Consider the following 144179-nt stretch of genomic DNA (forward strand, 5'->3'; position numbering starts at 1 on the left):
CAAAAAAAAAAATTAAATAGGCTTTCTATGGCCCACTATTTGTGAGAGAGATGGCACGCTCAGGGCTGGCTGGCACAGATGGCACGCTCAGGACTGGCACACAAGCCCAGAGGCCAATATTAATCTCCCTTTTTTTCTGGGAGAATTTATAAAACCAAAAAAAAAAATAAATAGGCTTTCTATGGCCCACTATTTGTGAGAGAGATGGCACACTCAGGACTGGCACACAAGCCCAAAGGCCAATATTAATCTCCCACTGTATTTTTATCAGGGAGAATTTATACACCCCACAAAAAAAAATACAGAAAAATGAAAAGGCTTTCTATGGCCCACTATGTGAGAGAGATGGCACACACAGGGATGGCACTCTAGCAGAAATGCCAAATTGCCAATCTTAATCTCCCACCAAAAAAAAAAAAAAAAAAAAAACAGGGAATGTCCTACAATTACTATCTCCCTGCCTGCAGTAATCTCAGCCAGGTATGGCAGGCAGCTACTATCTCCCTGCCTGCAGTAATCTCAGCCAGGTATGGCAGGCAGCAATAAGGAGTGGACTGATGCACAAATGAAATAAAAAGTGTGGACAAACAAAAAAGATAGCTGTGCAGAAAGGAAGGAACAAGAGGATTTGTGCTTTGAAAAAAGCAGTTGGTTTGCACAGCGGCGTACACACAGCAATGCAGCTATCAGGGAGCCTTCTAGGGCAGCCCAATGAGCTACAGCGCTGAGGGGAAAAAAAAAAAAAAAAAAACTTCCACTGTCCCTGCACACCGAGGGTGGTGTTGGACAGTGCAAATCGCTGCAGCACAAGCGGTTTTGTGGTTAATGGACCCTGCCTAACGCTATCCCTGCTTCTGACAAAGCGGCAGCAACCTCTCCCTAAGCTCAGATCAGCAGCAGTAAGATGGCGGTCGGCGGGAACGCCTCTTTATAGCCCCTGTGACGTCGCAGACAGCAAGCCAATCACTGCAATGCCCTTCTCTAAGATGGTGGGGACCAGGACCTATGTCATCACGCTGCCCACACTCTGCGTTTACCTTCATTGGCTGAGAAATGGCGCTTTTCGCGTCATTGAAACGCGACTTTGGCGCGAAAGTCGCGTACCGCATGGCCGACCCCGCACAGGGGTCGGATCGGGTTTCATGAAACCCCGACTTAGCCAAAAGTCGGCGACTTTTGAAAATGTTCGACCCGTTTCGCTCAACCCTACTCTTCTTCCCTCCATACCATCCCCTCTCACATTTCGCCCCATACTGTCCCTTCACACTCTCCCTATACTGACACCTCACTTTTCTCCCTACGGTTTCCTCACAAATCCCCCCACTCTCCCCATACTGTCTCCTCTCACCCTTCGTTCTCTCCCCATGCTATTTCCTTACACATTTCTCCAACTTCTCCTCTTTCTGTCCTCACACATTTTTCCACACCTCCCTATAGTGCCACCTCGCACAATCCCCCACTCCCCATATTATCTCATCATACATTCATCCCCGTCCTCATAGTGTTTCCCATTACTATCTCCCTACACATGTCACATCTCCTTATGTCTCCTTAGACTTCTGCCTTCTGTTCTACCCCTCCACCCCTATACTGTTCCTTCACAAGATTTCACATGACACCAAAAATTTGGTTTCTTCAGCTCCATTAAAGAGCTTACTGTAACAATATCCACCACCTATGGAGCCCAGGAGAGTGACATTAGCAAGTGTGAAAAATATTTAGCATTGAGACTCCTCAGTGGTTGATACCTTTTAATGGCTAACTGAAAAGATGGTAACAAATTCAAAGCTTTCGAGACTACAATTGCAATTTGCAATTTGTTACCATCTTTTCAGTTAGCCATTAAAAGGTATCAACCACTGGACTCTCAACTCTAAATATTTTTATATCTACTGGCTAACACCGTACCAAGATATATTTCTTTCCTGTATTAGCAAGTGTGATCAGTTGACCTAATCACGCTGCTAGCATTGGCCCTTCCTGGAAGTGCTGGCAATCACATTAGCCAGTCCAACTGCGCCCTTGTTCCAGCTGAGCCCAAGGGCAAATGCCCCACCTGCATCCCCTAGATATCCCAGACTGGGACAAGTTGAACCGCAAATTGAAGGCAAAGAAATGAAGAAGTACTTAACATCTCTGGGAACTTCTTCAAGACTGTTGGATTCCAGATGACTACCCGAAAAGTGCTTGATTGAATGCCAAGGGAATCTAAGGTTTAACATATTCTGGTTTGTTTCAGATTTTTTTTAATCATTTCGACGTGTCCCTTTGTATTGTTACTGCCTTTAGTCTGAATCTACAATCTGAACATTCCAATAAGAACAAGGAAAACTAATGAACAGGTGTGTCCAAACTTTTGACTGGTACTGACTGTCTAATAACAGTTGTTCCATGCTGTTCCTCTGACCTCTTGCATCTTTTAACATCTTGTCAGCTGTTTGTAATCATTGTCTTTGTGCTTTATGTAATTTTTAACCTTTATTGGCTTGTCAATTTGATGTTAATATATTGTCTATTTTTGTGAACATTTAGTGTATTTTTGTGATGTAGGCAAAGTGGCCCTCCTTTTCTGATTTGCTTGGTTTTCAGCATGTCCCCCTATCCCGTAAAAAAAAAAAAATTTCTTTAACATATAGGTTTTCATATAGGTTATATGTACATTTTTGCTGAATATATCCAGACACATTATTAAAATATTCTGGTACATCTCTACTTCTGTAAATGTCATTGTGTGGTTTTCATCATTATTATTACTATTTTATTACTGTGCCACATCTGAATGTATAGACAGACATCTATGGGAGTGTAGCGAGTCTAGACAGTTTTACATGACAGTACTGTACTAAAGTCAGTTTATAATTTTAATGTATAATAAAGGTCCTTTTTGAAAATTTCCTTTATTATAAAGTGATGTAATTTTACTAATAATGACCATTCGTCTTCCATAAGGCACTTTATTAAGTTGCAGATACACCTCTGTTCACATTACACAAGGCACAGGTAAATACAACTCCGAACTTTTCTTCCAAAAAAATATTTATATGCTTTTACATTTACTTATAATTAAAAAAAAATAGTAACAAAACTAACAACTGTCCATGAACATTAAAGAACTAATGCAGTTACCTAACAAACCTGAGGTAGGTGAATATTTCAGTGCATTTAATATTGTATGTGACTGGAGAAAAACAACGCCGTCGCTACAGCCAACATCACAATAAAGACTGGCATCAAGAAACAGCAGCGTCTCTGTGGAAAGATAAGAAACTGATAAGCCATTCAGTCCGTCATACAGGTTATCCACCAATAATAATAATTTTATTTATATAGCGCCAACATATTCCGCAGCGCTTTACAAATTATAGAGAGGACTTATACAGACAATAGACATTACAGCATAACAGAAATCACAGTTCAAAATAAATCACAGTTCAAAATAGATACCAAGAGGAATGAGGGCCCTGCTCGCAAGCTTACAAACTATGAGGGAAAAGGGGAGACACAAGAGGTGAAAGGTAACAATTGCTTTAGTCGGACCAGCCATAGTGTAAGGCTCGGGTGTTCATGTAAAGCCGCATGAACCAATTAACTGCCTAAGTATGTAGCAGTACAGACACAGAGGGCTATTAACTGCATAAAGTGTATGAGAACCCGTTGCGAGGAACCAGATTATGTTTTTTTGTTTTTTTTTTAATGGGCCACACAGGGCTAGTTAGGTTAATGCGTTGAGGTGGTAGGCCAATCTGAATAAATGAGTTTTTAGGGCACGCTTAAAACTGGGGGGATTGGGGATTAATCGTATTAATCTAGGTAGTGCATTCTAAAGAATCGGCGCAGCACGTGTAAAGTCTTGGAGACGGGAGTGGGAGGTTCTGATTATTGAAGATGCTAACCTGAGGTCATTAGTGGAGCGGAGGGCACGGGTAGGGTGGTAGACTTAGACCAGAGTGGAGATGAAGGCTGGTGCTGAGCCATGGAGTGCTTTGTGGATGAGGGTAGTAGTTTTGTACTCGATTCTTGAGTGGATGGGTAACCAGTGTAATGACTGGCACAAGGTAGAGGCATCGGTGTAACGGTTGGTGAGGAATATGATCCTGGCTGCAGCATTCAGGACAGATTGGAGCGGGGAGAGTTTGGTGAGAGGGAGGCCAATTAGTAGAGAGTTACAATAGTCCAGACGAGAATGAATAAGTGAAACAGTAAGAGTTTTTGCAGAGTCGAAAGTAAGAAAAGGGTGAATTCTAGAAATGTTTTTTGAGATGCAGATAAGAAGAGCGAGCCAATGATCGGATGTGGGGGGTGAATGAAAGCTCGGAATCAAGTGTGACCCCAAGGCAGCGGGCATGTTGCTTTGGACTAATTGTGGAACCGCACACGGAGATGGCAATGTCAGGCAAAGGTAGGTTAATAGAGGGAGAGGACACGAGGAGTTCAGTTTTTGACAGGTTCAGTTTCAGACAGAGGGAGGGCATGATGTTAGAGACAGCGGTAAAACATTCACTGGTGTTTACTAAAAAGGTCGGCGTGATAACAGGAGAAGAAGTGTATAATTGGGTGTCGTCAGCATAGAGATGGTACGGGAAACCAAATCTACTGATTGTCCAATAGGGGCAGTATACAAAGAGAAGAGGAGGGGACCTAGGACTGATCCTTGAGGAACCCCAACAGTAAGGGGAAGGTGAGAGGAGGAGGAACCAGCAAAACATACAGTGAAGGATCAGTCAGAGAGATAGGAGGAGAACCAGGAGAGAACGGTGTCCTTGAGGCCGATGGAGCGGAGCATAGTGAGGAGGAGCTGATGATCCACAGTGTCGAATGCTGCGGAAAGATCCAAGAGAATTAGCATGGAGTAGTGACCATTAGATTTAGCTGTTAGTAGGTCATTAGAGACTTTAGTGAGGGCAGTTTCAGTAGAGTGTAAAGAACGGAAACCAGATTGAAGAGGGTCGAGAAGAGAGTTATCTGAGAGATAGCGGGTAAGACGGGAGTGGACCAGGCGTTCGAGGAGTTTGGAGATGAAGGGAAGATTATAGACAGGTCTATAATTAGCGGCACAGTTTTGATCGAGGGATGGTTTTTTAAGTAATGGATGTATGATGGCATGCTTAAATGAGGATGGAAAAATACCGGAAGTGAGAGAAAGGTTGAATATTTTTATTAGGTGAGAGCCGAGGAAAGGGACTGGAGGAGATGTGATGGAATGGGGTCACTGGTGCAAGTGGTTGGGCGAGAAGATGCAAGGAGCCTGATTACTTCTTCTGTAACTGGTTCAAAGTCAGAGAGTGAACTAGATGCAGTGGGGGAGGGAGGACAGTGCATGGTATGAAGAGATTGGGAGATGATTTCCTGTCGAATGTGGTCAATTTTTTCTTTGAAGTAATTGGCCAGATCGTCAGCGCGGAGATCCGTGTTTGGGGCCTGCACTCTTGGGTTGAGTAGGGACTGGAAAGTGTCAGAGACGTTTAGGGTTATTGGACAGTGAGGTGATGAGGGTGTTGAAATAGGTTTGTTTGGAGAAGTGAAGGGCAGAGTTGTATGTTTTTAGCATGAACTTATAATCTTATAATGGATGAAATCTTCGGGTAGATTAGATTTTCTCCACAGACGTTCGGCGCACCTGGAGCACCGCTGCAGGAAATGTGTTTGCAGCATGTGCCACGGTTGTCGCCATCTGTGCTGAGTTGTTTTATTTATAAGAGGAGCAGCTTCATCCAGGGCACTTTGCAGGGTTTCATTGTAATGCTCCAGAGCAGAATCAGGACATGAGATGGAGGAGATTGGGGCCAATGAGGACTGCAAGTTCTTCATAAGTGTTTGGGTGTTAATGGCCTGTATGTTTCTATAAGTGTGGAAAGTGGGGGTGACCTGAGCGGGATGGCAGTTCTTGATAGAGAATGAAAGAAGGTTGTGGTCAGAGAGCGGGAGAGGGGAGTTTGTGAAATCATCCACTGAGCAAAGCCGGGAGAAGACCAAGTCGAGGGAGTTTCCATCTTCATGCGTTGGAGAGTTAGTATGCTGCGAGAGGCCGAAAGAGGAGGTTAGAGATAAAAGGTGAGAAGCAGATGGGGAGAGGGGAGAAGCAATGGGGATGTTGAAATCACCCATGATGAGGGTGGGGGTGTCACAGGAGAGAAAGTGTGGAAGCCAGGTGGCAAAGTGATCCAGGAACTGATGGGAGGGGCCAGGAGGACGATACACCACCGCCACTAGCATGGAGAAGGGGATGTAGAGTCTGACAGCATGGACCTCAAAGGAAGGGAAGACAAGTGAGGATACTTGGGGGATAACTTGGAAGGTACATTTGGGTGAAAGGAGCAGACCAACGCCTCCACTTGCTCTGTTGTCCGATCTTGGGGTATGAGAGAAATGTAGCCCACCATATGAAAGAGCAGCAGCAGCACCAATTAACATCTTCACGACATCCGCCGTATAACCCCTCTAATGCCACTGTCCGATAGACAGAGCAGAGGGAGGGATTGCGGTTACGTTGTGCCGATGATCTCCATGGCAACCCTGGGCTGACATGGCTGATGGGTCCCCCTGGTACAGTGACCTGTAAGCTCCTGCTCCGAGCAGGAGCTGACATGCCTCCTCCCAGTGTGCGAGACGCAGATCAAATGCTCTGCAATGCAAAAGGACAGGGAAAGTTGATATCCCATACTGGGACAAGGTAAAAAAAATATATAAAAAATACGAAATGGAAGAACAAATGAAAAGATGAATCCAATAAATACATATATTTATGTGAAAATAAATAAAGTACACATATCTCCGCGTCCGGAATGTTCTGACCTATAAAACTGCCCCACTAGTTAATCTCTTCACTGAATACTATAAAAAAAAGTGGCAAAAAACTATGCTTTTTCATTACGTCGCTGCTGAACAAAAATAAAATGTACAAAAAAACTATTCACTCAAGTATAAGCCTAGGGTGGGAAATGCAGCAGCTACCGGTGAATTTCAAAAATAAAAATAGATGCTTCATACCGTTGATTATTGCCCCATAGATGCTCCATATAAAGCTGTGCCATATATAGTGCTCTGCACCGTTCATTATGGCCCCATAGATGCTCCAAATAAAGCTGTGCCATATATAATGCTCTGCACCGTTCATTATGGCCCCATAGATGCTCCATAGAAAGCTGTGCCATATATAGTGCTCTGCACCGTTCATTATGGCCCCATAGATGCTCCATATAAAGCTGTGCCATATATAATGCTCTGCACCGTTCATTATGGCCCCATAGATGCTCCATATAAAGCTGTGCCATATATAATGCTCTGCACCGTTCATTATGGCCCCATAAATGCTCCATATAAAGCTGTGCGATATATAATGCTCTGCACCGTTCATTATGGCCCCATAGATGCTCCACATAAAGCTGTGCCATATATAATGCTCTGCACCGTTCATTATGGCCCCATATAAAGCTGTGCCATATATAATGCTCTGCACCGTTCATTATGGCCCCATAGATGCTCCATATAAAGCTGTGCCATATATAATGCTCTGCACCGTTCATTATGGCCCCACAGATGCTACATATAAAGCTGTGCCATATATAATGCTCTGCACCGTTCATTATGGCCCCATATAAAGCTGTGCCATATATAATGCTCTGCACCGTTCATTATGGCCCCATAGATGCTCCATATAAAGCTGTGCCATATATAATGCTCTGCACCGTTCATTATGGCCCCATATAAAGCTGTGCCATATATAATGCTCTGCACCGTTCATTATGGCCCCATAGATGCTCCATATAAAGCTGTGCCATATACTGTATAATGCTCTGGACCGTTCATTATGGCCCCATAGATGCTCCATAGAAAGCTGTGCCATATATAGTGCTCTGCACCGTTCATTATGGCCCCATAGATGCTCCATATAAAGCTGTGCCATGTATAATGCTCTGCACCGTTCATTATGGCCCCATAGATGCTCCATATAAAGCTGTGCGATATATAATGCTCTGCACCGTTCATTATGGCCCCATATAAAGCTGTGCCATATATAATGCTCTGCACCGTTCATTATGGCCCCATAGATGCTCCACATAAAGCTGTGCCATATAAAATGCTCTGCACCGTTCATTATGGCCCCATATAAAGCTGTGCCATATATAATGCTCTGCACCGTTCATTATGGCCCCATATAAAGCTGTGCCATATATATTGCTCTGCACCGTTCATTATGGCCCCATAGAAAGCTGTGCCATATATAGTGCTCTGCACCATTGATTATTGCCCCATAGATGCTCCATATAAAGCTGTGCCATATATAATGCTGCTGCTGCAATAAAAAAAAAAAAATCACATACTCACCTCTCTTCGCTCAGGACGCCGGCGCTTTCAATATTTACCTGCTCCTCGTGCGGCTCCGTCTCCAGCACTGACGCTCAGCAGAGGGCGCCCACTGACTACGTCACCGCGCCCTCTAACCTGAGCGTCACTGCTAGAGGACGCTGCAGACGGAGCCGCACCGGAACGAGGAGCAGGTAAATATCGCGCAGCGCTCCCCTCCCCGTATACTTACCTGCTCCTGGCGCAGTCCCTGCTTCTTCCACCGCTGCATCTTCTTCCTGTATTGAGCGGTCACAGTTACCGCTCATTGCAGTCATGAATATGCGGCTCCACCTCTGTACCATGTGACCGCTCAATACAGGAAGAAGATGCAGCGCTGGAAGAAGCAGGGACTGCAGGGACCGCGCCGGGAGTAGGTAAGTATAACTAGACAGCCCCCGCTCCCCCTCCCCTGCCGACCCCCGAGTATGACTCGAGTATAAGCCAAGAGGGGGACTTTCAGCCCCAAAAAATGGGCTGAAAATCTTGGCTTATACTAGAGTATATACGGTAATCTAAATAAATAAAATTTGATGAAAAAGTCGAATATAAATAAAAGTGGAATCGCTGAAACTTTCATCTTGTCCTGCAAAAAACAAATCGCCATATAGCTCCAGCAGCAGAAAAGTAAAAAATCTATAGCTCTCAGAATAAAGTGAACAATTCTTTTTCTAGAAAATTGTTTTTACTGTGTAAAAGTGTCAAAACATAAAAAGATATTAACCTCTTTCTAACACTGGGCGTAATAGTACGATGCTTGACTCCCCGTTTGCTGAGCCCGCATCTTTCTGGGCACATGACAGCTGATCTATTAAGTGGGCATGTGCCCACAACAGCCGTGTGTGGATTCACAATCCACTCGCGGCTGTTAAGTAGTTAAATGCCAAAGTCAATCTCTCACAGTGGCATTTAACTTGCGCTTACCGGAAGCACGTTGCTAATCCCGTTAATCGGTGATCCCGTCACATGATCGCGGGTCACCGATGGGTTGACAGGACAACCAGAGGTCTCCAGCAGACCTCCTTGGATGTCATTGCCAGATTACTATGAGCACCGACCGGGGGTCGGCAATCGTAGCAATGAGCATTTATGCTACACACAGGCGATCTGCTCATTGCCCATGTGTAGCAGAGGAGATTAAAGTAGTGCAGCTTCTAGTCTCCCATAGAGACTACTGAAACATGCAAAAAGTAAAATGTTTTGAAAAATATAAAAAAAATATAAAAGTTCAAATCACCCCCCTTTCACCCTATTCAAAATAAAACAATTAAAAAAAAATCAAATATACACATATTTGGTATCACCGCGTTCAAAATCGCCCGATCTATAAATATAAAAAAAAATAAAAAAATTAACTCGATCCCTAAACGACGTAACGAAAAAAAAAATAAAATTTCAGAATTATGTTTTTTTTGGTCGCCACTACATTGCAATAAAATGCAATAACAGGCAATCAAAAGATCATATCTACACCAAAATGTTATCAATAAAAATATCAGCTCGGCAAAAAATAAGCCTTCACCCAACCTGAGATCACAAAAAATGGAAACGCTACGGGTTGCAGAAAATGACGCCTTTTTTAACCAAATTTTGGATTTGTTTTTCACCACTTAAATAAAAAAGAACCTGGACTTGTTTGGTGTCTATGAACTCTTAATGACCCGGAGAATCATAATGGCAGGTCAGTTTTAGCATTTTGTGAACATGGAAAAAGAAATAAGTAAATAACTGTGGAATGGCACTTTTTTTGCAATTTCTCCGCACTTGGAATTTTTTTCCCGGTTTCCAGTACACGATATATTAAAATCAGTGGTGTCATTCAAAAGTACAACTTGTCCAGCAAAAAAAACAAGCCCTCACATGGCCATATTGACAGAAAAATAAAAAAGTTATGGCACTGGGAAGAAGGGGAGCAAAAAAAACAAAAACGCTAAAACTGAAATACCTCTGGTCATTGAGGGGTTAATGCTGTATCGCTGTAATTGTACTGATCTGAAGAATAAAGCTGTCTTATTAATTTTACCAAACGGTGAACGGCATAAAAAAATCTTGAAAAAAAAAAATCTCTTGAGTTGTTGGTTTTTGTTCATTCTGCCTCTCAAAAACCAGAATCGAAAATGATAAAAAAAAGCTATGTAACTGAAAATGGTACCAACAAAAACGTAAACTCATGCCCAAAAAAAACAAGCCATCTTATGACCTTGTCGGCACAAATATAGAAAAATTATAGCTCTCAAAATGTGGCAATGCAAAAAAATTTGTTTTTCAAAAAACGTGTCTTTTAGTGTGTGGCAGCAGCCAAACATGAAAAAACGATATAAATCTGGCATCGCTGTAATTGCACCGACCCGAAGAATAAAGTCGCCTAATCACTTACACTGCATGAGGAACGGCATAAAAAATAAATAAAACCAATTCTTCACCTGCTGTTGATTTGTTCATTCTGCTTCACAAAGAGGATTTCGGGACTTATTGGGTCCCTTTTCTTAAAAATATACACCGCTTTTTTTCTCTGATTTCTGTGTAGAAAGTTTCCAGGACATGTTGTTTTGAAAACTTCATCCACATGTGCTAAAAATTGTTGCTGTTTTATGGCGAAGAATCTGTATTGCAAATCGACCAAGTCTGCACACTGCCTACAAGAGCCATGTATCCAATGTCAATAGGATCGTCTTTCCTGATGCCACAGGACGGGAGCTAAATATTCATCATAGATTTTTTAGCCACTTGTAATAAATGTACCTGTGGTTTTTGTCTGGATAGTCCCTTGAGCTCTTCTCGACACTGCTTCAGTTTTCTCTGACAAGACTGATATTCGTCAGTGATTAGTTCGAGTTCAGTCTTCAGGCCTGCACACTAGGAAACAGAACATAAACATCAATAAGAGTATATTCACACAAGGCAGATTTCTTGAAGACAGTCCTGAGATTAAAATCTGTTTTATGCATAGAAAAGGGTTTGTCTTTGCATCATGGATATCGATTTTTTGCAAGCCCGACTAGGAATTTTATGAACTAAACTAAAAGTATTAAAATGGTTCTTATGTCTATGTAGGCTATGGGTGGGCAACTACTGAATGGCACAAATGTAACCAGGCGTGCAACAAATAACACTGAACTGTGCAAAGATGACAACAGGTGGTGCTCAGAATGAAAAAAAAAGATAGTCCAGTAAATAAATAAGAAAAATCGGCACTCGCCATAAGTGTCTTGTATCTTTATGTAGTATAAAAATATGGCAGCGAGGATACAGCAGGAGCATGTAGGAGACAGCCATTTCTTACTGCCTGCGCTTCGTCTGTACTATGCCTTTTTTATATCGTTCTAATGATGCAGTTAGTTTGGGTCATTAGTTTCGCTTAGGCCAAGGGTCTCCAACATGCAGGCCACATGTGGCCGCTGAGCCTGCTTCATGTGGCCCACAGGGTCCGGATCTCCCGCGATGATCACAGCCCTGTCCTGGGGGCCGCCAATGTCAGCAATTCTTTTCAGTTGAATGTGCGTCCAGAGGACAGGTCATTTTGAATAGTTAAAGTACAGTTACCGTTTATGGAGGTTTTTGTCTGAGCCGATGCATGGTTGGTATGTCTTGGTGCTATTAAAAACAAATTACGGTATTGGTGCTACTTCTTTATGCTTCTATGGATTTAACCCCTTACCCCAGCAAAAAATAAAATCATATTTGTGATTTATTTTTTTCCTCCCCTTATTCCAGGAGCTATAACTTTTTAATTTTTCTGTCTACACAGCCGTATGTGGGTTTGTTTGTTTTTGGAGGAATAACATAATTTCAGGTCATTTTGTGACTTATAACCTGCATTCTCACCAGTTTTCTCCTCTTCAAACTGTATCTCAGTCTCAGGATGTATTAGGAGAAGCATAGAGTCTAGATCGCGTGAAGTAATTATCCTCTACTCCTCTTCGGTCAGGCCTCACCTGGAATACTGTTTCCAGTACTGGGCACCACATTTTAAAAAAGACATTGAAAAACTGGAGCAAGTACAGAGAAGAGCTACCAGGATGGTGAGCAGACTGCAAAGTATGTCCTACAAGGAACGGTGAAAGGATCTGGGAATGTTTTGCTTGCAAAAAAGAAGGCTAAAAGGAGACTTAATAGCTGTCTACAAATATCTGACGGGATGTCACAATGTAGAGAGATCATCCTTATTCTCATTTGCACATGGAAACACGAGAAGCAATGGAAAGAAACTGAAAGGGAGAAGATACAGATTAGATATTAGAAAAAACTTTTTGACAGTGATGGTGATAAATGGGTGGAACAGGCTGCCATGAGAGGTGGTGAGTTCTCCTTCAATGGAAGTCTTCGAACAGAGGCTGGACAGACATCTGTCTGAGATGATTTAGTGAATCCTGCATTGAGCAGGGGATTGGACACGATGACCTGGAGGGTCCCTTCCAACTCTAACATTCTATAATTTTCTATGATTCTTAATTTACAATATACTCTAAACTGAAGGGAGTAGACAAGCTGCTGTGAGCTCTTCCATATCCAACACAGCACACAGAGAGGGATTCGTGACCCTCTTTCCATTTTAGCACATATAGACAAGCTGCAGCACAGAGGATTTTATTCAGCAGTTCTGAGAAGTCTGGATGTGAAACAGACTCTGGTGCGATGTAAAAGATATATTAGAAAGCTCAGCACCATATTTGTGTCATCCTCTGCCTGTTTCCTTAGTTTGCTCCTCCTTTTCCTCTCTACGTAGAGCTTGGGTGGGGAACCCTCCGCCCATAGGCCATTTGCAGACCGTGAAGCCACTTAATCCGGCTTTCAGGCAGATTCCCTTTGGCCCATCAACCCTGTTTTTCCAGCTGACTTTTATTGTTATGTACAGTGGTTCACTAATGAATGCCAAGGCACATGCAATGCTGGATTACATCCGACATTGGACAGTGCCAGGACATTCTTTGTAGGTAGATTTAGCGTGTTCTGAACACTGGCTATGAGATGTACATCCAGCAGTCTCAGTGTTTCCTATGTGATGTATATATGGAAGTCTCAGTATTTCCTATGTGAACTATATACAGCATTGTCGCTGTGTCCTATGTGATGTATACAGTAGTCTCACTATCTTCTATGTGATATATATAAAGAAGTCTCAGTGTATTTATGTTATGGGTAAAGCAGTCTTGGTGTCTCCTATGTGATGTATACAGTAGAGTCTCCCAATGTCTCCTAAGTGATACATAATACACCATTAGACTGGTTTCACATTTGCAAATGAGGGCTTCGTACGTCCTCCGTGAAGCTCCGCTCACCACCGCACCTCCTCCGGTCAGCTCTGCCTACGTTGGCATGCGGCGTGCGTATCCTATCTTTACCATTAGGAACGCAGGCCATGCCGATGTATGCTGGTGCCTCCGCATGCGTCGATTTGACGGTGCGGCGACCGCACCAAATTGCAACTCGTTGTATTTTAATGCATACCTGAAACACACTACTTCATTGTGTAGCATCATGGGAAAGTCTCAAGAAATCAGCCAAGATATCAGGAAGATGCACACAGGAACAAAGACCTTAATTTTTGGAGATATGTCACGTGGTCTGATGAGACTAAAATTAAACTTTTTAGGCATAATGACCATCATTATGTTTGGAGGAAAATGGGAGAAGCTTGGAAGACTAAGAACACCATCCCAACTGTGAAACATGGGGGTGGCAGAATCATATTGTGGAGTTGTTTTGCTGCTGGAGGGACTGGTGCACTTCACAAAATAGATGGCATCATGAGAAAAGATTGTGTGGCAATACTGAAGCAACATCTCAAGACATCAGACAGGAAGTTAAAGCTTGGGTGGAAATGGGTCTTCCAAATGGACAATGACCGGAAGCATACTGACAAAATGGTAACTAAGTGGCTTAAGGATAACAAAGTCAATGCTTTGGAGTTGCCATCACATAGCCCTGATCTCAATCCTATTGAAAATGTATGGGCAAAGCTGAAAAGGGAGGTGCGAGCAAGGCGACCTACAAACCTGGATCAGTTACACCAGTTTTGTCAGGAGGAATGGGCCCAAATTCCGACCAATTATTGTGAGAAGCTTGTGGACAGATATCTCAAATGTTTGACCCAAGTCATTCAGTTTAAGGACAATGGTACCAAATACTAATGAAATGTATGTAAACTTTTGACTTTGCAGTAAGTAATAAAATGCCTCAAAACATTCTCTCTCTCTCATTATTCTCGAATTTGGCAAATATTAATAATTATGGTAATCCTAATTGACCTAAAAGGGAAAAGGTTTATTCTGATTTCATGTCAGATATTGAGAAAAACATGCATTTGCGTATTTTTATATACTGTATGTAAACTTCTGGTTTCAACTGTATATACAGAAGTCTCTGTAGGCTGGAGTTTTATACAGCTGGGAAATCACCTCTCTTTAGGTTTCCATTGATTTTAAGGAGTGAAAACGCTGTTTGATGGATACAAGGTGGACCCACTATAAGCGAGAAGAGGATGAAAAACAAAGATGATCCTATCGGATAATAAGACATCATCATGGATTAACCATGATCACTTCTGCAAATGAAAGCTGTGACACCAGTGTGAACAGAGCCAAATAGGAGGATATGGTGTCATTTTGAAGACCTGTGAGATTATGTTCTTTAAAACAGATTTAGTATACTTTAAAATGGTCCAGAAGATCTGTGTGATCTACACCTGAGAGTGAAAGCATATTCAGCCACTTGGAAAAGATTTACCTCCTTCTCCTGTGATAGTAACTTTTCGCTCACAGCCCGGAGCTGGTTGTTTTGCAGTTCTCCTCCTCCAGGCGACTTATTGAGTAGCAATGTTGTGTCTCTGGTAAAGTCAGATATGTTTCTCTGCTCCAGCGTTAAAAGGTCAGCTGGTTAAAGAACAAAAAGTGTAAAGTTATTTCTGCTCTACTGACACTTATTGTAGAGGGAATTCGCACAAAAAAGTATAATATCATTAAATGAAAAAGTATTATTACAGTGGACAAATGAAACATATAAACTTTTCAATATGAAAACGTCACAGCTCAAGTCCAGATTTCTATAGAAATTTGAGTGATGAAAATTTAAAACCTTAAACCAGTGGTGGGGAATCTTTTTTCTGCCAAGGGCCATTTGGATATTTATACCATCCTTCGGGGGCCGCACAAACCCTGCCCACAAAGTACATCCTGACTCTGGCGCTGGTGTCAGGTCGTAATCTTTCATTGTCTGCCCTTCAGTGTTCAGTAGTGACACTGCCCATCAGACCGGAGAAATTTACATAGGACACCAGAAAGATTACAAAGGTATTTTCTCAGCAAAGGTGGGGTATCGGGATATGAAAGGTACTGCGGTAATGCAGAGCTCACGCTAAATTGAACAATATTTTTATCTCATATCGAAAAAAAGGGGTGAAGGACTCCCTTTAAGAGAAAAGTTTGTTGGGAAAGCTGCTGCAGCCATCCATTTATAGAGCGCTATACACATAGTAACATATTGTAACAACCACAAGAGGGAGATATGCACAGTCATAAAATGCAGAATGGCCTGGGCAATACTAATCCAATGAATCTTTACTGGCAAAGTATAAGTATTGTGCAAGTACACATCAGGCGTTTGTGGTTTGTATAAATCACAGCTGAAAAAAACAATATTTATTTGTATACAAAATATAAATAGTTTTTACCCTGATTACCTAAATCACAAATGATATGCCAAGATGATTAGTTGTCAATCATTTAATACAGGTCCTTCTCACAAAATTAGAAAATCATCAAAAAGTCAATTTACTTCAGTTCTTCAGTACAAAAAATGAAACTCATATATTATATAGAGTCATTACAAACAGAGTGATCTATTTAGGCTATGTGCAGACGTTCAGGAAAGTGTGCAGAGTTTTCCTGAACAAAACCGAACTTTTTCTGCAGGAAATTCGCATGCGTTTTTTCGTGTTTTTATCGCTTTTTTGGGTTTTTTTTCCAGAGGTTTCCAATGCAATAAATAGCAGCATGTGCACAAAAATTGCGGAATGCATTAAAAATGATGGGATGCTTATGTATGCTTTTTTTTGTTTAGCTTTTTTCATGCGGAAAACGTCCGAACAAATTCGAAAAAAAAACACAAAAACTCCTGAACGTGTGCACATAGCCTTAAAGTGTTTATTTATGTTAATGTTGTTGATTATGGCTTACAGCCAATGAAAACCCAAAAGTCTCAATAAATTAGAATAATTAACAAAAAACACCTGCAAAGTTTCCTATTTCCTAAGCGTTTACAAAGGTCCCTTAGTCTGTTTCAGTAGGCTCCACAATCATGGGGAAGACTGCTGAATTGACAGATGTCGGACAGAAGGCAGTCATTGACACACTCCACAAGGAGGGTAAGCCACAAAAGGTCATTGCTAAAGAAGCTGGGTGTTCACAGAGTGCTGTATGCAAGCATATTAATGGAAAGTTGAGTGGAAGGAAAAAGTGTGGAAGAAAAAGTTGCACAAGCAACTGGGATAACTGCAGCCTTGAAAAGATTGTTAACCCCTTCACCCCCAGAGCTTTTTTCGGTTTTGCGTTTTTCGCTCCCCTTCTTCCCAGAGCCATAACTTTTTTATTTTTCCATCAATATGGCCATGGGAGGGTTTGTATTTTGCGGGACGAGTGGTACTTTTGAACGACACCATTGGTTGTACCATATTGTGTACTAGAAAATGGGAAAAAAATTACAAGTGCGGTGAAATTGCAATCCTACTTGTTTTTTGTTTGGCTTTTTTGCTAGGTTCACTAAATGCTAAATTTGACCTGCCGTTATGATTCTCAAGATCATTATGAGTTCATAGACTCCAAACATGACTAGGTTCTTTTTATCTAAGCGGTGAAAAAAAATTCAATTTTTGCAAAAAAAAAAAAAAAAGTACCATATTCTGATACCCGTAGCGTCTCCATTTTTCAGTATCTGGGGTTGGGTGAGAAGTTATTTTTTGTGTGCTGAGCTGACGTTTTTACAATTTTGGTGCAGATATGTTCTTTTGATCGCCCGTTATTGCATTTTAATGCAATGTCACGGCGACCCCAAATAAAGTAATTCTGGCGCTTTGCCTTTTTTTCTCATAACGCAGTTTAGAGATTAGGTTAATCCTTTTGTTTATTGATAGATCGGGTGATTCTGAACGCGGCGATACCAAATATGTGTAGGTTTAATTTTTGTTTTTATTGTTTTGTTTTGAATGGGGGAAAGGGGGGTGATTTATTTATTTATTTTCATATTTTTAAAAACTTTTTTTTTTTTTTACCTTTGGTATGCTTCAAAAGCATCCATGGGAGGCTAGAAGCTGCCATAGCTCGATTGGCCCTGCTACATATAGGCGATGCTCTGATCGCCTCTATGTAGCAGAATTATTGCATTGCTATGAGAGCCGACCACCGAGTGGCGCTCATAGCAATCCGGCATCAACAACCATAGAGGTCTCAAGGAGACCTCTGGTTGTTATGCCGACGCACCCATGACCCCCGATCACATGACGGGGGTCAGCGGTTTGCGTATTTCCGGCCCAATGCGTGCGTTAAATGCCGTTGTCAGAGTTTGACAGCGACATTTAACTAGTTAATAGGTACAGACGGATCTTGATTCCGCCCGCGTCTATTGCGGGCACATGTCACCTGTTCAAAATAGCTGACATATCCCAACTTTGATGCGGGCTCACCGCCAGAGCCCGCATCAAAGCGGGGGTGCTGCCATCGGACGTACTATTCCGTCCGATGGTAGAAAGGGCTTAAGAAAAGGCCAATCAAAAATATGGGGGAGATTCACAAGGAGTGGACTGCTGCTGGAGTCGTTGCTTCAAGAGCCACCACACACAGACGTATCCAGGACATGGGCTACAAGTGTCGCATTCCTTGTGTTAAGCCACTCATGTCCAATAGACAACACCAGAAGCGTCTTAGCTGGGCCAAGGAGAAAAGACCTCGACTGTTGCTCAGTGGTCCAAGGTGCTGTTTTCAGATGAAAGTAAATTTTGCATTTCATTGTTAAATCAAGATCCCAGAGTCTGGAGAAAGAGTGGAGAGGCCACAATCCAAGCTGCTTGAGGTCTAGTGTGAAGTTTCCACAATCAGTGATGGTTTGGGGAGCCATGTCATCTGCTGGTGTAGGTCCACTGTGTTCTATCAAGACCAAGGTCAAAGCAGCCGTCTACCAGGAAGTTTTAGAGCATTTAATTTTTCCTTTTGCTGACAAGCTTTTTGGAGATGGAAATTTAATTTTCCAGCAGGACTTGGCACCCGTCCACACTGCCAAAAGTAACAATACCTGGTTTAAAAACAACAGTATCACTGTGCTTGATTGGCCAGCAAACTCACCTGACCTTAAACCCATAGAGAATCTATGGGTGTTGTCAAGGGAAAGATGAGAAACACCAGACTCAACAATGCAGACGAGCTGAAAGCTGCTAACAAAGCAACCTGGGCTTCCATAACACCTCAGCAGTGCCACAGACTGATCGCCTCCATGCCACGCCGCATTGATGCAGTAATTGATTTAAAATGAGCCCCGACCAAGTATTGACTGAACATACCGTACATTTCAGTAGGCCAACATTTCAGGTTTTAAAATAATTTTTCAAGCTGGTGTTATAAACTATTCTAATTTACTTAGATAATGAATTTTGGGTTTTCATTGGCTGTAAGCCATAATCATCAACATTAACAGAAATAAACACCTGAAATAGATCACTCTGTGTGTAATGACTCTATAAATATGAGATTCACTTTTTGTATTGAAGAACTGAAATAAATTAACATTTTGACGATATTCTAATTTTGTGAGAAGCACCTGAATATTGCAGAATAATATTGTTGAAAAACATTGACATACATTAAAAAGGAGATTCTACAATTATCCTTAACGCCTTAAGGACTGGGCAATTATTCCTTTTTGCGGTTTAATTTTTTCCTCCACTTATTCCAAGAGCCATAATGTTTTTATTTTTCTAATAACACCTCCTCACAAAAAGGGTGAAATAAATTAAATATCCAAAGGAGGAGGAGGTATTATTAGTTACAATGGGTGATATTTGACTTGTTGCTATATGATTTATTGTAGTAGTTGTATTCAGTTTTTATTTTTCTGTTGAGATAGCCGTATGAGGGCTTGTTTTTTGTGGGACGCGTTGTACTTTTGAATTGCACCATCCATGTTATCATGTGATGTACTAGAAATCGGGAGCAAAATACCAAGCAAAGTGCTATACAGCAATTGCTTTATGGGTTTTTCATTTACAGCATTCATTTTACCGTAAAACTGACCCAGATTCTTCAGGTCAGTATGATTACTGCAGTACTAAGCATATATAGTTTTTGTTTTATTTAAGTGGTGAAAAAAATTAAGAAAGGTAAAAGAAAAAAAAAGTGAACGTGTTGGCATTTTCTAAGAGCCGTAATGTTTTCAAAATATGGAGCTGTGTAAAGGAATGTTTTTTCACCCTGATCTTATGTTTTTATTGATATAATTTTGGCCTATATATGATACTTTTATCGCCTGCTATTACATTTTCTTGTGTTGTTGTGGCAACTGAAAAAAAACACAGTTCTAGCATTTTAATTTTTTATAACTATGCTGTTTACCGATCAGATCAATTATTTTTATATATTGATAGATCGATCTTTTATGTGGTGATACCAAATATATGTTTTTTTAATTGTTTTTATGTCTTAATTTTTAATAGAGAAAAAGGGAGCGATTTGAACTTTTATATTTTTTTTACTTTTTTCAAACCTTTTTTTTTTTTTACTATTCACTATACTTGTTAGTCCCCTTACGGAACTTGAATCTGCAATTATCTGATCACTTGTGCTATATATCGCAATGCCACAGCATTGCTGTATATAGTAAAAATGATGGTCTCCTATGAATGCCAGCCACAGCCTGGCTTTCACAGGAATACTGTGAGGACAGACATAGGGGTCTTCAAAAGGCATTTTCAACCCATCGGCATCCCGCATTCATGTCGTGGGTGTGTCGATGAGCCGTTAGAATATCGTGCCTCCTGCCATGCGCTGTAAATGCCACTGTTACAGATTAATACTGTAATATCCTACCCCGACGCGCATTTTGCCGATTTTTCTTCCGGGGGCGTCAGATTAATGACTGCATTTAATAGATGCTCCACTGTTAGAGGCAGATGATGGCTGTTTATGACAGCCATCATCTACTAGGAAAGATGTGAGCTTAGCGTGCATGAAGATATTGAGACAACATATGACATACATAGTACATTATGTGTCATTAAGGGGTTAAAGGGAATCTGTCATCTGGATTTCACACTACAAACTATTTATATACACATGCAGTTCTTTCAAAGACAAGTACAAAAATACCTTTACATGATCGGTTTTAACTTTACTGAGAAATCAGTGTTTGAACTGATATGCAAATGAGGATCCGAAATCTCTGTCACTCTAGCTCTATTCATTGCACAGAACCTCCTCATCCTGCGTGACTGATGGCTTTTTTATCTGAAGTCACGCAGTATAGAGGCTGTCAGTCAAGCTGGAGGAGGCGGCACTGTATGGGGAATAGAGCTGGAGTGACAGATGGTTCAGATCTACCATAGCCCTTTAGCCTCATTTGCATATCAATTCAAATGTTGATTTCCCAGTATTGGACTGGCCACGTAAACGTATTGCTGGACTTGTGTATTGAAAGAGCTACTTGTGCATATAAATAGTTTGGAGGTGAAAACATGCTGACATATTCCCTTTAATAAACTATCACAAATATTTGAAGGATTGTTGTAAGTTAGATCTTTTGGATATGACACATGCTTCTAGCCTGTTTAATGTTTTTCTGTTACTACAGGTATCAAAATAACAGAGCTCAGAAACTGGAAGAATTAACCGTTGCTTTGCTGGAGGATACATCTTTAAATTTAATTTACTGTGGCCAACACCACGGCTAGGACATTATTGTGATGATGCCCAGGGCCGGACTGGCCATCGGGCAGTTCTGGCAAATGCCAAAAGGGCCGGTGCTAGTAGTGGGCCACTGCGCACTGACTCACCCTTCCCCCCAGCGCCGCCGCATTCAACTATACCAGCGTCTATGATGCCGGTACAGTTGAATGCAATGATGGAGGAGAGAGCATCACCTGACACTCCCTCTCCCATCATTCCCCGCTCTGCCTCTGACACTAAGGCTAGATTCATATTGTGTTAATGGGTTAACGCTAACGGACTGCGTTGCACGGCGAAAATGTCGCAATTAACGCCGTGAAACGGGTCCGTTAGCGCACCCATTGACAGCAATGTGATTTGTGCCTGTAGCACATCGCTAGCGCATGCCACTTTCGGCACGCGCTAGCGATGTGCCGTTCTCCTGTGACGGACCACGGACGCTGCTTGCAGCGTCCGAGGTGCATCCGAGGTCCGTCCCTCGCTAGCGCGGGGATCTGCGCTAGCGGGGACGACGAATGCGGACCCAAAATAAACATTGGGTTAGCGCAATCCGCTAGCGCTATGCGCTTAACGGATTGCCCTAACGCAATGTGAACCTAGCCTAAGGGTGCGCGCGCACTCAATATGTCCCAGGCAGTGCAGCGGCAGCCGCTGAGACAGGAGCAGGGAGAACCGCAGGAGAGTTGTGGGCTGTGCTCTATACTACTATGTGGGCTGTGCTATATACTACTATGTGGGCTCTGCTGTATACTACTGTGTGGGCAGTGCTGTATACTATGTGGGCTCTGCTATATACTACTGTGTGGGCTGTGCTGTATACTACTATGTGGGCTGTACTGTATACTACTGTGTGGGCTGAGCTATATACTACTATGTGGGCTGTGCTATATACTACTGTGTGGACTGTGCTATATACTACTGTGTGGGCTCTGCTGTATACTACTATGTGGGCTGTGCTGTATACTACTATGTGGGCTGTGCTGCATACTACTGTGTGGGCAGTGCTCTATACTACTGTGTGGGTAGTGCTGTAAACTACTGTGTGGGCAGTGATGTATAATGCTAAGTGGGCTGTGCTGTATACTACGTGGGCTGTGCTGTATACTATGTGGGCTGTGCTGTATACTGCTACGTGGGTTGTGCTGTATACTGCTATGTGGGCTGTGTTATCTGCTATGTGGGTTGTGCTATACACTATGGGGGGTATATTATATTCTATGGGGGAGGCCGTGATATATACTATGTTGCTGTGTTATATACTATTGTGGGTGTATTATATTCTATGGGGAGGCTGTGTTATATGCTATGGGGGGCTGCATTATATTCTAGGGGGGCTACATTATATATTATGGGGAGGTGGGCTGTATTATATTCTATGGGGTGGCTGCATTATACTCTGGGGTGGCTGCATTATACTCTGGGGTGGCTGCACTATATTCTGTAGGGTGGTGGCTGCATTATACTATATGTGGGCTGCATTATACTGTATTGAGGACTATGGGGAATACGTTATACTATATGAAGAACTATGGGGTGCATTATACTATGGGAAGTGAATTGTACTACATGGATGACTATGGCGGTGCATTATACTATATGGAGCACTATGAGGAGTGTTTTATACTATATGGAGGACTGAGCAGTGTATTTTAATATATGGAGGACTATAGTGAGTGTATTATACTATATGGAGGACTGTGGTGCACATTATACTAAACAAGTAAAATGCTGCATATTCAGATTGTTTTTGCTGGAACAAAAATCATTGTTCTCAGCAGCACATCGCTGGTGTAAACTGTAGATGTGCTGCTGATACCATGATACTGTATGGTGATCTGTTAGTGATCTATTAGTGATCGTTCTGTCCCATCATTATTCCTCAGCTGGTGGAAAGAGGCCGGGAAACAAGTGTTGAACAACTTCAGTATTGTAGATCACACTCATTTAGCGGCCTGAACTCAGCGCTTGTAAATACAACCAAAAAGCATTTGTGTGATGTGCAATATGTTAGCATTTGGGGCCCCATTTTAAACTTTGCCTAGGGCCCCACTTTGCCTAAAACCGGCCCTGCGTACAAGTGTACAAAGATATTATAGAGTCACCATGTGACAAGTGGGCCTGTGTAACTTCAAATGCCAGGGCTGAATTTTAGTCCCAGTCCGGCCCTGATGATGCCCAAAATCACAGTTGCTGTTCATGTTCCCGCTTATGTTTTATATTGTAGCTGAAAGTAATTGTCAAAGTGCCCTGAAACTTATTGGCACTCTGTGTTGGCCTAAAAGCCAAAGTTTCCCGTATGACTTCTATTATCCCTTTCTCAGTTGGAGCTCTCAGGATAATCGTCTACCACACCCTACTTCCACTCCAAAAAAAAGAGAAAAGATAAACACTATTAGACATACAAATATGGATTAAAAGTTCACGTTGAACCCTAATTCAATGTTTGCCAAAATAAATGTAACACCAATGTATACGTCTAGTGGACAAACCAATGAAATGTTTATGGATGGGCAGCCATTCTGTGGCCTCTTGAATTGTGTCCATAGTTATACTGTATAATCTCTGTCCCCACGAAAACAAATACACTGTGTCTCGCCCTGTAAAAGTATGCAGGAACATGACAGGCTGAATAATGGCGCTGCTATTGTTATGAATGTCTAAAATCTACACTAACCAGGTAAACACATGACATAAGACCGGTTTACATAACCAGTATTTGTCCACCTTGCAAGATGCCTTTACATGTCCCTTAGTAAAGGTGACAAATGAACAAGCAAACTTAAAGGAACACAGAGTAATGTCAATTCTCATAAAATGCGTTTGAGAGGAAACCCACAAAAACATCTGGAAAATACAGTCTGTGTACCACCATTTGCATCCCCACTCTTGCACTGTCTGTATGATCTTTGTAGCATGGCTAAAGGGTGTGTAGTCGACGGGAGGTATGTGCCACATAAGTGCCTTGTTGCTGTAATGTAGCCCGGAATATTTCTTTGTTGTACATAACCATGTATATATATGTGTTTCAGGACCTGTGGTGATGTCAGACCACATGGCTAATCATGTGATGGGTTACTGGGTGTGGTTAGCTCTATATAAGACAGGCTAATGCTTAACACAGCAGATATGTGTGGAGGTGAAACCCTCCTGAGTGTGTTAAGGCTCCAGGACTGAGCCTGTTGGACTGGACACTTTGTTTTCTTTTCCTGAGCTAAAGGCTATTTGTTTGCTGTTATTTTGCCATGTGGTTTATGAAGTAATAAACCCTGTGAACTTTTAAAGGAACGTGCCTCCTGAGTGTCAGCCGTCGCACCTGAGTGAATGAAATCCCTACAATTGGTAGTAGACGTGCGGGCAGCGTTCCCAGCGGAAGACGTAAGTCTATTATTGAATGTCCTGGGTCAAGTCTGTTGTAAGCCAGCAAGCATTGCCGGGGAAAATGGAGGACCTGCTGAAACACTTGGTCCAGTTGCAGTCACAGCAGGAGCAACGGCAGCAAGAGACCAACAGGCTGTTGATGCAGCAGATACAACAGAGCCAGCAGGAGCAACGGCAGCAGATGCAACAGAACCAGCAGGAGCAACGGCAGCAGATGCAGCTTCTGGCAACGGACATCCAGGGCAGGACGAGCGCCCCAACCCCAGGTCTGGCTGATGACACCCACGTCCGGAAGATGGTAAGACGCGCATTGCAGAAAATGACTCCCGGGGATGATGTTGAGGCCTTCCTGACGGTGTTTGAGAGGGTTGCTGAGAGGGAAAAACTTCCGCCAGAGCAGTGGGCAGAGGTACTGGCGCCATACCTGATGGGAGAACCCCAGAAGGCGTACTATGATTTGACCTTGCAGGATGCCAAAGAGTATCACAAATTGAAAGTTGAGATTCTCGCACGTTTGGGGGTGACACGGACTGTCAGGGCACAGCGAGTTCACTGCTGGGCCTATCACCGGGACAAACCGCCTCGCTCTCAAATGTTTGATCTGTTGCACCTGGTCCAGAAATGGCTGCAGCCAGAGTCGTGTACACCTGCACAGATGGTGGAACGAGTGATGATGGATCGGTTTGTGCATTCCCTTCCATGGTCCATACAGACTTGGGTTGCCCAGGGTGATCCCCAGAATGCCGATGAGCTGATCGGACTGGTTGAGAGATACCAAGGGTTGGAAGGCTCCTCCGGGAGACAACCCATGCCGTACTGGGGGTCCCAGAAGGGAGCTGAGTCCCAAAAAGGGGTGGCGCATCCAAGGTCACAAAGGGCGGGGGAGGTGGTGCCCAAGGTCCCTACGGGTGATATTATTTGTTGGAGGTGCAACAGGCCAGGATATATAGCTGCCCGTTGTTCCCAGACCACTGAGCAGATGGACTGCAGCATGGGACGCCGTTGTTCATACTATGCGTATCCAGCCTGCAGTGTGAACTCTCCGCCCAATGAGGGACCTCAAGCGTGTCCTGTAAAGGTGAACGGTCGAGCAGTAACGGCACTGTTAGACACGGGGAGCCTAGTGACCCTGGTGAGGGCCACTTTTCCTCTCCACCTGCTCCCGGGAAAGAAGGTCGGAGTGCGGTGCATACATGGTGATGCAAAGGACTACCCTATGGCCAGGGTGGACATTGAAACGGGATGTGGCACTGAGTCCCACATAGTCGGCGTCGTGCAGGACTTGTTGCACCCTATAATTATTGGCCGGGATTTCTGTTTGTTTTGGGATTTGTGGGGAAAAGGTTCTGAGCTCCCTAGCAAGAGTAGGGAACCAATGAACCCTGGAAGGGTGTCGCCACACCCGGAGTCAGACAGGTTTCCCTTTTGTGTTCTGGTTGGGGATGAGGAGGAAGTGTCCCCTGCATCTGACATTCTGGAGTTAGAGGTAACCGGTGAAAATTTTGGGACTGCCCAACATAGGGACCCCACTCTGAGGGAAGCTTTTAATAATGTCACAGTTATTGACGGGGTGGTACAGAAGCCGGGGGCAGACACAAGATTTCCCCATTTTCTGATGAGTGGGGAGTTGTTGTACCGGGTCACGAAAATAAGGGAGGAGTTGGTAGAGCAGTTGGTAGTGCCGGGTCCATATAGACGGAAGGTGTTGGACATGGCCCATTCACACATCTTGGGTGGACACCTAGGGGTGGAAAAAACGCAGGAACGGGTTGTGCAGAGGTTCTATTGGCCTGGGTGTCACCGGGAAATAGTGAACTATTGCAGGTCCTGCCCTACATGTCAGCTAACTGCTCCCACTCCTCATTTCCGGAACCCCCTTGTGCCACTGCCCATTATTGAGGTGCCATTCGAGAGAATTGCCATGGACTTGGTTGGTCCCTTAGTTAAATCAGCCCGGGGCCATCAGTATATATTAGTCATCCTGGACTATGCCACACGCTATTCTGAGGCAATTCCCTTGAGAAATTCTTCCTCGAAGAGTATAGCCCGCGAGTTGGTCCATGTCTTTTCCCGGACAGGTCTGCCGAAGGAGATCCTGACTGACTAGGGGACACCTTTCATGAGCAAGGTAATGAGGGAGTTATGCAAAGCCCTGAAAATCTCCCAGTTGAGGACCTCGGTGTACCATCCCCAGTCAGATGGCCTTGTTGAGAGATTTAACAAGACACTGAAGAGCATGCTGAGAAAAGCTATAGAGAAAGACGGTAGAGACTGGGATTGTCTCTTACCCTATCTGATGTTTTCCATTCGTGAAGTTCCACAGGCCTCCACAGGGTTCTCACCGTTTGAGCTTCTATATGGCCGACATCCGCGAGGACTCCTGGATATAGCCAAGGAAACCTGGGAAGCCGAAGTCACACCTCACAGAAGCGTCATTGAGCATGTGGCCCTGATGCAGCAGAGGATTGCAAAGGTGATGCCTATCGTGAAAGAACACCTCCTCCAGGCACAAGAAGCTCAGGCCAGAGTCTACAACCGGTCTGCAAGAGTGAGGCAGTTCAATCCGGGAGACCGAGTTCTTGTGTTAGTTCCGACGGTGGAAAGCAAGTTCTTGGCCAAATGGCAAGGGCCATATGAGGTTGTCGAGAAGCTTGGTGAAGTAAATTATAAAATTCACCAACCAGGAAGACGGAAACCATTCCAAGTGTACCATGTCAACCTCATCAAGCCATGGCAAGATAGAGAGCCGGAAGTAACTCCATCTTTGTTAAGCAACCCAGAAGGTGAGGTTGGAGCGGTTACTATAGCGGAGACGCTATCGAAGACCCAGAAACAGCAGTGCCGGGAGTTACTCCGGAAAAACAGGGACCTGTTTTCAGAGTTGCCAGGACACACGAAGGTCATAGAGCACGAGGTCCTAACAGAGCCACATGTGCGGGTGAACGTGAAGCCATATCGTATTCCTGAGGCTCGTCGAGAAGTTATCTCCAAGGAGGTGGAGCGTATGTTGAAGCTTGGAGTCATTGAGGAATCCAAGAGCGGTTGGTCGAGCCCAATTGTCCTGGTCCCAAAACCTGATGGAGAGTGGAGGTTTTGCAACGACTATCGGAAGTTGAATGAGGTCTCCAAGTTTGACGCTTATCCCATGCCCCGCGTTGATGAGCTCATTGAAAAACTTGGGCACGCCAGTTATATATCCACATTGGATTTGACAAAGGGGTATTGGCAGATCCCCATGGCATAGGAAGCCAAGGAAAAGACGGCCTTTTCGACACCTGATGGATGCTTCCAGTATGTCCGGATGCCGTTTGGCCTACAGGGAGCTCCGGCGACCTTCCAGAGGGCTATGGATAGAGTCCTTGCACCCCATAAGGCTTACGCTGCTGCGTACCTAGATGATATCGTCATCTTTAGCCCGGACTGGGAGAGTCATCTGGAAAAAGTCCAAGCGGTGTTTGATGCTCTAAGAGAGGCGGGGTTTACAATAAACCCAAAGAAGTGTGCCTTGGGTAAGGAAGAAGCTAAATACCTAGGCTATATAGTGGGTCGTGGAGAAATAAAGCCCCAAATCAGGAAAGTGGAGGCAATCCAAACATGGCCGAAACCACTCTCCAAAAAGCAAGTTAAAGCCTTTCTGGGAATCGTGGGATATTACAGGAGGTTCATCCCGAACTTCGCCACAGTGGCTGCGCCTCTGACTGATCTGCTAAAGGGGACAAAATCGGTGATGGTTAAATGGTCCTAAGAGACAGAGTCAGCCTTCCAAGAGTTGAAAGGGGCTCTATGTAAGCAGCCCGTTCTGATGGCCCCAGACTTCAAGAAAGAATTTATTCTTCAGACAGATGCCTCAGATGTTGGGGTAGGAGCAGTCCTTTCCCAAGAGCTACATGGGGAGGAGCATCCTGTTCTCTATCTGAGTAGAAAGCTGTCCTCATCTGAGAGGAACTACTCAATCGTAGAAAAAGAGTGTTTGGCCATAAAGTGGGCGGTGGACACGTTACGGTACTATCTGCTTGGTCGTAAATTTAGACTAATATCTGACCATGCCCCACTTAGATGGATGAGGGAAACAAAGGGTAGAAATGCTAGGGTCACCCGTTGGTTCTTAGCCCTGCAGGACTTCAGTTTCCATGTGGAACATAGGGCCGGAAAGCTGCACGGTAATGCGGATGCCCTATCAAGAATCCCTTGTTTAGTGGGGGAAAATGCCAAGCCCCACGGCTTTAGGCAGAGGGGGGAGGTATGTAGCATGGCTAAAGGGTGTGTAGTCGACGGGAGGTATGTGCCACATAAGTGCCTTGTTGCTGTAATGTAGCCCGGAGTATTTCTTTGCTGTACATAACCATGTATATATATATGTGTTTCAGGACCTGTGGTGATGTCAGACCACATGGCTAATCATGTGATGGGTTACTGGGTGTGGTTAGCTCTATATAAGACAGGCTAATGCTTAACACAGCAGATATGTGTGGAGGTGAAACCCTCCTGAGTGTGTTAAGGCTCCAGGACTGAGCCTGTTGGACTGGACACTTTGTTTTCTTTTCCTGAGCTAAAGGCTATTTGTTTGCTGTTATTTTGCCATGTGGTTTATGAAGTAATAAACCCTGTGAACTTTTAAAGGAACGTGCCTCCTGAGTGTCAGCCGTCGCACCTGAGTAAGTGAAATCCCTACATCTTATTATTTTTTTACATTTATGGAGTGATATCACCTTTAGGACTTGTGCCTAAATGTTATTAGGTTTCACAGGTAGGTATGTAATTCGAGAGATACTGACTTTAGTAATGGTGCAGATACAGTGTTAATATGAACAACAAATTGTGCATTATGCATAAAATTCTTGCAAAAATTAGATTGAAGCTTCAACATATCCCAATTGTAATAATACTGTAAAGCTTTAGATAGATGTGTACGAATTCTCGCAGAAACATGTTTTTGGAACCAAATAGAGATGGTGATAAAGAAGATACTGCTGGTATAAGGAGACAATTTATATGTAAATCAGTACACCCTGAAACTAAAGAGTTAATTTTATCAATCATTTATTTAAAGAGAAACTGTCACTTTGGTAAAGTGACCGATATAGAGTTAATCTGCAGAAAAATAGTATTACAAAGTGCGGCTACTGGGAGAATATGACTTATTTCCTCCTGGGAGTTGTCAGCTTTCAGTCACTGGGTGTGCACAGAGCAGCAATAGTCATCGCTCGGTATACTGTGAGCGGTGGCTGTAAGATAGCTCCACTTCTTTGGCAGATCGCTCCGCAGCACACGACCTGGTACTTTGACAAAAACGCTGCAGAGTAAACTGTCAAAGTGACAGGACATGTTTACAGCTGCTGCTCACAGTATAGTGAGTGGTGCTGTGAGCGATGACTGTAACTGCACGGCGCCATAACTGAAAGCAGTCAGCTCCCGGGAGGAAATACGTTTATTTTCTCCCAGTAGCTGCATTTCCAGAAAGGAAGCCGGGAAGCATTGTATTTACTTGCTAATTAACCCCATATGTGCAGGTAAATAGCGTTTTCCGAGGTGACAGGTTTCCTTTAAGGCAACTTACTTTGTAAAAACTTTATTTGATTCTGCATTTCAAGTTTCTGCTCCTCTGAATTCCTCAGCCTAACTAAAGAGAAGTAGAAAAGAAACTATGGTTATTGTTCTGCAAAATCATACCAAAAATGAGCAGCGTATGAATATTCAATACCGAATTCACACATCCATATTTTAGGGTTCATGTCCCGGCCACAAATCTTAGCCCAACTCCATGTCCTGACCATGTCCTCTTATATGCCTAAAAGTCTGAAAATACAGGGGACCTGCAACCGTGCCAGGAACTGTGACCTGACTATGGACCATTTAATGTGGAAGCGTGCGTGAATTTAGCCTATTCAATTTTGAGTGAAACATAGAATTCCCTTAAAATATAAATGTTTATTAAATATGCATATAAAACTACTCCAAATAGAAACTGCGCAATATAGTAGAAATATAGGAATAAAAACTCGAGAGTATTGTGAACCTGTGACATTGTGGTCCAAGATATAAATATGGACATTTAGATGTCTTGTCCATTCAAACACCAGGCAAACCCAAAGACACTGTGAATCCTTATACTGGTAACCTATACTGGTACTGCCTAGCTGCAGAGGTTGGCACCTTATAGATAAACGAGATGTGGCACCCCCACTCAGATGATGGCTCTCCCTACATGTATGATGTTTTCCATAAACAGTACACAAAGAAATGGGGGATTCTTGCTCTCCTGTCTATATGTAGCACATCAAAAGAAGCAACTACATGCTCGAGGACATTACACGGCAATACTGAGTAGTTTGTCACGCATGTAATAAGTTGTGATTGTGGGACAGCCTTTTGTAAATTGGCAAAATACATATGGTTATAACCAACCATTATACAGCAATTGTATTTAGGATCATTCATAGAAATGATCCCACAAGCAGCACGCTGGACTAAACAGACAGATCAGGCAGGAAAAACAGAACATGCAGTAGTGCAATCCGGAAAATGATAGGAAATAATGGATAAATCATTCCATATACATCGAGTTTCAGACAACACCTGAAAAATTCCAACATGACAAATTATTTGTTTGGTAAACAAGAGTCTGCCATCAGCCTTTAACAATGATTGTTCTGACCTTCTATAATAGACATCTAAATGTGTCCTTTCATCAATCTTTGCATAAGTCAGTATTAGAAGTGAATTTGCTTCCTATGTAAATACTGTAACTTTGCAAAAATAAATATGCCTTTTTGAAGAATTCCAGCATCAGGTTCTTCCATAAAAAGCCATAAATGTATATAGTAAAAAATAGGAAAATTCAAAAATCACAAATCCACACCACCACCGTTTAAAATCAATAAAATACCAAATGCGTTTCAGAAGATTGTCCATAATTACTGCTTATCGCAATGTGAAAAAGACGGCGTGTTAAGTCATATCCTGTCATGACACATGATGGACGGGTGCAAATCACGACACCATAGCATTTCTATGGTCAGAAAATCAAAAGTCAAATAAAAAACAAATATTGTCATATGAATATCACAGAACTTACTTATATTGGTATATAAGATCTTGCCTGATTCATATATTAGGGCAGCACGGTGGCTCAGTGGTTAGAACTGCAGCCTTGCAGCGCTGGAGCCCTGGGTGCAAATCCCACCAAGGACAACATCTGCAAGGAGTTTGTATGTTATTCCCATGTTTGGGTGGGTTTCCTCTGGGTTCTCCGGTTACTGATAGGAAATTTAGATTGTGAGCCCCATCAGGAACAGTGATAATAATGTCTGTAAAGTGCTGTGGAATAAGACAGCACTATATAAGCAATGCATAATAATATAAGAAATAAATATTTATCCCTAACGGAGATCTGGTCTGTAGTGTACAGATCCACCACGGTTCCCGATTCTACAGCTTTCATTTGTAATCACCTCCCCTGATAGGTTGTTTAACGATCGCTTCAAAAGTGGAGAAATTGCAATTATGTATCTACGTAAAATGTCGTTAGACTGCCGAGCATTCAAACACATTTATTTACCGCATCGGAAAGGTTTCTACCTATCCAAACTTTCTGTGGACACAAAGGGCATCCAACAAACTGGAGATTACATGCAGTGCATGTAACCAGGTAGATGATGTTTGCTGTATTGTAGTTTATATAAGAATTAATATTATACAGTATGTACGATTAATAACTGAAAAAATGAAAATGTTAGTATTATGGATAGGTTTACAACAAGTACATATTGTAAGATCGCACTTATAGGAGCCTTTGTTGATAACCAAGTTTTCTCAGAAGATGCATTACTATTCAATTAATAACTCGGTGAAAGAATGTCATCAAGAGTCTGTGCTTTTTTTTGGCCGCAGACCTCACAGGATGAGATTAAATATGTTTCAGATTTTTATCTTGAAACAACATCAGGATGTACAGTTTGACGATTATGCTAATAGCTGTGAATTGGGGGCTATATGTAGAAATTAATTTGATTATTATTCTCCTTTTTATTATTTCTTGTCTCCATTAATATTTGTTGCCAATTTTTATTTTGGACAATTTCATTGACAATTCCATTTTGGATACTTGCGTTCCGGCAATCTCTTGCCAACTCAGTTCAGCTATTGCAGATAAAAAAGAAATTCAACTATGCAATCTCATTATCTAAAAGGTTCCCCAATAGGGATATTGTTTATGTTGTGTTTCAAAATACACAATGTGGCGTATAAGGTAGAGTCGGTGGCTGTGTCTTTCCTAAAGGGGAAATAATTACGCCCTGTGAGAATCATGCGTTAATGTGATATCCAAAAAATGTACCGTATTTGTTTTTCCTGAATATGGGACGTGAATTTTAAGTTTATGTCATTTTGATTGATGTAACTCAAAAAACCTGATGCCAATTCCCTAGGTCTACCCCATATCAGGAGCAGGTCATCTATAAAGCGACCATACCAACATATGGGAGGAGAAGGGATTGGCACAGGAAAAAATAAAAATTTCCTCCCATCTAAACATATAGATATAAGCAATGAACGGTGAGAAACCTGCCCCAACTGACGCATCATATTTTTGAACTAAAAACTTACCATTAAACAAAAAATATTTATGTCTCAATAAAAATTCCACTGACATAAATATAAATTATTTGGTTTGTTGGGAATAAGTACTATATTTAGTAAAATGATTTGGGCTCCTATAAGTGTGGTCATACGGTATGTACGTGTTATAATCATATGCATAAAACTAAAGCTTTCATTTCATCAGTTAATAAACGTACATACTGCATAACATTAATACTTACATCAACTACCGTATTTTTCGAACTATGAGGCCGGGATCACACATGCGAGAAATACGGACGAGTCTCGCATGTTAATACCCGGAATGGCCGCTGTCACTCAGGAGCGGAGTGTACGGCTGCATTTATTGCTATGCGGCTGCACGCTCCGCTCTTGAGTGACGGCGGCAATGCCGGGTATTAACATGCGAGACTCGGCTGTATTTCTAGCATGTGTTATCCAGGCCTAAGACACACTTTTTACCCCCAAAGTTTGGGAGGAAAATGGGGGGTGCGCCTTATAGTGCGAATGCAGGCTTACCGGGGAAATGCAGCAGAGGTGTGGCGATGCTGCGGCGGTGGGCAATGCGAAGTGCACATGAGCAGGGTCCTTTCTCAGGATGCCGTCGGCAGAAATGTGGCGGCATGGCAGAAATGTGGTGGTTTCCACGCTGAGCAGCGTGCATCACCGGTTTCCCTGCGGCCATCTTCTTCAAGCCGTGGGCTGCCGAAGGCTTCAGGAAAATGGCCGCCAGAGGCCACTTGTGCGCAGATTGAAATCTCGGCGGCACTCGGCTTCAGGAAAATGGCCGCAAGCAAACTGGTGATGCACTCAGCTCTGCTCACCATGGACACCGGGCCGCACCATCGCCAGACTTCTGTCGCTGTGATCCTGAAGAAGGGACTCTGTTCCATGATCCGCAGCATCGCACCTCGAGACTGCAGCATTGCCCCACTTCTGCCGCCCGCTTCCTGAGGATGGGACCCAGCTCCAGCTCTGCCTCACTGCCTACACCAGACCTGCAGCATTGCACCCCGGGACTGCAGCATTGCCCCACTTCTGCCGCCGCCGGCTTCCTGAGGAAGGGACCCTGCCTTCTGTAACCCTGCTGTACACTGCCGCCTCTCAGATAAGATACCTTAAATTCGGACAATAAGACGGACCCCCATCTTATAAAAATCTTTTTTCTGCTATTTCCCACCCCAAAATTTGGGGTGCAACTTATGGTCCGGTGCGTCTTATAGTCCAAAAAAAACACGGTACAATACAACAAATGTTATCTATGTGATTACATGCACTGCATGTTATCCGCAGTATGTCGGAAGCACGTTGGTCCATTGGAAGTTCAGATAACGAGACACCTTTCCGATGCGGTAGATAAATTGAACATTTAGATATACAATGATTCAGGACAATCGTTGAAACACATGTGTGCTGTACTTTATTGATTTTTATAGCGGTGGGGTGGATTTGTGATTTTGAATTTTTCTATTTATTCACTATAAATGTATGGCATTTTATTGAATACCTCCGATTCTGGAATTCCTTTTTCTCCAATTTTCTTGTTGCACTGCAAATCTCCCTGCAGTAATCTCCATAAGGATGAGCTGACTAATGTCCCCTTCCTTTTTGCTAAATTTGCTTTTTTCTCCACTTCTGAGTCACTTCTTACTCTCCTCCTTAACGCACTACTTTTAACAACAACTCAAATCCGTTCTGGGCAAAACATGACGGACCATCAGTCAGGTTATGCATACTGTATTATACTCTACGGAGGGGGGAGTGGGTAAAAGGAGTGAGGAGCATTCAACACAGTGAGTGAAAGGGAGATTGTGATGCACCTTCAAGCTTCATTACAGTTCTGGATTCACAGCCACACAGCTCAGTACTGCTGTATAAAATCCCCCATGCCTCTGCTGTTTCTCTCTGTATTCTACAAAGAGAATAAAGATCAGGAATCCTTTGCTGTGTATTCAATGTATGGGAGATATCATAGCAGCTTTTCTCTACTCATCATCTCAGAGAGAACTGAAAATTAAAGATAGAGTCTGCAGAGGAAATAACTGTTACACAATTTCAGGATACAAGGAATATAATGGCCAGAAATAGTACTAATCCTTATGTCCACACACATAACAGCTAATTGATTCCAGAAATGACAGGTACGTTTTAAATAGAAGGAAATGGAGTAAACATAGTGTGTGTTTCCATTATTTTATAGCTCCTGGGCTTTTTATTCATTGGTGAATGCTTTTTTGCTATGAGAACATGTAGTACCTATCATTTATATGTTGGTTGCACCTGTCTGTTTCTATATATATTAAATAAACCTTGTAGGGAGCTCAGCTGCTCCTTAAGGAGATCATTTTCTTCCTGAAGTTGCTCATTCCAGGTTTGCTGCTCAATCTGCTCTTTTTCCAGCCCCTGAATCCGACTATGAAGATGCTGACATTGTGACTCCTGAGATACCACCCACTAAAAGCAAAAATCAAAAAATGAAAATTTTATAAAGAGAAATGACATTAAAATGTGTAGATAGAACATTTTTGTATTAGGTAATACTGTATGAAAACTGTCTTTAGAGTCTATTTCTCATATGCCCAGTGCAGTATTAAAAATGAAGACTGTACTTTGATTAATATTGAACACATTTACTGTACATATCAGACCCCACAAGCTGAAGTTTTTATTGCACATATGCAAATACCTTTATGTAATAAACCTAACTTCTAAAAACCTGAAAAATGTTTGGCTGAAATCACCCCTAGTATTCATACTCATCCTTGCACTGCAGAGCTGCTTTATCTGATCCTGTAAAACGCGTATAAAGGGAACAAGATCCCCCCTAGTATGAGGACCTCCGATTCAAACTACCCACACCCATGATTTAAGCTATTAAAATACAGTGAACATAACAGGACTAATAGGGTAAGGTTGAAAGATAAAGCATGTCATATATCAAAGCTGAAGTTTCATACATCAGTCTAGAGGCCATAGCCAGCTGGTGATAAGATGGGCCTTTATTAACATACATTTGGTGGCAAATCTGGGATGTTCGTACGCTGGAAAATAAAATTTTGTCAAGTTATGAATTGTAATAGATTTTAACTACAATTTACTGTATATAAGCCGAGTTATGCGGCATAATTTTTTGTGCTGAAAACACCCCCACCCCCTCGGCTTATACACGAGTCAGTTGTACCAGAAAGCCGGCAGGAAAAGGGGGAAACGGGGAGCAGTGGAGCAGCGGGTTACAGAGGCCGGAGCCAGCTTTCTAGCACACATCCTACTCACCTTCATGTGTGCCCTTGCTACATCTCCTTTGTTCCGGCGCTAGCAGCTCTTCCTGTGCTGAGCAATCACGTGGCACCGCTCACTAAGGTAATGAATATGCACGCATCTCCACTCCCATAGGCGTGGAGTGAATATCCATTACCTTAATGAGCGGGGCCACGTGATTGCTCAGCACAGGAAGAGCTGCTGGCGCCAGAACGAGATGCTGCAAGGGCACACAGGATGTGTAGAATGTTTTTTTTTTTTTTTTTAATAGGAACAATGCAGACAAGGACGGGAGGGGGAAAATATGCACACCAGGACAGGAGGGGAAAAACATGCACACCAGGATGGGAGGGGGGAGCCATGCACACAGGACAGGATGTGGGAGCCATGCATACCAGGACAGGAGGAGGGAGCCATGCATACCAGGACAGGAGGAGGGAGCCATGCATACCAGGAAAGGAGGGGGGAGCCATGCATACCAGGACAGGAGGGGGGAGCCATGCATACCAGGACAGGAGGAGGGAGCCATGCATACCAGGACAGGAGGAAAGAGCCATGCATACCAGGAAAGGAGGGGGGGAGCCATGCATACCAGGACAGGAGGGGGGAGCCATGCATACCAGGACAGGAGGGGGGAGCCATGCATACCACGACAGGAGGGGGGAGCTATGCATACCAGGATGGGAGGGGGGAGCAATGCATACCAGGACAGGTGGGGGAGCCATGCATACCAGGACAGGAGGAGGGAGCCATGCATACCAGGAAAGGAAGGGGGAGCCATGCATACCAGGACAGGAGGGGGGAGCCATGCATACCAGGACAGGAGGGGGGAGCCATGCATACCAAAACAGGAGGAGGGAGCCATGCATACCAGGACAGGAGGAGGGAGCCATGCATACCAGGACAGGAGGAGGGAGCCATGCATACCAGGAAAGGAGGGGGGGGGAGCCATGCATACCAGGACAGGAGGGGGGAGCCATGCATACCAGGACAGGAGGAGGGAGCCATGCATACCAGGAAAGGAGGGCGGGGAGCCATGCATACCAGGACAGGAGGGGGGAGCTATGCATACCAGGACAGGAGGGGGGAGCCATGCATACCACGACAGGAGGGGGGAGCTATGCATACCAGGATGGGAGGGGGGAGCAATGCATACCAGGACAGGTGGGGGGAGCCATGCATACCATGACGGGAGGGGGGAGCCATGCATACCGGGACGGGAGAGGGGAGCCATGCATACCAGGACGGGAGAGGTGAGACATGCATACCAGGACAGGAGGGGGGGAGACATGCATACCAGGACAGGGACCAGGAAGCCATGCATACAAGGACAGGAAGGGGAAGCCATGCATACCAGGGCAAGGACCGGGGAGCCATGCATACAAGGACAGCGATGGGGGAGCCATGCATACAAGGACAGGACGGGGGAGCCATGCATACAAGGATAGGGATGAGGTGGCCATGCATACCAGAACAGGGATGAGGGGACAATGCATACCTGGCTTATACTCGAGTCAATAAGCTTACCCAGTTTTTCATGGCAAAATTAGGTGCCTCGGCTTATACTCGGGTCGGCTTATACTCGAGTATATAGAAGTACTCCAGTTTTCTAGGGTTCATTATAGTAAAATTGTATTTTCTATTCTCCTATAGCTAAGTCCTGCACATTTTTAAAAGAAAAGTGACAGGACCGATGCAAAATAATATATTTTCTCTAATATGAACTTTCCACCCTTAAGATTAAGCCCCTTTCCCGGTTCATGACCAAGTATATTTTAGGGATTTCTTTGTACATGCGGTTTGCGGTTTTAAGAGCCCTACAATTTTTTCTCATTCATTTACTCAAATGGTTTTTGCCTCTTTTTATGTGATACATTAGGCCAAATTTTAAGTAATTTTTATGTTATTCTTTGTATTCAGATACGGGGAAGGGAAATAAAAAAAAAAAAAAAAAAAAGGAAAAACGTGTCCGTAATGAACCACTAAAATACATTTTAAATTGTGTTTCCCTTTCCATAACAATGAATTTTATATAGAGAACACAAGTTTTGTTTTTTTACAGGTGCATGGCTATAAACTGCGATTCAAATTGGCAATAACTTTCTTTTTTATTTAATTTTATTTAACATTTTTTCCTGCCTTTTTATTTATTTAATTTATCATTTATTTTACATACTGTGCCCCCCCCCCCATAAGACCTTTAGGGGGCATTATGACATTTATTTATTTTTTTTATACAGAGACCTTATAGGGTGGTGGAAAAGGTAAGGTCAACTATAAAGTACACCAACCAGGGAAAAGGAAGACGTTTCCCATATACTATGGCAACTTACTACGACCTTGGAAGGGCAGGGACCCGTTTGAAAACCCCTTGCTGATTGACCCCGTCTGAAGCAACATTGGGGGCGTCAAAGTGGCAGGAATTTTGCCACCTTCCAAAAATCTACACAACCGAAAATCGCTGCCCAAAATGGGGGCAAATTCTTGGAGGTACTAGGTCACCCTCGTGTCATCAATCATAAGCCTCACGTTCAGGTCAATTTAGCGCCCTGTGGAATCTGTGTGTTGGCAGATGGTACCCAACCCTGAGTTTTGGGTGGGGGGGGAAGGTGGAATGTAGCAAAGGCATATAGGCTAGGGTTAAATCGTAGTGCTACTGGCTCTGCATATAACCAGGCTATATGTTAACTTTAGTTTGGGGAGAAGCTGACCAGAATGGATTTGTGTTGAAGCTGAAGAGGGAGACAAGCCAGAATCTCTCTTTCAGGATAGACGGCACATGCTGTGTGCACCAAACTTCAAGTATCAGTGGTTGCTATGGACGATAGCTGTTTTGTTTGACAGGATTGGGACTATTTTAGACATATAGGAATATCCAAGGTCTGTGTTGTTTAGTTAGTAGTGCCTGTGTGAACGCTACCTAATGCCTACCTGAGAGCATTAATCCCTAGAGTGGTTATATTCCAAGTGTACAAATATGAGAAATCACTCTATATGCCCACCTTGCTGCCTGCTAGAAAAATGAATAAAGGCAATAAATTAGTAATATTCACATATTAGTTTGGGTTGGATACATTTAATCCTTCTCCTGTAGGTTTCCTGTTTGCATGTTTTGTGATCCAAAGATCTGTTCTTGGTACACTACCTGGAGTTTGCTTTGAAGAATGCTCCTCTCATTCTTCAGCTCACAATGTTTGTTGCTCAGTTCAATCCAGTCTGTTTTCAGTTTTTCATATTCTTCTTTCCACAACTCACACTCATCGGAAGATACTGATAGCGACATCTGCAATTTGGGATGAAAAAGAAATAGGGGTAGGACTACAGGTACATAGTAACTTCTAGTATGTGATGGGGTGGAATATAACAATGTATGTGCTGCCCACATCAGACGTCATAATAACAACAGCTATGGGATAATGCCGCCTCTAGCAGTCAGTAATAGCAGTCCCTTCACGACAGCTAATGTTTTATAGCTAAAGAACAACTTATCGAAGGGTCTAAGAGATTGAGCCATATCATAGAATCATAGGAGGTTAGAGTTATAAGGGACCTCCGGGGTTATTGTGTCCATCCCCCTGCTCATTGCAGGATTCAGTAAACCATCTCAGAGAGATGTCTGTTCATATAATGACAGACATCATGATGGTAAGGCAAAAGAGTCTTACACCCCAAAAATAGACTTTCCCTGCATTTCTCCTGACTTGGCCCCATCCATTTTCACAAGAAATATAGAACTAGCACACATATTGGTAAATGTAAAAACAGCCTTTGCTGTTAGTAAGAAGCAATGTATTTCTGCACAGACCTGCACATTCTGGAGTTGTCGCTCCGATGCTATTTTATCATCTGATATCTTCTGTAGTGACTCTTTGGCTTTCTCCTGATATTTCACCTTTTGATCTTCCATCTCCAACAGAAGTTTTTTCACACTTGTTTTTGGAAAACTCTATAAAATGGGATATAAATGAGGTATTTCATCCTTAACACTACACAAGAAAAAAGGACAGCATCATGAAAATGGGATCACCACAAATCAAGTTCAAAATAATATATAACAAATTTTATTTAGACCACACCACACAAACAACTGTAGTAAAAGCAATTAAAAACTCCCACAAAAGATGGGAGATAAGGGTCCATACAGTACAAAGTATAATACTATGAAAGCATTGAAGAGTCTAATAACCAATAGCGCCGATAATATTATACATACATACAGTGGGAAAAAATCGTAAGAAACCCCAATGTGCATGCTGTGTTCCCTATCAATAACAGATCAACAACCTAATCAAAAGGTCAGGTATGTAGAACACACTAGCCATCCTAAGAGCCAATCACCCACGCAGGCTTGTGAGTGTTTGCAAAGTGTCCATAGGGACCAGACTGCAAGCGGCTACAAGGTAGAGAAAAAGCCGCCCAGAGTCCACTACCAAACCCCCTTCCCACAGTCAAAAGCTGGTAAACGGCTAAATCAAAATCAGGACTCTGTCAATGCCTGACCCACGCGTATCGACGCTGGAGGCGTCTTACCCAAGGTGGACAGCTTTTGACTGTGGGAAGGGGGTTTGGTCAGCTTTATGAATATTCAATACTTAAATACACCAATCTTAACCCCTTAGTGACCGAGCCAAATTTTTGAAATCTGACCAGTGTCACTTTATGTGGTAATAACTCTGCAACGCTTCAACAAATCCCAGTGATTTTGAGATTATTTTTTTCGTGACACATTCTACTTTATGATAATGGTAAATTTAGTTCAACATTTTTTGTGTTTATTTATAAAAAAAAATCAAAAATTTGAGAAAAATGTTAAAAAATTAGCAATTTTCTAAATTTGAATGATTATCCCTTTAATCCAGATAGTCATACAACAGAAAACCATTAATAAATAACATTTCCCACATGTCTGCTTTACATCAGGACCATTTGTAAAATGTTATTTTATTTTGTTAGCATTTTAGGAGGTTTAAAAATGTAGCAGCAATTTTTCATTTCTTTAAAGAAATTTACAAAATTTATTTTTTTAGGGACTTATCCATGTTTGAAGTGACTCTAGGGGTCCCATATATTGGGAAACCCCAAACGTGATATCATTTTAAAAACAGCACCCCTAAACATATTGAAAACTGCTGTCAGGTAGTTTATTAACCCTTCAGGTGCTTTACAGGAATTAATGCAAAGTGGTATGACAGAAATGAAAATGTGTATTTTTACCACCTAAATGTTGCTAACTTCTAAACAGATTACTACAGCCGTCAGACTCTAAGGCCGCTATTTGGTCATGAATTGCCATGGCAAACATCAGGACCGCAAAATCATGATCTGAGGGCACCAATTGGGATAAAGAGGAAGCCCCCACACTCTGTTAACCATTTATAATGATGTAGTCACTATTGACAGCAGCATCTAAGGGGTTAAACAGATTTAGAAGGTGCAAATACTGATCGTGGCTGGTGCAGCAAGTTGTCAGCTATAGTGTACAGCCGACAGATGATGGATTGTCATCTGTATGGGGATACTATTCTCTTATATCTAAGGTCAGTTAAAAGACGTATTGGCGGTCATTAAGGGGTTAAAGAGAATCTGTCAAAGGGTTTTTGTTTCTTCATCTGATAATAGCAGCATAATGTAAAGAAAGAGACCCTGATTCCAGTGATATATCCCTTAGTTTACTGGTTTCAGCAGTTCTGACACAATCAGAGTTTTTAGAAGTAGCAGAGCTCAGAAAGTTACTCCGCCCACACCCCTGATTATCAGCGTTCTGTGTACATTGTATATTGACAGAAAGCTGCTAATGAGTGCTGGGGCTGTGGTTGGACCAGGATGCACACATGCAGTGGTAATCTACAGCTCATAAAACAACAGCACAAAGCCTAATAAGTGACACATCACTGAAATCAGTGCCCCAGGCCCTACGTCATGCTGCCCTCAGATTACATAGCGAAAACCTAGTGACAGATTCCTTCAAAAGATGAAGAAAATAAAGTCCTCTATAGACAACCACAGACTCCTCATTTTGGTGGTTTTGGGGGGGCTCAGCCCAGGGCCATGTGAACACAGTCTCCTTGTCTCAATGACAAGTCGGCATCTTATTGCCAGAGCATGCAGTGCTCCTGAATGAGCTTTAAATGCTGCATCAAGCAGAAGATATGGCTGAGATTACACATTAGGACTCTGAGAACATCAGACATGATAAAACTGCTTCCATTGAGTGATTCTTCACTTGATTTCATTAGAGCATTGATTACGGTCATTCAGGCAGTCATTCCTGTGGTGATGACTCACAAAGATTCCTGTTTACTCAGAACTACCATCACAATTTAACTGGCTCCACTCCAACCTTCAAGTGCACCATCATTTCCATTACAATGCCGCTGTTTAAGCCACATCAAGCAGAGCACTGGTGTATTGCACGGCAATATCTAGGAATACATGGGTTACCAACTGGAAATTGGCATTCTGCTGTGCTCACTGAATTTCCACCAGGCGGCTAATATTCGTGTACGGGAACACAGATCTGGACGCACATATACTGGCCGCTGCATTGGAGAGATAGAGGACAGAGGAGATGATTGAAGCTGGATATGAGAGGGGTCTTGGTGACACTGCTACTGGAATGTCACTATTCGTGGGGAGGTGAGGGTATTGGATGTGGCTCACAACCCCCTCTCAGACCTGAATATGGCTCTCAAGGTAAAGAAGGTTGGGGGCCGCTGCTGTATTGTAATTCACAAACAAAACCAATTCATCATTACAAAACAATGGAGTAATATCAGCTGCTACCACAGATAAAGGGGAGTACGGTTTGGATGTTTACTTAAAAATGACATATATGCAGTGATGCAATTTTAAAGGGGCTGGTCACTTTATAGTTGTATTTCCACAGATATGTTGGGGACATGATTTTGTGGCACTTACTAATATATTGTAATATACTCAATATAAGTATTATCGGTTCTCCTCATGCACTTATTGCTGTCTTCTACACAGACCACATGACTCTCCTGTCCTCAGATTGGCTACAGATGGAGGAGCATGTGACCAGATCTGCTCATCAGCCTCCACCAATTGTAAGACACTGCACATGGGAAATATACTTCTTAATTGGAGGAGCCTAATTGTAATTGTAGGTTATGTATCACAGGACAACATATCTGGAAAAACAACCTTCATGCATACAGAAAGAAATGACTTTTCTATGTAATGTACCTGGGAGCAGAAGAACAGCTGGTTTTCAAGATTTGCCACTTTGGACTTTAAATGGTCCTCATTAAGCTGGGCCTGTAAGACGTGCACCGACAGGAACGGTAATGCAGGTGTTATTAGGTATGTGCAATACTGTCAGGAACGATCACCAACACGCACAGAAAGCAAGCATGAACAAAATGGGCAGTGACGATGCTTTAGTCATCACATACATGAAAACATACCGTCTGCATGTACATACCTAGCTCAGCTCATCTGATCTACTCAGCTGTACTTCCTGTCAAAACCTTTTATCCTGTCATCAGCCTCGCAACCCACCATAGAGGAAACGCTGAACTACCTCCTCTGCTGAGATCAGATTCACCAAGAGATAGCTAGTTCTAGTTATTATCATGATACTAATGTAACTCTTCTCAAACACAGAACACTGTATATATATATATATATATATATATATATATATACTAGATCGTGGCCTGATTCTAATACATCGGGTATTCTAGAATATGCATGTCCCCGTAGTATATGGACAATGATGATTCCAGAATTCGCGGCAGACTGTGCCCGTCGCTGATTGGTCGAGGCAACCTTTATGACATCATCGTCGCCATGGCAACCATTATGACATCTACGTCGATACTGTGCCCGTCGCTGAATCAGAAACGTGAGATGTCTACGTCCTTTATGACATCATCGTCGCTGTGCCCGTTGCTGATTGGTCAAGGCCTGGCGGCCTCGACCAATCAGACACGGGATGTCTACGTCCTTTATGACATCATCGTCGCTGTGCCCGTTGCTGATTGGTCGAGGCCTGGCGGCCTCAACCAATCAGAGACGCGGGATTTCTACGTCGATGCTGTGCCGGTCTCTGATTGGTCGAGGCCTGGCGGCCTCGACCAATCAGAGAGCTGGGATTTCCAGGACAGACAGACAGACGGAAAAACCCTTAGACAATTATATATATAGATATATGTATATATATATATATATATGCATACATACTATATATACATATGTATGTACTTTATTTTATGTATGTAGTGTTATACAAATACATTTCTTTTATCTTACCACAGTGTACGGGCATTATATACAATTTTTTGTTATAGAGTTGAATAAATCGGGTTTCTACATGGTATAAAAGGAGGTCGATGGACTGACAATGAGACCACAGTCACATGTTCAGTATTGTATTTTTTTTTAGTGAGATGCACTGACCCAAAAAATCATAATTCTTTTTGGGTGCAAACAGAAAAATAAAGAAGTAAAATAATGGGGTTGCATAAATATGCACACTCTAAACTAATACTTTGTTGAAATCCCCTTTGAATTTATGACAGCATTCAGTCTTTTTGGGTACGAATCTATCAGCATGGCATATCTAGAGCTGGATATCTTCACCCACTCTTTCAGTAGAACTCCAAATCAGTCAGCTTGTGAAGGCATCTCGTGTGTACAGAGCCCTTTTCAGGTCATCTCACTGATTTTCAATTGGATTTGGGTCTGGGCCCTAAAACTGTGATCTTCTTCTGGCAAAACCATTCTTTTGTTCACTTGGAGGTGTGCTAAGGGTTGCGGTGTTGCGGAAAGTTGACATTTTGTGTCATCTCCAGCTTTTTGGCAAAGGCCCAAAAGTTTTGATTTGGAATTGTTCATGATTCCATTCACCTTGATTAATGCCCCAGTTCCAGCTGCCGAAAAGCAGCCCCAAAGCATAAAGATGCCTCTACCATGCTTCACTGTGTGTATGGTGTTCTTTTGTTGATGGTTTTGCGCCAAATATACCTTTTGGAATTTTGGAATTATGGCCAAAAGAGTTAAAACTTAGTCTCATCTGACCATAGCATGTTTTCCTACATGCTTTTGGCAGACAAAGTAGCTTTTGTTAATACATCCCAGGCTTCAATGTTTTTCTTTTTAAGAAAAGGAATCCGTCTTTCCACCCTATGCCACAGGCAAGACATATGAATTATACAGGTGATTGCTGTCACATGTAGTGTACCACCAGTATTTGCCAGAAATTTCTGCAGTTCCTTTGATGCTGCCTGCCTCTTGGTAGCCTGCATGACAAATTTTCTTCTTGCCCTTTCATATCTATTTTTGAGGGACATTGTTGTGCCAAAGTTAAACCACTTATTGATGACTATTTTCACTGTGTTCCATGGTATATCTAATACTTTCAACAATCAGATACTTTTACTGTGTTGAAAGCTGATTACTCATCATGGCTTTTGCTATAAAATGCAACTAAGAAGATGTCAGGAAAGTCCTACTAGGATAGCCAACTTTTATATATAATTGTCAGAATCACGGTAAATAATGGCAGTTGTGTATTGACTGACTACTATTTAACATGCATTTAAATGAATTGGCTAATTATGAACACAACCACATCCCCAATGCTAAGAGAGTGTTCATATTTATGCAACCACAATATTTAATTTTTGTTATTTTAATAACCCCCCTCAAAGATTTCAGTTTGTTTCTCAATAGAACTGTACAGAGTATGGGTGACATTAAAGGTGCAAAGAATGATGAAATTATTCTTCTTGGTGTAATTTTTAATATGCCAAAAACCTGACATTTTAACAGGGCTGTGTAGACTTTTTATATTCACTGAATGTCCATCTATTTTTTTACATTATATTCACTGGTCATTTAATTATGCGCACATAGTGATTGGCAACTGGTTAATTCATATAATCAGAAAGCAGTTAGGGATACTAAGTTCTCTTTGTTTTTACTACAATTAGATAATTTATATAGATTTTCTTCTTTTGCCTGACAGTAAACTATTCTTATCAGTAATTGGATACTAAAACAGTCAGTAATTACCATCCATGACTTCTCTGAGGTTTGTACCAGTACACTGAGAAGCTCCTGTAAGATACAAAGTTTCCTCTTCAGTTTCCTCTCCCTGTGTAGGGCTTCCTGCAAAATGTTAAGGAAACTCAATAAATACATATTACTCATTTAACAATTTTCTGGTGACCACAAACTTGGTGCAAACTTATTAATATCTTAGACCTGAAAAATCCTTTATATAAAAAAGGTAATACCTTAACTAACTATAACTGCGTATTTAGATTGATCTAGCAAGCCACTATGGCATGAGAAAACAAAGAGTTAGACCCGATTTATTAAGACTGGAAATTCGTATGTCATTCCTAATGAGTAGTGTACAGGAATAAAATGAGTTCAGTGTATCTTATCAGTCATGTGTGCCTCCATGTGCTTCACCAGAAATATTAGTCCAGTCAGGGATTGATATAACAATTTTGAAGTAAGAAATGCCACCAGTTTTGTTGAATATGGTGAGTGGGCGTAGCCATGCCCCAACTCAACTCCTCTTTGTTCTGCCCATTCTGGTGGAGCTGAACAAAACTGGTGTGAAAAAGCCAAAAGTCGCAAGTGGTTTTATGCCAGGTTTCTAGCTTATACAGTTTGATGAATCAAGGTCTAAATGTCAAGATTCTCAGAGGCCACAGGTTCAAAAAGACTACCCTCGAACAGATTTGGCACAAATTTCTAAGTCTGGCAGATTCCAGAGAAATCACTACTTTAATCCCTTTTCAGGGATCTGGTCTAACAACAGGGTCCAGTGGATTGCTTCCGTGTTACAGCTGCTGTCCAGAAAAGCGAACCAGAGGCAGGAAGGGTCAGAGCCAAGAGGTCAAGTTATGGACAAAATTGTAAAGGAAACACCAAGGTTACTTACTGGTAGCCGGTTTTTCCGGAACCCATGACGGCACACCTGAGAGAGATGGGATCCGCCCAGCCAGGACAGTAAACCCTACTGAAAATAAAAGGGCGGTACCTCTCTGTTGCTTCAGTTGGTTTTCAGAGCATGAGAGGCCCCCCTGGTTAGTACACATGGCAATCCAACACCACATCATATTAACTAAAAGCACCCAAAACAACAGTGCATACCGAAAGGGTGAAAAAAGGGGAATATACGGGTCCCGTCATGGGTTCCGGAAAAAACGGCTACCAGTAAGTAACCTTGGTGTTTTCCCTTCCCCCATGACGGCACACCTGGGAGACTTTTGTAGAAAGAAAAAACCTTAGGGAGGGACCACCGCTTGGAGTACCCTTCTACCACAGGTTAGGTCAGCAGAGGAGGAAAGGTCTAGCTGGTAGTGTTTTAAAAAAGTCGAGGGTGAGGACCAGGTAGCGGCCTTGCAAATTTGGTCAATTGATACCTCAGCCTTCTCTGCCCAGGAGGTAGCCATAGCTCTGGTGGAGTGAGCCTTGATGTCATCAGGAACCGGAGTGCCACTTGCAGAATAGGTACTTTTAGCTACCCCACACTCCTTTTTACTACCCTGAAAGGCTACAAATAGGGTTTGATCTTTCCTCCACTGACTATTCATGGTCATGTATTGTAACATGGATCTCTTTACATCTAACATATGGAACTTTCGTTCCCCAGGATTTTTAGGATTATTACAAAATGATGGTAATGTAATCTCCTGACTCCTATGAAATTTTTGGACTACTTTGGGGAGATACGCTGGATCTGGTCTTAGGATTATCCTGTCATCAAGAACCTGAGTGTAAAGAAGGCATATTGATAGAGCTTGTAAATCACCTACCCTACGGGCCGATGTTAGGGCTACTAGTAGGACTGTTTTCAGGGTGAGTCATTTAGGTGATAACTCCTGCAAAGGCTCAAAAGGATCTTTGGTTAAAGCCTCCAAGACTAGATTTAGATCCCAAGGAGGAATTTTCGGGATAACAACCGGTCTAGACCTGCCACAGGATTTTATGAATCGTGAAACCCACCTATTAGATGCTAGGTTGCAATTATATAGGCCTCCTAAGGCTGAAACTTGAACCTTAAGGGTGCTTGTTGCTAATCCTAGTTGCAAGCCTGCTTGTAGAAATTCTAGGATGGGACCCACTGGAGCTACATCCCCTAACGGTTTACCCAAGAAGTCTAAAAATTTCTTCCAGGTCCTACCGTAGATTCTAGATGTTATAGGCTTTCTGCTTTTTAACAGGGTGGAGACTAACCCTGGTGAGAATCCTTGGCGACTCAGTAGTGCCCTCTCAAATTCCAGGCTGCCAGATGGAAGCCCTTCACCTGAGAGTGGGTCACTGGTCCTTGGGTTAACAGGTCCGGCACATCTGGCAGAATCCATGGGTCTGTTAACGACATCTGCCTTAGAAGGGAGAACCATGGTCTTCTTGGCCAGAATGGAGCTATGAGCATTATTTTCGCTCGGTCTTCTCTGATTTTCCGGACTACTGTTGGAATCATAACTATCGGGGGAAATGCGTAAGCCAGAGAAAATTTCCACGGTATTAGTAGGGCATCTACTGCAAAAGGATGTTCCTTTGGGTTCAGTGAGCAAAATTTTTTCACTTTTTTGTTGTGTGAGGTGGCAAACAAGTCTATCTCTGGTATACCCCAGGCCTGTATTATTCGTTGGAAGACCACGGGATTCAGGGACCCTTCCCCTTGTCTCAGAATTCTGCGACTCAGAAAGTCTGCCTGTGAGTTTTCTACACCTCTTATGTGTAGTGCTGTTAGGGAAGGTAGGTGTTGTTCTGCCCAATGAAATAGTAAGTTTGACACCTCCATGAGGTTCCAAGACCTCGTCTCCCCCTGGTGATTGATATAGGCCACTACTGCTCGATTGTCCGTCATGATTCGAGCATGGCGGCCCTGGAGCAGGGGAAGAAAATGTTTCAAGGACTTTTCTACTGCCCATAGTTCTTTTACATTTGAGCCATAGCTCCTTTCTTGGGAGGACCAAGTTCCTTGAACTGAATGGGATCTCAAGTGAGCTCCCTAACCTAAACCGCTTGCGTCGGTCATTATGATGTCCTCGACCGGTTTCTGCCACTGGACTCCCATAGTGAGATGTTCCTCTATGGTCCACAAATTAAGGAATTTCTTACCTCCCGATGAAGACATAGATTTCCTTCCAAACGCCCTTTTAACAGTCTTTGAGCTGACAGAACTTTCCACTGCAGTTGTCTCAGGTGGAATTGTGCCCATCCTACGGCTGGAATGCAAGATGTTAACGAGCCTAGTAGGGACATCGCTTTTCTTAGGGTCATCTCGGGTTGGTGTATTGTTGCAGTGGTCAAGTTGATTATTTTGGCTACTTTGTTCTCTGGGAGGAGGCAGAGCTGACGTTCTGAATCTAGTATCAAACCTAGGAAGGACTGCACCTTTACTGGAACTAACTTCGATTTGGGAACATTTATCATCCAATCCAGCTCTATTAGAGTTGATGTCACTATCGTTATCTGATGGGAGCAATCGGCCTCTGTCTTCCCTATTACAAGAAGATCGTCCAAGTATGGGACAATCACGACATTCCGGGAATGGAGGTATGACATTACCTCTGCCATCACCTTGGTGAAGACCCTGGGAGCTGTAGATAGGCCGAATGGAAGGTTGTATATTGGTAATATTTCACTTGGTTTTGTATGTAGAGTGCCACCCTCAAGTATCTCCAGTATCCGTGATGTATTGGAATATGGTAATATGCCTCTTTTAAGTCTATTACTGCCATGAAGCAGTGAGGAAACAGAAGATTTGTGGTTGTATTGATGGACTCCATCTTGAAGGAGTAGTTGTCTATTGAATGGTTGAGTTTTCTTAGGTTGATTATGGTTCTCCAAGAGCCATCAGGTTTTTTTATTACAAAGAGGGGGGAGTAAAACCCCCTTCTTACTTCCTGAAGCGGGACTTCTTGCAAGACATTTTTTTAAATCAGACCAAGGACTTCTGTTTCTAGAGCTACTTGTTCCTGCCGGACTTTCCTCCGAGGAATTATTATAAAATTGTGCCTGGGTGGACGGATAAATTTTATTTTTAGGCTGTCTTTTATAATATTTAAAACCCAGGTGCTCGGGGAGATGTTTATCCAGGCTGGATAGAAGAGGGAGAATCTTCCTCCAACCTCTGATGTAATGTCATTGGGGGGACGTCTTTGCTGATGTAGATGGCCCTTTGAACATAAAGCCCGATCTCCTTTTATCTTTGAAATCCCAATTTCTCCTATCTCCTGGAGGTCGGCCTCTGTTAAATCTTCTCCGAAAAAAAGGTTTTTTAGGATCTTTAGGGAAGGTTGGAAAGGCTTTCTTTTTGTCTCCTGCCTGTTCCAAGATCTCTTCTAACTTTTTCCCAAAGAGGAGTTGACCGTCGCATGGGATGGAGCATAGCTTATGTTTGGATGGCAAATCTCCCGGACACCCTTTAAGCCATAAGGCTCTCCTGGCCGCATTGGACAGGCCCGCTGCTCTAGCTGTTAATCTTCCAGAGTCCACGGAGGAATCTGCCAAGAAAGCTGCTGCCCCTTGAACTAGGGATATGTTTGCAAGAATGTCATTCCCAGGAACTTTATTCCTTAGCTGGTCTTCAATCTGCTGTAACCAGACCATAAGAGCGCAAGCCGTACATGTTCCAGCTATAGCTGGTTTCAAGCCCCCTGCTGCGGCTTCCCAGATGTGTTTCAAAAACCCATCTGCTTTTTTGTCCAGTGGATCTTTTAGGACACCTGAATCTTCTAACGGAAGGGACGATTTTTTCAAGGATTTGGCTACCGCACCGTCAATTTTAGGGATTTTCTCCCAGGATTCGGAGTCTTTTTCTTCAAAAGGATATCTTCTTTTTGATGAAGAAGGTAGGGTACCCATTCTTTCGGGTTTCTTCCATTCTTTTTCGATCAATGCTTTGATTTTTGCATTGACCGGAAATGTTAGTTTTCTTTTTTCCTCTAAACCGCCAAACATGACATCCTCAAGTGACCTAGGCGTCTTTTCCTCTTTAAGACCCATAGCAGTTCTAACCGCTTTAACTAATTTTTCTACATCCTCAGTTGGGAAACATGGACGCCCCCCTGTATCACTATCTGAGGAGGAATCTGAGGACTGGATAGAGGCGGAGGAGGTAGAGGGAGACCGGGATGATTTTTGACTCTCCTGTTTCTGAGAGGCCTCCGAATCCGTAGACTGCTTTTCCTCCCTGCTTTTTTGAGGGCCAGTTTTAAGGAGTCTTTAATCTCTGCCTGTATTATGGCTTTAAGGCTAGTAGCGAAATTAGGGGTCTCTTCCTGTATAGTTCTATTAATGTAGTCAGCGCAGAGGTCCTTCTGCCATTGAACTGCAAGCGGGTCTTTACAAAGGGCATATTCACGGTTCTTTGTTTTCCGCTAGATTTCCTCGACCCCTAGTGATCAAACAGAAAAAATGGACCCCGTTACCATAAGGGTGACATTCACGCAGATCACTCACCACCGCCGACAATCAAGGGTACCGGTTTTGAAGGCTGGACAGATGCACGTGCAGTGTCCTTCCTGGACGCTGAAGAGTCTTGCCGGACAGGACGACTGCTGCTCCTACCACTTGAGCGGCTGCTCCTGTGCTGGTGGCTCGGCAAAGCATCTGATGAGAGCTCCTGACGCTGCTGCTGCTGCTGCTGTGATGGCGGTGGCTGCTGCTCCTGTTGTCCCACTTCCATGTTGAAGCTTTTGGACATGAGTGCATCTTCTGTGGTCAAGCACCCTTTTATGGGGGACCACTGCACTCCCCGCCTCCTCCGGTGCCCAATAGTGGCCCCTCCCCTCCTCTGCCGCGCCGCCGGAGTCCCATTCCACCGGCCGGCGTTTCTTCATGGGTGCCGCCATCTTGGATCCGGCGCCCGCCCCCGACGTCACGCGGGCATGCCCATTCCCAGCGTGCCTTGCGCGTGAGGACAGACGGGCGACCCGGAAGCGGCCGCCGCACCTGGATGCCAGCAGAGGGAGGAGGGCGGCGTGGCAGCCACGGAAGGAGCTGGAATATCTGACCGTGCTGCAACAACGCCCGCTCGGATGCAGAGACCTGAGTAAGTGGAATTACCGCCGTGTTCAGCACGAGGGTCCCTGTCAGGACAGGAAACCCAACTGAAGCGACAGAGATACCACCCTTTTATTTTCAGTAGGGTTTCCTGTCCTGGCCGGGCGGATCCCCTCTCTCTCAGGTGTGCCGTCATGGGGGAAGGGAAAACAGGTAGTCAAAAGTCAAGCTGATGTAACAGAACAGGAATAATCAGAACTACAAACAGGAGCAGAGAACAGAAGTATAAACCAAGGCAGCAACGCTATTGACTGGCACTGGAGTCAGAGCTTCAGGGGTTTAAATAGCTGACTGCTCCACCCAGAGCTCTCAGTAAGGTGTGATCAAAACCTAGACTAAAATTAACCCCCGTAGCTCCCTTATAAGGTAGTACCAAAAGTCCCAGGGAGACAACAGGACTGGTGCTGTCACACGTCACAAGTAACAAAAGTGCACTGTTACCCAGCAGTTAAAATTGAAACAGAGGATGTGTGACTTGGCGCAGATGTTACTTTAAGTATCTTTACACTTTACCCCTTTCAACCCTGCACCATATACAGCTCTGGCAAAAATTAAGAGACCACTGCAAAATGTTCAGTTTGTCTGATTTTTCGCTATATTTTTAGGCAAAATATAAATTTTTAATTTATTCAATAAACTACTGACAACATGTCTCCGAATTTCCAAGCAATACATTTTGTATTTTTTTCTGAAAAGGAGAAATGGTCAAAATTAGAAAAAAAAACAGTGCCTTCAAACCTCAAATAATGTAAAGAAAACAAGTTCATAACCATTTATAAACAACAATACTAATGTTTTAACTCAGCAATAGTTCAGAAATCAATATTTTGTGGAATAACCATGATTTTTAATCACAGCTGTCATGCGTCTTGGCATGCTTTCCACCAGTCTTTCACACTGATCCTGGCACAAAAATGTAAGCAGTTCTGCTTTGTTTGATGGCTTGTGACTATCCATCATGCTCTTGATTACAATTCAGAGGTTTTAAATGGGGTTCCGGTCTGGAAATTGGGTTGCCCATGACAGGGTTTTGATGTGATGGTCTCTTTATTTTTTGCCAGAGCTGTATTTACAGCATAGGTACGTGGTTGTTAAGGTGGATCCCTGTAGATGCACTGCGCTAGAATGGCACAGGACCAGGAATTATATTATTTAAACAGAGGAAGGACTTATACTACAAAAATTTAGGGATATGTGGCTTTCTGGCAAAATGTATGGGAAACTTTAAACATTCACCCTACAGGTATCATGAAAGTAGGGGATTTAAGTAGAAGCATGCAATGGTGATTTCCTCATCTCAAACAATTTATTGAAACAAAAGCCAACAACAGTGGTGGGTATATCCTCACAAAAAATGTCAATGTCTCAATAACTTGTCATGTGGCCTTGAGCATAAACTACAGCTTGACAACAACGTTTCATGCTGTTCACAAGTCAAGTTATTGTCTGCTGAGGCATGGAATCCCACTCTTCCTGAATTGCGGCCCTCAGGTCATTGAAGTTCTGGGGTACAGAGTAACGAGCCTCTACACAGCAACTCAGCTGATACCATAGGTTTTGTATGGGATTCAGGTCTGGAGAAAGTGCAGGCCACTCCATTTGAGGCATCCCAGACTCCAGCAGCTGTTCCCTAATGATGCGGCCTCTATGAGCTTGAGCATTTTTGTCCATGAAGATGAAATTAGGCCTGTGTTGTTCATGCAGTCACAATGACTGGATTAATATTATTCAAATAGCAGGGGCTTATCACTGTACAAGGTGTAGGGCAGTTCTGATTACACACACCTGCCCACACTAACAGCACCAAAGGCTCGTCTGGTGACAACAGAGGCTGGTGCCTAGTGATCTCTTTTATGTCTCTAACATCGTTTGTGGCCATCATTTCTGCTCAGTGTGAACAGACTTTAATCAGTGAACAGCACCTAAGCCCACATGGGCCTCGTACAGCGTAGATGTTCCCTGGCCCATGCAAGATGAGGACACCTGTGCCAGGTGGTGGGATTAGGTACTCTTGCAGGCCATCTAGCACGCAAACAACACTGATGTAAATGGATTTGAATGGTCTGACGTGACACTTGGGTGTTTTTTACCTCCCTTAAATGTGCATGGAGTTGTGTGGCATTCATCATCCGATCCAAAGGGCATTTTCGCAATGAAGTGGTCATTAGTGTGGGATGTGGCCAGAGGACATCCACTTCTCTGCCAGTCTCTCTGCTACAAATTGCTGAAGACACTGACACTATAAGCTCAGTGACTACTTATATCTGAGAACATCCGTTTTGAATCCTCGCAATGGCAAGGTACTGTTGATCAGTCTTGGTCTCATGACTTCAAAATGTGAACAGCATGATGTGGAGGACTGTTTAATACCAATACTAATTGAAACCCAAAATGTATTGGCCGATTCATGAATAAAAAATATCCATTGTGAATTTTGCTATTAAGCTCCTTGTTAGCAATTTTTCAAAATGTGCTAAAGCATTGAACATTTGGACATGTGCATTCAAAGGTTTAGAAAAGGGCACATTAAGTTCCCCTGAAAAGGTTAGAGTGCCTTTTAGGTTCATCCTGAAATTTCACCCGAAAGCCAAATATCCCTAACTTTTTGTGAGTAGTGTATATTTATCCTTCACGCTGTATGTCTAGCTTTTGTTTAAAAAAAAGCAGTACAAAGTGCAGTGTGTGAATCTACCTTTAGATTACTGTACTTACCATCAGGTATTCAGAGAGCTGAAGTAACTCCTGAAACAATAAAGAAGTATGAAATATTATAGAAGTAACATTTTTTTAGCTTGCGGTGGACTCAAATTAAAATATTTTATCATGGTCAATACACTGGTAAAACACTGGTTTTCTGAAATGCATACACTAATTAGCTGTCCAGTAGCGTATCTCTATAGCAATGTGAGGTACAACATGTTCTGCTTCTTGGGATACCAGGTGGCTTAATTTTATATTTTGGGTGCAGTACCAGCTCACTAGCCTCATCAGGTCTAATAGATCAATTGAATAATGAAATCTAGTTACGAATTCCTTGTATCAATGCTTAGAATTAGAATTAAAATAGTGGACAGTCATCTAAGGGGAAAAGTTCTACAACTAAAGTCATCCCTGACCATGAGATTTGCAGGTGAGTGTCAGGTGTAGAAAATAGCTTGTACATGCTATTATGGAGCAAGCTCAGCTCCACAGCACGCTTGGTATACAACCTAAAATCCCCCAAAAGTTGGGATGCTGTGTAAAATGTAAAGAAAACAAGAATGTAATAATTTGGAAATGTCAAACAGCCATATTTTATTCACAACAGAACATGGAGTACATAAGAAGCTAAAAGTTAATTTTTAAAAGTAAAATTTTAAAATGCCTAAGGTATAAATTGATGGCAGCAACACATCTCAAAAAAATTGTGACAATGTTAACAAAAGGCTGAAAAAAAGTGGTACTAATGGAAACAACTGGAGGGTTAATTTATAACTAAGTCACATAACGGTGTGTAAAAAGGCATGTTTGAGAGGCAGAGTCTCTCAAAAGCAAATATGGTCAGAGGTTCACCAAACTCTGAACAACTGTGTCTAACATTGTGGAACAATTCAGAAAAATGTTTCTCAACATAAAACTGCAAAGAGTTATTCCACCATCTACAGTATATAATATTATGAAAAGATTTGGTGATGCTTGAGAAATCCATGTGCACATGGGACAAGGCAGACAGTCAATATTGGATGCCCGTCATATATGGTATCTCAGGGCACAACATTAAAGGGAATCTGTCAGTAAGATCAACTCTCCTAAGCCGTCTATGGTCTGGGCACAGATCTGCATGAGATATCTGATCACAGAGAGTAAGGTGTCATCTTATTCAGCCTCCTGTGACCTGCATACCCATATAGATGACTTAAGGTACCTTCACACATAACGATATTGTTAACGATATCGTTGCTTTTTGTGACGTAGCAACGATATCGTTAATTAAATCGTTATGTGTGACAGCGACCAACGATCAGGCCCCTGCTGGGAGATCGTTGGTCGCTGAATAAAGTCCAGAACTTTATTTCGTCGCTGGACTCCTCCTGACATCGCTGGATCGGCGTGTGTGACACCGATCCAGCGATGTCTTCACTGGTAACCAGGGTAAACATCGGGTAACTAAGCGCAGGGCCGCGCTTAGTAACCCGATGTTTACCCTGGTTACCATCCTAAAAGTAAAAAAAAACAAACGCTACATACTTACCTACAGCTGTCTGTCCCCCGGCGCTGTGCTCTGCACTCCTCCTGTACTGGCTGTGAGCGTCTGTCAGCCGGAAAGCAGAGCGGTGACGTCACCGCTCTGCTTTCCGGCCGCTGTGCTCACAGCCAGTACAGGAGGAGTGCAGAGCACAGCGCTGGAGGACAGACAGCTGTAGGTAAGTATGTAACGTTTGGTTTTTTTTACTGTTAGGATGGTAACCAGGGTAAACATCGGGTTACTAAGCGCGGCCCTGCGCTTAGTAACCCGATGTTTACCCTGGTTACCGGCATCGTTGGTCACTGGAGAGCTGTCTGTGTGACAGCTCTCCAGCGACCAAACAGCGACGCTGCAGCGATCCGGATCGTTGTCGGTATCGCTGCAGCGTCGCTTAATGTGAAGGTACCTTTAGGATGGGTGATCCTACTTACAGATTCCCTTTAAAAATAGCTTCCTAACTGCCAGCTGTCAATCAGCATGACGTCGGCAGTCAGGCCCTGTCCACAGAGCAGCCTGGAAGAAGAACAGCTGTTCTGTTGATGTGGAGCAGCTAAATCACCGGCAGGAGCGGTTGGTGACTGCTCAATGCCAGCACTGGGTAGAAGAGGCAGGTAGTTACTTCTGTTAGCAACTACCTTCCTGTTAGTTTTGGACAACCCCTTTCATTTTTTGAAATGAAATTGAAAAGGTATTTCATATTCTGATATGTGTTCTATGCTTTATTGTGAGTAAAATATGGCAGTAAGAGATTTCCAAATTATCTTGTTTTCTTTGCATTTTAAACAGCTTAGAACTGGGGTTATACCTGTACTCAACATATGAAGTACATGTAGGTAAATTTTGGGGAACGGGTAAAAAGTTGAGCTCAAGATTTTTTATACACTGTAGTATTATTTAATTCAATTTCCTAAAATGGTGAAGTAGGCTATCAGGATATTAGATGACACTGGGATAAACTTAATGTGAATTGGGGCTTTGGATGTGGGCTGCACAGTGGCTTAGTGGTTGACTCTTTTGCCTTTCAAAAATGGGTCCTCAGTTAAAATCAGGGCAACATTTGCATAGAATTTGCATGTTCTTAATGTATTTGCATGTATTTCCTTTTATTTGTTTCTCTTTATTCCCAGACTACAAAAATACGCTGATACTTCATATAACATTGGTCCCCGATGTGTATAGGCATGAGGTATAGGAAGATTACAGTGTGAGCCATAGTGTGAACATAGACGGATTGCAGTGATTATGTTCTGTGTACAGAGCTCACTTTTGCCAATAGAATAGTGTTACGATATAAAACAAAATTAAGGATTGACAATTAGAGAATACCGGATTATGTTACAACATCACATAGCATAAAGGAATAAAACAAAAATCCTGTGTGTCCTTACCCCATCCAATACAGCTATGGCACAACTATAAAAGATAAGAAACAGAATTCATAAATCATCATCAAAAACTAAAACTACAGCTAAAATATAGACATACAAATTACAAACATAAGCATTCAATCTATTAAAAAAGTCAACCTTGTATTTGCCAGTGAGCTCTGGGCCTAGGAGGGTCATTTAAAGAGTAATTGTCATATTAAACTTGATTTAACAAATCAATAGCATACATAAAAATAAGCAACTTTGTAGTACCAGATTCAATGGAAATGGGAGAAGAAGGGTGGAGCTAGAAGCGGACACAGACATTTTGCTGCCCATCCTTCTAAATCAACAGTCACAGTTCTCCGTAGAACTCTATAAGCACCAACTGTCATCTCCTATCTCAGTAATGGGAAGATTTGAGTTCATTAAAGAAAGATTTTACCAACGAATTGAGATTTAATAATCAATGCAGGAGGAGAAAGAACCAGATTTCTCTAATAATATATTACAAAGTTTCTTATTTGCACTCATTAAAGCGATGGTAATTGCTGCAAATTGATTTGCTGTATGGGAGCCCAGAGAGCCGTTTCTTACTCTCTGGGATCGGTGGCTCTACTCTTGATTAGCCTGCCTGGCATGATATCACATGTCATGCCAGGCTGCTAGTGAAAAAAGAACCGTGAATGCCAGGAGTTAGGAGGTGGTTCTCAGGGCTGCCATCCAGCAGACAAATATTACTGATCTTACTGCTGTACTGGGTCCTGTGAATAAATTTGCACCAACTCTACCATTAATGCTTTTTTACTCTAGTTAAGGTTTTCAAGATGCCCTATACATCATAGTACACAACACCATAGAAAATACTACAGTGCCTGCATATGGGCATATGCACCGTCTTCATGAATCAGAAGCATCTGACGAGTATCGCGTGAATCTGTGTGCCACACAGGAACAGCTTTGTGCGGTCTGCACATCCAGCGGTAGCAGTGAGTCCATCCACCCCGCTGTGTGCTCTTGGCAGTCATGACTTCCAGAGCATTACTCACTGGAGGGCTGAAGAGGGGCCAGAATGTATTCCAGGATCCCTCTCAGGTACACTCTGAGGCTGGAGGAGAGTTGCGGGCCTGCAGCTTCTTCAGATCCCGGGAGGAATTCTTGCCACAGCTTATTTCCTGTTCACGGCCTGCTAGGTACCAAACCCATCTAGCGTTGATCCCCGGTGATGTGTCTGCTGGGGGTCGAACTCAGGGCCAGACGGGTGTTGTGTCGGCAGGGAGGATTGCGGCCTCCAGAGTACGGTCTGCGAGGCCCTGGACCTGTACAGTGGTGGGCCCCAATGATGTGCCAGTTGGGGGTCGAACCCAGTTCCACAGGGACGTCAAGAGACTTCTCAGTGGTCGGTTGGGAGGGTTGTGGCCTGCCTCTGTGGTGCAGCCTGCCAGAATGCAGTTGGTGATAGCAGAGGCCCCTGGTGATGTCCCAGCTGGTTGTCAAACTCGTGGCTGGAGATAATCTGAATGTCCCTCCTGCAGTCTGCAGGGGGGACAGGGCCAGCATAGGCTCCAGAGGTGGGCATGGAGTTCCAGGGAACTCTGAACTCATCACAGCCGGTGGGGCTGCCACATGTTGCTGAGCTTCCAAAAGGCATTTAGCAGGAGGAAGAAGGCGGTCAGATGTAGGACAAGAGCTTGGTGCAGAAATCGGGGGGTTTGACTGCAGATGGCGGTGGGCAGATCCTTCTGCTGTTCTACCTGTGACTGACGATGACAGCAGAAATCCACAGTACAGTGGTGAAGACAGAGAGATATCCCAGGGAGCATCAAGGGATGATCACGTCCCAGCGAGCGATGTGGCGGCTGTTTCAAGGTTATTGCCAAGCCAGCTTGGTGAGGAGACGGCGATTGTATATTATTTACCCTATGTGGGGATTTTTGCTAATGGTTTGGGGGTTAGTAATGTTGAGGGAGTTTAGTAGGGTTAGTTATTGGGCATGTTACCTCTTCCATTCAGCTCCGCCTACGTCGGCATGCATCCTGCGTACCTATCTTTAACATTGGGTACGCAGGCTATGCAAATGTACGCAGATGCCTCCGCATGCGTCGTTTTGACGCAGCGCCGACCGCAACAAAATGTAACATATTGCGAGCGATGTAGTTCGACTCAGCATCAAAACGACGCAAGCGGAGGCATCCGCATACATTCGCATAGCCTATGTACCCAATGTTAAAGATAGGTACGTCGGACGCATGCAGACGTAGGAGCTGAATGGAAGAGGTGCGGCACTAGGCGGGCTTAACGGAGGAACTATGCCACCCTCCGCAGCTCTGCCCAACGAAAGTGTGAAACCAGCCTAAGCAAAACCATAAACATTATCTAGTGGAAAACTGCTCACTCGGTTTGCTGGCTGGAGTCCTTCTTCATACAGATTGCTGAGGTTTCCTGGGTTGTTTGTACCCCTATTAAGAAATAGACAAAAAAATAGTAATATCTTATTTCTGCATTTGCAGCTGTAGAAAGCTGCAAGTATGTCTTTAAAACAGGACTTGATCCCATACATACGCTAGCCCATATTTTAAAAGGATCATGTGTCAGTCAGAAACCCTACTCACTTGCAGATGCAGGGTACAACTGCAGATAAATAGTGTTTAAATCCTAAGTGGCTAGATTACTGGAGCAGCAGCTGCAGCTAGAAAATACAGTTTTATTCTTCCTGCAGAAATTTGTTTCCAGTCATTGGGGCGGGGCAGGAAGATGATACAGTCACTGCTCATTGCACAGCGAGTGTGCAGTAATCACTCCCCTGCACACTGATTAACAGCCTGCTGTGAGAATAAAACTTCCTTTTCTCCTGGTGGTCGCTGCTCCAGTAAAGGTACCTTCACACATAACGATATTGTTAACGATATCGTTGCTATTTGTGACGTAGCAACGATATCGTTAATGAAATCGTTATGTGTGACAGCGACCAACGATCAGGCCCCTGCTGGGAGATCGTTGGTCGCTGAACAAAGTCCAGAACTTTATTTCGTCGCTGGACTCCCTGGAGACATCGCTGGATCGGCGTGTGTGACACCGATCCAGCGATGTCTTCACTGGTAACCAGGGTAAACATCGGGTAACTAAGCGCAGGGCCGCGCTTAGTAACCCGATGTTTACCCTGGTTACCATGCTAAAAGTAAAAAAAAACAAACACTACATACTTACCTACAGCCGTCTGTCCTCCAGCACTGTGCTCTGCACTCCTCCTGTACTGTCTGTGAGCCGGAAAGCAGAGCGGTGACGTCACCGCTCTGCTTTCCGGCTCACAGACAGTACAGGAGGAGAGCAGAGAAGCAGAGCGCAGCGCTGGAGGACAGACGGCTGTAGGTAAGTATGTAGTGTTTGTTTTTTTTTACTTTTAGCATGGTAACCAGGGTGTTTACCCTGGTTACCGGCATCGTTGGTCGCTGGAGAGCGGTCTGTGTGACAGCTCTCCAGCGACCAAACAGCGACGCTGCAGCGATCCGAATCGTTGTCGGTATCGCTGCAGCGTCGCTTAATGTGAAGGGGCCTTAAGCCATCTAAACAGGAGCTCTAAAAGAATAGTTGAGCCCCTCTACTTTAGAGGGACATTAAATTCTACAGTACATTAGCTCACTGTGCGGTGTTTAGTGTACAGCAGTTAGACCTCAAGCATATGGTCATATTACGACACATTTCCACCATGAGGTTTTGGTGTGTTTTTGAGGCTGCGAAAAAAATGAAGTGTCTTAGACTGTGTGCACACAGTGCATTTTGATGCGTTTTCGCTGCTTTTTTTCCGCCTGGAAATAAGCTAAAAACTCTACGGAATCCTTAATGCAAGTTAATTCAATGACAATCGTGAAGTGTTGTCCACATGATCAGTAATTTTCCTTGAGTATTTGCAGTGTGTTTTATACTGCAGCATGTCAATTTTTTGCGCACTTCTGCAGCGTTTTTCATCCATTGACTTCAATTGAGTCAGTCAAATCTACAGGTATAAAAATGTTTGCGGATTTGCTGAGTTTTTGTTTGCGTTTTACTGGTTTTCTACGACTGTTCTCAAAGTCACCAGGATCGTCGTGGGACATTATGGATTATCTTCTTTGCAGACAGGTGAGGGATATTGTGGTTTATTATTTTATTTTTGTTGCAGGAAAAGCTGGTGTCAGTGGATTAGGTGTTTGGTGAGTATGGTTTAGTTAAGATTCATTAAAGTAGTGTGTGTCATTATTTCAAATAAAGGACTTTATTCTGGGTATCTGTTTTTATACAATATTACTATGGGACACCTCTCCATTACTAACCTGTGGGCTTGATGTCACCTGATATGGATGTAAGGCATAATCATCAATATTAACCGAAATAAACACTTGAAACAGCTCACTGTGTGTAATGACTCTATATAATATATGAGTTTCACTTTTTGTATTGAAGAACTGAAATTAATTACCTTTTTAATGACATTCTATTTTTGTGAGAAGCACCTGTACCTTTAATCACTTTGGCCAAAGAATTCTATTTTAACCTCATCAGTCCACAGGACTGGTTTCCAAAATGCATAACTACTCAAATAAAAGTCAAAAAATAGAAATAATGGCACTTCCTGAATATTAAATACAAACCAAAGGAGGCAGTGTGTACACCACCACCTAAATGAAGCGAACCATAGATAAACTAAAAATTAACTTTATTAGAAACAATTGAAAAAATATTGAAAAGGCCACATATCCATAGGACACATAAACATACCCCAAGGGGGAACAACCCAATAGTACACAGACCAAAATTACAAAAAAATAAATTTGTATATAATCACCGTGCTAAAAGCGCCTGCCTGCTCTTACTGTTATTAGCAGCAGCAGGCGCAGGCTGATAGGAGTTGTAATCCGATCAGCTGCCGCCGGTGACTAGAGGTAAAATTTTTACCTCTGATCACAGCTGCAGCTCACGCTGTCATTTGACAGCTTGGGAACCACGATTCTCTGACCGGCAGTACTGATTTTACCGTCGATAAGAGGCAGTGTTTGCTGTGCTATTATGCAGATGACAGCGCGAGAAACACTGGGTGTTCGGGGTGCCGAACCCGAACAGACACGGACTTCCTGATGAAGTCTGTGTTCGGGGTCTATGCCTGAACAGTAAGTGTTCGGTATGGACTCCGAACTTTACTGTTCGGGTTCGCTTATCTCTATTTACAGGTGCATCTCACAAAATTAGAATATCATAAAAAAGTTGATTTATTTCAGTTCTTCAATACAAAACGTGAAACTCATATATTATATAGAGTCATTACTGAGTTTGTACTGTGTGTGAAGTTTCCACAATCAATGATGGTTTGGGGAGCCATGTCATCTGCTGGTGTAGGTCCTCAGTGCTTTATCAAGACCCAAGTCAGAGCAGCCATCTACCAGGAAATTTTAGAGCACTTCATGCTTCCCTCTACTGACAAGCTTTTTGGAGATGGAAATTTCATTCTCCAGCAGGACTTGGCACCTGTCCACACTGCCAAAAGCACCAATACCTGGTTTAAAAACAATAGTATCACTGTGCTTGACTGGCGAGAAAACTTGTCTGACCTTAACCGTATAGAGAATCTATGGGGTATTATCAAGAAGAAGATGAGAGACACCAGACCGAACAATGCAGATGAGCTGAACCTGGGCTTCCATGACACCTCAGCAGTGCCACAGGCTGATCGCCTCCATGCCACTCTGCATTGATGCAGTAATTGATGCCAAAGAAGCCCCAACCAAGCATTGAGTGCCTTTACTGAATATACATTTCAGTAGGCCAACATTTTGAATTTTAAAATAATTTTTTAAGCTGGTGTTATAATGTATTCTAATTTACTGAGATAATGATTTTTGTGTTTTCATTGGCTTTAAGCTCTAATTATCAACATTAACAGAAATAAACACTTAAAATGCATCACTCTGTTTGTAATGACTATATAATATATGAGTTTCCCTTTTTGTATTGAAGAACTGAAATAAATTAACTTTTTGATGATATTCTAATTTTGTGAGATGCACCTGTAGATATTCTTTTACATACTTCTGACGTTGAATTTTATGATCAGGATGCAGGAGAGGTTTTCTTCTGATGACTCGTCCATAAATTCCATATTTGTACAGGTGTCTCTGAACAGTAGAACAATTTACCACACTTCATGAGTCTGCTGAATCTTTCTGAAGATCTTTTACAGTCAAGGGGGGTTCTGATTTGCCTCTCTAGCAATCTTACTAGCAGCTCTCACTGAAATGTGCTTGCTTCCAGACATTATCTTGATCTCCACTGTTAACTGCCATTTTTTAATTATATTTCAAACTGAGGAAAGGGCAACTTGAAAATGTTTTGCTATCTTCTTATAGCCTTCTCTTGCTATGTGCACCTATACCATTTTCATTTTCAGAATGCTAGGTAGTTGCTTAGAAGAACCCATGACTGCTGCTTTTTGACACAAAGTTAGAGGATCTGAGGTTTTTTAAAGCCGTGAAATTTGCATCACCTGGCTTTTCCTAAAGATAATGGTGAGCAAGCCATAACCCTAACAGGCTAATTAAGGTCTTAAACTTTGGTCAAATTTATCTGAGTACACAAATCTCCAAGGGAGCCCAAACTTTTGCATTGGCTCATTTTCCCTTTTGTAATTTCTAAAATGGAAAAAATGACAATTTTTTTTGCCTAAAATACAAAGGAAATGCGTCATCTTTAACTTTAGCCCTTTTGGAGATCATTTCATCTTCAACTTGCTTAACTGTTCACAATGACAATAACTTTTATCAGGCATGCCCAAACTTTTACATGCCACTGTAAATAAGCCACAGAAGTTTTGAGAAGATTTGAGATTGTGATCTGTGGAGCGAGGAAGCATTATTGAAAATTTTTAGGCTTATGGATCACTGGTATGTCTGGAGAAGGAAGAATAAAGCATAAAAAGCACACCTTGCCTACAATGAAGCATGGAAGTAGCTTGGTGATGCTCTAGGGTGGCTTTCTTCCTCGGGTACTGTAAAAGTACAGTGTGTGGAGACACCATGGATTAAAGTGTTAGGAAATCATAGGAGAAAACATCCTGCTTTCTATGAGGTGTGATGCAGTGACCCCTGTTACAGCTAGGGGGCGCTGTAGGTGCTCCTCGGTATGCGCATGGAGGCGTATCTGTGATTTTGATGGTGAAACAGTGACTGGCAGGATTGTAAATGGACGGTATGTGTGGCAGAAGGAGTCTGCGCTGTAAGCCTGAAGTAAAGTGGTTCTGGGACCTGTAGTCCCACAAATATTTGTGTTTGTTTTACTTAAGGGGAGGTTTGCAGGGATAGTCGGAGAGCTGGGTGGGTCTGGCTAACCCCACACACCTCCCACCTATGGGAGTGGTTACAGGTACATAATGTGACTATGGTGTGGTCACATGCTCTCTGTAGTAGAGAGTATATGGACCTGAATGGTTTGTGTGTAATATCCTGGAAGGTCTATGTGTTGGGAGATCCTGTGAGTAGGATCAGATCACTGAAGAGCACATGGTGAGGCCTTGGATCTGAAAGCCTGTGTTGGAAGTTCCTGGGAGTAGGACTCCTGAATAGCACATCCTGTGTTGGAAGATCCTGGGAGTAGGACTTCCTGAAGAGCGCATGGAGTGGCCATGTATGCAGAGTCTGCAACGGCACTGTATTTGGGGGAGCTACAACCCGTCTAAGGATCTGGACTTTCAGGTGGCCTGGTGAGCAAGGCATTGTCTTGGACGATGATCCCAGTTCGGCAGCTTCCCTGGGAGAGAGAGAACTGACAATGAGTCAGCAGGTGGAGCAGGAGCTCCCATAAAGTACCTCCACAGACTGTTGGTGCTTATTGTGTTCCATTAACTAATGAACTGTGCAGTACCTGGACGAGGTAAGGTCCAGCATGCTTAGTGTCTGCGAGTTAAAGATGTTCACTATGAAGTGCTGTGGAGTATGTGTTAAGCCTGTGATATATAAAATGGCCTCAAGTGGTTTATAACGTGTAAATAAACCAAATAGACTGTTTTGATGTGAAAAATCGTGCCTGTCTGCGTTTATCCCGTTGCCAAGCGAGTGTCCCCCAATACATTCAGTAAGCGATATCTTACAGAGGAAAGTGATGTTTGGACGTCACTGGACTTTCCAACAGGAAAATGGTTCTAAGCAAACCTCAAATTACACTATTATGCTTGATTTCAGCAGTCCTGGAAGATGAATTGCTTATTACAGATCAGAAGAATAATGATGTCTTATGAACTGTAGGACCTATTTAAATTAAAAAAAATAACAAATATGAATATATTTCGCCTAGGTGGCAAGTCACTCAAAAAATACTCAAAGATGTATATGTGGATCCAACACTATATATCAAATAGGGTTGGCAAAATGCTGGATTCAGTGTAGTTAATTCTTTGTTTGCCCAGACACAAGAACTATAAGGTTTGAGACCTAATCATTAACTCTTTTTGTGCTACAAAATTTTGAGTCCTCAAATTTAAGGAAATGTTAGTAACACAGAGTGATTATTTCCTTACCTCTTTCTCTCACAGTTACATCATTCTTTTGGGTTTTAATGTGGAAAGGTTCCAAACCGGGCTCTGATAATGCAATTCTATGATCAAAAGGATATGTCTTGGAGCGGTTATGATTCCAGGACCTCTGCAGAGATTAAAATAAATGAAAAAGAAAATAAAAATCACTGTCTCAATACAGGTACTCTTTGCACGCAAGGAACAAACTGACTGTGTCCGGCAGGCCAATAGAGAACAAATGGAACAGAGATGCACATGTTTGATCTCTGGCCCACACAGATGGGGTCCTGCTGAGCTTAGTTCTTGGGACCAGTGTGGGGTCCAGCGGTGGAACATCAGTGATCAATAAGTTTTCTCCTATACTTTTGATAGGGGATGATTTTTACATTGGTACTATTTTTTAAAGGGGTTGTCCAGCATTAGGGTACAAGCCTGCACTCACTCTATGTGCATAGTATGCGCTGTGCTGATTCTCCGTTGCAGATGGCGTGCACAGCCTTGCTCAATGCAAGTGAATTGAGTGAGGTGGGACAATTCTAGTCGGATTGTGGCTGGAAGTATGCAAATCACCGGCTCGCGGCACAGGAGAATCCTGACAGTGCGCACTGTGCACGCAGTGAGGATTCACAAGTCTGCAGTCATATGGGGACTTGTACACCAAGTCCGGACAACCCTTTTAAATTGTTCTTTAGTGCTTAGAAAATATCATCAACCCTTCTTGGACTTCATTCATTAGGGTTTACATACTGATCAGCAGAAAATGACTTCTTAATTTCAGAGTGAAACAAATATTCACACTAAAATTATTTATTATTCATCTCCAAAAAAAAAAAATAGCAAAAAAAAAAGCACAGTTAAGAGGAAGGGTGCAGACGCCTCACATGTACATACCAGTCCTAGTAAATACTTTTCCAAAAAAGTTGAGGCAGCACACCAAATCCAAAGTTATAAAGTGCATTTTAACAGCCCATGTGGCGACGTTTCGGTCCTGGGTACAGACCTTTCTCAAGCAGCCAAAAACAAATAGAAACTTTGTAGCTATCTCTATCTAAAAGCAAATTTTTCTTTACAGTTTAAGGATCGCTTTGAGGGGGACCTTTTACCAAGTTTTTAATGTTAACCTGGGCAAACTATTTAATAGTAACTGCAGGGTGGAATAAAAAGTGTTTTTTTTCCCATCTCTCTCTGTTGCAGATAGGTTAGCAATCAAATATTTGGAACAGAAGTCTGAAGCTATTTACCCCAGTTAATATATCCACACTTCTGTGCTGTGTAATAAATCTTCAGTACTTAGACTGCACTCCCTATGCATTCTAGTCATGTGACCCTGAAGACATCTTCACAGGCCCTTCTGCACTTCTATGTTGCTGTTTACTTATGATTGGTCAGCATCATACAGAAGGCGATGTTAAAAATAAAATATTTCATTCCTCTCTGCGGTTACTATTGCAACGTGTGTCTATTCAACATGAAATATGAGAAAAATAAATATATTATCTAATAGACATCCCCTTCTTGCTGGATCTACTACTACCACTGGCTCAAAAAGTTTAGTAAATTTTTTTAATAAAGCTATGCTAAATCAAAAAACTGTTTTAAGGGTCTTTCCGAGATCAGAATATTGACTTGTTAAAGTAAACAATAACAGATAAGTGGCAACCCAATGCCCTACACTTATCAGGTCCTTCAAGGGACCACAGCATCTTTACAAGTGCTACAGCCTCTTGAATGTTCCTGTTGCTCGGTCTAGCTTCATGATCACTGCTTAACATCAGCATTAAAAACTATTGCAACATTGTCCCATTGAAGCAAGGCATACAATGCTGCAATATTCTGCACTTCAGCAACTCTGTAGATGATGTGTAGAAAATTTGAATACAAGGATATCAAAATTGTGATAATTAAATGCCCCTTTAGAGGCTCTACTGTATACATCCATATATGTTTTTGGCACTTGATTTGTACTCTGAGAAAATGACCATACCTGATAACTCTGTGTGACAGATGTCTTTGAATTAGGAGGAGATCTTACTCCTTTATCTCCTGACTCATCAGTCCAAAGATGTCTTCTCCTGAAAAACTCCTGCTCTCTTGGGGAATGCCTCTCTTGTTCTTTGCTCCAGCAGGGATTGTCCTGGCGACAAGAAGTTGAATTGTGGCGATCTCTCAAGGTTTCGTGAAATTCAAGTCTTTTGTCATACTTCTCTTCATAGTTCTCAATATTTAATTTTTGCCGAACTGGGGACTTTCCATTTCTAAAAACCATGGTTATACTGGGTGAAGACCATCAGTGTGATTTTATTTACTAAATGAAGACGTCAACCTAAAAGAAGAACATGGCAATGATCAGTGTATAGTATACCCACACAGGAATATAACACCTATGTAACTATCAATCTTTACTAAGATTAGTATTTTTTATTTTACTAACATTAAAGGGAACCTGTCACCCCCCCAAATCGTAGGTGAGCTAAGCCCCCCGGCATCAGCCCCCAATGTATCCTGAAAGATGAGAAAAAGAGGTTAGATTATACTCACCTGGGTGGGCGGTCCGATCCAATAGGTGTTGTGGTCCGGTCCGGGGCCTCCCATCTTCATAGGATGACGTCCTCTTCTTGTCTTCACGCTGCGGCTCCGGCGCAGGCACACTTTGTCTGCCCTTGAGGGCACAGCAAAGTACTGCAGTGCGCAGGCGCCGGGCCTCTCTGACCTTTCCTGGGGCCTGCGCACTGCAGTACTTTGCTCTGCCCTCAACAGGGCAGACAAAGTACGCCTGCGCCGGAGCCGCAGCGTGAAGACAAGAAGAGGACGTCATTGTAAGAAGATGGGAGGACCCGGACCACGACGCCCATTGGACCCGGACCGCAGCAGAACCGCCCCTGGGTGAGTATAATGAAACCTCTTTTTTCTCATCTTTCAGGATACATCGGGGGCTTATCTACAGCATTACAGAATGCTGTAGATAAGGCCCTGATGCTGGTGGGCTTAGCTCACCTTCAATTTTGGGGGTGACAGGTTCCCTTTAAAGCATCTGTATATACTGTAATGAACTCATGCCAGCTATTATGGATTCTGATAACTAACTTATTATGAGAACCATCAAGTTTCTGCTGTTTTTGAAGACAAAAATAGTTCAGCAAACTGTGACATTATCATAAAAATAATAGCGCAATCACATTAAATTCACATAAACCTTAAAACAAATGTGATTTTACAGTGAAACAGGATCAGCAGCACATCCGCCCATAGGTTTTGTTTGATAGTTGTTCCGCTCCACTGAAGTAGAGGACCCATATACAGTAACAACAAAAATTATTCAACCCCCAGCGAAAAATTAGGTTTATTATAACATTTAGAAACTTTCTGCTGTCTGAAAACCAAAGTAGAATAATTTGAATAGCTCAACACAACTAATATAACAGGTAGTTTCTCCAAATACAACACTACTACTACTGCGGTCTCTCTCAATTACTCTACCCCTACACAACAAGTGTCTTTAGAAGTTGGTAGAGCCCCTTTGACTGTTATGACCTGAGGCAAACGGGATACCTAGGCAGAAACCAGCTTCTGACAACGTTCTTGAGAAATCTTAGCCCATTCCTAATGATCTATAGGCCTGAAAAGCTCTAGCATTATTTCATCATTCCACAGCACAGAATCTGCAAATTACTGTGACTTATTTATATAGTTTTCAGCATGTTGGAGCCGACAATCTTGTGCTTTTGGATCAGCAGAGCTGTAAGTCTTGGAGTCCTGACATAGAGACCTTTAGCATTTATTATACATCTTACTGTGCAAGCTGAAACCCAAATGCCTGCTGTCACTAAGGCTATGTGCACACGATGCGGATTTACTGTGGATCCGTAGCGTATTTTTCCGCGCAGAAAAGCTGGAGATCCGCTAAAGTGATTTACAGTACAATGTAAATCGATAGGAAAAAAAAATGCTGTGCTAATGGTGCAGAAAATTCCCATGGAAAACGCTGCGGATCAAAAGAAGGAGCATGTCATTTCTTTTGTGCAGATCTGCAGCGTTTCTGCACCCTTCCATTACAGAAATCCGCAGGGTTAAAAAAATGCATGAAATCCGCACAAAATCTGAAGCAAATCCGCAACAAAAATGCACAAAATCCGCATAAAAAACAGCATCAAATCTGCACCTGCGTTTTCTACCAGGAGATGCAGATTTTGTGCAGAACTGACCGAGGACTAAGAACACAGAGGTTTGCTCAAAACGAGTTTAGTGGTTTATGGCTGTTCCTTAATGTTTTGCCGGTCATCTGTAAGCACTTGTTAAATTTTTAAAATGTTCAAATAAAGAATTTTTTGCTATTTTATATCCTGGAGCCGGATTTCTCCATTTTTTTCTTCAGAAAATTCTGTACCCCAATCCGCAACGCGTGCACTTAGCCTTAATCTTGCTGCAGTTATTAGAACATTTTTGACCACGTGCCCCCTTAAGAACCTAGTACCTAGTGTCAGCTGGTCATAGCTTCCACTTCCTTATCCAGGTACAGTTGTCAGTGTTCCTTTCACTTTGAACTTTGCTTCCAGCTGTATCTCTAGGAACATTCAATGTTTTTCCAATCTTATTTCGGCCTTTTTCTTATTTGCCCAAGGCAATAATCTGGAGGTCATTGCCCATAAGGAATCGGCTAAGATTTCTCAGAAACACTGTCAGATGCTGGTGTCCGGATATGCATTACATTTGCAGCAGGTCATAAAAGCCAAATGTGCGAAAATGACATCGGTTTTGGGGGCAGGGCTGGTCTTTGATTTTTTGCTTGCCCTATTCTCTCCTTGCATTGCATACTGTGTGCTCTATTGCCAATTCATCACTTCTCATCAAAGTCGGCGAGGGAGCGCACTGTCACTGTGTGTTAAAAAGAATTTTGCACATTGACAAGATCCTACTGAGCATATGTCGGTTTGACAACCAAAACATGCTCAGTAGAGACTAGCCCAACCCTTGAAATTGATGTCCCAGATGATGCATCATTTCAGGGTGAGGACAGAGACTGCAGCAGTGACCGCAGGCTCTGCCCCTTCATGACATCACATTTGTGTATCCCAGCATGCACTGGGGATTCTTAAAACAAAGCGTTCTCAAACGGTAAGTTGGTATAAAAAATACAAGTAAAGCAGTTACATTGAGAAGATTGGGAAAGGTAAAGACATTTAAAGTCTATTAGGGGTTAATCTGCAGGTTAATAGCGTACTGAAGCTGTCTGGCCATCGCACTAAAAGCCTGGCTACTGGGGAAAGATCAATGTTATTCATCCCAGAAGCCTCAGTATGTCGGTCACGGCTGTGACTTCAACACAGCTCAGTACATTGTGAGCGGCGGCTGTACCCAAGCCCCAGCAGTGACTGACAGCCAGCTTAGCACAGAAGCACTGTAGAGTTGTCAGTCACTGCCAGTGAGTATGAATACTGCCGCTACTCATTATGCACCAAGTGATGACTGAATCCACGCTTCTGTGACTGAAAGCTGGAGGTTGCCGGAAACAATAAAGTTAATTTCCTTGAGAATACTATCAACCTCCGTAATAACTCCATATCTGCAGGATGATAGCATTTTTTGTCATAACAGGTTCCCTTTAAAGGTGCTAAGGCCTGGTATTTAAATAATTTGTCATATCTGGCACATTTACAGCATACAGTATATACGGGATATACCCTAAATGTCCAATAGATGCGAGTCCCACAACTACGTATCTCAGGACCGGTGTCCCGCTCTGTCTCACCCGAAATGAATTCTACAGGGCAAAGTTCTCCTTGTGGAAAGCACCAAGCTGTCATAGAGAGACTTATAGGCTGTGCAATGCTAATTTCCCATGGAAGCATTACATGGTTTAAGTCTCCCTGCACCAGCTTGGTGCACTCCAGAAAAAGAAACTTTGCCCCTCAGATCTGCAGTCAAAGGCCACTCAGCCCGCCAGTCTCCGTACTTTGCACTGATGATGGGTAAAACCCCAAATGAGCTGAATGCAAATGGCAATTCTGCTTTGACTTTATGGCCTCATGTGGCAAAGTTCTTTGAATGGAATCTATCAAAATAATCCTCCTACATTCCAAATTGTTTGTATGGCCATGTTGCTCTCTATAAATAATGCAATCTACACCTTTACTGATGCAACCTGTTGCTTCCTGACTGAAAAACTGCTGTTTTAATTAATCTGCAAATAAAGCTTAAGTGCTCTGGCAGTGTCAAAGCACTTCTCAAATCTCTGCATCCCTGCCTCTATTAGTCGTCCAGCCCCATGCTCCTCTGCTTGATTAATAGCTCAATGACTGTGTAGATGAGCCAGTAAGCTTTCAAGCAAGCAGAGAAAGGTAGGGGCAATATTGAGTTTTAGGATTGCTACCACCTGTAGGTGGTGCTAGGGACCTTGCCCTGCTCTCTTTCTCATTGAAGAGGCTATTTGAAAGAAATGGAGATGTCACTGAGCATCTGCATCTTTCACTATTCATTTTGCATGGATGACGAGCGACATAGCACACTATGGGGCCCCAGCCTTGATACAGATGATCCCACTTTTTCAGGAAGCCAATACGGCGAAACGGCGCTGTCGGGGTATTTGAGTGCATAATTACCAGGATTAACAGATTATGTAAGCAACATGATATAAATTGCACATGGACAAGAACCGCTATAGATGCACCCATTTGCACATAGTATGGGCTCTTAGTATTTAGACACGGCAACAAGGATTTTTGCACTAAGCATTTTCTATTAAGTGTTGTTGGTGATAGATTTAACATGTATTAAGGTTCTGTGGTATTTACTAATATTGTACATGTCCGAGTATTAATTATTCCTGGTTTTCATGTCCCTCATCTATTTTATTTTGTGATGTTCCCTTGTTTTAGCTTTTGTAATACCGTACTTAATGTGAAATAAATTATTGAATTTTAAATAAATACATGCTATTGGAATACATTTTTCCTCTAATTTTCCCTTATGTATACATGAGGGATTTTGATCAGTCATTGATACAGATGTGGTAGATTGTGAAAATATGACATTCATGCCATTTTATGTAAATATTTTACAACTGAGCCATGGCCCGGGCTTATCCTGGAGGGTGTCACTAAGTGTCTACTGGGTCTTCACTAGGGCCTCTGATGGTGAGGATAGGCTTGGCTGCTGGTAGACATCAGGTACCACTCCAGTCAGAGGTGCAAGGCCGAGACAGAAGCATAGTCAGACAGTCTTAGGTTGGGGCTGGCAGCACGGGTTCACAATACAAAGCCGGAGTCACGGATGAAGAAGAAGTCAAACTGAGCGAGTAGGTAGTTTAGATTGATAATGGGAGTCGGAATACAGAGATCTGCATAAATAAGTATTAGCAGGCTAAAAACCAACGTTCGGGCAAGGAGTGGTGGGAGGAGCTACCACCACAACCCCTTTATATTCCAGACCAATGCCCAAACCCCATAACCTCCCTCTCCAAGATCACTGAAGGGGGCTTAATTGTCTCCTCTCCAAATCGCACCTCACTACCTGTGCGCTTGACCCCATCCCACCTCCTCCCCAACCTCATCACCACACTTATCTCATCCCTAACCAACCTCTTCAACATATCCCTAACTTCGGGCACCTTCCCTTCTGCTTTCAAACATGCCACCATCACGCTTATCCTTAAAAAGCCAACCCTCGACCCAACAGCTGCAGTATGTCCAGCTATCGCCCAATATCGCTGCTCCCATTCGCTTCCAAACTCTTGGAGCAGCACGTCCACGCTGAACTTTCCTCCCACCTCTCATCTAACTTGCTCTTTGAAAATCTACAATCTGGTTTCCGCCCCCATCAATCAACTGAGACTGCCCTGACCAAAATCACTAATGACCTACTTACAGCCAAAGCTAACAGACAATACTCTGTACTCCTCCTCCTAGACCTGTCCTCTGCTTTTGACACAGTTGACAACTGCCTCCTACTACAGATCCTCTCTTCCTTTGGCATCATAGACTTGGCCCTATCATGGATCTCCTCATACCTTTCCAACCACACATTCAGTGTCTCCCACTCCCACCCTACCTCCTCATCCCACACTCTCTCTGTTGGAGTCCCCAACAAGGCTCTGTTCTAGGACCCCTACTCTTCTCAATCTACACACTTGGCCTGGGAGAACTCATAAAATCCCATGGATTCCAGTACCACCTTTATGCTGATGACACTCAGATCTACCTTTCTGGCCCAGACGTCACCTCTCTGCTGTCCAGAATACCGGAGTGTCTATTAGCCATATCCTCCTTCTCCTCTCGCTTCCTCAAACTCAGTGTGGACAAATCTGAACTTCAAATCTTTCCTCCATGTCATAGACCTGACCTATCTATCTCAATTAAGGACACTATGCTTTCCCCCGTACCGGAAGTCCGCTGCCTCAGAGTAACCCTTGACTCTGCCCTGTCCTTCAAACAGCACAACCAAGCTCTTTCCACCTCCTGTCCCCTCCAGCTCAAAAATATTTCCAGAATCCGTCCTTTCCTAAACCGTCAATCTACTAAAATGCTTGTGCATGCCCTCATCATCTTCCGCCTTGACTACTGCAACATCCTTTCCTGTGGCCTCTCTGCTAACACCCTTGCACCTCTCCAGTCCTTAACTCTGCTGCCCAACTAATTCATCTCTCTCCTTGCTACTCCTCCACTTCCCCCCTCTGCAAATCTCTTCACTGGCTCCCATTCCCTCAGCGTGTCCAGTTCAAATTACTAATACTGACATACAAAGCCATCCATAACCTGTCTCCTCCATATATCTCTGAACTAATTTCCCGATATCTTCCCTCACATCATCTCCGGTCCTCCCAAGACCACCTTCTCTCCTCCACACTTATCCGCTCCTCATCCAATCGCCTCCAAGACGTCTCCAGGATATCCCCCATCCTCTGGAATCCTTTTCCCCAACACATCCGACTATCAACCACATTCGGATCCTTCAGACGGAACCTGAAAACCCACCTCTTCAGGAAAGCCTACAGCCTGCACTGACCCCGCTGCCTCCTCACCACTACTGAAGCTACTGCCTCATCAACACCGGAGCTCCTACAACCCTCAACCTATTCTCTCCATCCCCACCATCCTGTAGAATGTAAGCCCGCAAGGGCAGGGTCGTCACCCCTCTGTATCAGTCTGTAATTGTTAGTTTGCTTACTGTAAGTGATATCTGTAATTTGTATGTAACCCCTTCTCATGTACAGCACCATGGAATCAATGGAGCTATATAAATAAATAATAATAATATTTAATCTGATGGCACTGGATAGGCCAGGAAACCTAATCTCTGCAGTACACAGCCACGCTAAATTGCTGCAGAGACCGGCTACGTCCTCCTAAAGCCAAATAGAAACCACATGCAGTTGCAGCGGTGCTAAGGAGTACTGCAAGAGGGAAACTCAGCGAGACGACCTGACACAAGAAGAAGCCGCAGAGCGACCACAGCGAGTAGGGCGGCGATGAGGAGGCATGCGAGATACCTTCATGACATGGGCATACTCTTCAAGAGAAAAAAATTACACTCTATTTTTAAATGTAATTGATGGCACTTTCCAATAACAATGAGGGGAAGGCATACCAACAAAAGTACGCTCATACCACATAGCTCCTCACTTTTTGTACTTTTACTTTTTGTGACATTATTTATCTTTTTATTTAGTAATAAAGTCTATAGTAGATTTTTTAGGATTCTAAGCGTATGTGCACGTGTTGTTTTTTCCAGATGGAGTAAACCAACAAGGTTTAAAGTGGAAACCACTTGAGGAAATGCCGGTCTTTAATTTTTTTGCTTTTTAGTGTCTTTTTTTAGGGTGTTTCCTGAAGCAGTTTGTAAATGTAGTGTGTGGCCTTTTCTATATTTTGGGGGTGTCTTTTAAGTGTTTTTTTTCATAGCATTTTTGGGCCAATTTACAAATCCACTGAGCAATGAGTGAAACTCAAGTGTTGGAAAAATGGTCACAAACTACTCTAAAAGACGCCTTTGGGGCGTAACATTGACTTCTATTGTAATATGTGACGCATCTTGGAAGCAGAAAGAGTCTGAACAGTGGTTAAGTCACTTAACCACTTGGCATTTTTAGAAACCTGAAAAGGCTAAGGGTACGTGCACACGTAGATGAAACCTCTGCGGAGTTTTCCGCACCTGTTTTGAGAAATTACCGCAGATTTTATGCGGTTTTTGTGCGGATTCCACCTGCGGCTTTACACCTGCGGATTAGTAACATAGTTAGTAAGGCCGAAAAAAGACATTTGTCCATCCAGTTCAGCCTATATTCCATCATAATAAATCCCCAGATCTACGTCCTTCTACAGAACCTAATAATTGTATGATACAATATTGTTCTGCTCCAGGAAGACATCCAGGCCTCTCTTGAACCCCTCGACTGAGTTCGCCATCACCACCTCCTCAGGCAAGCAATTCCAGATTCTCACTGCCCTAACAGTAAAGAATCCTCTTCTATGTTGGTGGAAAAACCTTCTCTCCTCCAGACGCAAAGAATGCCCCCTTGTGCCCGTCACCTTCCTTGGTATAAACAGATCCTCAGCGAGATATTTGTATTGTCCCCTTATATACTTATACATGGTTATTAGATCGCCCCTCAGTCGTCTTTTTTCTAGACTAAATAATCCTAATTTCGCTAATCTATCTGGGTATTGTAGTTCTCCCATCCCCTTTATTAATTTTGTTGCCCTCCTTTGTACTCTCTCTAGTTCCATTATATCCTTCCTGAGCACCGGTGCCCAAAACTGGACACAGTACTCCATGTGCGGTCTAACTAGGGATTTGTACAGAGGCAGTATAATGCTCTCATCATGTGTATCCAGACCTCTTTTAATGCACCCCATGATCCTGTTTGCCTTGGCAGCTGCTGCCTGGCACTGGCTGCTCCAGGTAAGTTTATCATTAACTAGGATCCCCAAGTCCTTCTCCCTGTCAGATTTACCCAGTGGTTTCCCGTTCAGTGTGTAATGGTGATATTGATTCCCTCTTCCCATGTGTATAACCTTACATTTATCATTGTTAAACCTCATCTGCCACCTTTCAGCCCAAGTTTCCAACTTATCCAGATCCATCTGTAGCAGAATACTATCTTCTCTTGTATTAACTGCTTTACATAGTTTTGTATCATCTGCAAATATCGATATTTTACTGTGTAAACCTTCTACCAGATCATTAATGAATATGTTGAAGAGAACAGGTCCCAATACTGACCCCTGCGGTACCCCACTGGTCACAGCGACCCAGTTAGAGACTATACCATTTATAACCACCCTCTGCTTTCTATCACTAAGCCAGTTACTAACCCATTTACACACATTTTCCCCCAGACCAAGGATTCCTATTGTGGAGCAGGTGTAAACCGCTGCGGAATCTGCACAAAGAATTGACATGCTGCGGAATAAACAACACTACGTTTCCGCGCGTTTTTTCCGCAGCATGTGCACTGCGGATTTTGTTTTCCATAGGTTTACATGGTACTGCAAACGCATGGAAAACTGCTGCCAATCCGCAACGTCAAATCCGCTGCAGATCCACAGCAAAATCCGCAACGCGTGCACATACCCTAAGAGGCGCTTAAAAGACTGAACACATGAACAACAAGTCATTTTTTACATATAGGCAGTTGATATAAAAAAAATGTACACTGCCTTGTTACAATCCCAGGTTTCAGTTATGTTAAAAATAATCATACCAAGGAAGAATCGTTTCAGAACTTTTTCCACCTATAGGCCACATTCTCTAATTCAGTATTTGGTCAGTATTTTACATCAGTATTTGTAAACTAAAACCAGTTGTTGATGAAAAATGCAGCAGTGATGCACGTACTTCTATTATACTTCTACTCCACTCCTGATTTTGTCTTACAAATACTGATGTAAAATACTGACCAAATCCTGAATGTGTGAAGATGATCTGGATATCACCCATAATGACTACAAATCCATTGAGAAACAAACTGAAATAATTTTATGGGGTAAAATAAAAATAAAATAATGTGGCTGCATAAGTGTGAACACTCTCTTGTAATTGGGGATGTGGTTTTGTTCAGAACTAGCCAATCACATTTAAACTCATGTTACATAGTCATAGTCAGCTACCATCATTTACATGATACATATAATGTTTAGGTTTTCTAGTAGCATTTTACTGATTTTTTTAGTTCCATTTTACAGCAAAAAGTAAACAGCTTACAACATAGCAAAGGAATCTCATTGTTGTTAGCAGTCAGGAAGCTACAAATGTTTTTCAAGGCATTAGATATGCTATGGAACAAAGTGAAGATGGTCATCGAGAAGAAGCTTCAATTTGGCACAATAGTGACATTACCTAAAACGTCCAGTTTTAATAAAAAAAATTGATAAAAAGACAAGATGAAAATCGGTCCTTGGGGCTATCAAGAAGTCTACTTCAACATTAAAGGAGCTGCATAACTTTCTGGCAAGAACTGGTTTTATACTAAATGTGACCACAATCTTCCATATTCTCCATTTGTCAGTCATGTGCAGATGCGTGGAAATACAGAAGCTTTATTTATTTATTTTTTTTACAAAGAAAAATATCCAAGCCAAATCCTAGGTTAAGTCTGCCAAAAGCAAGTTGCACTTTTTGGCCTTAATTCCAAAAGGTTTGTTTGGTGCATAGCCAACGCTGCACATCATCAAAATATCATCATACCCATAGTGAAGCATGCCGGAGGCAGCATAATGCTTTGGGGATTATTTTTGGTAGGTAGAACTGGGGCTTTAGTTAGGTTAGATGGGATTATGAACAGTTGCAAATATCAGTCAATTTTGCAATAAAACCTTCAGGCTTCTACATTTAAAGCTGAAGATGAAGCGGAATTTCACCTTTCAGCATGAGGACCCTAATCATACCTAATGATCACAGCTTTCCAATCACCCAGTCAGAACCCAGACTTTAGTCCAATTGAAAACCTGTGGATGACCTGAAGAGGGCGCTGTACACAGGAGATGCCCCTGCAATCTGACAGATTTGGAACACTACTGCAAGGAAGATTGGGCACAGATTGCCAATTCTAGATGTGCCATGCTGATAGACTCCTACCCAAAAATACTGAATTCTGATTTTAGTTATTTTTCGTTTTTCACTTTGAGTTTGATTCTCAATTGAATTGTGCAAATTATGGGTGACATTAAAGGAGGAAAATGTTCTGAAGTAATTCTTCTTGGCATGATGATTTTTTTCACAGGGCTGTGTAGACATATAAATTGTACAAATTAGCTGGAAGATTCTTTTGGGCATTTTTTTCAGGCAGCTTTTGTGCACCCTATCCAAGAACATTTACCATAAATTTGCTCTCTCGTTCAGCAACTATATCAAAGTTCCTGTGGGGTATGACACAAACACATTACCTGTTAGGATGTATCGCCGCCTTCTAGCATGGGAATAGTAATTGTAGGAAAACGAGTCCTTACCTTCCTCCTTCTGTCGCTCTGAGGAAGTTTTGAATGAAAACATAAAACAAGCACATACTTCCAAGACTGCAGCAAGTCGCTAGAGCTTTCTGTCAGGAGAACGTCTCATTACTTTGTGCTGTTGTGTCTGCATCCCTGAGACCATAAAGTGTTTTGGGGCAGGTCATGTGCTGTGTGCGAGGATGCTGATTGGATGCTGACATGTAGGTGTAACAGATACATGTCTCCTCTTGTCATACTTTCAGGAGCCTGTGCCTGTCTTCTTTATACAATGCATGTAACTGCCCATGTTCACTAAGCACCGTACTGCCATATAACCCCCCCTGTATGTAGCCAGAAATCAGAACACTCAATGCCTCTATGTTTACGTTTCAATTACCGTATTACAATTTAATCCCTTAGGCTGTGTGCACACGTTGCTGATTTTTCACATTTTTTCGCTATAAAAACGCTATAAAACCGCAAAAAAACAGCATACATTATGCATCCCATCATTTAGAATGAATTCCGCAATTTTTGTGCACATGATGCTTTTTTTTCTGCGAAAAAAACGCATCGCGGTAAAAAACGCAGCATGTTCATTAATTTTGTGCATTTTTTTGCGGATTTGCCACTATATAATGCATTGGGAAATGTCCGGAAAAAGCCGCAAAAAAAAAAAAAACACCAAAAACACACAAAAACGCAGAAAATTTCAGGTTTTTCTCAGGAAATTTCTGCAAGAAATCCTGAACGTGTGCACATAGCCTTAAAGATACAGCAAATTTTTCATTTTTACATTTTCATTTTGATTCCAAAAGTCATAACTTTTTTAGATTTCCATTGACATAGTTGAATGAGAGCTCCTTTACTGCAGGATGATTTGTAGTTTTCAATCAGATCATTATATATAATGTCATTAAAAACAGCAAAGAAAATCCAAGTAGGCTTTGGTGTATGTGCACACGTTGCGGATTTGCCTCTGGAATTTTTTGTGCGGATTCTGCATCTCTTGGCAGAAAACGCAGGTGCGGATTTGCTGCGGATTTTGTGCGGATTTGCTGCGTTTTTTACCCCTGCGGATTTGTATAATGGAATGGGTACAAAATCGCTGCAGATCCGCACAAAAGTAGTGACATGCTACTTCTATTAATACGCAGCGTAGGAAATTTCGCACCATTTTTTTCCTATTGATTTACATTGTACTGTAAATCACTTACGGATCTGCAGTGTTTCTGCACGGCAAAAAACACTGCGGATCCGCAGGAAATCCGCAATGTGTGCACATACCCTTACGGCCAAGTTCACACGTTCAATATTTGACCTCAATATTTGTAAGCCAAAACCAGAAATAGGTGAAAAATACAGAAGTGTTAACGTGTTTCCATTATACTGTACTTTTCTTCTGATTATTCCACTTCTGGTTTTAGCTAACAAATACTGAGGTAAAATACTGATCAAATACAAAACATGTGACCATGGACTAATGGTGAAAAAATACCACATTTTTTTCAGAATACCCTAACAGGAGAAGTGGGCGAGGGGATGAAAATAGCTGAAATGAATGAAAACATTGCTCAAATGGAATGGGAACAGCATGGTTTTACAGGAAAAAATGTTAGGAAACATTCTTTCCTGTATAATGATTTGTATATAAGGCAAAATTAAAGAGAAAAAATACACCTCCCCCACCCCATAATAGCCGGGCCATTTCTCACTGTATTTCCCCGTCACCTATGAGTACAGTAGATAACATAGCAGAGGGGAAAATAAAACTAAACCCACCGGTAGTCACCAGTAAATGTAATTTTACTACCTTATCTGGGCATGTGGTGTATGTGACATGGTCAGACACATCCTGTTTAATTTATAAAGGCTTTGAGATTCACAAAGCCTATGTGGAAAATGCAAGAACTGCCGAAAATTAGAAGGAAGAGGGACTCTCATACTCCTTGTATTAGACATAAAGGAGGGCCTTATACACTGTATCTCATCATCATTTCTTGAGACGCAACGCGATTTTAACATGAGCTTTTAACATACAGCAGTTCTCTCTATGTAAAAGCTCATGTTAAAATCGCATTGTAATACACAACTGTACACACTGTTTTAAAACCAAATATTCTTCAAAACATATATACACTGCTCAAAAAAAATAAAGGGAACACAAACAACAAAATATAATTCCAAGTAAATCAAACTTCTGAGAAATCAAACTGTCCACTTCGGAACCAACACTGATGGATAGTGATGAGCGAATGGCATTGTGCTCGGGTCTCCCTGAGTATGCTCAGGTGGTCTCCGAGTATTTTTTAGTGCTCGAACATTTTGTTTTCCTCGCCTCAGCTGCATGATTTACGGCTGCTGGACAGCCTGAATACATGTGGGAATTCCCTAACAAACAGGCATTCCTCACATGTATTCAGCCTGGCTAGCAGCGGTAAATCATGCAGCTGAGGCTAGGAAAACTAAATGTCCGAGCACTACAAAATACTCGGAGACCACCCGAGCACAATGCTATTCGCTCATCACTACTGATGGACAATCAATTTCACATGCTGTTGTGCAAATGGAATAGACACCAGATGGAAATTATTGGCAATTATCAAGACACCCTCAATAAAGGAGTGGTCCTGCAGGTGGGAACCACAGACCACATCTCAGCACCAATGCTTTCTGGCTGATGTTTTGGTCACTTTTGAATGTTGGTTGTGCTTTCACACTCGTGGTAGTATGAGACGGACTCTACAACCCACACAAGTGGCTCAGGTAGTGCAGCTCACCAAGGATGGCACATCAATGCGAGCTGTGGCAAGAAGGTTTGCTGTGTCTGTCAGTGCAGTGTCCAGAGGCTGGAGGCGCTACCAGGAGACAGGTCAGTACACCAGGAGACGTGGAGGGGGCCGTAGGAGGGCAACAACCCAGCAGCAGGACCGCTACCTCCTCCTTTGTGCAAGGAGGAACAGGAGGAGCACTGAAGAAAGCTGCAAAATGACCTCCAGCAAGCCACAAATGTGCATGTGTCTGCACAAACGGTTAGAAACCGACTCCATGAGGATGGTTTGAGTGCCCGACGTCCACAAATGGGGGTTGAGCTCACAGCCCAACACCATGCAGGACGCTTGGCATTTGACACAGAACACCAGGATTGGCAAATTCGCCACTGGTGCCCTGTGCTCTTCACAGATGAAAGTAGGTTCACACTGAGCACATGTGACAGTCTGGAGACGCCGTGGAGAGCGATCTGCTGCCTGCAACATCCTTCAGCATGACCGGTTTGGCAGTGGGTTAGTAATGGTGTGGCATTTATTTGGAGGGCCGCACAGCCCTCCATGTGCTCGCCAGAGGTAGTCTGACTGCCATTAAGTACCGAGATGAGATCCTCAGACCCCTTGTGAGACCATATGCTGGCGCGGTTGGCCCTGGGTTCCTCCTAAGGCAGAACAATGCCAGACCTCATGTGGCTGGAGTATGTTAGCAGTTCCTGCAAGATGAAGGCATTGAAGCTATGGACTGGCCCGCCCGTTCCCCAGACCTGAACTCGATTGAACACATCTGGGACATCATGTCTTGTTCCATCCACCACAGACTGTCCAGGAGTTATCGGATGCTTTAGTCCAGGTCTGTGAGGAGATCCCTCAGTAGACAATCCACCGCCTCTTCAGGAGCATGCCCATGTGTTGTACAGTAGGGAGGTCATACGGGCATGTGGAGACCACACACAATACTGAGCATCTTTTCCTTGTCATGAGGCATTTTCACTGAAGTTGGATAAGCCTGTAATTTGATTTTGAGTATCATTCCAAATCCAGATCTCCATGGGATATTGATTTGGATTTACATTGATAATTGTTATGTTTTATTGTTCTGAACACATTCCACTATGCAATGAATAAAAATTTGCAACAGGAATATTTCATTCACAGATACCTAGGATGTGGTATTTTAGTGTTCCCTTTTTTTTTTGAGCAGTGTATATACACCCATTCTATGTGTATATATCTATTCTACTGAAACCTGTCAGTGTGATTTTACTGTACACCGAACACGAATTGCCGGCTTTGCAAAGGACACCAATACGTATTTCTCGCAAGTCACACTGATGGTCCGTGTGATGTGAGATTTTTTCTCTAACCCATAGACTTGTAATGGCGAGTCTCGGCTGATATACGCTGTAAATCGCAGCATGCTGCGATTTCACTCGCACGTATAAAATGGCCGAGAAAAAAATGGTGATGGGAGCTGCCCCATAGATTAACAGTGGTCTGAGTGCTATGTAATTTTTTTCTCGCATAGCACTCGTCCGTATTATATGCTAGTGTGACACTGGCCATATTCTTATTGTGGCTGCTCAAATATTAGGCATCACTACACATGATCTCCTCATATCCCTCTTGACACATGCAGGTCGAGAATCATTAAATGGAAATGTAAAGAGAATCACAGAGTGTCCAAATGTAGGATTACTTGACCCATTGGGACTCATAGTGGGAGGAAGGAGGATCAGGGTGAGGATTATGTGGTCCAGACTCTTTGCCAATGAGACTGGACCATGTGGAAGACAGGGTGGTGCTAGGAAACATACTGGAAGCATTTTCTGCCATCTAACCAACCACCTGTTCTGGCTTCAAGAGTGGTGTCCTGCGCCCCCCTCCAAAGTGGAAAAAGAAGCTACCATTTCGTGGATGAGCGTACACAAGCACCCTGATACTCGATTGAGTATCGGCAGTGGCAAGCACGCTCGCTCATCACTGCTGTGCATATATTCCATCTTAGGGCTCTCTCACACCAGCATTTAAATGAGATGAGTGCTATCCAATTTTTAATCGGATAGCATTTGGACTTATGTTATTCAATGGGACAGTGCTGATAGATGATTTTTTTTCCTGGACAGAATCTGCCAGTGAAATTAAATTGCAGCTCGCTGTGACTTCATTTAGAAATCTGATACCACTCACCCATTCAAGTCTATGGGTACATGGAAAATATCGAATTGCCCTCAGGTGACATTCAAGTGCAGTCCAATTTACGTGGACTCAAACAATGAAGCATATGGAGAAATTTTGTTCTCCATCTGCTCCTCACAGAGTGCTATGGTTCTCTCATCTGGGAGAATCAGCTCACACTATACTTACACTGCTCAAACTCTGATCAGAGTATGATCAGAGTGTCATTTGCCATAATCAATGCGATTGTCTCTGAAGGGAGAATCTTTGTCCATCCGACAATAGAGTTATGTTGCTTCTTTTAACCATTTAAAGGTTCAGAAACCCTGAAGTGACATGTTCATTCTTCAGGTGGATTCCCAGTACTGAGAGTAAACTGAAACTATAGAGAAAGCTGCCGGTTACCCCACAAGAATGATGGCAAAGCCACTGGTGAAGTCACCTCAGGTAAACAATCACCTTCAGGGGAAACTCAGCGGCTGCCATGGGAATATAACCTGTTTTGGGGTTTTGCTTTTTAAAAGATCCTAGTGCAGTAAAAACATAATTTTCCAGGTTGATATAATTATGGCAATACTAAACTTGCAATATACTGTGTGGGGAGAAGGGGGCACAGTGAGCATTATACTGGCTGTACGTGAGGAAACTTTTGGGGCATCATACTATGTGAGTACCTTGAGAGTTGTACACATACTGTGTGGCAAAACTAATGGGTTTCTCTAAGGGCACTATTTCTGTATGGGCACATATAAATGACAGGTCGAGGTAATGACAATGTTAGTTAGTGTTAAAAAATTTGTGAGCACACCATTATACGTGTTACCCTTTCCTATGTTTCAAAGTTGTGAGGTATGGCGCTGTGGCAGAGATGAGGAGAACACTTCTGCCAATCCTTCTCCTGCCTAAGCTCTACACTGCCAGTGCTGTACTGTATCCTAATAGCCGCCATTCAGAATCAAAATGTTTCATACACGGTGACAGCGACGACTAGCAACCAGGCAACCCCCGCATGTACTTATGCTGGCTATCAGATGTAAATCATTCAGCTGCGGCAAGAAAAACTAAATCTCCGAGCACTAAATAATACTCTGAGGACACCCGAGCGTGCTCGGGAAATCTCGAGTAACGAGTATAATCGCTCATCACTAGTCCTTACTCAACATTTGCTACAGTAATTATGGCATGCAAAAAGTAGACTCCATGAGTAGGCCCAGGGTCACAATTTGTCTAAAACCGGCCCTGACCATTTCTGACTTCATATAGACTGTGCTCTACAACCTTGAGGTTCGAGGGACTCCAGAGGCACCAGCAGCTTCAAATATCTGTTTGCTGCTTTGTAATGGTATTTTGGCAGCTGCTCTCTTAATCCAATGAATATGTCTGGCAGAAACCTTCCTCATAATGCCTTTTTCTGCATGAACTCTGTCTGTGCTCTGTTTCAGTCACAAATCTCTTCACAGTATGATGATCACGCTTAAGTTTTCGTGAAATATCTAATTTTTTCATACATTGTCCAAGGCATTGCACTATTTAACGCTTTTCAGCAGCAGAGAGATCATTTTTATTTCCCATATTGCTTGAAACCTGTGGCCTGCTTAATAATGTGGAACATCATTTTTAAGTAGTTTTCCTTTAATTAGAATCACCTGGAAAACTAATTATCACATTATCCATTGAGTCCTGAGACACAATACCATCCACAAGTTTATATGAAAAACAAAACAATTAAATGTTTATGACACTTAAATTCAATTTGCATAATAATTTGGATAACAGTGTATTTCAGTGGTAGATGGGTGACAGTTTCATATTATTATTATTATTATTTATTTACATAGCACCATTGATTCCATGGTGCTGTACATGAGATAGGAACATCCCAGGCACTTGACAGACTAAAAGTATGGCAAACTATTTTGTTCTTGTTTATTTAAAGCAATTTGGGGGGGCAAAAGTAGTAAATAAAAAAAAAACAAAGAAATTTGGTATTGTCAAGGATTGTTTGCTTATTTAAAGCAATTTTGGGGTGCAAAAGTAGTGAATCAAAAAAGACAAAGAAATTTGGTATTGTCAAGGATTGTATCAAACCACAGAATAATGATAACATGGCAATTATACCTAACAATAAAAGGTGTTTAAAAAAATAAATAAATATTTCAGAATTACTTTTTTTGTAGTTCACTTTGCCTATAAGGAATTGGCAGCGCTTTGGATGCAGCACATGTCCGTTGCGTCCAAAGCGCTGCCGACTGTTGGACACAGGTGAATCTGCATGTGTTTACTGACCCGTGCAGATTCACAGCGTCCAATACATTGTATGGGTCAAATTTATCTTGCGGAAGCTCGCGTCTCTGACCAGGTCTCTGAACAAATGCACTAGAGGATGCAGCCAACCCATGTAGCAGAGATGTTGGCAACACAGGTGCAAAACACTAAATAGACAGCCACTCACAGCCTACCAATTAATGGAGGGGGTGACTGCTTGGTATATGTTGACACATGCTGTTCACATGCAGGCAATGCATAGTATCTGGTTCACAGCCTATTAGTCACACACAAACTATTCAATCAGGCGGGCTGGCCAGCACTCTCTAAATGCATCCCATGTGAACACCTCTGTATAAAAGAGTGGCTGTCTATTTAGTATTTTGCTACTGTGCTGCCGACATTTTTGCTACATGGGCTGGCTACATCCTGTACTGCATTTGCTCAGAGACCTGGGCACGTAAGCGATGAAGCCCCTTTTCAACTGTATTCTTGAATTTTTGGAGGATTTTCAGTCCTCTTTTGTGGCTTTGCTATTAAGTTTAGTGTCAGGACTCGCAAGCGTGAGGACCCTTGACGTTGGGTTGCGATCTTGCATATCTTGGCCAAAAGATAAATAGGCATGCTGCTGTCTGGAAAGATGCACCACATGTCGGACTTCATGGGTGAGCCGCGGGCGTCTTTGCATGCATAGTGGGCATGGGATTTCTTGAAATCCCATCCACTATCCTATAACATCTGGACGCTGCGTATTGGACACTACGGTCCAACTTGCAGCGTTTAGTCACATAGCCATAAAGAATGTAATAAAAAGTGATCAATAACTTTATATACCACATATAAAAGTACCAATAAAAACTAGTTTGTCACACAGATTTTGGTAATGCAGTTGATGTGAGATATTTGAACTTTGCAAAATCATTTGATACTGTACCACATAACAGCCTTGTACTGAAGCTCCAGAAGCGGGGACTTAGGGAAACTGTATGCAGATGGGTAAAAACTGGTTAAAATGAACCTATTATGTAAAAGACACTATTAACTTGCAACTATAGGGTTACTCTGCAGGTAAATAACGTTCTGAAGCTGCCCAGCACCCGCACTGAGAGCCCAGCTGTGGAAGGAAATAAATATTATTCTTCCCTGCAGACACAGGCTTTCAGTCATAGGGGTGGGGCAGCGAATCTTCAGTCGCTGTTCAGTGCATATGGTGAGGCAGCTGTAACCTCTCCCCGGCACTGATTGGCAGCTGACTCAGCAGTAGAGCCGGCTGTCAGTCGATGCTGGGAGTGCAGTTACAGCTGTCACTGACTATGCACTGAGCAGTGACTGAAGCCACATTGGTGCACACTTATAACTGAAAGCCTGAGGCTGCCAGGAAGAATAAAGTTAATTTTCTCCTCACAGCTGGGCTCTCACTTTGGGCACTGGGCAGGTTTAGAGCGCTATTAACCTGCAGATTAACCCTATATCTGCAGGTTTATAGTGTTTATTTTACATGACAAGTTTTCTGTAAATAGAAATATAGTAGGGACTACAGAACAGGAGAAGCACCTGCATATTCTGGTTACAAGTAAGTACTCAAGGTCAGGCAGGAGCTGCAAAAGTAGACAAGATTTTAGGGTGTATAAATAGAAATAAATCCTGTGATACCAAGGTATTATTACCCCTCTATAAATCACTTGTAAGGCCACATCTAGAATATGCAATCCCGTTTTGGAATCCACATTATAAAAAGTATATTGAAAAGCTAGACCCAATTCAAAGGCTGGCAAATAGGTTATTACATTGGATAGTAGGTCTCTTCTATAAATGCAGACAAGGTGCATACAAATTGTAGTCGCATTGACTTGCGTTAAAGTCTATGACAAGTGAGTCACTTGCAACTAGAGAATCCAATATTATCCAACAATATTGTCAGTTATTAATAATTTATTGCATTAATTAAACCTGGCGTTGTTGAATTAATGATTTTTATGGTTACTGCAATTAAAATTTATTTTTTTTTTTTAAAACCTTTAAGACTAAGTTTAACTTAATTGGTGCTTTTACTGACGCCACTGTGTCTTTTTATACATTTGCTCTACAATGCTAAAGAACCGTGTTTTTTTATAAATGTGCCCTAATATAATTTGCAGCGATTTTTCCATTTCTACTTTATCAGCCACAAGGCTGCAATAAAAGGAGAAGCCATGCCCCAGTTGATGTCGGCTTGGAGACGACCATTATATACAGACGCGATACTTTTCTGTCCTCTTTTTTACTGTAGCATAAGTTAAAACTGATCTGTTCAAACATTAGACTACTGTGATTACCAACACAGAACATCAGGACAAAATTAACCAGCTGTCAAATTGTAAATATGCCTTAAAAATGTAAAGGGAGGAATGAAGATAAAACTATGTTCTATTATCATAATGATTATAAAATACATACCCCAATAGTGAGAGGTTTGTGCAGAGTCTTTATGAGAAATTGTGACGACTAGTAGAGACAGCGACACTCAGCAAGGTCCTCTGAGACTGTTATCTCTGTACAACAGACAGCAATGGGAATGTGTTTAGCCAATTTTATCTATAAGTTTCTTAGCACGGCTATTGCTGATAATTTTCAGTATAGAAGTTGTGGGAACTTTTGGAGGTTTCTTACCAACAAACTATAAAAAAAATCAACTCCCTATGAGAAAACACCAATATTCACCTTTTAAATTCCCCATCAGCACCAGTCCCTCGCTGGTCTATGAGCACCCAAACTAGAAACATGGCAGTGTCTAGTAAGATCTTGGACTCCTCCAGTAATAATTTTGAATATCATGCAACAAATCGCACAAAGGTAGATCTGCACTTTGTTTGTCCCACTGGATGTATTAATTCATCACCTATTCGACCTCTGGTCCTACAAGAGTTAATGGAGTGGTGGTCACACATGTGCACTACTGAGGAGACTTTGGAACCCCTTTTCTCGGAATTGCTCATCATCCCAGAGGTTTGGCCATCAGTGATCTTAAATTTATAAAATATCCAGTGGCTAGGTGCACACAATATGTGATGTTCATGTATGGACTGACCTGGGTTGGAGTAGTGGTACTGCAACGACTAGGTGCAGCACAGTCAGCGATAGCCAAGGAGTCAGTACACAGGAGCAGCAATGTAGATTTAAGGAGCAACAAGTAGCGTGGTCAGGGAAAGCCAGGGGTCGGTCCACAGAGCAGAAGTAGAATCTTGAGGAAAGCAGCAGGTGAAAGATAGCTTGACTAGAGATTGGTAGCTCAATAATCTCTCAAGGAAACGAACCTAGAGAAAACGTGGAGAAAAATAAGGCCCAACGTGCTTGTCTTGCAGACAACCTCTTAGCTGTACAGATAAATTCTAAATTTTTGTGGTAAGTAAGAACAGTCACCGTATGACTGGCCCCTTCCAAAAGATGTCTCCATTCAGAAAAGGTGACTTTAATAGTATAACGTTCTTTATTTCCAATGTCATTGTTCTTTTCTGCACATGGATTAAGCTACATTTTGTCTCCAACTCCTACTTTGATAACAAATGGCAGTTCAGGATTTGGATGGACTAGTAATGGTGCAGAAGTAAAAAGTCTCATTAGTTTGTCAAAAGCCACTTGTGCCTCTGGAGACCAGAAAAACATTTTGGTTTTCTTTGTGAGTGAAGTAATTGGTAAAATGATTCTTGAAAAGTTTTTAATGAATCTTTTGTAGAAATTTGCAAATCCTATAAAGCGCTGAACGTCTTTTACATTTCTTGGAGTAGGCCAGTCAACTACCGCTCTGATTTTATTGGGATCCATGCTCAGACATTGTAAGGAGATGATATTTCCCTGAAATTGAGTTCTGGTTTGTTCACCTTTTTTGAGTTTGATATAGAGAAGGTTCTCCTGTAGACAATCCAGGACTAACTGGACATGTCTGTGATGCTCCCCCAAGTAATCTGAAAATAAAAGACTGTCACCGAGATAAGCAACAACAAATCGATCCAAGAAATCTCAAAAAACATCATCAATGAATTGTTGAAAGGTGTCAGGGCCGTTGCCAAGTCCGAAAGGCATAACTAGATATTCAAAATGTCCATATCTAGTTCCAAAGGCAGTTTTCCACTCATCTCCTGGGCAAAATTCATATGAGATTATAAGCCCCTCTTAGATTGAGTTAGGTAAAAATTCTGGGAGAATGCAGTCTCTACTGCAACTCAGGAATTAAGGGGAGTGGGTAGTTATTTTTATTGGTAATCTTATTTATTTCTCTATAATACGTGGCTGCAGGGTTGAGTCCTTTTTTTCTACAAAAAACAAGGGTGCTCCAGCTGGCGAAGAAGAAGGCTGAATGAAACCTTTCTCAAAATTTTTGTCTAGATAGTCTTTTAGTACTTTCAATTCTCGCTCGGAAAGATTATAAATTCGCCCAAACGGAATGGATGCTCCAGTAAGTAATTCAATGGGACAGTCGTAAGGACGATGAGGAGGCAATTGATCGTCTTTCTTCTTATTGCAGACCTCACTGAACTGCTGGTACTGAGGTGGTAGTTTATCATAATTATGATGAGAAATCTCAGATACTTGAATTCATTTGTAAACAGCTACATTAGCATTAGGTTATTCAAATAGCTGCAAATAAGTGCTAATCTGAATAGCTGCATTGGTAACCCGGATACCTGGAGAGCTCCTAATCATCAGCTGTTCAGTGCCGCAGCCGCATGTATCACGGCTGTGTGACACATGCAGCTGTGGCGCCGAGCAGCTGATGATTGGGAGCTCTCCAGGTATCCAGAATACCAATGCAACTATTCGGTAAGTGTTATAGCTATTTGGATAAGCACTTATCCAAAGCTATTCGATCAACCCTAATTAGCATGGCAATTGTTTTTACAGTACTCAGAGGAAAAGGTAATGGTCCTCGAAGTCCAGTTGATAGGTTATGGATTAAAAACCAGGGAATTCCTAGAATAACTGGAAATTTTGGAGATGAAATAAGATGACAACTAACCGCTTCATGATGATTTGGTTCAATACAAATTTCAAGTTTAATTGTCTCATCAGTAACAGGTCCAGATGATAAAGGTGATCCATCCATAGTTTCAATATCGATTGGCATGGATTTAATCCTACTTGCAATGTTATCAAGTGTGAATTGTAAATCCATCAGTAAAATGCTGGAAGGAAATAAAAGCGCAATAGGGTCAGATCGAGCCCTAACACAGGCTCATAGAAATGTAAGCTGCTGCTGATCCACTGGTCTCCTCGTGACCAACCAAAGTAAAAAAAATGGGATATAGGGGTAGATTCTTCTCTGCGCCGCTTAGTAAATTAGAAGTCAAGTAGTCCAATGAAAAAAATGGCTTTATTGAATGTGTTTCTGAGCACCCTGGCTCCTTCATCAGGATACCACACAGAATGTACATCGAGACATTTTTTGGAGATTTGGAGATTTTGCAGATTTTTTTTATCTAAAAATTGTTTTTCTAACATACTTTTTACTATTTCTTCTTTAGGAACGGAAAGAGGAAAGAAATAAAGAGGATATATATATATATATATATATATATATATATATATAGCCAAATATATATTGGCTATATATATGTACTAAGGAGGTCAGAATTATTTTCCACATAAGGCAAGGCCCATGCAGGAGCCTCATCAGTCAGGAGATTAATGATGAACAGAGCTTTTTTCCTGTTACTTGTAAATGGAGAAGGTTGCATCTCAAAAAGGATGTGACATTGATTTAGGAATCCTCGGTAATGATAACGATCCCCACTGAACTTTGCAAGCAGCGCCATGCGTGCATTTGATTCTAGGCTACAGTTGTGCAAATACTGAAGTTGCCTCTAACTCAATAATTTCTTTTTGCTGACCCAACACCTGAGATTACAACTTACATTTTTTTTCTTGGTACTGTATGTGGCCCCAAAATTCTGAGGTTCAGCAACTTCTTGTCTCAGTTGGGCTGCAACAGACTCCATTTTCTGTGCGAGATTATTCTGTTATTGACTAATCTGGGTTGGAGTAGTGGTATTGCAACCACTAGTGTCAGCACCAGCAGGTAGTGCAGTTAGGGATAGCCAAGGAGTTGGTACACAAGAGCAGCAATGTAGTTATAATGACCAGCATGTCGCGTAGTCAGGGAAACCAAGAAGTCGGTACACATAACTAGCAATGTAGTTTTAAGAAGCAGCATGCAGCATAGTCAGGGATAGCCATGAAGCAGCAGTAGAATGTTGAGGAAAGCAGCAGGTGAAAGGAAGCTTGACTAGAGGCTGGTGCTGGCAGCTCAATAATCTTGCAAGGAAGGAAGTGCAATGCCAGGTTTAAATAGGATGCTCAATCAGGGTGGAGCCAAACAGGAACTGAATGTGGAGCCAATCAGAACCAACACAGGTACAAGTGTTTGGGTTAGCACAGAACTATCCAGCGAGCTGAATAGCTCAGAGGGAAGAGCTGATGCCTGGAGCACAAGAGCTGCTGGGTTCGAGTCCTGACAGTACTCCCCTTCTTTCAGGGTGGCCTCTGGACATCTCAGAAGCTGGCTTCTGAGGATGTCTCTGATAAAAACCCCTCCATTGCACTAAATATTGTAGTCTTCATTAAATCTTCTCACGTCCTGAATTTTATCCACAGTGTACACTTGGTAGAGGAGGTGGATGAGTTCTTCCTGGAAATAGGTTCTCATTGAATGGTTTGAGCAAGGATACACGGAACACAGGGTGAATTTTAAGGCTGTTAGGAAGTTTTAAACTGAAAACAATAATCTCACAAGGAAGGGACTAAAATGCCAAGTTTAAAGAGGGTGTTCAATCAGGGTGGAGACAATCAGGAACTCAGTGTGCTGCCAATAGGTGCACAAGAGCTGCTGAGTTTAAGTCCTGACATGTACAATATGTTGGGAATTGGTTAATAATATACAAGTGTTGTATTGTGAATATCTTTAACCTATTAACGACCGCCGATACGCCTTTTAACGGTGGCAGTTAAGGGTACTTAAACCACAGCGCCGTTAATTACCGGCGCTGTGGAAAAAGTGAATAGCGCCCCCGAGAGTCGGATTTTCTCTGGGGTCTCGGTTGCCGGGGGTAGTCGGGATCCCAGAGAACATGAATCGGGTGTTTCTACCGACCACCAGGTTGCGATCGCTGGTAATTGACCATTTACCGGCGGTCACAAAAAACCCCCAAAAAGGCGATTTCCCATTTAATTTCTCTGTCCTCTGATGTGATCGCACATCAGAGGACAGAGAAATGGGGTCCCCGATAGCCCCCCAATACTTACTTGTCTCCCCCGGTGCTCCTTGTGGCTCCCGATGGGCGCCGCCATCAAATGGCGGGCGCCTGCGCAGTGTGCCCGCCGGCCAGCACCCGGAAGATCTTTGGGGTCTCGGCTGCCAGGGGTAGCCAAGACCCCAAAGAACATGATCAGGGTCGGCTTTTACCAACCCCTATTTTGCGTTTTGCGATCACCGGTAATTAACTGTTTACCGGCGGCCGCAAAAAAAACAAAAAAAGCTATGTGTCATTCTCTGTCACATTCTTTTTTGCAGAAAAAAAAATATTTTTTATTTTCACGACTCTGCATTATAAACTTCTGTGAAGCACTTGGGCATTCAAAGTTCTCCCACACATCTAGATAAGTTCCATGGGGGGTCTAGTTTCCAAAATGGGGTCACTTGTGGTTTTTTTTTACTGTTTAGGTACATCAGGGGCTCTGCAAATGCAACATAACGCCCGCAGACCACTCTATCAAAGTCTGCATTCCAAAAAGGCGCTCCTTCCCTTCCGAGCTCTGCCATGCGCCCAAACAGTGGTCCCCCCCACATATGGGGTATTAGCCTACTCAGCATAAATTGCACAATAAATTTTGGGGTCCAATTTCTACTGTTACCCTTGTGAAAGTAAAAATTTGGGGGTGAAAAGATCATTTTTGTGGAAAAAATATGATTTTTTTATTTTCATGGCTCTACATTATAAACTTCTGTGAAGAAGTTGGGGGTTCATAGTGCTCACCACACACCTAGATAAGCTTTTTGGGGGTCTAGTCTCCAAAATGGGGTCACTTGAGGAGGGTTTCTACTGTTTAGGTACATCAGGAGCTCTGCAAATGCAATATGACGCCCGCAGACCATCCCATCAAATTCTGCATTCCAAGCGGCGCTCATTCCCTTCCGAGCCCCGATGGGGTATCGGGGTATCAGCATACTCAGGACAAACTGGTCAACAGATTTTGGGGTCCAATGACTCCTGTTACCCTTGAGAAAATAAAAAATTGCAGGCTAAAAAATCATTTTTGAGGGAAAAAAAAGGATTTTTTATTTTCACGGCTCTACTTTATAAATTTCTGTGAAGCACTTGGGGGTTTAAAGTGCTCACCACACATCTAGATAAGTTCCTTAAGGGGTCTAGTTTACAAAATGGTGTCACTTGTGGGGGGGTTTCCACTGTTTAGACACATCAGGAACTCTCCAAACGCGACATGGCGTCCGATCTCAATTCCAGCCAATTCTACATTGAAAAAGTAAAACGGCACTCCTTCTCTTCCAAGCTCTGCGGTGCGCCCAAACAGTGGTTTACCCCCCACATATTTGGTATCGGCGTATTCAGGAGAAATTGCACAATAAAATTTATGGTTAAATTTCTGTTTTTACACTTGTGAAAATAAAAAAAAATGGTTCTGAAGTAAAATGTTTGCAAATAAAAGTTAAATGTTCATTTTTTCCTTCCACATTGTTTCAGTTCCTGTGAAGCACGTAAAGGATTAATAAACTTATTGAATGTGGTTTTGAGAACCTTGAGGGGTGTAGTTTTTAGAATGGTGTCACACTTGGGTATTTTCTATCATATAGACCCCTCAAAATGACTCAAATGTGATGTGGTCCCTAAAACAAAATGGTGTTGTAAAAATGAGAAATTGCTGGTAAACTTTTAACCCTTATAACTCCCTAACAAAAAAAAATTTGTTTCCAAAATTTTGCTGATGTAAAGTAGACATGTGGGAAAAGTTATTTATTAACTATTTTTTGTGACATATCTCTCTGATTTAAGGGCATAAAAATACAAAGTTTGAAAATTGCAAAATTTTAAAAATTTGCCATATTTCCGTTTTTTTCATAAATAATCGCAAGTAATATCGAGGAAATGTTACCACTAACATGAAGTACAATATGTCATGAAAAAAGCAATCTGTGAATCAGCGGGATCTATTAAAGCGTTCCAGAGTTATAACCTCATAAAGTGACAGTGGTCAGAATTGTAAAAATTGGCTCGGTCATTAAGTGCCAAATTGGCTCTGTCACTAAGGGGTTAATTCAAAATATTTGTGTTTATGGTAGCTACTTAGTTAACTTACAAGTTTCCTATAAATGTACTAGCAAACAGATTGGACTCTAATGCAGCCTAATGGTCACAATCAAAGTCATGGAGACATGGGAGATATATGGAAGATACATCGATTTCTGGCAAACCCAGCACCAGATTTTTTGACACTAAAAATACGATTTAAATAAGGCTAATTGCACACATTCAGTATGTGGTCAGTATTTTTTTAAGTCAGTATTTAGCCAAAACCAGGAGTGGGTGATAAATGCAGAAGTGGTGCATATGTTTCTATTATACGTACTTTTCCTCTGATTGTTTCACTCCTGGTTTTGGCTTATAAATACTGAGCTAAAAAACTCACCAAATACTCAATGTGTGAATGTGGCCTTTGGGCTATGTACCATTCAAAATAAACTGGTCTGAACATTTTGCCCTTTATAGACCAATTCTCAAGTTTAGAAGCCATCCCCTATATATTCTTAATAGGAGCGCCAAAGATAGCTGAGTGATATGCTCCGCTGGTATTTGGCCCATAATAAAGGTAGCGCACTGTACATGATCGACCTCCGCTCCATTCACATAGGAGCTGGGATACTGTACTAGTGGCTGCACAGTGGAATTTTTTTTTTTTTTACTTTTCTTCTTTGTTGCAGGAATATGTATCATCACACTATTTGGCTCTACTTAGTAAATTCTTGTTAATGGGGTGGTCTTAAACCAAAGGTGAATCTAACACTAAATGTCTATTTAATTCAATAATTAAAAATGTCCTACTGTTCCCTCTCACTCTAAGGTCCTTCTTCTTTTTTTTTTTTTTTTTTTTTTTTTTTTACTTGCCCCAATATTTTGTTTGAGAATCCTGAGTGCATGCTGAGATACTCAAACAGGACGTTTTTAGTCGGCCTGGGCTGCGGTCACTGCTGCAGTTACTGTCCCCACCCTGAAATGAAGTGTCATCAGTTTCAGTGGTTGTATTAGGCCCTGTTCGACTGAGCATGCACTGGTTGTCAAGTCTGGTCCATAATCAACTATATTTCTTTGAATGTTCGCTGACATTGCGCTCCCTCGTCGGATCTAAAAAGAAGTGATGAGCTGGCAAGTAAGTGCACAGCAAGTGCACGAAAAGTAGAGAACACAGCAAGCAGAGGAACACAGGAACAGAGACCAGCCCCTGAAACAGACTTCATTGGTGACACTTCGTTTCAGAGTTGGGACAGCAGCTGCGGGAGTGACAGGAGCCCCGCCCCCCTGATGATGTCACGTTTGAGTATCCCAGCATGCAATGGGGGTTCTCAAACAAAACATAATTGAAAGTTAAAAAAAAAACAGATAGGAAGTTAGGGTAGAAAGGGAACGGTAGGGAATTTTACATTGATTATTAAATAAATAGACGTTCTGTATGAAATTCACCTTTGGTTTTGGACCACCACTTTATGTATAAGTCGGTGTTATCAAATACTTACGTAGGGACGCTCTGATACCAGCTGCAATGCATGTAAGCACCATAGTAATTGTACTATCTTTGAGCACTAAGGCACTTTATATGACACACTCAGTATACTCTTGTCTAATAACTTTCTTCTGTCCTGCAATCTATGTTACCATGACAATCTTAATTTGTTGGATTAATTTCATTGTGTACCCATGCAATTTATGTGGCGCCTTACTATGACTATTTATATTGGCTGTACTTGAAATTTTATATTTTATATTGTTTAGTAAAATATTTATGGGCATAATATACTCTTCTATATGGGCTTTCTTTAATGCCCCCACGTTGTTCCTTTTGCTAATCATAAGCAGGCAAGAACACTCAAAATGAAGTAGATCCCACAATAGCTTAGTGCAAGTTTTTCAGTGTGCGAGATGTAATGGTACAGCTCTGAGTTCTTGGTCTATCATCCTGCATTAATGTAGGAAGAGGGGTAGTGCAGCTGAGTTTAGTGGTGTCACATTACAAACCCTTTTATCAGCTCCCCTCCTCTCATAGCATTGTTACTTCAGCTGTACTGCCCCTACCTCACACTGTCTGTACAGAAATGAGCTCAAAGTGTTAGTATCATGCTTATACAGTATATGTTATGCTTAACTTTTAATCCCTATGCAGAGATCAGAGCAGAGTGTCATTACATTTCACACAGAAATAATTCAGAACAGGTCAATCATTGCAGAGTGATTACAAGTTGCCTGAGCACAGCAGACATAACGTGATTACTGACATCACTGAACCGCCAGTGTGGGATGAGGAGCAGTACAGCAGAGGGGACTTTGCTATAAAAGGATAAGGGCTGATATCATTCATTGAGTGAAGTATTCCCTCCATATCACATGATCTGTTTTGATTGGGTGGCTCACAGTATTTAACTATGCAATCATCCCCTTCCTTGACACGCTCCCTGATGAAGTAGGGAAAATCGTGCGTTGAAGTGGAGGGACATTAGGCCTTAGAAATGTCTACAGTAGCAGCTACTTATAATAAGATATTTATTTATGAATATGCTTATATAGCGTTATCATATTCCGCAGTGCTGTACAAGCATTATCATCGCTTCTACCTTCAACTATTACTATTACAATCACATATGTGTTTGTACTTTATGTCATAATATTATGGCTGTACTAACACTGTGCATATGGTTTTGAATAGTTAGTGATTAGAGAACTTCTTTCACTTGACTCTTCCTTTTTCACACGGTGCGTTATTTACTGTGTATGATCTTGAGTAGGCCCATAAAGTATCCCTTTCTGTGAGGCATCTAGTGATATTAATATTTTAATTGTATGTATACCTAATAAAATACTATTTATGGGATTTCTTGAGTTCACTTCATCATCTCCTTAGGTCATTATTTTGAAAGAGTTATTACTAGTTGCCTTTCACAGCAGGCATAAGTGTGATTACTGACACGTCTCCGGACAGTATGGGAACATGGACAGTAAAGCATAGGAGATCTTACTACGAAAGGAAAAGGCCTGATAGAAGGGTTTGTAATGTAGCACAGCTAAACTCAGCTGTACTGCCTCTCACACTAACTCTTGCAGGAGGTTATAAAGTGTAAGGTAGTATAGCGCCATTCCACATGTGGCTGCGGTCATTTCACTACAGCACTTTTCCTATGTGCACCTGAAACCCACGGCAATCCACTACATTCTAACGAAGGCCCGGAACATATTTTAGGGCCCAAATGTTAATATACTTTTGATTTTTGGATTGCTTCAATAAAACTTCATAATTTCTACTGCATACTTCTGAGTGTCAAGTTTTCATATACATTCATATTAATGCAGCAGATTAGACCAGGAGATCAGGCTATCTGACATTATACATCTCACACACTGAGAAGCCTGCTCTAAGCTATGATGAGGTCCTTTTAGAGATCATTTTTTCTTCAACTTGCTTAATGGTTCACCATAACAGTACTTTTGACCAGGGGTGCCCAAACTTTTCCATGCCACTGTAGTTATGGCTATAGCAGTGCCCGTACACATGGGCCAGTCACAATGCATCATATAATATTGCACATTGTTTTCCATGCCCCTGTACCTTTCTGTACTTCGTTTATATTTGAACAGCCAGTCAACAGCCAAATAACTGTAATTATACTTATATCATGTCAATCTATGAAGAGATCCGCACTGGAGAACTCAAATATCTGTGATAATCAGGGCAGATTTAGCTATGGGAATATGGAAAACATTTATCATCAGCCTGCATGGTCAGGAGCTATAGAAAAGAAGCCAACAAGCCGCATGTGACTACCCAGCCAATTGTAGCCACCATAGATACAGTATATATCTGCTCTTAGGAAAAATAATGCCCTTATTGCAAAATGATTTAAAGAAATAAATGTTATTCAGGCTGTGCTTTATACATACTACCTTACTAGATGGTGGCCCGATTCTAACGCATCAGGTATTCTAGAATATGCATGTCCACGTAATATATAGCACAGCCACGTAGTATATTGCCCAGTCACGTAGATAATTGCCCAGCCACATAGCGTACTGCCCTGTCACGTACTATATTGCCTAGTTACGTAGTATATTGCCCAGCCACGTAGTATATTGTCCAGCCACATAGTATATTGCCCAGCCACGTAGTATATTGCCCAGACACGTAGTATATTGCCCAGCCACGTACTATATTGCCCAGCTACGTAGTATATTGCCCAGCGATGTAGTATATTGCCTAGCCACATAGTATATTGCCCAATCACGTAGTATATTACCCAGTCATGTATTATATTGCCCAGCCACGTAGTATATTGCCCAGTCACGTAGTATATTGCCCAGCCACGTAGTATGTAGTATATTGCCCAGCCATGTAGTATATTGCCCAGCCAGGTTGCCCAGCCACGTAGTATATTGCCCAGCCGTGTTGCCCAGCCACATAGTATATTGCCCAGTCACGTAGTATATTGCACAGCCCACGTAGTATATAGCACAGCCCATGTACTATATTGCACAGTCCATGTAGTATATTGCCCAGCCCACGTAGTATATAGCAATGTGGGCATCATATCCCTGTTAACAAAAAGAATTAAAATAAAAAATAGTTATATACTCACCTTCCGGAGCCCCCGGATCCAAGCGAATCGGTTACCGACGCTCCTCGCGAGCTCCGGTCTCAAGAGTGCATTGCGGTCTCGCGAGATGATGACGTAGCGGTCTCGCGAGACCGCTACGTCATCATCTCGCGAGATCGCAGCATGGACCGGTTACCGGAGCGTCGCGAGTAGGAAAGGCCTGTTGTGGATCCGAGGGGCCGACGGACGGTGAGTAAATAACGATTTTTTATTTTTTTAAATTATTTTTAACATTAGATCTTTTTACTATTGATGCCGCATAAGCAGCATCAATAGTAAAACGTTGGTCACACAGGGTTAATAGCAGCGTTAACCGAGTGCGTTACACCGCGGCATAGCGCGGTCGGTTAACGCTGCCATTAACCTTGTGTGAGCGCTGACTGTAGGGGAGTATGGAGGGGGCACTAACTGCGGGGAGGAAAGAGCGGCCATGTTGCCGCCGGACAGTGCCCGTTGCTGATTGGTCGTGGCTGTTTTGCCGCGACCAATCAGCGGCTTGGATTTCCATGACAGACAGAGGCCACGACCAATGAATATCCGTGACAGACAGAAGGACAGACAGACAGAAAGACGGAAGTGACCCATAGACAATTATATAGTAGATGCACTGACATCATTTATTAGGAGGGGGTGTTGATGCAGTTGGTGTAATACTTCCAGTTCCATAATATGTGATAAGTGCTCCAAAAAATTGCATATATTCACAACAGGCCATACTGGTCAGTTAAGGTTTGCTACCGACGTCAGGCAACCTGTCTGTCATACCATTTAACAACAGAAAACATCAGATGTCATCTTCCTTTTCGGAGTTGCAGAAGATTAAAACATTCTTTAAATTCTATTGTTTTTTTTGCTGCAGTCATGAATTTATCAACCGGCTCTTCTGTCATAACAGAAAATGAAAATACAGAAGTAGAAAAGCAAGAGTCCAGCCCATTCCAGAATAGCACCAGCCGCTCCACCTCCCTGATTGTACCGTATAAACCCCTTATAAAGGATACCTAATGGTTACCTGCAGTGAAGTACTGGATTCAAGGTCCAGCCTCTCTATACAGATGTGCTTCTCAGGGCTCCTAGTGATGTCTACAGAAGACACTTTTACACCTCGCTCTCCTCACATTGTAGTGTGCATTTGTTTAAACAGGAAATTAAGAAAGCCACAAGATTCAGACTTTCCGCCTCTTCTCCCCTACGCTTTCCTCCTTTCAGTTCTTTTGCTGAGGTGATACTACCAGTTTTTAATTACATTAACTCCTTTTTTGCCAGCTGTGCTAATGAATGCATGTTGGAGATATGAATGTCCCAGCATTTGGGTTATTTGAGTTATTTAAGTTTCTTTACTATATTTGTGTTATTTAAGTTATTTAATTGGGCATTTATGTTATTTAAGTTTCTTTAGAAAACATGACTAGGGCTTAGTAAAGTTATGCTGCTCTCTTCTGACCACTCTACCCATGCCACCACTGGAATTTATTAAATTGATCATATCAAACTACAAATTGTCAACATAAATAAGTTTAAACGTTTTTTATTAAAAAATATTCTAAAACTAGAACAATTTTTCATAGACAATATTTAAAATGATATCAGCTATCATTGTAAACTGATAAAGAGCCCTTAAAGGTATACCTCTGGCCCATGCTCCTAACCTGTGGTATACCTCTGACCCATGCTCCTAACCTGTGGTATGCCTCTGGCCCATGCTCCTAACCTGTGGTATACCTCTGACCAATGCTCCTAACCTGTGGTATGCCTCTGGCCCATGCTCCTAACCTGTGGTATGCTTCTGGCCGATGCTCCTAACCTGTGGAATGCCTCTGGCCCATGCTTCTAACCTGTGGTATACCTCTGACCCATGCTCCTAACCTGTGGTATGCCTCTGGCCCATGCTCCTAACCTGTGGTATGCTTCTGGCCCATGCTCCTAACCTGTAGTATGCCTCTGGCCCATGCTCCTAACCTGTGGTATGCTTCTGGCCCATGCTCCTAACCTGTGGTATGCTTCTGGCCCATGCTCCTAACCTGTGGTATGCCTCTGGCCCATGCTCCTAACCTGTGGTATGCTTCTGGCCCATGCTCCTAACCTGTGGTATTCCTCTGGCATATGCTCCTAACCTGTGAAATACCTGTGGCCCATGCTCCTAACCTGTGGTATGCTTCTGGCCCATGCTCCTCACCTGTGAAATGCCTCTGGCCCATAATAATAATAATTTTTATTTATACAGGGCCAACATATTCCACAGCACTTTACATTATAGAGGGGATTTGTACAGACAATGGACATTACAGCATAACAATAAACACAGATCAAAACAGATACTAAGAGGAATGAAGGCCCTGCTCGCAAGTGCATCGCCCCAGGGTCCTGGTCGTCGCAGTAGTCTCGCTTTCCTCCCGAGGAGAGTGATGCTAGGTTTGGAGGCAAGAAAGGATAACTGCATCCAGGTATCACAAACATGCAACACATTTCATACTCCAGGCCACCAGGGGGAGCCTCTGCTCCTATTTATTAGGTCGCTCCTCATATATAGATATAACTGGTAGTCTGTAGGGAAAGTTAGTTGCTGGCTGAGCTCAGCTCAGTCAGTTCCAGACAGTGGTCAGAGGAGGACAGAGGGACAATGGAGCTGTGCATGCCCTCAGAGCTGCAGCTCCCAGAGAGACTTTGAAAGGAAGAATTTTATTGCAGCGAACGTGAAGGAAGTCGAATGTTATGTTTGCTAATGACAGGTGTTATGAAGGCAATCCAGAAACACAGTGTGCTTAGCGATCAGAGCGCACACAGTGATCTGACAAATACCCAAAAATACAAGAACGAGCTCTGAGACGTGGAAACTCTGTAGACTGCACACCTGATCCTATCCTAAACACAACTAAAAGCGGCTGTGGATTGCGCCTAACAACTACCTAGGCAACTCGGCACAGCCTAAGAAACTAGCTAGCCTGAAGATAGAAAAATAGGCCTGACTTGCCCCAGAGAAATTCCCCAAAGGAAAAGGCAGCCCCCCACATATAATGACTGTGAGTAAGATGAAAAGACAAAACGTAGGGATGAAATAGATTCAGCAAAGTGGGGCCCGATATTCTAGGACAGAGCGAGGACAGTAAAGCGAACTTTGCAGTCTACAAAAAACCCTAAAGCAAAACCACGCAAAGGGGGCAAAAAAAACCACCGTGCCGAACTAACGGCACGGCGGTACACCCTTTGCGTCTCAGAGCTTCCAGCAAAACAAAAGACAAGCTGGACAGAAAAAAAGCAACAAAAAAGCAAAAAGCACTTAGCTATACAGAGCAGCAGGTCACAGGAACAATCAGGAGAAGCTCAGATCCAACACTGAAACATTGACAAGGAGCAAGGATAGCAGCATCAGGCGGAGTTAAGTAATGAAGCAGTTAACGAGCTCACCAGAACACCTGAGGGAGGAAGCTCAGAAGCTGCAGTACCACTTGTGACCACAGGAGTGAATTCAGCCACAGAATTCACAACAGTACCCCCTCCTTGAGGAAGGGTCACCGAACCCTCACCAGAGCCCCCAGGCCGACCAGGATGAGCCGCATGAAAGGCACGAACAAGATCGGAAGCATGAACATCAGAGGCAAAAACCCAGGAATTATCTTCCTGAGCATAACCCTTCCATTTAACCAGATACTGGAGTTTCCGTCTAGAAACACGAGAATCCAAAATCTTCTCCACAATATACTCCAATTCCCCCTCCACCAAAACCGGGGCAGGAGGCTCAACAGATGGAACCATAGGTGCCACGTATCTCCGCAACAACGACCTATGGAATACATTATGTATGGAAAAGGAGTCTGGGAGGGTCAAACGAAAAGACACAGGATTGAGAACCTCAGAAATCCTATACGGACCAATAAAACGAGGTTTAAATTTAGGAGAGGAAACCTTCATAGGAATATGACGAGAAGATAACCAAACCAGATCCCCAACACGAAGTCGGGGACCCACACGGCGTCTGCGATTAGCGAAAAGTTGAGCTTTCTCCTGGGACAAGATCAAATTGTCCACTACCTGAGTCCAGATCTGCTGCAACCTATCCACCACAGAATCCACACCAGGACAGTCCGAAGACTCAACCTGTCCTGAAGAGAAACGAGGATGGAACCCAGAATTGCAAAAAAATGGAGAAACCAAGGTAGCCGAGCTGGCCCGATTATTAAGGGCGAACTCAGCCAACGGCAAAAAGGACACCCAATCATCCTGGTCTGCAGAAACAAAACATCTCAGATATGTTTCCAAGGTCTGATTGGTTCGTTCGGTCTGGCCATTAGTCTGAGGATGGAAAGCCGAGGAAAAGGATAGGTCAATGCCCATCCTACCACAAAAGGCTCGCCAAAACCTTGAAACAAACTGGGAACCTCTGTCAGAAACAATATTCTCAGGAATTCCATGCAACCGAACCACATGCTGAAAGAACAAAGGTACCAAATCAGAGGAGGAAGGCAATTTAGCCAAGGGCACCAGATGGACCATTTTAGAAAAGCGATCACAGACCACCCAAATGACTGACATCTTTTGAGAAACGGGAAGGTCAGAAATGAAATCCATCGAAATATGTGTCCAAGGCCTCTTTGGGACCGGCAAGGGCAAAAGCAACCCACTGGCACGAGAACAGCAGGGCTTAGCCCTAGCACAAATCCCACAGGACTGCACAAAAGTACGTACATCCCGTGACAGAGATGGCCACCAGAAGGATCTAGCCACTAACTCTCTGGTACCAAAGATTCCAGGATGACCAGCCAACACCGAACAATGAAGTTCAGAGATAAGTTTATTAGTCCACCTATCAGGGACGAACAGTTTCTCTGCTGGACAACGATCAGGTTTATTCGCCTGAAATTTTTGCAGCACCCGCCGCAAATCAGGGGAGATGGCAGACACAATGACTCCTTCCTTGAGGATACCCGCTGGCTCAGATAAACCCGGAGAGTCTGGCACAAAACTCCTAGACAGAGCATCCGCCTTCACATTTTTAGAGCCCGGAAGGTACGAAATCACAAAGTCGAAGCGGGCAAAAAATAACAACCAACGGGCCTGTCTAGGATTCAAGCGCTTGGCAGACTCGAGATAAGTCAAGTTCTTATGATCAGTCAATACCACCACGCGATGCTTAGCTCCTTCAAGCCAATGACGCCACTCCTCGAATGCCCACTTCATGGCCAGCAACTCTCGATTGCCCACATCATAATTACGCTCAGCGGGCGAAAACTTCCTGGAAAAGAAAGCACATGGTTTCATCACTGAGCAATCAGAACCTCTCTGTGACAAAACCGCCCCTGCTCCAATCTCAGAAGCATCAACCTCGACCTGGAACGGAAGAGAAACATCTGGCTGACACAACACAGGGGCAGAACAAAAACGACGCTTCAACTCCTGAAAAGCTTCCACAGCAGCAGAAGACCAATTAACCAAATCAGCACCCTTCTTGGTCAAATCGGTCAATGGTTTGGCAATGCTAGAAAAATTACAGATGAAGCGACGATAAAAATTAGCAAAGCCCAGGAACTTTTGCAGACTTTTCAGAGATGTCGGCTGAATCCAATCCTGGATGGCTTGGACCTTAACTGGATCCATCTCGATAGTAGAAGGGGTAAAGATGAACCCCAAAAATGAAACTTTCTGCACACCGAAGAGACACTTTGATCCCTTCACAAACAAAGAGTTAGCACGCAGGACCTGAAAAACCATTCTGACCTGCTTCACATGAGACTCCCAATCATCTGAGAAGATCAAAATGTCATCCAAGTAAACAATCAGGAATTTATCCAGATACTCACGGAAGATGTCATGCATAAAAGACTGAAACACAGATGGAGCATTGGCAAGTCCGAACGGCATCACTAGATACTCAAAATGACCCTCGGGCGTATTGAATGCAGTTTTCCATTCATCTCCTTGCCTGATTCTCACCAGATTATACGCACCACGAAGATCTATCTTAGTGAACCAACTAGCCCCCTTAATCCGAGCAAACAAGTCAGATAACAATGGCAAGGGATACTGAAATTTAACAGTGATCTTATTAAGAAGGCGGTAATCAATACACGGTCTCAGCGAACCATCCTTCTTGGCTACAAAGAAGAACCCTGCTCCCAGTGGTGATGACGATGGGCGAATATGTCCCTTCTCCAGGGATTCCTTCACATAACTGCGCATAGCGGCGTGTTCGGGCACGGATAAATTAAATAATCGACCTTTAGGGAATTTACTACCAGGAATCAAATTGATAGCACAATCACAATCCCTATGCGGAGGTAGAGCATCGGACTTGGGCTCTTCAAATACATCCTGATAATCAGACAAGAACTCTGGGACCTCAGAAGAGGTGGATGACGAAATCGACAAAAATGGAACATCACCATGTACCCCCTGACAACTCCAGCTGGGGTGGCTCCTTGTACTGTTATGTTTGCTAATGACAGGTGTTATGAAGGCAATCCAGAAACACAGTGTGCTTAGCGATCAGAGCGCACACAGTGATCTGACAAATACCCAAAAATACAAGAACGAGCTCTGAGACGTGGAAACTCTGTAGACTGCACACCTGATCCTATCCTAAACACAACTAAAAGCGGCTGTGGATTGCGCCTAACAACTACCTAGGCAACTCGGCACAGCCTAAGAAACTAGCTAGCCTGAAGATAGAAAAATAGGCCTGACTTGCCCCAGAGAAATTCCCCAAAGGAAAAGGCAGCCCCCCACATATAATGACTGTGAGTAAGATGAAAAGACAAAACGTAGGGATGAAATAGATTCAGCAAAGTGGGGCCCGATATTCTAGGACAGAGCGAGGACAGTAAAGCGAACTTTGCAGTCTACAAAAAACCCTAAAGCAAAACCACGCAAAGGGGGGGCAAAAAAACCCACCGTGCCGAACTAACGGCACGGCGGTACACCCTTTGCGTCTCAGAGCTTCCAGCAAAACAAAAGACAAGCTGGACAGAAAAAAAGCAACAAAAAAGCAAAAAGCACTTAGCTATACAGAGCAGCAGGTCACAGGAACAATCAGGAGAAGCTCAGATCCAACACTGAAACATTGACAAGGAGCAAGGATAGCAGCATCAGGCGGAGTTAATTAATGAAGCAGTTAACGAGCTCACCAGAACACCTGAGGGAGGAAGCTCAGAAGCTGCAGTACCACTTGTGACCACAGGAGTGAATTCAGCCACAGAATTCACAACAGTCGAAGCAAAGGAGAGGATACAGGAAGGGGACCAGCCCTGCTCAGGTTGCCTCCTTCTGAGGCGCAAAACCCCGGTAGCCAGAACACCAAGGGAGTAAGGACCTCTACGCCTTATTTCAGAGACCGGCAGGACATCTAATTGCAGGTTACCTGTCCGCACCTACACCCAGGAGGCACGGTGACAGCTACAGAGCCGGGTTATCTAAGAGACCCTATAAACAGGCTCAAGTCACCAGACATACGGGTTTTGTCCTATCCTATATGGGGGACAGAGAGCGAAACACCACATCTGTGAGACCTTTATGTGAAGCCATAGTAAGGGACTACACCACTGCAGCACAAGGGAAGGCTACTGATTTCCACCTAGACAAGGGGACTCTGGACTTGCCTCCAAACCGGCCGGACTCTGCCTGCCCTGTGATCTGGTGCTCTGGACTGTGGATGCTGAAGTCTTCAGTAATGGTAAAGAGACTGCAACCCTGTGTCCTTGTTCTTCTCTGCACCACTCACCATTCACCATCTACACACCAAAAGCCCTGGGGACATACTTCATCTGTGGGAAGGTATACCATCTAGCTGCCATAACATCACCCCAGCAGACCCCTTAAAGCAGCGTCGGTCACCCTTACCGAATACCACAGGTGGCATCACGAAGGCAAACTCTATCCCTTTAAAGACCTTTCCATTTTACACGGACGTCCCAGGGCCACGGATCGGGTCAGCCACTGTGACATCCGCCAGTTAACATCGACCCCATACCGAGTACCCCACGGCCCTTGGGGGGCGATCCAACTTTGGCGTCACGAACAGGATCTACTAAACCCCGTAAATCGGGTCATGTGCGCCTAAAGACTGTGCAAGAACTGTGCCTGAACCGTACTTTATTGGGAGACTGTTCACTGTAAAAGACCGCCAAAACCGCCGCCATTGCAGCGCCACGAGGAGCGCCGGAGAAGGGTGTGCCAGCATGGGAGACTACCAACCCCCAGTGAACATCGGACCCGGTACCGAGTACCCCACGGCCCTTGAGGGGCGATCCACAAGCTTACAAACTATGAGGAAAAAGGGGAGATACGAGAGGTGGATGGTAACAATTGCTTTCGTTGTTCGGACCAGCCAGTGTAAGGATCGGGTGTTCATGTACAGTTAACAGCCTAAATATGTAACAGTACAGACACAGAGGGCTATTAAATGCATAAAGTGTATGAGAACATGATGCGAGGAACCTGATTATGGTTGAAGTTTATTGAATGGGCCACACAGGGATAGTTATGTTAATGCGTTGAGACGGTAGGCCAGTCTGAACAAATGCGTTTTTAGGCCACGCTTAAAATTCTGGGGATTGGGGATTAATCGTATTAACCTGGGTAGTGTATTCCAAAGAATTGGCGAAGCACATGAAAAGTCTTGGAGACGGGAGAGGGAGGTTGTGATTACTGAGGATGTTAACCTCAGGTCATTAGCAGAAGGGAGAGCACAGGTAGGGTGGTAGGCTGAGACCAGGGAGGAGATGTAGGGTGGTGCTGAGCGCTTTGTGAATGAGGGTAATACTTTTGTACTGGATTCTGGAGTGGATGGGTAACCAGTGTAATGACTGGCACAAGGTAGAGGCATCGGAATAACAGTTGGTGAGGAAGATGATCCTGGCTGCAGCATTCAGGACAGATTGGAGAGGGGACAATTTGATAAGACTGAGGCCTATTAGTAGAGAGTTACAATAGTCCAGACGAGAATGAATAGGAGAAACAGTAAGAGTTTTTGCAGAGTCGCAAGCAAGAAAAGGTCGAATTCTAGAAATGCTTTTGGAGGTGCAGATAACAAGAGCGAGCCAGTGATCGGATGTGGGGAGTGAATGAAAGCTCTGAATCAAGTATGACCCCAAGGCAGCTGACATGTTGCTTGGGAGTAGAGTTGAGCGACTTTTACTTTTTTCGGATCAAGTCGGGTTTCGCGAAACCCGACTTTGTCAAAAGTCGGGTCGGGTGAAATCGGCCGATTATTTTTGAAAAGTTGGGGGCCGACTGAAACACGAAACCCAATGCAAGTCAGGGAGGAATCAAAGTCGGCAGTGAGTGGAGGACAGGAAAACTCCTACAGTGCCCATTTTAATGCCAAAAACATCAATTCTTATTACTTAAGCTTGTCAATCTTAATTTACTTTATAATAATAGTTAGGCATTGAAAACTGGGGGTCATTTGGCTAAAGTTGTGGGGGGTAGGGCTGGCTCAAGATTTTCGTGGCCCAGGAAACGCGGAATATGTCACGGCAAGTATTTCATCTTTGCAAGTGCTGTGATCCTGAGCAAGCAGGGGGGGGGCACTGGTTGGCACTGGCACAGTGCCCCTCATAGTACGGCGGTGTATTTGACGGCGGGTGGTGCCTCCCACTGGCAGAGACACTTTTGCGTACTATGAGGGGCCCTGTGCCAGTGCCAACGAGTATGCCCCCCCACCTGATGAAGGAACCTGCACTTTCATCTGCACCTTCCTCTTTGTCCCCGTGTAAGGTGGTATAGTATGCGGGAAGGGGAACCTGACTTTTCAGCAGGGTCAGATTCTTGCTGTGTAGAGTGCAAGGGGAATGTAGTGGTCTGGGTCAATGTACCAGCAGACTCATCTAGCAGTGGCTGGGCAATGGGCAGGATGAGGAGGAAACACAGACATAGGCCCAAATAATAAAGTAGGCTAAATGCAGTTCAAAATTGGTAACAGGACTAAACAGGCGGCATTGCTTTGTTCAGTGAAGGAAAACTGTAATGAGTGGCAGACACAGTTAGTAGGCCCAAATAATAAAGTGGGCTAAATGTCTGCCAAAAAATTGTTCATAAATAAACAGGTGGCATAGCTAGGTACAGGGGTGGGCTCCTCTGCTGAGTAGCAGACAGTGGTAGTAGGCGCAAAGTATTAACTGGTCTAAATGGAGGCCAGGGCCCCTGTATATTTTAACTATCATCTATCATTTCAACAAATTTGTATTGGCAGTGCCATTGAAGGATTTAACAGCACAGACTACACAGTAGTGGAGCAGGGAGAGGTAAGTATTGCAAGTGGTAGAGCACTGTTCGAGCTGGGGGAACACTCTCTCGTGGGCGACGGTACTAACACAGGGCCCCTCATATTACGACGGTGTGTCTGACGTTGGTTGTGCACCACTACCGTCAGAGACACTTTATTGTACTATGAGGGACCCTGTGCCAGTGCCGTCGCCCAAGAGTGGGCCCACCCACCTGTCCAGGCAAACGGCACTCGCACGGGTGCTTGCGCCAGGTGGTGACCACAGCCCTGTGGGGGGAGTCAGCCCATTTAGGGAGGTATAAAAATGGCCTATGGTGGACATTCAGCAGGTGCAAATGGAGGAATTGGAGACGTCAGTAAGAGGAGGCCAAAAGCAAGACATTTTTCAGGCAAGCTACGTGTCAGCAGGGGAAGGTGGGGCAAAATAATTTGAAATCCATGATTGGTTCATTTTAATGAAGGTTAGATCATCAACATTTGCTGCTGGTGGTGTCCTAACCAGTGGGCTTACAGTGAGGGAAGCAATGTAGCGTTGCTTACTACCTTCATTCTGAGCAGGTGCACTAACGGTACAGGACGTTTGGTAGTTAGTCCAGGCTTGCAAGTGCATGCTGGTTAAATGTCTAAGCATGCACGTTGTATTTACATTTTGAAGATTCTTGCCTCTGCTAAAGGTCTTTGAGCATTTCTTACAGATAACTTTTGACTGATCATTCGGATCTTGGTTAAAAAATTGCCACAATACACTCTTCCTACTATGGAATACCTTTTCAGGCATTGCACGCTGTGCTACTTTCACCGGATGGCCACGCTGTCATAAAACTGTTTTTATTTTTGACTAACGTTTTTGGCCTGATACGGGCCTGCCAAATGACAGCTGTTGTGATGTAGATGGCTGCTGCGGATCATCCTCCTCTGCTTCTGAGCTACTGGCAGCGGCACCCTCTTCCCCCAATGGCTGCCAATCTGGGTCAACAACTGGGTCATCTATCACCTCCTCTTCAATGTTATGTGCACCTTCCTCTGTGTCATCGTGTAAGGTGCTATAGCGTTCGGGACGGGGCACCATAGTCTCATCAGGGTCAGATTCTGGCTCAGTACACTGCGAGGGCAATGTAGTGATTTGAGTCAATGGAACAGCATAATAATCTAGCTGTGGCTGTGCATCAGTGCACTCCATGTCCGATTCATCTTGTAATGGGCAGTTAACAATTTCCTTTTCTAACCCAGGCACGGTATATGTAAAGAGCTCCATGGAGTAACCTGTAGTGTCGCCTGACGCATCCTTCACTTTTGGTTTGGGTGAACAAGGAAATGTCTTGTTCCTGACTGGGAGCAAACACTGACGACTTGCTGCTTTTATATTTGGAACTTTCTGAAGAGGAGGCAAAAGAGCTAGAGGCTGAGTCAGCAAGGAAAGCCAAAAGTTTTTCCTGCTGCTCCGGCTTTAAAAGCTGTTTTCCTACTCCCAGATAAGGGAGCCTTGACAATGACGCTGCCTCAACACCTCCAGCCTTAGGTGCTATTGTGCTTTTGCCACTACCACCAGATGCACCACCAGCACCATCAGTACCAGCTGGCAACCACCGCCCACGGGCTCTTCCACCAGACTTCCTCATTTTTTGGAAAATCTAACCAAACTAACAACCATTATATGGTATTGTAAAACAAGGTAGAAGGTGTATATAAACTTGTTGAGAATTTAAATCTCCCTTTTTTTTGGGAGACGGAACACAAAATCAGGCCCCGTGCATAAAACAACACAATGTAGGTGGCAGAAAGTGGCTGGCTGACATACGACAAACTAACAGGACTGAAGTATATCCACTTTGTGAGAATTTGAATCTCACTTTTTTTGGGGGAGACTGAACCACAACTTAGGCCCAGTGTATATAACAACGCAATCTAAGCGGCAGAAAGTGGCTGGCTGATATACGACAAACTAACAGTACTGAAGTATGTCCACTTTGTGAGAATTTGAATCTCACTTTTTTGGGGAAAGACTGAACCAAAACTCAGGCCCTGTGCATAAAACAACACACTGTAAGTGGCAGAAACTGGCTGGAAGATATATGAAAAAATACAAGGACTGTAGTACAATTTCAATCTCCCTACAATGATCTCAGGAAAAGTATGGCAGCAATAAAAAGGACTGCTGCACACAAAAGTGTGGACAAATAAACAAGATAACTGTACAGAAAGGAGCAACAGGATTTTTGCTTTTAAAAAAGCAGTTGGTTTGCACAGCAGCGTGCAAACAGCAATGCAGCTATCAAGGAGCCTTATAAGGCAGCCTAATAAGCTACAGAGCTGATGCACAAAAATATAGCCTCCACTGTCCCTGCAAAAAAATGGTGGTGTTGGACAGTGGAAATCGCTACAGCACAAGCAGTTTGGGGGTTAATCTTCCCTTCCTAACTATATCCCTTCTTCTGATGAAGCTGCAGCAACCTCTCCCTATGCTAAGATCGGCAGAAGTAAGATGGCAGTCGGCGTGCACGCCCCTTTATAGCCCCTGTGACGCCACAGAAAGCAAGCCAATCACTGTCATGCCCTTCTTTAAGATGGTGGGGACCGAGACCTATGTCATCATGCTGCCCACACTCTGCGTCCTCCTTCATTGGCTGAAAAATGACGCTGAAAGCGTCATATGAAATGCGACTTTTGTGCGCAGATCGGCGACCTCATGGCCGATCCCACACTAGGATCGGGTCGGGATTCATGAAACCCAACTTTGCCGAAAGTCGGCAATTTTCAAATTTGTCCGATCCGTTTCGCTCAACCCTACTTGGGAGTAATGATGGAACCACACACGGAGATGGCAATGTCAGGCAAAGGTAGGTTAGTAGAGGAAGAAAACAAGAGGAGTCCAGTTTTTGACAGGTTCAGTTTCAGATAGAGGGAGGACATGATGTTAGAGACAGCGGTAAGACAATCACAGGTGTTTTCTAAAAAAGGCAGGCGTGATATCAGGAGCAGAAGTGTATAATGCCCATGCTCCTAACCTGTGGTATACCTCTGGCCCATGCTCCTAACCTCTGGTATACCACTAGCCATGACCCTAACCTGTGGTATATCTCTGGCCAATGCTCCTAACCTGTGGTATACCTCTGGCCCATGCTCCTAACCTGTGGAATACCTCTGGCCCGTGCTCCTAACCTGTGGTATACCACTAGCCCATGACCCTAACCTGTGGTATACCTCTGGCCTATGCTCCTAACCTGTGGTATACCTCTGGTCCATGCTCCTAATCTGTGGTATACCTCTGGCCCATGCTCCTAACCTGTGGTATACCACTAGCCCATGACCCTAACCTGTGGTATACCTCTGGCCCACACTCCTAACCTGTGGTATACCTCTGGCCCATGCTCCTAACCTGTGGTATACCTCTGGCCCATGCTCCTAACTTGTGGAATACCTCTGGCCCATGCTCCTAACCTGTGGAATACCTCTGGCCAATGCTCCTAACCTGCGGCATACCGCAGCCCTTGCTCCTAACCTGTGGTATACCACTAGCCCATGACCCTAACCTGTGGTATACCTCTGGCCCACACCCCTAACCCGTGGTATACCTCTGGCCCATGCTCCTAACCTGTGGTATACCTCTGGCCCATGCTCCTAACCTGTGGTATACCTCTGGCCTATGCTTCTAACCTGCAGCATACCTCTATCCTATGCTCCTAACCTGCGGTATACCTCTGGCCCATGCTCCTAACCTGTGGAATACCTCTGCCCCATACTCCTAACCTGTGGAATACCTCTGGCCAATGCTCCTAACCGTGAAATACGTCTGGCCCATGCTCCTAACCTGTGCTGTACCTGATGCTTTTATGTCACAATAAACACCTTTCCCTACATAGTGTAACGCTATTGCCGGTGCTCCTACATGGTTCCCCTTCCTCCTCCATGCAGAGATGCCAGCATACTCACCACCCCAGCGTGCTCACTACTTCCTGGTTGTCTGTCCTTGTCCCTGGTCCTTGAGTGGCCAGTTCTGAACCTGTAATCTCTGGTGTTTGCATGGCTAGTCCTGAACCCGCAATCTCTGGTCCTACTGTGGCCGGTGCCTGAACTTCATCCCCTGATCTGTGTGCGGCCAGTATCTGAATCTGTAATTGAGACATGTGTGTCAACGTGTGCCTATCTGATTATTCCTTATATCTGAATTGTCGTATCAGTCTCCAAATCAGCCCTCTCTGAGACTCTGTGTCACTATCCATTCTACCTGTGGAGCCTGAACCTAGTACTTTGAACCGAGTCCGTGTCCATGTCAGTAAACGTTCTGCAGAGGATCCAGAACCAAGTAGTCTGAATGGAGCCAGAGTCCTATCTGTGTCTGCGTACCTGACCCCTGGGATCAGCAGCTACAGTATTGCCTAAAGGTACCTTCACACTGAGCGACTTTAGAACGATAACGATAGCGATCCGTGACGTTGCAGCGTCCTGGATAGCGATATCGTTGTGTTTGACACGCAGCAGCGATCAGGATCCTGCTGTGAGATCACTGGTTGGAGCTAGAAATCCAGAACTTTATTTCGTCGCTGGATCACCCGCTGACATCGCTGAATCGGCGTGTGTGACGGCGATTCAGCGATGTCTTCACTTGTAACCAGGGTAAACATCGGGTTACTAAGCGCAGGGCTGCGCTTAGTAACCCGATATTTACCCTGGTTACCTAAAAAAACCAAACACTACATACTTACATTCTGGTGTCTGTCGCGTCCCTCGCAGTTAGCTTCCCATACTGACTGTGAGCGCCGGCCGTAAAGCACAGCGGTGACGTCACCGCTGTGCTCTGCTTTACGGACGGCCGGCGCTCACAGTCAGTGCGGGAATCTGACTGAGAGGGACGCGACAGACACCGGAATGTAAGTATGTAGTGTTTGGGACCTCGGCATCATTGGTCGCTGGAGAGCTGTCTGTGTGACAGCTCTTCAGCGACCACACAGCGACGCTGCAGCGATCGGCATCGTCGTCTATATCGCTGCAGCGTCGCTTAATGTGACGGTACCTTAAGAGTGGTACCTGGCGGCTACCTGCAGCTCAAGCCAGGCTCCACCATCAGGAGCTCCAGTGAACACCAGGTAGCCGCTTAGCAACGCCCCTATCCAGTTACCATGATGAGCACCAATGACTCCCTTTTACATTTTTGTACCTTTGCAAGAAGAAGTCCTTTTCAGTACCTGGCTGTGTATTTAAAGACCAGAAATCAAGTCCACTGGCATTAAGATGTACACCACTGAGCTTAAGAAAATCACTATTCAACACTTACAGATTTCTTTCTTGTCCACAATACCCTCATGTTGTACCAGAAACCCACCCACCACTCTATTTACTTTTGCACCAGCTTTATGTATACTTTGTAGGGACCTGTCCTGCCTCCAAACTCACTAATCATCGACCAACCACATAGACGGCAGCACAGTGGCTCAGTGGTTAGCAATGTGCAGCCTTGCATTGCTCTTGTGTTTTCGTAGGTTCTCCTCTTTTTTTCCAGAATCTACTCCGGTTTCCTCCTACACTCCATATATAGGGAATTTAGATTGTGAGCTCCAAAGGGGACAGTGATGATGAAGTCTGTAAAGAATTGAGGAATTAAAAGCGCTATGTAAGGATTAAAATAAATGTTGCAATGATTCCCGCCTAACACCTAAGCAAACTCATCCTAATGTGTCTTATCAAAGCCTTGGTGACCCACACTCCAACATCATCTTCTCCTACATACACCACTAACTACCATGGTGGCCTTATCCGGCTATTTGATGTACTGCACCTCCTGTAAATAGACAATGTGTCTGATCTGTACCTCAGTTTTACTAAATCCCAATTGCCAGCCACATGTCCACACTTTTTCCGCCCCAGGAAACACAGAAATATACTACTAGTCACTGAAGACATGGACCAGTTTCTGCAAGAAAACAAAACTAGTGTACTGGCAATGCACAGGTGCTCAAAATGCCCATAACCATTAATGGATAACATACCAACTTCTTAAAGGAAATTTGTCACAGGATTTTTCCTACCCAATCTGAGAGCAGCATGATGTAAGGGAGGTTTTCCCTATCCCAGCTATGTATCACTTACTTTGCTGCTTGTTCCAATTTTGATAAAATTACAGTTTTATCTGCTGCAAATCTACCAGGTATTGCTCAGCTCTGTACAACCCTGACCACACCACTGATCGACAGCCTTCGGTGTACGCTGTGCATAGGCAGAAAGCTGCCAGAGGTGGGACAGGGTTAAACAGAACAGATGAACATGGAGGACTACTAGTTTTCCAGTGATAATCTCCACATAATAAAAGAGATTGTCAAAACTAGAGCAAGCAACCCAGTAAGTGACATATTACTAGTATCAGGGTCTCTAAGCTCTTCTCAGATTAGTTTGAAAACAACTGGTGACAGATTTGAAATAGTTTGTCTGATGTTGCCTCTTGAGCAGCACACAGCTTTCCAGTCTTTTTCAGGTTTCTGGTAGGGCAGAGACAGTTCTGGAGAGCAGCAGAACTGTACTATTAGTAGAATTATAAAGTTCAGCATAAGTTCTGACATAACACATTTAGTCATCAGTGGTTTGTTCCGAGTTTACATTGTTATTACTTAATTTACACAGAGATAACTGGGCATTTGAACAAGCACAATGAAAGCTGTTATTATTAAACCTGCTATGCAAGGCACCGATGGTGGTGGGCTAATGATTTTACAAAATCTGTAATAACAGCTTGTCAGGAAAAGAGAGGGAGGGGGACGGAGTTGAGCAGCTGCATAGCAATCAAATGGGCTGGAGAGAGCTGACTGGTGTGTTAAGAGTTAACCCCTCTCTTGGAGTGTAACCACTGTACATGCTTGGCCCAGGTCTGGGCAGACACTAGTACTCGAGATTCACTGAAATCAGCTGTACACTATGAAAGACAAAAGCTCTCTTTGCAGGATAATGATAACAGATAGAAAAATCAAGTCAACTGAAAACTTGAAATATTTTCATGTTGTCCAAGTAACTAAAGCAATTTAAAAAAGCAATTTTACAATTAAAATGAGAATATACCTACAACCCACGACAAAAATAACCTCCGTCCCAAGCCACCGTGATTTCTTCAAAACATTACACCAAATTTGGATAATATAAAGCCATAGCAGTGTCTGTCCCTCTGCCTTTAAAAAGAAAAAGTAGGTGAACTCGTGGTCAACTAAACCCTTGATACTCAAGCACTTCCTGAAAAACTGCTATGTAGACCAGATAAGCGGACGCATACATAAGACTGGAGACATCTTATTTGACACATTACCAACCATCATGAAGATTTTAATCTGATCTGCTTATCTGTTTTGAAGCTTTTGACATTAGACAACTATAAAGGTACCGTCACACTAGACGATATAGCTAGCGATCCGTGACGTTGCAGCGTCCTCGCTAGCGATATCGTCCAGTGTGACAGGCAGCAGCGATCAGGCCCCTGCTGTGCTGTCGCTGGTCGGGGAAGAAAGTCCAGAACTTTATTTGGTCGCTGGACTCCCCGCAGACATCGCTGAATCGGCGTGTGTGACACCAATTCAGCGATGTCTTCGCTGGTAACCAGGGTAAACATCGGGTAACTAAGCGCAGGGCCGCGCTTAGTAACCCGATGTTTACCCTGGTTACCATCGTTAAAGTAAAAAAAACAACCGCTACATACTTACCTACCGCTGTCTGTCCTCGGCGCTCTGCTTCTCTGGTCTGGCTGTGAGCACAGCGGCCGGAAAGCAGAGCGGTGACGTCACCGCTCTGCTTTCCGGCTGCCCCGCGCTCACAGCCAGACCAGAGAAGCAGAGCGCCGAGGACAGACAGCGGTAGGTAAGTATGTAGCGGTTGTTTTTTTACTTTTAGGATGGTAACCAGGGTAAACATCGGGTTACTAAGCGCGGCCCTGCGCTTAGTTACCCGATGTTTACCCTGGTTACCGGGGACCTCGGGATCGTTGGTCGCTGGAGAGCTGTCTGTGTGACAGCTCTCCAGCGACCAAACAGCGACGCTGCAGCGATCCGGATCGTTGTCGGTATCGCTGCAGCGTCGCTAAGTGTGACGGTACCTTTACAACAACCCTCTGATTCTATTATTACTGGTTGCTATAGGTTCAGAAATAAGACACACCCCCAAAAAAAGGTCAAAGGGAAAGTCAACACAAACAAAACTACTTCAGAATGACTGATCACCCAACTGTAACAACTGAAACAAAACTAGCTTCCCATATTGCCACATCTGAAAACGCCAGCAGCCTGCCTTACTAAGAACTTGGGAACATCAACCTTGTTCCTGAGCATAAACCAAAAAGACAGCTCCATACCTGCAAAAGATAACAAACACACCTCTGTAGCAACTCTATTGGATTCCAAACTATTTATTAAATTACTAGATTGTGGCCCGATTCTAACGCATCGGGTATTCTAGAATATGCATGTCCCCATAGTATATGGACAATGATGATTCCAGAATTCGCGGCAGACTGTGCCCGTCGCTGATTGGTCGAGGCAGCCTTTATGACATCATCGTCGCCATGGCAACCATTATGACATCTACGTCGATACTGTGCCCGTCGCTGATTGGTCGAGGCGAATTCGCGGCAGACTGTGCCCATCGCTGATTGGTCAAGGCAACCTTTATGACATCATCGTCGCCATGCTGTGCCCGTCGCTGATTGGTCGAGGCCTGGCGGCCTCGACCAATCAGACGCGGGATTTCCAGGAGACAGACAGACAGAAAAACCCTTAGACAATTAGATATATAGATCCCACTCCTGACAATATTTGTTAACATGTCATCCAAGTAACTGTACTCAATGACAAATGCACCAAAGCCATAGCCACGCAACACCATTCTTCATAGCCGAGAAATAGGACCAATTGTATTTCTCTTGTTGGTTTCAGATCCCAAAACATGTACCACTGGAATCATGAACCAGCGAGGAAATCACTGATTCTTTGCAAATGTACTAATACGACCTGAGCAAGGGTTACCCCCAAAGTATCTCAACAAATGTACTATTAGGGGGAAATTTACCACCTTTGCCACAAACAAAACACCTCACAAATTGACTTGCTTGTCCCTTAACCACTATTCCCAAATCTCTGTTGTAACAATACCAAGACGTTCTAACATCGCTAATTTAATAATCTGTATGGCCTCCTTCCAAACTATCACCAAGATCTCAGCACACCACTACCTTTGAAAATATGCTCCAAAGTCCTACAGCCATGACGCATTTGTGTATAGCTCGAGATCTGCGTTGGTCATTGGGACCTCCATGAACAATGACCTCCCATTATACAGTAGTGTGCAAAAGTTTTACACAGGTGTGTAAAAATCTTGCCAAGTAAGAATTCTTTCAAAATTAGATGTCTCTATTTTTTAATCAGAGAATGAACAAAAGAAAGATCTAAATCAAGTTAATATTTGGTGTGGCCAATCTTTGCCTTCAAAACAGCCTCAATTCTCAAGGTACTCTTGCACACTGGTTTTGAAGTCACTCATGGGCATTTGGGGGGGATGTTCCAAACATTTTGTAGAACCACAAATCTCCTGTAGATGTAGACTATGGCGCCATTTACCACTCCGTTCGCATCACACTTGCGCCTACGTGGACAGGACTTCTTGCTGCATCCAGGCTACCCTACCAATATTGGAATTTATAGAGACAGGATAAACGTTTCTCCCTGCACCATATCTTATATTTGTTCTGATGAACGTCAGGATGTGGACCGAAAACGTTCGACTTGCCTTTATGGATGCACATCAATAAACCTTTTGCATATGATAATTATTCATCTAGAGTGCCACGTTTTTTCGGATTTGGATTTGTTGGGCTGGATACCTTACTTGAGCACCTACTCTATACACTACTATGAGTGCCGTGTTGTTCTATTATTACATATACTACACACCTCTGTGCCTGTGCCTCACCTCAGCATGCTGAAAGTCTGTGGGGGAAGGCGCCAGGCGGTTTCAGGCATTTAGCAGTGACAGTTTTGTGATATTTTACAAAAGTACACACCCCTTGATAGGGCAAGAACTACACCCTAGGCCAGTACCTACTCCTCGTCCTGGCCCTGATTACATGCATATATACACACATCTAATAAGAAAATATTGATGGGATTGATTATATTTAAAAAAAAAAATCATGCCTCCAAGCACAGAAAGTAATTGAAAGAATTGTGCAATGGAAAGGTTGAAGCTCCACCTAGTGGATAAATATATACAAGCGTCAAAACCAGCTGGACTGTGATTAATGTGGTTTAGTTAACAGGTTTTGTTTTGTTTTTTTGTTTTATTGAATAATTCTTAAAGGGGTCAGCCATTGATTGCGAATATGGGAGTCCAGTGTGCATGCACTTCCACTTCAAAGTATATGGGATTGGCAGAGATAGCCAAATATGGAGCTTGGCTATCTCTGTCAGTCACGTAGATGTTTAACCCCTTAGTGACAGAGCCAATTTGGTACTTAATGACTGAGCCAATTTTTGCAATTCTGACCACTGTCACTTTATGAGGTTATAATTCTGGAACGCTTCAACGGATCCCGCTGATTCTGAGATTGTTTTTTCGTGACATATTGTACTTCATGTTAGTGGTAACATTTCTTCGATATTACTTGCGATTATTTATGAAAAAAATGGAAATATGGCGAAAATTTTTAAAATTTTGCAATTTTCAAACTTTGTATTTTTATGCCCTTAAATCAGAGAGATATGTCATGAAAAATAGTTAATAAATAACATTTCCCACATGTCTACTTTACATCAGCACAATTTTGGAAACAAAATTTTTTTTTTTAGGGAGTTATAAGGGTTAAAAGTTGACCAGCAATTTCTCATTTTTACAACACCATTTTTTTTTAGGGACCACATCACATTTGAAGTCATTTTGAGGGGTCTATATGATAGAAAATAATGAAGTGTGACACCATTCTAAAAACTACACCCCTCAAGGTTCTCAAAACCACATTTAAGAAGTTTATTAACCCTTTACGTGCTTCACAGGAACTGAAACAATGTGGAAGGAAAAAATGAACATTTAACTTTTTTTTGCAAACATCTTAATTCAGAACCATTTTTTTTATTTTCACAAGTGTAAAAACAGAAATGCAACCATAAATTTTGTTATGCAATTTCTCCTGAATACGCCAATACCCCATATGTGGGGGTAAACCACTTTTTGGGCGCACCGCAGAACTTAGAAGTGAAGGAGCGCCGTTTGACTTTTTCAATGCAGAATTGGCTGGAATTGAGATCGGACGCCATGTCACGTTTAGAGAGTCCCTGATGTGCCTAAACAGTGGAAACCCCCCACAAGTGACACCATTTTGGAAACTAGACCCCCTTAAGGAACTTATCTAGATGTGTGGTGAGCACTTTGAACCCCCAAGTGCTTCACAGAAGTTTATAACGTAGAGCCGTGAAAATAAAAAAGATCGCTTTTGTTTACACAAAAATGATCTTTTCGCCCACAAATTCTTATTTTCACAAGGGTAGCAGGAGAAATTAGACCACAAAAGTTGTTGTGCGATTTCTCCTGAATACGTCGATACCCCATATGTGAGGGTAAACCACTGTTTGGGCGCACCGCAGAGCTTGGAAGTGAAGGAGCGCCGTTTTACTTTTTCAATGTAGAATTGGCTGGAATTGAGATTGGAAGCCATGTCGCGTTTGGAGAGCCCCTGATGTGCCTAAACAGTAGAAACCCCCCACAAGTGACCCCATTTTGGAAACTAGACCCCTTAAGGAACTTATCTAGATGTGTGGTGAGCACTTTGAACCCCCGTGTGCTTCACAGAAGTTTATAATGTAGAGCCGTGAAAAAAAAAAAATCGCATTTTTTCTACAAAAATGATTTTTTTGCCCACAAATTTTTATTTTCACAAGAGTAACAGGAGAAATTAGACCACAAAAGTTGTTGTGCAATTTCTCCTGAGTACGTCGATACCCAATATGTGGGGGTAAACCACTGTTTGGGCGCACCACAGAGCTTGGAAGAGAAAGAGTGCCGTCTTACTTTTTCAATGTAGAATTGGCTGGAATTGAGATCAGACGCCATGTCGCGTTTGGAGAGCCCCTGATGTGCCTAAACAGTAGAAATCCCCCACAAGTGACCCCATTTTGTAAACTAGACCCCCCATGGAACTTATCTAGATGTGTGGTGAGAACTTTGAATGCCCAAGTGCTTCACATAAGTTTATAATGCAGAGTCGTGAAAATAAAAAATATTTTTTTTTCCACAAAAAAGATTTTTTAGCCCCCAAGTTTTTATTTTCACAAGGGTAACAAGAGAAATTGGACCCCAAAAGTTGTTGTCCAATTTGTCCTGAGTATGCTGGTACCCCATATGTGGGGGTAAACCACTGTTTGGGCGCACGGCAGAGCTCGGAAGGAAGGAGCACCGTTTTGGAATGCAGACTTTGATAGAATGGTCTGCGGGCATTATGTTGCGTTTGCAGAGCCCCTGATGTACCTAACCAGTAGAAACCCTCCACAAGTGACCCCATTTTGGAAACTAGATCCCCCAAGGAACTTATCTAGATGTGTGGTGAGAACTTTGAATGCCCAAGTGCTTCACAGAAGTTTAGAATGCAGAGTCATAAAAAAATATATATATATTTTTCCACAAAAAGGATTTTGTAGCCCCCAAGTTTTTATTTTCACAAGGGTAACAAGAGAAATTGGACCCCAGAAGTTGTTGTCCAATTTATCCCGAGTATGCTGATGCCGCATATGTGGGGGTAACCCACTGTTTGGGCGCACGGCAGAGCTCAGAAGGGAGGGAGCACCATTTGACTTTTTGAGCGCAAAATTGGCTATCGTGTTTGGAGACCCCCTGATGTACCTAAACAGTGGAAACCCCCCAATTCTAGCTCCAACCCTAACCCCAAAACACCCCTAACCATAATCCCAACCTGATCCATAATCCTAATCACTAACCCTAACTATAATCACAACCCTTACCCCAAAACAACCCTAATGTCAACCCTAACCATAACCCTAATCAAAACCCTAAATCCAACACACCCCTAATCCTAATCTCAACCCTAACCTCAAACCTAACCCTAATCCCAATACACCCCTAATCACAACCCTAACCTTAACCCTAATCCCAAACCTAACCCTAATCCCATGCGTAACCCTAATGCCAACCCTAACCCTAATACCAACCCTAATCCAAACCCTAACCCTAATCCCAACTCTAACCCTAACTTTAGCCCCAACCCTAGCCCTAACTTTAGCCCCAACCCTAACAATAGCCCTAAGGCTACTTTCACACTTGCGTTGTTTGGCATCCGTCGCAATCCGTCGTTTTGGACAAGAAACGGATCCTGCAAATGTGCCCGCAGGATGCGTTTTTTGCCCATAGACTTGTATTGCCGACGGATCGTGACGGATGGCCACACGTCGCGTCCGTCGTGCACTGGATCAGTGTTTTGGCGGACCGTCAGCACAAAAAAAGTTCAATGTAACTTTTTTTGTACGTCGCATCTGCCATTTCTGACCGCGCATGCGTGGCCGTAACTCCGCCCCCTCCTCCCCAGGACATAGATTGGGCAGCGGATGCGTTGAAAAACTTCATCCGCTGCCCACGTTGTGCACAATTTTCACAACGTGCGTCGGTATGTCGGGCCGATGCATTGCGACGGCCCCGTACCGACGTAAGTGGGAAAGAAGCCTAACCCTAAATTTAGCGCCAACCCTAACTCTAAATTTAGCCCCAACCCTAACCCTAAATTTAGCCCCAACCCTAACCCTAAATTTAGCCCTAACTCTAACCCTAATCCTAGCCCTAACCCTACCCCTAACCCTACCCCTAACCCTAGCCCTAACCCTAATTTTAGCCCCAACTGCTCTTCTCCTGCCGGCCGGCAGATGGAGACAGATGGCGGGCGCACTGCGCATGCGCCCGCCATTTTCTTTTGCCGGCGGCCAGGAGGAGAAGCAGGAGGATCCAGGGACGCAGGTGAGTATTGTAGGGTCCCCGAATCCCCCTATTTCTCTGTCCTCTGATGTGCGATCACATCAGAGGACAGAGAATTACACTTTGACTTTTTTTTTTTTTTTTGCGGTCGCCGGTAAACAGTTAATTACCGGCGATCGCAAAACAGGGGTCGGTAAAACCGACCCCGATCATGCTCTTTGGGGTCTCGGCTACCCCCGGCAGCCGAGACCCCAAAGATTCTCGCGGGGCCGGCCGGCGGGGAGGGTTAAAAACCCCCCGAATCATGTTCTCTGGGGTCTTGGAGGAAATCCGACTCTGGGGGGCGCTATTTACTTTTTCCACAGCGCCGTTAATTAATGGCGCTGTGGTTTAAATACCCTTAGCGGCCGCCGTTAAAAGGCGTATCGGCGGTCGCTAAGGGGTTAATCATACCCCTTGGAGAGGTGATATCAACAATGGTGTAATTAAAGTCTTATAGGCATTTCACCATCATGTTGGTCAGATGTCCTGGCCCTTATCCTGTAATAATGTCCCTCATTCTGGCACCTCTCCTGTAATAATGTCGCCCATCCTAGTCCCTATCCTGTAATAATTGTCCCTCGTCCTAGAACCTATATTGTAATAATATCCCTCATCCTGTGATAATGTTCCCCATCCTGTAATAATGTCCACTGTTATGGCCTCCATCCTGCAAAAACATCCCCTGTCCTGGTCCCTATACTGTAGGAATGTCCCCCATCCTGTAATAATGACCCTGTCAGGAACCCATCCTGTAAAAATGTCCCATGTCCTGGTCCCTATTCAGTAATAATATCCACTGTCTTGGCCCCTATCCTGTTATGGCTGGCAATCAGGCAACACAGCGTGCAGTAATCAGCGCACATACAGAGATCTGGCAATAACCAAAAACAATAGGACGAGCTCTGAGACGTGGAATCTCTGTAGACTGCAGTACCTGATCTATCCTCCCACAACTATAAGCAGCAGTGGATTGCGCCTAAAAACTACCTATGCAACTCGGCACTGCCTGAGGAGCTGACTAGCCTGAAGATAGAAATACAAGCCTGACTTACCTCAGAGAAATACCCCAAAGGAATAGGCAGCCCCCCACATATAATGACTGTTAGCAAGATGAAAAGACAAACGTAGGAATGAAATAGATTCAGCAAAGTGAGGCCCGATATTCTAGACAGAGCGAGGATAGCAAAGAGAACTATGCAGTCTACAAAAAACCCTAAAACGAAAACCACGCAAAGGGGCAAAAAGACCCACCGTGCCGAACTAACAGCACGGCGGTGCACCCCTCTGCTTCTCAGAGCTTCCAGCAAAAGACAATAGCAAGCTGGACAGAAAAAAACAGAAAACAAACTAGAAGCACTTATCTAGCAGAGCAGCAGGCCCAAGGAAAGATGCAGTAGCTCAGATCCAACACTGGAACATTGACAAGGAGCAAGGAAGACAGACTCAGGTGGAGCTAAATAGCAAGGCAGCCAACGAGCTCACCAAAACACCTGAGGGAGGAAGCCCAGAGACTGCAATACCACTTGTGACCACAGAAGTGAACTCAGCCACAGAATTCACAACAGTACCCCCCCCTTGAGGAGGGGTCACCGAACCCTCACCAGAACCCCCAGGCCGACCAGGATGAGCCACATGAAAGGCACGAACAAGATCTGGGGCATGGACATCAGAGGCAAAAACCCAGGAATTATCTTCCTGAGCATAACCCTTCCATTTGACCAGATACTGGAGTTTCCGTCTAGAGACACGAGAATCCAAAATCTTCTCGACAATATACTCCAATTCCCCCTCCACCAAAACAGGGGCAGGAGGCTCCACAGATGGAACCATAGGTGCCACGTATCTCCTCAACAACGACCTATGGAATACATTATGTATGGAAAAGGAGTCTGGGAGGGTCAGACGAAAAGACACCGGATTGAGAATCTCAGAAATCCTATACGGACCAATAAAACGAGGTTTAAATTTAGGAGAGGAAACCTTCATAGGAATATGACGAGAAGATAACCAAACCAAATCCCCAACACGAAGTCGGAGTCCCACACGGCGTCTGCGATTAGCGAAAAGCTGAGCCTTCTCCTGGGACAAGGTCAAATTGTCCACTACCTGAGTCCAGATCTGCTGCAACCTGTCCACCACAGAATCCACACCAGGACAGTCCGAAGACTCAACCTGTCCTGAAGAGAAACGAGGATGGAACCCAGAATTGCAGAAAAATGGAGAGACCAAGGTAGCCGAGCTGGCCCGATTATTAAGGGCGAACTCAGCCAACGGCAAAAATGACACCCAATCATCCTGGTCAGCGGAAACAAAACATCTCAGATATGTTTCCAAGGTCTGATTGGTTCGTTCGGTCTGGCCATTAGTCTGAGGATGGAAGGCCGAGGAGAAAGATAGGTCAATGCCCATCCTACCACAAAAGGCTCGCCAGAACCTCGAGACAAACTGGGAACCTCTGTCAGAAACAATATTCTCAGGAATGCCATGTAAACGAACCACATGCTGGAAGAACAAAGGCACCAAATCAGAGGAGGAAGGCAATTTAACCAAGGGCACCAGATGGACCATTTTAGAAAAGCGATCACAGACCACCCAAATGACCGACATTTTTTGAGAAACGGGAAGGTCAGAAATGAAATCCATCGAAATATGTGTCCAAGGCCTCTTCGGGACCGGCAAGGGCAAAAGCAACCCACTGGCACGTGAACAGCAGGGCTTAGCCCTAGCACAAATTCCACAGGACTGCACAAAAGCACGCACATCCCGTGACAGAGATGGCCACCAGAAGGATCTAGCAACCAACTCCCTGGTACCAAAGATTCCTGGATGACCGGCCAGCACCGAACAATGAAGTTCAGAGATAACTTTACTAGTCCACCTATCAGGGACGAACAGTTTCTCGGCCGGACAACGATCAGGTTTATTAGCCTGAAATTTCTGCAACACTCTCCGCAAATCAGGGGAGATGGCAGACACAATGACTCCTTCCTTGAGGATACTCGCCGGCTCAGATAACCCCGGAGAGTCGGGCACAAAACTCCTAGACAGAGCATCCGCCTTCACATTTTTAGAGCCCGGAAGGTATGAAATCACAAAATCAAAACGAGCAAAAAATAACGACCAATGGGCCTGTCTAGGATTCAAGCGCTTGGCAGACTCGAGATAAGTCAAGTTCTTATGATCAGTCAATACCACCACGCGATGCTTAGCACCCTCAAGCCAATGACGCCACTCCTCGAATGCCCACTTCATGGCCAGCAACTCTCGGTTGCCCACATCATAATTACGCTCAGCAGCAGAAAATTTCCTGGAAAAGAAAGCACATGGTTTGAACACTGAGCAACCAGAACCTCTCTGTGACAAAACCGCCCCTGCACCAATCTCAGAAGCATCAACCTCGACCTGGAACGGAAGAGAAACATCAGGTTGACACAACACAGGGGCACAGCAAAAACGACGCTTCAACTCCTGAAAAGCTTCCACGGCAGCAGAAGACCAATTAACCAAATCAGCACCCTTCTTGGTCAAATCGGTCAATGGTCTGGCAATGCTAGAAAAATTACAGATGAAGCGACGATAAAAATTAGCAAAGCCCAGGAATTTCTGCAGACTTTTTAGAGATGTCGGCTGAGTCCAATCCTGGATGGCCTGAACCTTAACCGGATCCATCTCGATAGTAGAAGGGGAAAAGATGAACCCCAAAAATGAAACTTTCTGCACACCGAAGAGACACTTTGATCCCTTCACGAACAAGGAATTAGCACGCAGTACCTGGAAAACCATTCTGACTTGCTTCACATGAGACTCCCAATCATCTGAGAAGATCAAAATGTCATCCAAGTAAACAATCAAGAATTTATCCAGATACTCACGGAAAATGTCATGCATAAAAGACTGAAAAACAGATGGAGCATTGGCAAGTCCGAACGGCATCACCAGATACTCAAAATGACCCTCGGGCGTATTAAATGCCGTTTTCCATTCATCTCCCTGCCTGATTCTCACCAGATTATACGCACCACGAAGATCAATCTTAGTAAACCAACTAGCCCCCTTAATCCGAGCAAACAAGTCAGAAATCAATGGCAAGGGATACTGAAACTTAACAGTGATCTTATTAAGAAGGCGGTAATCAATACACGGTCTTAGCGAACCATCCTTCTTTGCTACAAAAAAGAACCCTGCTCCCAATGGTGACGACGATGGGCGAATATGTCCCTTCTCCAGGGACTCCTTCACATAACTGCGCATAGCGGTGTGTTCAGGTACGGACAAATTAAATAAACGACCCTTAGGGAATTTACTACCAGGAATCAAATCGATAGCACAATCACAATTCCTATGCGGAGGTAGGGCATCAGACTTGGACTCTTCAAATACATCCTGAAAGTCAGACAAGAACTCTGGGATGTCAGAAGGAATGGATGACGAAATAGACAAAAATGGAACATCACCATGTACTCCCTGACAACCCCAGCTGGTTACCGACATAGAGTTCCAATCCAATACTGGATTATGGGTTTGTAGCCATGGCAACCCCAACACGACCACATCATGCAAATTATGCAGTACCAGAAAGCGAATAACTTCCTGATGTGCAGGAGCCATGCACATGGTCAGCTGGGCCCAGTACTGAGGCTTATTCTTGGCCAAAGGTGTAGCATCAATTCCTCTCAACGGAATAGGACACCGCAAAGGCTCCAAGAAAAATCCACAACGTTTAGCATAATCCAAATCCATCAGATTCAGGGCAGCGCCTGAATCCACAAACGCCATGACAGAATACGATGACAAAGAGCACATTAAGGTAATGGACAAAAGGAATTTGGACTGTACAGTACCAATAACGGCAGAGCTATCGAACCGCCTAGTGCGTTTAGGACAATTAGAAATAGCATGAGTAGAATCACCACAATAGAAACACAGTCTGTTCAGACGTCTGTGTTCTTGCCGTTCTACTTTAGTCATAGTCCTGTCGCACTGCATAGGCTCAGGTTTACTCTCAGGCAGTACCGCCAGATGGTGCACAGATTTACGCTCGCGCAAGCGACGACCGATCTGAATGGCCAAGGACATAGACTCATTCAAACCAGCAGGCATAGGAAATCCCACCATTACATCCTTAAGAGCTTCAGAGAGACCCTTTCTGAACAAAGCCGCTAGTGCAGATTCATTCCACAGAGTGAGTACTGACCATTTCCTAAATTTCTGACAATATACTTCTACATCATCCTGACCCTGGCATAAAGCCAGCAGATTTTTCTCAGCCTGATCCACTGAATTAGGCTCATCGTAAAGCAATCCGAGCGCCAGGAAAAATGCATCAACATTACTCAATGCAGAATCTCCTGGCGCAAGAGAAAATGCCCAGTCCTGAGGGTCGCCGCGCAAAAAAGAAATAATAATCAAAACCTGTTGAATAGGATTACCAGAAGAATGAGGTTTCAAGGCCAAAAATAGCTTACAATTATTTCTGAAGCTCAGGAACTTAGTTCTGTCACCAAAAAACAAATCAGGAATCGGAATTCTTGGTTCTAGCATCGATTTCTGATCAATAGTATCTTGAATCTTTTGTACATTTACAACGAGATTATCCATTGAGGAGCACAGAGCCTGAATATCCATGTCCACAGCTGTGTCCTGAAGCACTCTAATGTCTAGGGGAAAAAAAAGACTGAAGACAGAGCTAAGAAAAAAAAAATGATGTCAGGATTTCTTTTTTCCCTCTATTGGGAATCATTGGTGTGGCTCCTTGTACTGTTATGGCTGGCAATCAGGCAACACAGCGTGCAGTAATCAGCGCACATACAGAGATCTGGCAATAACCAAAAACAATAGGACGAGCTCTGAGACGTGGAATCTCTGTAGACTGCAGTACCTGATCTATCCTCCCACAACTATAAGCAGCAGTGGATTGCGCCTAACAACTACCTATGCAACTCGGCACTGCCTGAGGAGCTGACTAGCCTGAAGATAGAAATACAAGCCTGACTTACCTCAGAGAAATACCCCAAAGGAATAGGCAGCCCCCCACATATAATGACTGTTAGCAAGATGAAAAGACAAACGTAGGAATGAAATAGATTCAGCAAAGTGAGGCCCGATATTCTAGACAGAGCGAGGATAGCAAAGAGAACTATGCAGTCTACAAAAAACCCTAAAACGAAAACCACGCAAAGGGGCAAAAAGACCCACCGTGCCGAACTAACAGCACGGCGGTGCACCCCTCTGCTTCTCAGAGCTTCCAGCAAAAGACAATAGCAAGCTGGACAGAAAAAAACAGAAAACAAACTAGAAGAACTTATCTAGCAGAGCAGCAGGCCCAAGGAAAGATGCAGTAGCTCAGATCCAACACTGGAACATTGACAAGGAGCAAGGAAGACAGACTCAGGTGGAGCTAAATAGCAAGGCAGCCAACGAGCTCACCAAAACACCTGAGGGAGGAAGCCCAGAGACTGCAATACCACTTGTGACCACAGAAGTGAACTCAGCCACAGAATTCACAACACTATCCTATAATAATATCCCTGGCCTGCGCCCCCATCCTTTAATAATGTCCCCTGTCCTGGTCCTCATCCTGTAATAATGTCCTCAATCCTGGTCCCTATTCTGTAATAATGTCCTCCCATCCTGTAATAATGTCCACTGTCTTGGCCTCCATCTTTGAAAACTGTCCCCATCCTTGCCCCTATCATCTATTAATTTCTCCCCTCCACACCTACGCCCTTTAATAATGTCCCCTGTCCTGGTCCCTAAGCTAATAATAATGTCCACCGTTCTGTCCCTCATCCAGGAAAATGTAATTGTGTAATAATTTCCTCTGTCCTGTAATAATAATGTCCTTTAACCTGTAATAATGTTCACCATCCTGTAATAACGTCACCCGTCCAGACCCCCATTTTGTAATAATATCCCCCGTCCTATAATAATGTCCTCCGTCCTAGCCACCATCCTGTAATAATTTCCCCATTCTGGCCCCAGCCTGTATATTCACATTAATCATCGTGAGAAGAGTTAGGACAGGCAGGAGATATTCTTCCTCCATGGATACAACAAGCTACTTTTATTTATGTAGCATAAACTAGCCCAATAAGCAAAAACTATGGAATTGTTCCTTAATATGTTTGGTAACCCGGAGGTTGCTACCAATATAGTATTGGATATCCAGAGAGAAAAGTTAGCTGCTAATCAGCGGTGGATGCCGCGATGACAGCACCCATATAGGCTGTAACTTTTCTCTCTGGATATCCAATACTATATTGGTAGCAACCTCCGGGCAGGCCATATAGCCACTTGAATCTATACATTGTCCCAGTAAACGTTACTGATGAAGGTCCAGCTGTGGGACCGAAACGTTTTCTGATTTGGGATAATAAATCTTTCGTTTCTTCACACCACAAAGTTGAGTGCCGGGTTTTGTATTATTTACCATGGTGTAACATCTCCTCTTCTTGTATGATAGTCTGTAAACATCTGGGAAGTGAGGAGACCAATTGCTGGAGTTTGGAGACAGAAATTATCCCATTCAGTCTGATAATTCCTCAGCTCCTTAGTTTCCAAGATATGGCATCCGTGGTTTTCATAAAGAATTTCTAATTTTGATTAATCTGACCAAAGAACAGTTTTCCATTTCGTCTCATCTTCTGGACTGATGATTCATACTCAAAATTTCCAACTCAAGGTAAAATCTGTCTTCAGCAAATGCAGACTTTTCTGTTACTGAGAATCTCATCAGCAGCAGCTGTCATCTCCTATGTATAAGGGAGGAAAATGGAGATCCTCTGCCTCTATCTCCTCCCTCTGCCTCTCCTCCTCTCCTTACTAAAAATAATATTTTCAGTAGCAACTGTTGTCTTCTATCTCAGCAATGGGAACGTCTGTGTTCAGTGAAGGCAGATTTTACAGTGAACTCAAAATTTTGAGAATGAATGTGGAACGCCCGCCAGGATCGTGGGGTACTCAGTACCGGGTCCGGTACTTAAAGGGATGTGTCACAGTGGCGGCGGCCCAGTCCGTGGCCCTGGGCGCACAAGTAAAAGGAACAGTCTTCAAAGGGGATGAATAAAGGTTGTAAAATAAGAAATGTTCGGGACACCACCTGTGGTATTCGGTCAGGGATGACCGACGCTGCTTAAAGGGGTCCTCTGGGATGATGAAGTGGCAGCAAGGATGGTATGGCTTCCCACAGGTGAAACTGGGTCCCAAGGGCTCGCAGTGTATAGATAAAGATGGTGGATGGTGTAGAAAGAAACGGAGGACACAGGGTTGCAGTCTCTTTTTTTACTGTAGTGTTCAGGCAGCTGCAGTCCAGGGTACCGGATCACGGGTGCAGATGTGGCCCAGCCGGCTTGGAAGAGAGTTGGGAATTCCCTTTACCAGGTGGGGTTGGAAGCCTTCCTTCTAGCGCGGTGTTGTAGTCCCTTGCTGCCTTAGGCCTCTCACAAGGTCCTCACGTTTTCTCTCTGTCCCCCTTTCGGTAGGACACTAACCCGCATGAAAGGTAACTTGAGCCTTTTTACAGGATCTCTATCACAACACGGGCTCTCTGTGCTACTGTGTTTTTGGGTGTAATGGTGGACAGGTGACTTGAAGTCCAGCTGTCTGTCGGTTTCTGTTGTGAGACATAAAATGCTGTACAACCTCGATCTTTCGGCTACCGGTATCTGTTCTTCAGCTTGGAGGGAGTCCAATCGCAGCTCTCCTACAGCTCTTTTGCTTCTTTTCCTCCTTCACGCTCTCTACAATCTGTTCTGCTTTTCCTTTCTCTCTTTCCAGGAGCTGCAGCACCTCACGAGGCTGCATGGCCCCTATCTTCTTCTTCTCAGACTCTCTGCCTCAGACTGCTCCTCCTGTCTGCTGTCTAGCACTCACTAACTCCTCCTCCAGACCAGAATATACATCTATATCTAGGGAAGCTCCCCTTAAACTGGGTTCAGAGCTCCCCCTTCTGGCCTGGAGTAAGAACATGTTGTATGTTTGTGATTACCTGATAAAAGAGATCCTTCCTCGCTTCCAAGCATGACATCACTCTCCCCGTAAGGAAAGCAATGCCATTGTAACAACCAGGAACCTTCAGTCTAGGAGGAGAAATAAGCAGATTTCTCTGACAAGACATCTTACAAAGTTTCTTATTTTCCCATGTATTATTGAGTTATGAAATAAAAAATAAAATTACTCTTTTAGGACTGTATTTATAATGTGTTTAATGGGATAATAGTCACAGAAATTATTCCAAACTGAAGTCTAAACAGGGAAATCTCAGACCTTAGATGAAAAAAAAGGGATCTCCTCCACTAAAGATAAGTTCGGCCTATGTGTCTTTTCTTCACTTCCTCTGTGTCCATGGGACAAGCATTCATTGATTCTTCGAGCCATAGAAAATTTATTGACTTTTTGTTTCTTTGTGGAAAACTCTGAAGATAATTTTCACAAACGGCCATGCAATTCTTGGTAGTCGTATTTAATTCTGGAAGGAAAAAAAGACTCTATAGATAGGATGTTTCATTTTTAATTTTCCATTTTGGACCTTCCATGGACATGACTACATGCTATGGTCATTGATTGGTCATCTGACCCAGATCGCAAAGTGTGCATCATCTTGCTCTTGTAATTGCCTCTAAGATCTACCTCAACCACATTCTCTGAAACTATGCTCTGCCTTTAATTTCTCATCTCCTTATCAGGATTTTGCAGATGTCTTCTCTTAAGGTACCTTCACACTCAGCAACTTTACAACGAGAACGACAACGATCCATGACGTTGCAGCGTCCTGGATGGCGATCTCATTGTGTTTGACACAATATCGCTGGTCGGAGCTAGAAGTCCAGAACTTTATTTGGTCGTCAGGTCGGCGTGTATCATCGTGTTTGACAGCAAAAGCAACGATGCCAGCAATGTTTTACATGGAACTAACAACCAGCTACAACGATAAGTGAGTCGCCGTTACGTCACTGGATCGCTCCTGCATCGTTCTGGAGCTGCTGTGTTTGACGTCTCTACAGCGACCTAAACAGCGACGCTGCAGCGATCGGCTCATTGTCTATATTGCTGCAGCATCGCTGAGTGTGACGGTACCTTTAGAAGAGGGCTGATATACTACCTCCTTGTTTGTCAATTGACTACGCCACTCCCCTTCATCCACATACTGAACCACACAAAGAGTTTGTCCTCTATGTCTCCCAGAGACTGAGGCAATGTCTGCCTAAATTAATGAGAATCTGGAAAGAAGAGTTAATCCATATTTCATCTTCTACAGCCAATGCAGGCTTCTACTTTGTAAAAAGAAAGACTGGTCCCCGAGACCATGCATACACTATGGGTGTTATGAACTGGTGGTTTAGGAACAACATGGGACGAGCTTTGAAGGAGGTGGTACCTGTACTGACCGCAGTCCCTAAGCTCAACACAACACTAGAAGTAGCCGTGGGATGCTCCTGTCACTCCCTAGGCACCTCGTCACAGCCTGAGAACTAAATACCCCTAAAGATAGAAACAGGAAAACTATCTTGCCTCAGAGAAACTCCCCAAAGGATAGATAGCCCCCCCCCCCCCCCCATAGTAATGACTGTGAGTGGAGAGGGAAAAGACATACACAGAATGAAACCAGGATGTAGCACAGGAGGCCAGTCTAGCTAGATAGATAGGACAGGATAGAATACTGTGCGGTCAGTATTAAAAACTACAAAAATCCACACAGAGTTTACAAAAATCTCCACACCTGACTAAAGGTGTGGAGGGTAAATCTGCTTCCCAGAGCTTCCAGCTTAACTGAATTAATCCATACTGACAAGCTGGACAAAACATAGAAAGCACCGAACGAATAAGTCCACAACCTATGGACAGAAAAGAGCAAGCAAGGACTTAACTTTGCTGAACTGGTCAGGATAACAGGGAAATCCAAGAGAGATGTGAATCCAACCAGGAACCATTGACAAGTGGCACTGGCTGAAGGGAAGAGCCAGGCAAAAATAGCCGAGCAGAAAGACAATCAGTGGAAGCAGCTGAAGACTGCTAAATCCAAGGAGCAGCCATACCACTTAAAACCACCGGAGGGAGCCCAAGAGCGGAATTCACAACATATGGGGGTCTGAATAAAATCATGCTAAAAACCCCTCATCTCAGAATTATTTGACCGGATTAACAATGTTACCATCTTTACCAAATTAGACCTGTGTGGAGGTTATAAACTGTTCTGCATTAAAGAGTGCAATAAATGGAAGACAGCGGTCATTATGAATATGTAGCTATGCCTTTCAGATTATGAAATGCACTGGATGTGTTCCATAACTTTGTGAATGAAATCTTTCTTGATGTTCTCTACCAGTATGTCCTATTTTACCTGCATTATCTACCAATATTTTCCAGAGATGACTCTCACATTCAATCCATTCTGACAAAAACATCTTCATGTCAAGTTGGAGAAATGTCTCTTTGAGCACTATGAACTACCATTCTATAGATACATAATCTCATTGGGGGGATCTAGATATAGATCCAGAAAAAAAAATCTGCGATTTTGAATCATCACAATCTATTGGTCTCAGATCCATTCCAAAGATTCTTCAATTTTGCAAATTATTACTGCAAGTTTAATAAAAACTACTCTCAATTGGTTGTTCTTCTTATGGCCCTAACTCGAAATAGCAGAAATTCTCAGGAACTGGTCAAACCTTACTAGAACTTAAATAGTATTTTTTTCAGTGTTCCAGTCCTAAAAAATCTTGATGTCAACAGGACGTTTTAGCTTGAAGTGGATGTCTCTGCTATTGGTGTAGGAGCAGTTCTCTCAAAAATTCCTCTGCAACAAGAAACCATCGCTGTGGCCCTTTCTCCAAAAAATAGTCTACAGCAAAAAGGAATTATTCTATTGGTGACATGAGTTCATAAAATTAGCTATTGTGAAATTACAACATCTACATGAAGTATTTAAGTTTCCCATGACCATCTATAATGTTAAAAAACATGGAATATTTTTCATCAGTTGGGTTCAATCCCAGCCATTATCGATAGTCACTCTCTTTTCAGTTTGACTCCCTTACCATCCTGCTGAGAGAAAAAAAACAGGGCTGACACCCTATCCTTTGGTACTTGTGGTGCTTCTGAAAAGGAACCATTACATGTAATTAAACCTAAACATATCCTTGCTGCTATCTCTTCTTTCAATTCTCCATGTAAAGGATGTTCTCTTGTCTCAAAGGTATTTAGAAAAGTCTTGTCGTCGACCCATTCTTCTTTACTCTCTGGTCACCCAGGAATTGAATGAACTACTAAACTCCTTTCTCATTTCTACTGATGGTAAAAATGGAAGCAAGGTATCAAAGAAAACATCATGCCCACAATGTGTGCAGTTCAAACTCTCACGGAAAGCACCTTTTCGTTCTCTTATAATAATAATAATAATAATTTTTATTTATATAGCGCCAACATATTCCGCAGCGCTTTACAAATTATAGAGGGGACTTGTACAGACAATAGACATTACAGCATAACAGAAATACAGTTCAAAACAGATACCAGGAGGAGTGAGGGCCCTGCTCGCAAGCTTACAAACTATGGGGAAAAGGGGAGACACGAGAGGTGGATGGTAACAATTGCTTTAGTTATTCGGACCAGCTATAGTGTAAGGCTCAGGTGTTCATGTAAAGCTGCATGAACCAGTTAACTGCCTAAGTATGTAGCAGTACAGACACAGAGGGCTAATACTGCATAAAGTGTATGAGAACATGATGCGAGGAACCTTTTTTTTTTTTTTTTTTATTATAAATAGGCCACACAGGGATCGTTAGGTTAATGCATTGAGGCGGTAGGCCAGTCTGAACAAATGAGTTTTTAGGGCACGCTTAAAACTGTGGGGATTGGGGATTAATCGTATTAACCTAGGTAGTGCATTCCAAAGAATCGGCGCAGCACGTGTAAAGTCTTGGAGACGGGAGTGGGAGGTTCTGATTATTGAGGATGCTAACCTGAGGTCATTAGCGGAGCGGAGGGCACGGGTAGGGTGGTAGACTGATACCAGGGAGGAGATGTAGGGTGGTGCTGAGCCATGGAGTGCTTTGTGGATGAGGGTAGTAGTTTTGTACTGGATTCTGGAGTGGATGGGTAGCCAGTGTAATGACTGGCACAGGGTAGAGGCATCGGTGTAACGGTTGGTGAGGAATATGATCCTGGCTGCAGCATTCAGGACAGATTGGAGGGGGGAGAGTTTTGCAAGAGGGAGACCGATTAGTAGAGAGTTACAATAGTCCAGACGAGAATGAATAAGTGAAACAGTCAGAGTTTTTGCAGAGTCGAAATTAAGAAAAGGGCGAATTCTAGAAATGTTTTTGAGATGCAGGTAAGAAGAGCGAGCCAGTGATCGGATGTGGGGGGTGAATGAAAGGTCAGAATCAAGGATGACCCCAAGGCAGCGGGCATGTTGCTTTGGAGTAATGGTGGAACCGCACACGGAGATGGCAATGTCAGGCAAAGGTAGGTTAGTAGAGGGAGAGAACACGAGGAGTTCAGTTTTTGACAGGTTTAGTTTCAGATAGAGGGAGGACATGATGTTAGAGACAGCGGTAAGACAATCACTGGTGTTTTCTAAAAAGGTCGGTGTGATATCGGGAGCAGAAGTGTATAATTGGGTGTCGTCAGCATAGAGATGGTACTGGAAACCAAATCTACTGATTGTTTGTCCAATAGGGGCAGTATACAACGAGAAGAGTAGGGGGCCTAGGACTGATCCTTGAGGAACCCCAACAGTAAGGGGAAGGTGAGAGGAGGAGGAACCAGCAAAACATACAGTGAAGGATCGGTCAGAGAGATAGGAGGAGAACCAGGAGAGAACGGTGTTCTTGAGGCCGATGGAGCGGAGCATAGTGAGGAGGAGCTGATGATCCACAGTGTCGAATGCTGCAGAGAGATCCAAGAGAATTAGCATGGAGTAGTGACCATTAGATTTAGCTGTTAGTAGGTCATTAGAGACTTTAATGAGGGCAGTTTCAGTAGAGTGTAAAGAGCGGAAGCCAGATTGAAGAGGGTCGAGAAGAGAGTTATCTGAGAGATAGCGGGTAAGACGGGAGTGGACCAGGCGTTCGAGGAGTTTAGAGATGAAGGGAAGATTAGAGACAGGTCTATAATTAGCGGCACAGTTTTGATCGAGGGATGGTTTTTTAAGTAATGGATGTATGATGGCATGCTTAAATGAGGAGGGAAAAATACCGGAAGTGAGGGAAAGGTTGAATATTTTTGTTAGGTGAGAGGTGACAGCCGGGGAAAGGGACTGGAGGAGATGTGACGGAATGGGGTCACTGGTGCAAGTGGTCGGGCGAGAAGATGCAAGGAGCCTGCTTACTTCTTCTTCTGTAACTGCTTCAAAGTCAGAGAGTGAACTAGATGCAGTGGGGGAGGGAGGACAGTGCATGGTATGAAGAGATTGGGAGATGATTTCCTGTCGAATGTGGTCAATTTTTTCTTTGAAGTAATTGGCCAGATCGTCAGCACGGAGATCCGTGGTTGGGGCCTGCTCTCTTGGGTTGAGTAGGGACTGGAACGTGTCAAAGAGACGTTTAGGGTTATTGGACAGGGAGGTGATGAGGGTGTTGAAGTAGGTTTGTTTGGAGAGGTGAAGGGCAGAATTGTATGTCTTTAGCATGAACTTATAGGCTCTTCAGCCTATTCCTATACTACAGGAGCCTTGGGCTGAGATTTCCATATACTTTGTTACAGATCTTCATGAAGTGTAAGGGTTCATTATTCCAGTTCCACAGTCTCCAAGCTTGCATGGTCTATAAAGTAGTGTTCAATTTGTTTCCAATTTCCAAAAATTTTAAAATCTACTAAGACTTCTACTCAGCTCATCACCCAAAAGTAATGGTCAAACTAACAGAAACAATTAGTCAATGAAGCAATATCTACAAATTTTCTTAAACTCCCATCAAGATAATTGGTCTTTTTTGGCTTCCTTGGGCCAAATTCGCCCACAACAATTCAGTTTCAGAGTCTTCTGTGAAATATCTGCTGGTTGCACAGTGTTTCTCAGGACATACATAGCATCTGAACTGAGGTACAATCCAATCTCACTTCAGCTGTGGTTAAAGCGAAAAATACTTCTGATTGATTCTGTCAACCTGTTTCCATGATCTCTCCTGGAAATAAACTTTGGCATTCCACCAAAAACATTTTTTTAGTGACCACAAACAACTACCAAAAACATTTCAAATTGCGTTCCTCTTTCTGTAGAAATTTTTTTTAGATATTGGACATATTTCTTCAATAAGGATGGCGCCACAAACAGCAATTTAGACTGGCAGTTTCTCTTTTTTTAGTTTTGATTTTAATTAAACATTGTTTTGTGAAATATTCACCCCCTTGGCTTCTTACCTATTTTGTTACATTGCAACCTGTGGTTAAATATTTTTGTAATCCGATTTGTGTATGATGCCTCAGCACAAAATAGTCTAAGTTGGTGAAGGGGGAAAAATAAAGTCATAAATTAAATTTATGGGATCAAATAACAGAAAATTGGCGCGTGCATATGTATTCACCCCTTTTGCTATGAAGCTCCTGAAAATTTCTGTTGCAAGCAATTACCTTCATAAGTCACATGCTTTGTGAAAAGAAGTCCACCTGTGTGTAGTCTAAGAGTCACATGGTCTGTCAGTATATACACACCTTTTCTGAAAGGCCACAGGGGCTGCAACACCATTAAACAAGAGGCACCACTAACCAAACAAGACCAAGGAGATCTACAAACAAGTCAAAGCTGTTGAGAAATAGAGATGAGCGAATTTGCTTGGGTTCCCTCTTATTCAGTAAGCTGGAGAGGGAACTCGGCTTCCTGGTCGCGCTGGCCAATCAGCTGATCGGCGCAGCAGCTGCATGTGTTACGGCTGTGTCACAGTCACGACACATGCATGGAGAGTCCAATACACAGACTCTCCATGCATGTGCTGTGACAGTGACACAAGTCAGTACAAGTCAGGGCTGGGCTATAAAAAATATCCCAATTTGTGATGATCCCCCGAAGCACCATCAAATCCCTTATCATCAAATGGAAAGGACAAGGTACCACAAGAAACCTGCCAAGAGAGCGCAAGCCCACCAAAACTCGTAGCCCGAGCAAAGAGTGCATTATTCAGAGAGGCAGCACAGATTCCAAAGGTAACAATGAAGGACTGGAGTATCTGTCCATACGACCACAATAAACCGTACACTCCATAGAGGTGGCCTTTAAGGAAGAGTGTAATCCAGCAGGTCTCACTATTCAGAAAAAAACTCACCTGACACCTGCACCTCCACAAATATCAATGTAACCAATTTTATAGATTAAAGTCACATCTTGAAATAAAGAACCAGTTGAGTGCTGTATTTCTTGTTACTTAAATTATTATTATTATTAATTTATTTCTCATCTGACATAATAAACATGTCAGAAAAGAGAGAAATTATTTCCCCAAGACCCCCCGGTATCTCTGTCATCCTCCGGGCTCTCCACCTATTCTTCATACAAAAAAAAAAGTATTGCCTGCCATAAACAGGCCATCCCTACATGTTTTCTTTGGGTGTTTAAAGGGAACCTGCCACCCCAGTTTTTCAGTACGAGATAAAAATACTGTTAAATAGGGCCTGAGCTGTGCGTTACTATAGTGTATTTTGTGTACCCTGATTCCACCCCTAAGCTGCCGAAATAACTTACCAAAGTCGCCGTTTTCGCCTGTCAATCAGGCTGGTCAGGTCAGATGGGCGTGGCGACATCGCTGGTTCTTCCCTCAGATCTTGCATATATTTCCGTTGGTGGCGTAGTGGTTTGCGCATGCCCATCTTCTGAATCCACTGGGCAGGAGAAGTAAAAACGCGCGATCGGCGCTATTTCCCTGGTGATCTGTGGGGGTGGCCATCTTCCTGAGGCCGCGCGTGCGCATATGGAGTCCTCTGCTGCCCGGGGCTTCAGGAAAATGGCCGCGGGATGCCGCGCGGGCGCAGATGGAGATCGCGGCGGCCATTTTCCTGAAGCCGGGTTCGCATCTCAACTTCAGGAAAATGGCCGCCGCGATCTCCATCTGCGCACGCGCGGCATCCCGCGGCCATTTTCCTGAAGCCCCGAGCAGCAGAGGACTCCATATGCGCACGCGCGGCCTCAGGAAGATGGCCGCCCCACAGATCACCAGGGAAATAGAGCCGATCGTGCGTTTTTACTTCTCCTGCCCAGTGGATTCAGAAGATGGGCATGTGCAAACCACTACGCCACCAACGGAAATATATGCAAGATCTGGGGGAAGAACCAGCGATGTCGCCACGCCCATCTGACCTGACCAGCCTGATTGACAGGCGAAAACGGCGACTTTGGTAAGTTATTTCGGCAGCTTAGGGGTGGAATCAGGGTACACAAAATACACTATAGTAACGCACAGCTCAGGCCCTATTTAACAGTATTTTTATCTCGTACTGAAAAACCGGGGTGACAGGTTCCCTTTAACAGCCGCGAAACATGCCAAGCGGGGACTCAAGAATGTCACTTGAGCACCCTCGATACTCTATGCATACCCAAGCACCCGATGCAAACTTAAGTAGCGAGAACTTGCGCTCAACACTAGAGATGGGCAGAAGGGTGGACACCTGGATGTTCGGGTCCAGCGAGTTCGGCCGAACAGTTAGAAAAAGTTCGGGTCCCGGTACCAAAACAGTACCGGGACCCAGGTTGAAAACGGCTAATCCCCCAGACATGGATAACGGCGTTGGACAAAATGACGGACAGGTGAGGAATATTGTTGTTTTTTTATTTTTGCTTTATTACAGCAGTGGAATTAGGCGTTAAGTAAGCATAACTGTATTTATTTTTAAATAAAAAGTAAAAGTGTGTTTTTGTTTTATTTAAAATAAAAGGATTTATTCTGGCTGTGTGCTTAATTACCATATAACTATAGGATTAGTAATGGATAGGTGTCTTAGACAATACAAAGGTGACATCAACCCCACAAATATAAACCCCACTTGTCACTGCTACAAGGCAAGTGGGAAGAGTCAGGCAAGGTGCCAGAATTGGTGCACCTAATAGATGAGCCATTTCTGGGTGGCTGCGGGCTGCTATTTTGAGGCTGCGTGGGTCAATATCCATGGTCCCTTACCAGCATGAGAATACCAGCCCCCAGCTGTCTGCTTTAGCAAGGCTGGTTGACAAAAATGGGGGGACGCCATGCCATTTTTTAAATTATTTATTTAAAAAAATTTAAAAAATGGATAACTAGCCTTGCTGAAAGCTGAAGGATGCAGCCCCAGCTGTGAGTTTTGCCTGGCTGCTTATCAAAAATACAGGGAAAAATACAGGGAAACCCACGCCATTTTTAAAAAAAATTATTTATTTACAGCACAGGCAACAGCTGATGAATACCCCCAACAGCCGCTCCTACTCTCACTGTTATTAGTGGCAGCAGGCATCGGCTGATGGGAGCAGTAGTCCCATTAGCTGACACCAGTGACTGGATGTAAACTTTACACCTCCGATCACAGCTGCATACTCACACTGTCATTTGACAGCATGGGAACTGTGGCTTTCTGACCGGCGGTGATGATTTTACAGCCGATCAGAAGTGGTGTTTGCACATGACAGCGTGACAAACACCTGGTGTTCGGGGACGCGAACCTGAACAGTCACACGGACTTCCTGGTGAAGTCAGTATCTGTGCCCGAACAGTAGGTGTTCAGAATGGATGCCGAACTTTACTGTTTGGGTTCGCTCATCTCTGCGCAACACTAATGATGACATATTCAATATAACAACCTAATGTTATCAA

At 43.4% G+C, this 144179-nt stretch overlaps 1 protein-coding gene across 7 annotated transcripts; it reads right to left on the bottom strand.

Annotated features, from left to right (window-relative positions):
- Nucleotides 1-2940: 2940 nt before the first annotated feature.
- TRAF3IP3 (TRAF3 interacting protein 3) lies at nucleotides 2941-102347 on the bottom strand. Of its 7 annotated transcripts, none has more exons than XM_069756164.1 (15): nucleotides 102232-102347; nucleotides 68675-69013; nucleotides 66694-66817; nucleotides 60550-60613; nucleotides 58176-58200; nucleotides 55275-55304; nucleotides 46542-46637; nucleotides 43710-43781; nucleotides 40306-40446; nucleotides 39646-39783; nucleotides 35552-35696; nucleotides 30202-30264; nucleotides 15070-15215; nucleotides 11086-11199; nucleotides 2941-3249 (listed from the first exon to the last, which is right to left on the bottom strand). In XM_069756164.1, exons 2-15 carry the CDS (start codon nucleotides 68954-68956, stop codon nucleotides 3163-3165), a joined length of 1527 nt encoding a protein of 508 aa, XP_069612265.1. In that variant the 5' UTR covers nucleotides 68957-69013; nucleotides 102232-102347; the 3' UTR covers nucleotides 2941-3162. The 7 variants fall into 7 exon arrangements, with proteins under 7 accessions (XP_069612265.1, XP_069612268.1, XP_069612266.1 ...); XM_069756167.1 differs by lacking the exon at nucleotides 102232-102347 and adding an exon at nucleotides 90387-90513; XM_069756165.1 differs by lacking the exon at nucleotides 102232-102347 and adding an exon at nucleotides 89756-89844.
- Nucleotides 102348-144179: the final 41832 nt, after the last annotated feature.

This window comes from Ranitomeya imitator, chromosome 3, assembly GCF_032444005.1.
Source record: "Ranitomeya imitator isolate aRanImi1 chromosome 3, aRanImi1.pri, whole genome shotgun sequence".
NCBI lineage: Eukaryota > Metazoa > Chordata > Amphibia > Anura > Dendrobatidae > Ranitomeya > Ranitomeya imitator.

Bases quoted from the DNA above. Each gene is read 5' to 3' on its own strand.
- TRAF3IP3 (XM_069756164.1), bottom strand. From the start codon at position 68,956: ATGGTTTTTAGAAATGGAAAGTCCCCAGTTCGGCAAAAATTAAATATT. The intron at 35,697-39,645 runs GTAGTGTACCAA...TTTTGCTTTTAG, and splicing joins TTCTTCAAAGCAAACTCCAG to TGGGTGGTATCTCAGGAGTC. The intron at 15,216-30,201 runs GTAAGTTGCCTT...TTCTTTAACCAG, and splicing joins TCAAATAAAGTTTTTACAAA to CTGACCTTTTAACGCTGGAG.